The sequence below is a fragment of the Dreissena polymorpha genome, chromosome 9, assembly GCF_020536995.1.
Source record: "Dreissena polymorpha isolate Duluth1 chromosome 9, UMN_Dpol_1.0, whole genome shotgun sequence".
Classification (NCBI taxonomy): Eukaryota; Metazoa; Mollusca; class Bivalvia; order Myida; family Dreissenidae; genus Dreissena; species Dreissena polymorpha.
Window position 1 is genome coordinate 6,356,882 of NC_068363.1, and position 144,179 is coordinate 6,501,060.

The window sequence follows — 144,179 nt, forward strand, 5'->3', positions numbered from 1 at the left end:
GAATGGTAGAAGCTTAATCAGCAAACATTGTGAATAGTAGTAGCCTCAGCAAACATGTGAATGGTAGTAGCTTAATCAGCAAATATTGTGAATGGTAGTAGCTTAATCAGCAAACATTGTGAATGGTAGTAGCTTAATCAGCAAACATTGTGAATGGTAGTAGCTCAGCAAACATTGTGAATGGTAGAAGCTCAGCAAACATTGTGAATGGTAGTAGCTCAGCAAAATTGGAATGGTAGTAGCTTAATCAGCAAACATTGTGAATGGTAGTAGCTTAATCTGCAAACATTGTGAATAGTAGTAGCTCAGCAAACATTGTGAATGGTAGTAGCTCAGCAAACATTCTGAATGGTAGTAGCTCAGCAAACATTGGAATGGTAGTAGCTTAATCAGCAAACATTGTGAATGGTAGTAGCTCAGCAAACATTGTGAATGGTAGTAGCTCAGCAAACATTGTGAATGGCAGTAGCTTAATCAGCAAACATTGTGAATGGTAGTAGCTTAATCAGCAAACATTGTGAATGGTAGTAGCTCAGCAAACATTGTGAATGGTAGTAGCTCAGCAAACATTGTGAATGGTAGTAGCTTAATCAGCAAACATGTGAATGGTAGTAGCTTAATCAGCAAACATTGTGAATGGTAGTAGCTTAATCAGCAAACATTGTGAATAGTAGTAGCTCAGCAAACATTGTGAATGGTAGTAGCTTAATCAGCAAACATTGTGAATGGTAGTAGCTTAATCAGCAAACATTGTGAATGGTAGTAGCTCAGCAAACATTGTGAATGGTAGAAGCTCAGCAAAATTGTGAATGGTAGTAGCTCAGCAAACATTGTGAATGGCAGTAGCTTAATCAGCAAACATTGTGAATGGTAGTAGCTTATCAGCAAACATTGTGAATGGTAGTAGCTCAGCAAACATTGTGAATGGTAGTAGCTCAGCAAACATGTGAATGGTAGTAGCTTAATCAGCAAACATGTGAATGGTAGTAGCTTAATCAGCAAACATTGTGAATGGTAGTAGCTTAATCAGCAAACATTGTGAATAGTAGTAGCTCAGCAAACATTGTGAATGGTAGTAGCTTAATCAGCAAACATTGTGAATGGTAGTAGCTTAATCAGCAAACATTGTGAATGGTAGTAGCTCAGCAAACATTGTGAATGGTAGTAGCTCAGCAAACATTGTGAATGGTAGTAGCTTAATCAGCAAACATTGTGAATGGTAGTAGCTTATCAGCAAACATTGTGAATGTAGTAGCTTAATCAGCAAACATTGTGAATGATAGTAGCTTAATCAGCAAACATTGTGAATGATAGTAGCTTAATCAGCAAACATTGTAAATGGTAGTAGCTCAGCAAACATTGTGAATGGTAGTAGCTCAGCAAACATTGTGAATGATAGTAGCTTAATCAGCAAACATTGTGAATGGTAGTAGCTTAATCAGCAAACATTGTGAATAGTAGTATCAGCAAACATTGTGAATGGTAGTACCTTAATCAGCAAACATTGTGAATGGTAGTACCTAATCAGCAAACATTGTGAATGGTAGTACCTTAATCATCAAACATTGTTAATGGTAGTACCTTAATCAGCAAACATTGTAAACGGATTGGCAAACTACAAAATATTTGACTAATAATAATATCCAAACTTATATTGAACATAGCGCACTTTTATTTAGTACCAGTGGACTAATTTAGAATATTTAAAAGGCACCCCCCTCCCCCCCCCCACACACACACTGCGGCTTGTTAATTTTTCAGAATATGAGACTGTCCAGAATGCATTTTTTACGGACCCAGATGACCAGAGTGCTTGGTTCTACCATCGCTGGCTGTTAGGTAGAGGTAGGTACTTCGTTTCTTTGATTCTAAAATGTCAGTGACATATCAAGTGTTGTCATTATGTACTGTACATCATCTGAGCTGTGCTCCCTGAAAATGTGATGTCATGCATGTGCTTAAAGTATTGTCCTAGATTAGCCTGTACTATCTTCACTGGCTAATGACACATTTTTCACAAAAAAATGGATTTTTGCCCTGAAGAGACTTCCTTTCAACAAATATTACAATAAAAGCAAAACATGTCATCCCGGTTTAGCCTGTGTGGACTGCATAGGCTGATTTGGGATGACACTTTACCCACATGCATAAGTCCCATATTCCAAGAGTGATGCTTGTATGCTTCTGTACTATTATTAAAAATCTCAAGGAACTGTCTGGAAGTCAGTATGCTTGATTATTCATTCCTCTTGATAATTCAAAATGTTGTGTGTTTATATATCAGTGAGTGTCATACAAACAGTATTAGTATAGCTGTATTTGCTGAATGGTGGAACATAAATAATGAAAGTTTCATCAAGTTTCATGGGAGTCAATAATAAAACATTTACATGAAGCTTTCTTGAAAAATTGAATAATTTGAGTCTTGATGTGGGAAAATGGGGTTTAACCCTTGTCTACTTAGGTATGTATTTTATGCATTTGTAGTCCTTTAGAAAGTTAAATTTAATTACAGACCTTTCTTACTAGATTGAAGTTTTAAAGGGTTTATTTCCAACCTTAGATACTAATGAGCAGAAAACAGCATAAAACCTGAACAGACTGTGAGTTACTCGCAGGCTGTTCTGGTTTAATGCTGTCTGCACATAGATATTTTCACTTTGTTTCTGAGAGGGAAAGGTTAATACATATGTGTTAAGTATCTCTCAGATAAGCATGTGCATTTGCACTTTTTAATAAGGGACACTTTCTGCTGAGACAGGATTTTTGTTTAGAAATGTCTGTCTTCTTTCAAAATTACAATGCAATTTGAAAGTGTCGTTCTTTATTAGCCTGTGCCGAATGCATGACACTTTATGCTTGTTCCATAAGACTGCTGCTAGTTTAGAACAAAAGATAATAACATTAAGGTATTTGTTTTGTAACTCTTGATTAATGTTCCAAAACTTATAATGGACTTATGTTGCTTATAACTTATATAATGGACTTATAATTATATGTTATTGTTTCCTCAGCTAAAACCAAACCGAGTGTGAGTTGCATGTTTGTGTCCAGGGACCAGGGCACCTTATGATTGTCACTACACAGGCTGTCAAGGTGAGGAGTATAAATTAAATCTTCAAGCTTGAAATAGTCATATTTGGCCCAGAAAAGATATTCAGTCGAAACCCGATGCTGGAACTCCCCTGGGACCGACAACATAAGTTTAAGCCATCTGGAATTCGAGCCAACCGATTTATAATATGCTTATGTTTACTAACTTGAATCTGCAATAAATTAATATCTCCAGTTGAAGAGTATTTTATACTGCCTTAACCCCGTACTTCTTTCTGCTATTGAGTAATAAGAACTAAACATATAATATAATACTTTTATTAATTTTTTTTTGTTAGTTAAACAAACAATCAAACAAATCCTGTAATAAACACATATTATGTAATAACACTTTTACATTGTACATGCTATGATGAAGCCGTTTCAGTCGAAATACTACTCTATTTATTCAAAACTGCACCCGTACCCGAGAGTGCACCCGTTATGCGGTGCTCTTGTCTAAATTACCAGCAATAGACGTTCACTTCCAAGTGTAAATATGTCCAGAGCTCCACATAAGATTTTAACGAAAATAGTAACTGACCCCTCTTGATCATGCAACATTGCCATTGACCACCAAGTCAACTATATAAATAATCATTGACCTCCTAAGTTTAACAATGCAAATATTCATTGACCCCCAAGTAATCTATGCAAATGATGATATTATTCCCAAGTCGACAATGCAGATATTCATTTACCCCAAAGTCAACAATGCAAGTGTTCTTTGACCCCCAAGTCAACCATGCAAATGTTTGTTGACCCCCAGTCAACAATGCAAATGTTAATTTACCTTCAAATCAATCATGCAAGTGATTATTTACCCCCAAATCAACAATGCTTATGTTAATTAACCCTCAAGTCAACAATGCAAATATTCATTTATCCACAAGTCAACAATGCAAAATGTTTATTGACCCCAAGTCATCAATGCAAATATTTGTTTACCCTCAATATCAATAATGCCAATGATCATTAACCCCCAAGGCATTGATGCACCTGACATTTGACGTCCAAAGTCGACAATACAAAGTATCAATGTAATGTTTAAAGACTCTCATTCAAAGCAATGTTAAGCATTTGATATTTGATATATTCAAGGTAAAAAATTAAATATTGGTATGTAGTTGACGACAATCATCATCAATTACTTTGAATCTTTAAGAGCTTTGTAAATTTGAACAAGACTAATGGAACAATCTAACATCAACAATGTAAAATAGTTACAGTAATACTAATTTATTTGTTTTGTTGACAGTTGAAAACTATATAAATCCAGGATAAATGCCTACATCAACTGCAAGAGTACATATTTGACCCCTCAACTATTTCTCATTTATATATTTCCCAAATTTTAGTGCGTAATTAAGTGCAGCTCTGTGTGTTGTAAGACAATTTTTAGCGATAGTGCTCTCTAAACTTTCTTTATAAAGTAAGTTATTGACTTAATATGCCCCCTTCGAAGAAGAGGGGGTATATTGCTTTGCACATGTCGGTCGGTCTGTCGGTCGGTCTGTCGGTCGGTCCCGTCCACCAAGTGGTTTCCGGATGATAACTCAAGAACGCTTGGGCCTAGGATCATGAAACTTCATAGGTACATTGATCATGACTCACAGATTACCCCTATTGATTTTGAGGTCACTAGGTCAAAGGTCAAGGTCACAGTGACCCGAAATAGTAAAATGGTTTTCCGGATGATAACTCAAGAATGCTTAGGCCTAGGATCATGAAACTTGATAGGTAGATTGATCATGACTCGCAGATGACCCCTATGACTTTCAGGTCACTAGGTCAAAGGTCAAGGTCACAGTGACCCGAAATAGTAAAATGGTTTCCGGATGATAACTCAAGAACGCTTACGCCTAGGATCATGAAACTTGATAGGTAGATTGATCAAGACTCGCAGATGACCCCTATTGATTTTCAGGTCACTAGGTCAAAGGTCAAGGTCACAGTGACCCAAAATAGTAAAATGGTTTCCGGATGATAACTCAAGAATGCTTATGCCTAGGATCATGAAACTTCGTAGGTAGATTGATAATTGCTGGCAGATGACCCCTATTGATTTTCAGGTCACTAGGTCAAAATTTCAAGGTCAAGGTGACCCGAAATAGTAAAATGGTTTCCGGATGATAACTCAAGAACGCTTATGCCTAGGATCATGAAACTTTATAGGTACATTGATCATGACTCGCAGATGACCCCCTATTGATTTTCAGGTCACTAGGTCAAAGGTCAAGGTCACGGTGACCCGAAGAAGTAAAATGGTTTCCGGATGATAACTCAAGAACGCTTATGCCTAGGATCATGAAACTTGATAGGTAGATTGATCATGACTGGCAGTTGAACCCTATTGATTTTCAGGTAACTATATCAAAGGTCAAGGTCACGGTGACCTGAAATAGTAAAATGGTTTCCGGATGATAACTCAAGAACGCTATTGGCTACGATCATGAAACTTCATAGGTACATTGATCATGACTTGCAGATGACCCCTATTGATTTTGAGGTCACTAGGTCAAAGGTCATGGTCATGGTGACCCTAAATAGTAAAAATGGTCTCCGGATAATAATACAAGAACGCTTATGCTTAGGATCATGAAACTTCATAGGTACATTAATCGTGACTCACAGATGATCCCTATCGATTTTTAGGTCACTAGGTCAAAGGTCAAGTTCACGGTGACCTGAAATAGTAAAATGGTTTCCGGATGATAACTGAAGAACGCTTATTCCTAGGATCATGAAACTTGATAGGTTGATTGATCATGACTCTCAGATGACCCCTATTGATTTTCAGGTCACTAGGTCAAAGGTCAAGGTCACGGTGACCCTGAAATAGTAAATGGTTTCCGGATGATAACTCAAGAACGCTTATGGCTAGGATCATGAAGCTTCATAGATACATTGATCATGACTGGCAGATGACCCCTATTGATTTCAGGTCACTATATCAAAGGTCAAGGTCACAGTGACAAAAAACATATTCACACAATGGCTGTCGCTACAACGGAGAGCCCATATGGGGGGCATGCATGTTTTACAAACAGCCCTTGTTTAATTAGTATTGTAAGTGATTCGTCCAAAAAGTTTACAATTTGAAGGTAATACAAATTAAGATGATTGTGCAGTTGTCCAGAAAAAGCCTTTCTAAAATCTTGAAATCTCCAGCACTAGGTTCTCATTCTATGTTAGTCCTATTCAGTTTAGCTCAATTGAATCAAAAGCCTAGGCTTATGGAAATGCTGTGGAGTCCATTCACTGGGTAGAACCAGTACTTTTTGTCAATGGGAGAGATTTTAAGAACACTCCCTCAGTGGGGATGGAACTGGTGACCTCCATGTAGTTAGGTGGACACAATATCGACTTTTTTATGCCCCTGGATCGAGTGATCGGGGGTATATTGTTTTGGGCCTGTCTGTCTGTCATTTTCTCACTTTGTCATTCTGTCCCAAAACTTTAACCTTGGTTAAAGTTTTGCGATAACTTTTGCAATATTGAAGATAGCAACTTGATATTTGGCATGCATGTGTATCTCATGGAGCTGCACATTTTGAGTGGTGAAAGGTCAAGGTCATCCTTCAAGGTCAAAGGTCAAATATTTGGCTTCAAAGCAGCGCAATAGGGGGCATTGTGTTTCTGACAAACACATCTCCCCTGTTGTCCCCTACCGGTGAAATCGGAGGGGACTTATGGTTTGCGCTCTGTGTGTCCGTCAGTCAGTCAGTCTGGATCCTGCGATAACTTTTAAAAGTTCTTCATATTTTTTTCATGAAACTTGAAACATGAATAGATGGCAATATTGAGATTATGCACATCATTTCATTTTGTTCTTACCTCAAAATTCTGGTTGCTATGGCAACAACTTTTTTTATTATTCTGACAATGGTGGAGTTTCACCGGTTGGGGACCATGTTGCTTGACAATAGCGTTGTTATCTCATCCCTTTGACAGATATCCCCATCGAGCTGTGAAGTCAAGGTTGTGGTTAACGGAGAGGAGAAGGCAGGGAAGTGGCGTACACACCGGAACCAGGAGAATGTCTACTCCAAACTGTGGATATCCTTCCAGTACCTAGTGTTAGCACTTTCATTTGAGCCTAGCTGTAGAAAAAAACATGGCTTCATGCATTTGCCTAAATTTTCCTCCTATAGTAGCTTGTGCAGTCTGCAGAGGGTAATAAGGGACGACACTTTCCGCAACTGAATTTTGGCAAAGAAAAGACTACCTTTAAATAAAAAATACCAGAGAAGCGGAAATTATCGTCCCTTTAGCGTGTACAGACTTGACATTGTGGACATGCTGATCTGCGACGAGACTTTAACCCTTTCAGTGCGGGAACCGAATTTTGAAGGCCTTTGCAAACAGTTTGGATCCAGATGAGACGCCACAGAATGTGGCGTCTCATCAGGATCCGAACTGTTTGCTATTCTGATAATATTCTTTGAAAAAAATCGAAGAAAATGCTAATTTTAGAAATTCAGCAGACGACATTTTAGCAGACGACAAATTTCCCAGCATGCAAAGGGTTAACCACTTGCATAAATGCCAGTTTTCCCAGATCGTGGCTCATTTCATTGTCCCATGTGTTAAAGGAGCTAATGGTAGGGATGTTTACAATCATTATGTGTTGTGTCTGAAATCACAGAATTAAACATCATGTCCTTCTAAGTGATTTATTGGCTGAAATGCCATCTGAACTGAGACTTAAAGAGTGTGATTCGTATTAAGGCATAATGGCAGGATAGCAATTGAAGAAAACCATATCATGTGCAGCTCATGACAGCAAATAAAAATTTCAGGTAATTAGCCTATGCTTTAGGTGTTCAAATTTGGTGTATAAATTTGATAGTAAACCCATATCATATAAAAAGTATGTACATGTATATAATAATGGCAATTTCACATAATACTATTTGTATCCCTATATGTACATATACTTACGGTTTGTAGGTTATTTTCTAGAGGAAAATATGTAAAGAATACAAGTGAACACATTTTTGGAATTACACAGATTAATTTGCCTCCAACTAATTTTAATGGCTACATACCCCGGTATATGAACAGTTTTCTAAAGAAAACAAAGTATGCTGCTCATTTCTCATTGCAACTTATAATAGGACCAATTTGTTTTGAGTTTTATTAAATAATTTAAAACAAAAAATATTTGATAATGGACTATTTAATCCATGCGTAGTTCGGAGTTATTCTAGAAATTATTCACTAAAGTTAATTCTTTAACTGTGCTGCACATCTTCAAGTCTGCTGATGGGTCGTCATGGTTACCAGCCACACAGGAAGTGGATGTGCTGGTGTCTGCAGACAGCGATGACTGGGGGTCTTCTGACATTGTTCAGTTGTCAGCTGACCAGTCAGAGAGCTGGACACTGACCCAAGCTGACCAGGGGTCAAGGTTTAGGTGGGGGTCGCTGTCAGAAATGTTGGGTATTAAATGGTTATTGTGTAATGTTACTTTAAGCATGTTGGGTATTTTGTGGTTTATGTGCTGGAACAGATTTTAGAGCACACAAAATTGAGGACACTGCTCAAAAGTCGCAGAATGGGCTTGATCAGTTTGGCGGCCCATTGTAATTATTGGCTAAATCCAGAGAATTTCTTAATCTTATTATAATATAATTGCAGTTAAGGTTTTTGAAGCATAGTCTTTTTTATTGTAATTTAATATTTTTAAAACTATATTAAATTTTAAATGATTGCAATATCTTTTGTGTTAAACAGTCCACAAAGGCAGTATGGGGGAAGCACAAATGAGCAGGATGCAGCACCCTGTCTATTTCGTCAGTGGACTGAGTGACGAATTTAAGATTCTAACAAATAATTCTGTCCAATGTTTAAACAAAATTAAGACTGAATTACCATAGGCATAAGACATTAAAATCCAACGTAATCCTCACATACATACTTTGTCTGTTTCGTAATCAAGATAAATCAGGTTTTGACACTAAGGGGTTCACATTATACAGTGACATGTGGCACTGCTGTAAAATGCGGATGCAGTTAAGCTGTATAGAATGTGTTGACTTTTTATTTAGGTAGAATAGTAATGATAAGCACTAACTGTTAACAACTTTATTACCCATTGTGTGTATTTTGTTTTTCAAGGCAATTGGCTTTGTTGTTTCAAACACTTGTTAACAGTTATTTGGTCCTGCTAATCAGCTAATCATAACAATTAACTTGTCAACGGAATAAAAAAATAAGGGCCCATGACAAACAGGACTTCCAAGTGTCCTCCCTTTTCCCCACCACGATTTGTCGCAACCCGAATCTGCGTTTATTGCGGGCATGTATTTCAAACAAATTAAATATTGACTGATGCAATTTTTTTCCAATTTGAAATTTTGCGATTTTAAGTGCTGAAGAAATGGTCTTTTTTTGAAAACAAAATTTGGTGCTGATAAAAATAAATGGTTTCACAGTATTACACCACTCTGTTTCAGTGATGAGCTGAGTTCTCGCCACTTCTGACACTCTTCAGCGTGAACTGCAGTCCATTCAGGATCTCTACCAACTGGAGCCTGACAACAAATGTGAGCACCTGCTTGTCTGGCTTGCTTTCAGCAGTCTGTTTGAAACATTCTGCCAGCACTGAACAGTGATGGGCATACAATCAAAAAGATGTTAGTCATGTTAAAATAAGCCAACCAAATTTCTGCTTCAAGGCTGGTTTGATCCATTGATTATTCACAAAGTGGTTGAGATTTTTCTTCTTGTGCATGCATTGCTGTTTATGTTATGGTTGAGGATTACATTTCAGAAATTTATATAAACATTCACATGTCCTATGCGTCATTTATACAGAATCTATAAAGATATCTGACCAAGGCCCATAACTGACCAAGGACTATAACTGTCCAAGGCCTATAACTGACCAAGACTATAACTGACTAAGGTCTATAACTGACCAAGGACTATAACTGACCAAGGCCTATATCTGACCAAGGCCTATAACTGACCAAGGCCTATAACTGACCAAGGACTATAACTGACCAAGGACTATAACTAACCAAGGGACTATAACTGACCAAGGACTATAACTTACCAAGGCATATATCTGACCAAGGACTATAACTGACCAAGGACTATAACTGACCAAGGCCTATAACTGACCAAGGACTATAACTGACCAAGGACTATAACTGACCAAGGACTATAACTGACCAAGGACTATAACTTACCAAGGCCTATATCAGACCAAGGACTATAACTTACCAAGGCCTATATCTGACTAAGGACTATAACTGACCAAGGACTATAACTTACCAAGGCCTATATCAGACCAAGGACTATAACTGACGTAGGACTATAACTGACCAAGGCCTATATCAGACCAAGGACTATAACTGAACAAGGACTATAACTTACCAAGGCCTATATAAGTCCAAGGACTATAACTGACCAAGGACTATAACTTACCAAGGCCTATATCTGACCAAGGACTGTAACTGACTAAGCCTATATCAGTCCAAGGACTATAACTGACCAAGGACTATAACATATCAAGGCCTATATCAGACCAAGGACTATAACTGATCAAGGACTATAACTTACCAGTGCCTTTATCTGATGACAAAGGCTTATAACTTATCAAGGCCTATAACTGATCAAGGCTTATAACTGACCAAAGGCCTATAACTGACCAAGGCCTATAACTGATCAAGGGCCCATAACTGGCCAAGGCCTATATCTGACCAAGGCTTATAACTTATCAATGCTCATAACTTACCAAGGCCTATATCTGACCAAGGACTATAACTGACCAAGGCTTATAACTGACCAAGGCCTATAACTGACCAAGGCTTATAACTGACCAAGGCCTATAACTGACCAAGGACTATAACTGACAAAGGCTTATAACTGACCAAGGACTATAACTAACCAAGGAATATAACTTACCAAGGCCTATAACTGACAAAGGCCTATAACTGACCAAGGACTATAACTGACCAAGGCCTATAACTGACCAAGGCCTATAACTGACCAGGACTATATCTGACCATAGCATATAACTGTCCAAGGCTTATAACTGACCAAGGACTATAACTGACCAAGGCTTATAACTCACCAAGGACTATAACTGACCAAGGCTCATAACTCACCAAGGCCTATAACTGACCAAGGCCTATATCTGACCAAGGACTATAACTGACCAAGGACTATAACTTACCAAGGACTGTAACTGACCAAGGACTATAACTTACCAAGGACTATAACTTACCAAGGACTATAACTGACTAAGGCCTATATCAGACCAAGGACTATAACTGATCAAGGCCCATAACTGACCAAGGCCTATATCTGACCAAGGCTTATAACTGATCAAGGCCTATAAACTGATCAAGGCTTATAACTGACCAAAGGCCTATAACTGACCAAGGCCTATAACTGACCAAGGCGTATATATCTGACCAAGGCTTATAACTTATCAAGGCTCATAACTGACCAAGGCCTATGTCTGACCAAGGCTTATAACTGACCAAGGCTTATAACTGACCAAGGCCTATAACTGACCAAGGCCTATAACTGACCAAGGCCTATAACTGACCAAGGACTATAACTGACCAAGGCCTATATCTGACCAAGGACTATAACTGACCAAGGCCTATAACTGACCAAGGACTATAACTGACCAAGGACTATAACTGACCAAGGCCTATAACTGGCCAAGGCCTATAACTTACCAAGGCCTATAACTGACGAAGGCTTATAACTTACCAAGGACTATATCTGACCAAGGACTATATCTGACCAAGGACTATAACTGACCAAGGACTATAACTTACCAAGGACTATAACTTACCAAGGACTATAACTGACCAAGGACTATAACTTACCAAGGACTATAACTTACCAAGGACTATAACTGACTAAGGCCTATATCAGACCAAGGACTATAACTGATCAAGGCCCATAACAGACCAAGGCCTATATCTGACCAAGGCTTATAACTGATCAAGGCCTATAACTGATCAAGGCTTATAACTGACCAAAGGCCTATAACTGACCAAGGTCTATAACTGACCAAGGCGTATATATCTGACCAAGGCTTATAACTTATCAAGGCTCATAACTGACCAAGAACTATAACTGACCAAGGACTATAACTGACCAAGGCCTATAACTGACCAAGGCCTATAACTGACCAAGGACTATAACTGACAAAGGCTTATAACTGACCAAGGACTATATCTGACCAAGGACTATAACTGACTAAGGCCTATATCAGACCAAGGACTATAACTGATCAAGACCCATAACTGACCAAGGACTATATCTGACCAAGGCTTATAACTGATCAAGGCCCATAACTGATCAAGGCTTATAACTGACCAAGGCCTATAACTGACAAAGGCCTATAACTGACCAAGGCTCATAACTGACCAAGGTGTATATCTGACCAAGGCTTATAACTGGTCAAGGCTCATAACTGACCAAGGCCTATATCTTGGTCAAGGCCCATAACTGACCAAGGCCTATATCTGACCAAGGCTTATAACTGATCAAGGCCCATAACTGATCAAGGCCCATAACTGACCAAGGTCTTTAATTGACCAAGGCCCATAACTGACAAAGGCATATATCTGACCAAGGCCTATATCTGACCAAGGACTATATCTGATCAAGGACTATAACTGTCCAAGGCCAATAACTGACCAAGGCCCATAACTGACCAAGGCCTATAACTGACCAAGGCCTATATCTGACCAAGGACTATAACTGACCAAGGCCTATATCTGACCAAGGCCTGCAACTGATCAAGGCCCATAAGTGACCAAGGTCTTTAACTGACCAAGACTTATAACCGACCAAGGCCTATATCTGACCAAGGACTATAACTGACCAAGGACTATAACTGACCAAGGCCTATAACTGACCAAGGCCTATATCTGACCAAGGCCTATATCTGACCATAGCATATAACTGTCCAAGGCTTATAACTGACCAAGGACTATAACTGACCAAGGGTTATAACTTACCAAGGCATTTAACTGACCAAGGGTTATAACTGACCAAAGGCCTATAACTGACCAAGGCCTATATCTGACCAAGGCCTATATCTGACCATAGCATATAACTGACCAAGGCTTATAACTGACCAAGGCCTATAACTGACCAAGGGTTATAACTTACCAAGGCATTTAACTGACCAAGGCCTATAACTGACCAAGGACTATAACTGACCAAGGCCTTTAATTGACCAAGGCCTATATCTGACCAAGGCCTATATCTGACCAAGGATTATAACTGACCAAGGCTTATAACTGACCAAGGCCTACAACTTATCAATGCCTGTAACTCTGTCTGCCAAAGAGGTGATTATAGCTAAGCACGCTTTTCATAGACAGGAAACCATTCTGCATACATCAATATTAAGATCATTGTTCACTTGTTATGATTTAGAAGACATTTACTACAGTCATGGGTGAATTTGTGTGCATTTCTGTAAAGGAATTCTATTGTTACATTTTTGCAAGGGCCTTTTTTCTATTTTCAAAAATAAATATGTTTTTAAGACAAGTTTCTCCCATGAAATTCCAGCTAGCATTGACAATACTCCATGAAAAGTTTAAGCATGCGTACTTGTGTCAAAGTAAATCAAACATTGTTAACATGTTACAAATATTATCACCAGACAAACAGTCAAGACCTACATTTTTAGCTCGGCTGTTTTCGGAGAAAACCCGAGGTATTTTTATAGCCAGCTCGTCGTCCGGCGTCCACGGTCGGCCGTGCTAAAACATTAACATTGGCTCTGAAATCAAAGTGCTTCCACCTACAACTTCATATGTAGACACACCTTGATGAGTTCTACATGCCACACCCATTTTTGGGTCACTAGGTCAAAGGTCAAGGTCACTGTGAACTCTAAAAAAAATAATTCTGACAAGCTTTCATTGATTCAAAAATGCACCCGCAGCTGAGAGTTGGCACTCATTATGCGGTGCTCTTTTTTAAAGTTAAATCAGCGTAATTGAATCATGTATAATATTTATGTCTATTTCACTGTATTTTACATAAGATCTGTGCTCTGGGAAAATAGTGCGTAATGCATGCGAGTAAAGTGAAGTTCCAGATTAGCCTGTGTGGACTGCACAGGCTAATCAGGGAGGACACTTTCCTCTTAATCTGGATTTTTTTTTTAGAAGAGACTTCCTTAACATGGAAAATTCCTAAAATCGGAAATTGACTGCACAGGCTTATCTGAGACTACACTTTACTGTCATTCATTAAGCCAAGTTTTCCCAGCCATGTCTTATTTCATAAAGCAGCGCTTTTGTTTTATTGTCAGGGGTTCTACTCACTATTGTGTCATAAAGCAGCCCTATTGTTGTGTTACCAGGGTTTCTTATCACTATTGTGTCATAAAGCAACACTATTGTTGTGTTACCAGGGTTTCTTATCACTATTGTGTAATAAAGCAACACTATTGTGTTACCAGGGGTTCTACTCACTATTGTGTCGCTGATGAAGGCTCTAGACCCACGCCAGTACTGGGAGAAAATTGAGGGTTACCTGGCCAAACTGACCTCCATAGATCCCCTGAGAATCAACTACTACCAGGACTTGAGTATGAAATGTGCCACGTTTTAGGAAAACTGGGCTTAATGCTTGTGTGAAATGTGTTTTATTTGATTAGCATGTGCAGTCGCTTGTATTCAGTTTCTGTGGAGTCTTCAGTTTTATGGAAGTGTGTTCTTAATGAAAATCAAGTTTAGGTAGAAAGTGTCGCCCCTGATAACTTGAGTGACTGCCAGGCTAATCTGGGACAACACTTTAGGCACATGCATTATGCCCCGTTTTCCCAGATCAAGGCTCATATGTGGTTGTGCTGTTATTTTCTGTCAAACAAGAAATACCTTATTTCAGTATTTTCATAATTGGTTGTTTTATTCAATATTTGGTTATTTATTTCTTTCTTCTTGACTACCGTGATATATTGGAGTTTCAGTGTACCTCAGTTGGTAAAGCACTGGGTTACAAATCCAAGATTGAATAAGTTGCATGGGGATTGGTGATGGTGATGCTTTTTCCTCTGATCATTTAAAGTGGTATGTTGGAGGAAATTATATTACAGATTTTTAGTTCAAACGGTCAAATATCAAGGTCAATTCTGCTTATAACATTAAATTTGTTCCTTACAATTACGTCAGAATGATTTCACCTATGATTTCACCAGGCAAACGGTGTAGTGTTTACCTGGGTAAAAGTGAGACAAAATTAAGGTCATCATGTCAAAGTTCAAGGTTACAGTGGCTTTTATAACATCTACAATATCTTAAGGATACTTAGGATCAAACAAAGTGTATTCCATTAAGTCTTCATGAAGGATGACTCCTAATGATTTTCAGATCAAGTGATTCGAGTTCAAGGTCACAGGGCCGACTGCTGCAAGTAGGGGAGGGGGTGTTACATGTTTTACGGAGATCTCTTGTTAATCTTACAAATTTTACATGTATTCTATTGGTGGCTACCATAATTTTGGTTACAGAAGGCCATGATATCATTATTTAAGGTAAATGTTTTTTTTAAGTTGCATTTGTACTCATTTGAAAAATGCCTGTTTTGATGGAACTCTCGAGCGGGCGGCAGCAGTATATATTTCTATATATTCTTCCAGAGCGTAACTTTTTCCACCATGAAATAAAATGGATTTTCAAATTACAATTAAACTTGCAAAATGATTAACCAAATGTGCAACAAACTGGTCCCAAAGTACAATAAGGTAACAATTCAATGTTAAATATAGAAAAGAAGTCCTCAACACTTTGCCTGGAGCATAACTTTGTCCTGCGTGTATGTTTTTTTCAAATTAAATGACAGAAGTGATGAGCATGATGGGATGGAGTGCCATTTTAATGATTCGAGCCCATAAGTCAAAGGTTAAAATGGCATTTCAAGGTCAAACTTTTATGTTATTAATTCATCTTGAGTACTTAGTTTGGAATATAACCTGTACAGTATTTATGGTCAAGGTCACAGACAAAAGTAAAGTATGGGAAAACAGAGCTTACAGCATATGCATACTGTCTTCCCAGATAAGCCTAAGCAGTCCGCGGACACGACTCTTTCTGCATAGGAAGGATTTTTATTTAAAGAAGACTTTCTTTAAAAGAAAAATTATATAAAAGCAGAAAGGGTCGTGCCTTATTTTCCTGTGTGGACTAATCAGAGTTAACACTATCCGCCATTATTTGTTTAGATCAGACTTTCTTTAAATAAAAATTTCATTAAAACTAAAAGTGTCCTCCCTGATTAGCCTGACAGTTCATGCACTTGCATTAAGCCTAGTTTTCCCCAGAACGAGGCTCATATATAATTGCAGGAAGCCGCTATGTTGTGGAAAACTACTTCGAGGGATTTGACTTTAGTGGCAGAGTCATTTCTCTCCCCAATCATAGCCTGACGTGTGTCTACCACCCAGAGTTGTTCTCCATGGTTGTGAAGGTAGACTTGTCGCACAACAAACTCACCTCTCTAGCAGGCTTCAGCCATTTCCAGTGTGCAAGGGAGCTAACTCTAGATGACAATCAAATTGCAAACCTGGAGGAGTTGTCATTCTTGAAGGATTTGTCACTGCTGTCTGTGATGAACAATGGTATCTTGTATTTTTTTCACTTGGGGGGAAAAAAGACTTAATAATATTTGAAAAATTGCTTTAAATTAAACTTGCTTTTAAGTATATTAAGTTTTGATATTTTCGTCAATTCCTTTATACAACTTTTTCTTGACCAGAAAGATCTTTTTTTATTTTTGTCATTGTTTCAATCTGTAACTACATGTAAGCAGCTTTTAAACAACATTATTACTAAATTTAAATAAGGATAATTATTCTAGTTTAAGAATTATAGAAAGTTTCCCTTGCATTTGTAGCCATAGCAACCCAGACAGCCTTGACCCCACTGGCCCGTTGCCCTCGACTGATCAAGTTGCATGTAGAGGGAAACCCAGTCTGTGAGCTCGTGCAATATTCTGATATCAAGCACACAGTGCCTTCACTGCACAATGTGAATGGACATATATTTGGGTAGTTGATAAAAGTTATGTATGCACTCGTTTTATGTTTTAATGACTTTCGCAAGGCCTTGTGGTTATCAGTGAGCATTTTGTTAAGTTTTGGTAAGTGAAACACTGCATTTGTATTATATGAATAATTAATTAGGGACTTGTTAATGGTATTGCCGTATATCTGTGCTGGTCATAAGACTTGATATATACTCATTTTCTAATTGATCATCCAAAAGTTATCATAAAATAAGCTTGCATGAGACTGAATATGGGACTATTATTAGAGGCTTTGAACAAGACAACAGCATCTGAACAAACAATCAATACATAATTTAAATTGGTCAATTGTATTTATATTTTTGTTCGCTTGGTACATGATAAAGGCTAGCTTGAATTTGAAATATGGTTTATGTTCCTAAAGAAAATGTTGACGAACAATTCTTCTAGTGACTTATGATAACAACTTTTTTGTAAATGGCTGTGTTCTGCTGTAATATGTTGAGATTTTACAGTGTTATCAAACAAACTAAAGATATGTTCACTTCTGTTACTGACACTAAACCGATTGCTCACCCAACAAGTTAAGTTGGCTCAGGTACTACTTAACAGAAAACTTGGTACCCTAAAGTATACTACAATGTACCCTGGGTACAGAAAATTTGATTGAAAGCACCTGGCCAGTGGCCATACTCCGGGGTACTTTTTAGTATATGTTCTGTACCTTTGGTACTTGAAGTATACTTGAGAGTACCTATGCTACTTTCAAGTAGTACCTGAGGCGACTTTACTTCACTACCTGTTTTTGTAAGCACCACTATCATTTTCAGACAGGTACACACATACCGGTACTTCAGATTGTTTGTGTAGAACATTCCTTTACAAGTACTGTGAAACCATTTATTTTCGTCGGAACAAAATTTCGCCCTTTTCATAAAAATGACTATTTCGTCCGCTCTTAAATTCGTCCATTTCTGGTTTTGAAAATAAAAACGTCCGATTTGTTTGTAATACATGTAATACGCGGTTGCGAAATAATCGTGCTGGGGAAAGAGAGGTGACACTTGGTAGTCACCTGCAGGAGGTGGGCCTTGTTTGGCATATGCCAATTAACATTAGTCTGTTATTTTAGGTGATAGTAACTGTCCCTTATTATTTCATGTCATTGACACGTTCTTTGTTATGATTAGCGGATAAGTGGGACTGAATAATCGTTAACGAGTGTTTTAAACAACGAAGCCAATTGCCAAATCAAAATGTTCTTTATTAATTTGTAACAAAGCGCAGAATATATTTCAGTCAGGTGTTGATCACACATCGTCATATTTTAATTGCATTTAATAGTATTGTCTTTAATCCGGATTCGCCGCGTGTAGGCTGTATAATCTGCTGTATAACACCCCTGAAAAACACAATACACACAATGGGTAATAAAGTTGTTAACAATTAGCGCTAATCAACACTATTATACCTAAACGAAGACGACGCATTCGATGCAGCCTTATTGCATTCGCGTTGTACAGGAAATGTCAGTTGTCAGTACACTGTATAATGAACACCCCTTTGTGTCAAAACCGGATTTAACTTGAGTGTGGATAGTCGACTGTTTCATGTTCTTTGTATCAATACCATCTGTGTATCTGTATTATAAGTATACCAGTCATCAAACAAGGTGCGCGCTTCCGCATATGGGTATCCGGACGGTAAAAAAATTGACCTACGGTTTAGCGTTCATGCCGTCAAACGCATTAAGCAATAAAACTCGTTTTTTTTTCACTATTTCTTTATTTGCAAAAAATACTAGTGGCTTATAACTTACCTTGCAATCTTTTTTCTCTCGCATTTTGCGAGTGTGCAAGTGTTAATTTCGAGCCCTGTGTACATGCGTTGATTACGCTGGATTTAAATGCCTCATGCCTACGGTAATTCAGTCTTATTTGTTTCAAATATGGGACATGATTGTTCGTTAGGATCTTGAATTCGTCCATCGGTCGAAGGACGAAAAAGGTCAAAATTAATGTCGGACGAATAATAATGGTTTCACAGTATTGGCTATTGCTGCAAGATTGATGAAATATTTTATCAAGGGTTTTGAACATGGGCACCTTCAAATTGTTGTTCACATTTTGTATGACATACAAAGAATAATGTCCTTTTTATCAAGACTTTTGTAAGCTTGTTCCAGGCATTACACAAATAAAAATGATTGGATGAAACCTTACAGACAAACTAACAAGATTTGAACCTGCTTACCTTGGTACTTAGGTTTCTTGATTTTGACAAAAGTGAAATGTGGCGCACCCATGTCCTACATATACATATCAAGTTGTTACTTAATCACACAAACACTTACACTGCATCCCTTCTGTCCTGCTTTATAACATAACATTGTGTTATAGAAAAAAATTCATGTTAGATGCGCCTTTGTTCAATAATTGGTCAATAAGTAACATTCGTAAAAAGTCAAGTTGGAGGTCCGTAACTGGGCCTTTGGAATTCTGAATACCCAGATTGTGACTTAAAGACTTTATGGTAGAATTTGCTTTTCTTGTTTGACCATCAGTTATTTGAACTTGTATATAATTATGATATGTAATCTTTAACACAAATGAAATCTTAACAAAAATTGTATTTATTATATGGTATTAACTTTTGTAGCGATGTGATTTTGAGAATTCCTTGGTCATGGCATTAATGCGTTCAAGTGCATGAAGTCAATCAAATGACAATGTTCATTGAGGTGCTACAGAACATATTTACATGTATTACTAATTTTACTATACTCAAATGCCAATGGTTGTTGTTTTCTGGGCATTGTTGTTGCTATGGTATTGTACTGTTTGTCCTTCAACGTGTTTTTCTAAACTGATATAATGTGCAATAAAACCAAATTATATTGAATGATATTTGTTTTTTAAAGGCAACATAATGCACATATATTGATGAACCAGTCATGGTGAACTGTATATTGTGCCATCACAAAGTGGTGTGGCTATGTGTATAATGAAAGCAGTAAAAGTTACGGTAATACATTTGTATTGTCATGACCTATTTGAACAATTATAGAAGAAGACTTTATATTGTCATGACCTATTAGAACAATTCAAGTAAGAAGACTTTATATTGTCATGACCTATTAGAACAATTTAAGTAAGAGGACATTATATTGTCATGACCTTTTAGAACAATTGAAGTAAGAGGACTTTATATTGTCATGACCTATTAGAATAACTCAAGTTAGAAGACTTTATATTGTTATGACCTATTAGAACAATTCAAGTAGGAAGACTTTATATTGGTATGACCTATTAAAACTATTCAAGTAAGAGGCCTTTATATTGTTATGACCTATAATTAGAACAATTAAAGTAAGGATACTTTATATTGTCATGACCTATTCGAACAATTCAAGTAGGAAGACTTTATATTGTCATGACCTATTAGAGCAATTCAAGTAGGAAGACTTTATATTGTCATGACCTATTAGAACAATTCAATTAAGAGGACATTATATTGTTATGACCTATTAGAACAATTCAAGTAAGAAGACTTTATATTGTCATGACCTATTAGAACAATTCGAGTAAGAGGACTTTAGGTTGTCATGACCTATTAGAACAATTTAAGAAAGAAAAATATATTGTCATGGCCTATTAGAACAATTCAAGTAACTGGACTTCATATTGTTATGACCTATTAGATCAATTAAAGTAAGGAGACTTTATATTATCATGACCTATAAGAACAATTTAGTGGGAAGACCTAATTTTGTCATGACCTATTAGAACAATTAAAGTAAGAAGACTTATACTGTCATGACCTATTAGAACAATGCAAGCAGGAAGACTTTCTATGGTCATTACCTATTACTACAAGGCAAGAAGGAAGACTTTATATATGTCCTGTGACCATGGCCTAAAGAAAAGGGACCATAGCAGTGCAGGAGAGTTTCTGTGACATCTGGAGAAGACAGGGATCCGATTTTGTTATTTAGTTGCTGCCATATTTGGTCATTAACTTTAGGAACTTGAAAGTTTTCTGGTTGACAGTATTTCATAATCAATTCCTGCGCTTTCTGGTCTTTAGCCTTCCCCTAAAGTGCTGAATTGTTAAGGGACACCAATATTGTGCTGACCAATGTGCTAGTTTCCTCTTCAACCTCGAAACAAGAGGGCCATGATGGCCCTGTATCGCTCCACTGCTAAAAAAAGGCTGAAACAAATATTCTCTGCATGTTAAAATACTTAAATATAGGCCCTATTTAAGCACATGTACACTTTTGTGACCCCCTGGGCTTTGTCAAATTTAACCCCAGGGGCATAATTTGAGCAACCTGTGTAGAGGACTACTATATCTCACTAAATACAAAATGTGGTAGCCCTAGGTCCTAGAGTTAAGGACAAGAATATTTTAAAAGTTTTCCCAAAATAAGCAAGATATAAGCGTATATAATGTTCAATTCTGTGACCCGCGGGTCAGGGTCAAATTTGACCCAAAGGGCATAATTTGAACAAATTTGGTAGAGGACTATAAGATGTTACTGCATACCAAATTTGGCAGCCATAGTCTGAATGGTTTTCGACAAGAAGATTTTCAAAGATTTCACAAAATAGGCGCTTTATAAGCGTTTATTCAATTATGTGACCCCTCCAGGGCAGAGTCAAAGTTGACCCCAGAGGCATTATTTGAACAAATTTGGTAGAGGTTTATAAGATGTCACTACATACCAAATTTGGTAGCCCTAGGCCCAATGGTTATGGACAAGTATATTTTTTATGTTTTCACAAAATAGGCCTTATATATGCATATGTTCAATTTTGTGACCCCCGGGGCAGGGTCAAATTTGACCCCAGGGGCATAATTTGAAGAAATTTGGTAGAGGACTATCAGATGTCTCTACATACCAAATTTGATAGCCCAAGGCCCAATGGTTATGGACGAGAAGATTTTTAAAGTTTTCACAAAATAGGCCTTATATAAGCATATGTTCAATTTTGTGACCCCCAGGGCAGGGTCAAATTTGACCCCAGGGGCATAATTTGAAGAAATTTGGTAGAGGACTATTAGATGTCTCTACATACCAAATTTGATAGCCCTAGACCCAATGGTTATGGATGAGAAGATTTTGAAAGTTTTCACAAAATAGGCCTTATATAAGCAAATTTTACTTTTTGTGACACCCGGGGCAGGGTCAAATTTGACCCAAGGGGCATAATTTGAACAAATTTGAAAGAGGTTCACCCCAGGAACATTCCTGAGAAATTTCATCAGAATTGGACCAGTAGTTTAGGAGAAGATGTTTTAAGTAAAAGTTAACGCACGGACACACGCACGCACGCACGACGGACACAGGACCATGACATAAGCCCCGCTGGCCTCTGGCCAGTGGAGCTAAAAATCATGCAATAAGAATCTACCCAGAATCCGTGATTTCCCTGTCTGTAACCTCCGGTTCCTCAAAATATCCGGTAACCGATGCATTGTCTATCTCTGATTCATCATTTCTGGAGCATCAAATTGCCCTTAGCATGTCGTGGGCTGTGAATTTGTCTGGTCATATCAGATTCATCTGAGCAAACTGATCTCTTCAGTTGCCCAATTTCCGATTGAATGTATAAGTGCAATTGAGTGCACCAGTACATGCAATGTTGCCTGCAGGTTAATTGTGGTTTCTGTGACATCATAACTAAAATTGAGAATGACCATTCCATGCTTGACTGCTCATTGGTCAGCTTGTCCTCTATTGAAAACTGCAAACCAGGTTAAGTGTGACTTCATTTGAATGTTACAGCCTATGTCATAGATATATCCATTTCGCTGAAGGGATTTATATTGATTATCTCAAAATATGCCTTTTGATGGATTAGCATTCTCAGTTACAAACTATGTAATGCATTTTAGACTGGTGTTGAGAGCCTCAAAGACTGTATTTGAAGGGAGACGCCTTTTAGGAAGTTTGTTGTATGATAATAATGCCTTAAAGGCTTGGAGAATATGTTTTTAGGTAGTTTTGTTCTCTCATTAACATAGGATGCCTCTAAAGCTGGCAAAGCTAACCTCAAGTACTGAAATTAGATATCAATTTGGAGGAAGAAGCATTTCAAGCAGTGTGCTGTACTGTAATTATGCCCTTTTACCCTTTCCCACTTAGAAGCTAAGTAATGCAAACAGCATTAAACCAGACCAGCTTGTAACTCGCAGTCTTTTCAGGTTTTATGAATGAAGGAAATATTGCACACGACTACATTAGAACACAAGACTTATAACCAGATCAAAACGATTTTCAAACTTAAATTATAAGTGGTTAATTTTAATGTAATCTTTAGATGAGTTTTTTTTAATGAGAATACGACAAACGCTTTATGCAATCATTTCTAAACCACAATATTTCCAATATATTTGTAATAACTGTAATTTCCCTTGTTTATTTTTCGTAATATTAATGTTACATAGTTTAGGAACCGAGTATACTAAATGGGTAGACCGACGGTCAAGAACTGGACATTGTTAGATATGCATTTTCACATAATAATAGGACAATATTTACATGATGTACCGTATACAGACATGTAATCATTATCTAAGACTGAAAGATTCTGAAGGCTAGATGTGCCACTGTTCTTCTTGGGAAAACAGGGCTTAATGGATGTGCGAAAAGTGCCATCTGAGATATGCACACTACAAGGCTTAACAGCAAAGACATTTTCCTCCTAAACTGGATTTCACTTAGAAGATACTTCCTTTAACCCTTTACCACTTAGATACACATTTTGACACATTTGTAGTCCATTAAAATGTTAAATTTAATTAAAGACCTTTCTAACTAGATTCAAGTTTTAAAGGCTTTATTTACAACCCTTAGATACTGATGAGTAGCTAACAGCATAAACCTGAACAGACTGCGAGTTACTCGCAGGCTGTTTTGGTTTTATGCTGTTTGCACATAGCCATTTTCACTTTTCTTCTGAGGGGGCAGTAGTTAAACAAAAAGTACACAAACAGCGGAAAGTTGTGTCCTTAAGCCCCATTTTCCCAGAGCAAGGCTCATTATTTATGAGGTCTAACATTGTTTAGCCAATGCATGTTTATAATAGCAAAATGTCAAGAATTAAATAGTCTAGCGGTGTTGTTATTGCAACTTGACGTGATAGTTTTCCTACTTTCAGTCTAGAAATAAATCGCGACAACTTAATATATCTTGACATTTGCCATATTAACATAACATTCCGGTGGCTGGCGTTAAGAGCTCTGACATCCTTGTAAGTCATTAACAGAAGTTTTAGGGTTAACAATCAAGACATACTGTATCAACGTAAAAATGGTCAGGATACAAAAATGGTCAGGATACAGTGACCATATATTGAGATTGCTTGGATTGCATTGGCTGCCTGATAAGAGCCGTATATAATGAGCAACCAGCATTACTAAAGACCAGCCATTGCATAAGTGTAGTCTAGTCAGGAACTACACTGTCCGCTGTAAATTCACGCAAGGTTGTTGTCTCAATAGTGGACATCAAATGTGCAGGCTGGTCTCGCGATTCCTGGACATATGTGGCATAAGACCCATTTTGGCACAACACGACATATGTGGCATAAGACCCATTTTGGCACAACACGGCATATGTGGCATAAGACCCATTTTGGCACGACATGGCTTATACAGGTGAAGTATGTACAGGGTGTATAGTGCAATATCAGTACACCAGTGCAACTTGGTGTCATCATTTTCATTACTGTACATGTACTTAAAGCTGAACATATTTCATGTCACAAGAGCATAAAATTAAACACAATCTGGTAATCAAATATGTTTATAAAATATTGATCATAAAAGTGTTCATGCATTAGAACACATTTTACATATCTTCAGTCACAGGCTATCACCGTAACTTCACATTCAGTTTTGTTGATGCTTCCGCTGCGATCTTCTTCGTGATGGCATCTGCTTCCACTTTCTCCATGACGCGGTCTGGATGTCGGTAAGTGATCCGGTAGCAGTGACTCGTGCGTTTCAGCTTCGTGTACGTGTAGACATCAATCAGCTCCACCTTCTCGACGATGTTCCCGCCAAGGGAGCGCACAAGGTCATAGAAATCGTTCTCCTGGAACATCTCAGGGATCCAGAAGGAAAGGTCAATGTCGCAGGGTGGGTGGATGCTGAAAGGCTGCAAAGGAATGAGACTTATTCTGGGAAAACTTGTCATTCTGCACACGCTAATCAGGGATGACATTTTCTGCCTAGACTGGATTTTTGTTTAGAAGAGACTTCCTTTAAAGAAAAATTCCATTAAAACGGATAGTATTGTCCGTGCGCACAGCCTAATCTGGGACAATTCTTTAGGCACAGCCATTAAAGGGGCCTTTTCACAGATTTTGGCATTTTTTTAACTTATTCATTAAATGCTTTATATTGATAAATGTAAACATTGGATCGTAAAAGCTCCAGTAAAAAATCAAGAAAAAAATTAAAAAAAGGAAAAGAACATTGCCCGGAGCAGGTTTCGAACCAGTGACCCCTGGAGTCCTGCAAGAGTCCTGAAGTAAAAACGCTTTAGCCTACTGAGCTATTCCGCCGAGTACACAGTTGTACGTATTTTATACCTTATATAAGCAATCTTCGTAGTTTCACAAAATTTAACGACAAAAACAGAACTCTCCAAATTATTCAATCGTTTCGCGTTGCAACGCTTTATAATTTTTAGGTTTTCAAATCGTCAAAAGATGCATATAATAGCTATAATAGAGCATGGTTAATGTTCAGTATTACTGTTTCCTCACAAATATCATAACTAAAACGAAAACTTACGAATCTGAAACAACTTTTTTCAATTTTGTCAATTTACCAAAGCGTGAAAAGATCCCTTTAAGCCCAAGGTTGATGTCACATGGCAGGTTGATGCTTAATTGTTGCAAAGGAACGGCAAGAGTATTAAATACAAAACACATTATAACCGTTTTTTAAAGTTTAAAGTTTTATTACTTGAATAGCGGATATGTTATATGCGTTATAAGCACACCCAGCTAGCACATACCAGTTTCAGGGAAAAAATGTTTTATGCTCAATTTGTCCTCTGAAAAAGGTCAAATGACATAATTGATTGATACATATACAATTGAATTGCAAGTTAATTGGATTCCAAAAGTTACAACAATAACTCATGACTGTTGGATACACTCACAATTAGTCCATTGTGAGTCCATCACAGGTAACAAACAAGGATTTCTAGTATAAATGGGGATTTCAGTTAGGTAATTAGTTAATTACACAATAGGTAATATCTTAATTGATATAGAAGCTTGCAGCTCTCTGCATCTTATAGTACCCCTAAACTGGTCAAGACATAAATGTCAAAAAATCTTTTGAAAGTTGGTATACTTTTGCAAATAATTCTCAAAAACCTTTATTCATAAATAAGACTAAGATATTCATTTCATTATGCAAATTATTAGAAAAAAGCACCAGACTTATTTGCCTTTCCACCCTGGAAGCACCCAGTATGTTTTGTTAAATTTGCCTAACACATTTAAAAGGATTTCAAAAGATCTAACACAGGTTTTATGTGAAAAAGTTTTAAAATTATGTTTAAACAAAAACATGGAATGGATTAAAGCGCTCACCTTGAACTGGATGTTAGAGTGTGGATCATCCACGCGGAACTGGTCAAGGAAGCGCTGGTCCTTGCTCCAGAAGAGGCGGATATCAGGGATGTCGTAGAGCTTCATGGCGAGTCGCTCCAGGCCCATCCCGAACGCCCAGCCCACCTTGCTGCCTGCACCCGCTGCAACAAGGACAGAAAGCATGGAAACCATGGGTCAGATATATCGAGCAAGATGGTCTCAAAACAGGTTAGATACTTTAAGAAAGATTGTTTCAGAAACAGACTTGAACAGAGCCTTATTTTAGTATTGGAATATTTACTTATACCAGTAACTTTTTAAACAAGAAAATTATGCTCTTTATCATTATAAGTAATATCTGTAAGTGATTTTAGACACACACATCTATACCTGTGGTACTTGCAACTTGGGTAATGGCTTGCTGACCTTATTAGCATAAGAAACACATGGAGCGTTTACTTGTACAAGTAACGTTTTGTAATAGAAAATCATATTTGTGACTTATTTGCTGGTAAGCCAAACAAGGCTGTAAATCTGGCACTAGGAACTTAGATAAGAGCTTGCTGAACATAGCAAAAGTCATTGATAGTGTTAATAGTCCATGCATAAATTATTGTTAGCGTATCATATCTAACTTACATGATCAATCACAGCAGTTGAATTAAAATAATGGATTTAAAACTTGTTCATCACAATATACCATAAAAGATATGGTATGCTTAAAAAAAAACGTACAGAAATCAATGAACATTTTGTATCAATATGTGTTAACACCACCCAGGGAAATTTAAAGATTTATTGAAATAAAAGTCTTATTGGACAAAAAAGAATTTGACTGAAACCCAAAAAAGTCATACAAATGCACAAGGTGCATGACCGTGCATCTTAAAACTTTAACCATGAATTTCTTTCTGGGAAAACTGTGCCTCATGTATGTGCGTACAGTGTCACAACACAGTACGCACATGCAGTAAGCCCAATTTTCCAAGAATGAGGCTCACCATGATCAATGAGGCTATACTTCACCTACCTTAAAAGCTACAATACACCTTCATTACTAGAGGCTACACTATAACCTACCCTACTAGAGGTTAGACTAACCTACATTACTAGAGGCTACACCCCACCTATATTATTAGAATGTACACTAGACCCACAGTACTAGAGGCTACACTCCATCTACATTACTAAAGGATACATCCCATCTACACTACTAGAGGCTATAATACACTACTAAAGGCTATAGTGCACCTACATTTGTTGAGTATCTGCTGCTGTATGACTCCACAGCCCAGCACCTCCAGCCACTTGTCCTGATATTTGATCTCCAGCTCCCATGACGGGTGCGTGAACGGAAAGTAGGCATCCACCCACTGAGTCTCGATATCTGGGAGACACAACAAACATGACATACATTGCCATTATCCTGATATCTTGGAGACACAGAAACATGAAGTACATGTCCAATATCTTGATATCTGTGCATCACAAAAACATGACATACATTTCCAAAATCTTGATATCTGGGGGACACAAAAACATGACATACATTTCCAAAATCTTGATACCTGGGGGACACAAAAACATGACATACATTTCCAAAATCTTGATATCTGGGAGACACAAAAACATGACATACATTTCCATTATCTCGACATCTAAGAGAAACACAAACATGATATACATTTCCATTTTTTCTATATCTGTGAGACACAACAAACATGATATACATTTCCAATATCTCTATATTTGGGAACAAAATCAGGACATACATGTTTTAATATCTCCATATTTGCCAGCAGAAATATAACATGCATAGTTTATGTGTGCATTTTAACCCTTACAATGCGGGAACCGAATTTTTAAGGCCTTTGCAAACAGTTTGGATCCAGATGAGACGCCACAGAACGTGGCATCTCATCAGGATCCAAACTGTTTGCTATTCTGATAGTATTCTTTGAAAAAAATGGAAGAAAATGCGAATTTTAGAAATTCAGCAGACGACATTTTTACAGACGACAAATTTCCCAGCATGCAAAGGGTTAAAGGAGAACATGCAGCTATTGCGAACCAAATGGAAATTATATGGTAAAACAATTTAGTGATCAACCCCCCCCCCCCCCCAATTATTTGTTAACAAAGTTTTCGAAATCTGACTACAGACAATAACAAATTGTAACCAGGTTTATCACATCATATCCATACTACACAGAAAATAAACCTAAATCTTTGAAATACAGAACGATTTCATAGTATAATGGTAAATGGTTACACAATTTGTGTAAATGATACTTTTGTGCATAACAGCTTAATTCCAGTATGCTTTTTTTGTATGGATGCTTAACAATATAATATCAGATAACAATAGATATGCCCCTTACATGTTATCAAACACTTTACTTCTTGAAGCTCATAAATAAAAGTCTCCCTATAGCATCTGGGTCCTGTTTTACTAAAAATATTACTTTTTAAGGTAGGACTTAAGTTTTACCCTACAATATTTATCATCAATAGGCTCCATAAATAGAGGACAAATAAAAGAATATAGGAAATCATTTCACTTAGTAAACAAAAATTTGAAATTTACAAATCACTAAGGTTGATGCTTAGAGTAATACATACCAGTAATACTTCTGCAAACATTGTACTGCAAGTTAAATGTTTTATAAGATGTTTCATATGATGGGCTCTAGAAGCGGATGTACCTTTTCCAAACAGTATTGTAGCCATATCCTCCAGAGTGCTTTTCAGGTCATGCTGTACGGCCAATGTAGCCTCAATGGCGTGTCCAGCCTGGTTGAGAGCAGAGTGCTTGGTGTCGTCAAACAACTGTAAGGCGTCTGGCTGACTGACCCTCTCCTCAAACAGCTGCAATGGGAATCTTCAGTTGTATTATATATGACCGTTCTGGGAAAACTGGGCTTAAAGGGGCCTTTTCACAGATTTTGGCATTTTTTAACTTATTCATTAAATGCTTTATATTTATACATGTAAACATTGGATCGTAAAAGCTTCAGTAAAAAATCAAGAATAAAATTTAAAAAAGGAAAATAACATTGCCCGGAGCAGGGTTCGAACCAGTGACCCCTGGAGTCCTGCCAGAGTCCAGAAGTAAAAACGCTTTAGCCTACTGAGCTATTCCGCCGTGTTTGACGTATTTTATACCTTATATAAGCAATCTTCATAGTTTCACAAAATTTAACGACAAAAACAGAACTCTCCAAATTATTCAATCGTTTCGCGTTGCAACGCTTTATAATTTTTAGGTTTTAAAATCGTTAAAAGATGCATATAATGGCTACATTAGACCATGATAAATGTTCAGTATTACTGTTTCCTCACAAATATCATAACTAAAACGAAAATTTTCGAATCTGAAACAACTTTTTTTAATTTTGTCAATTTACCAAAGCGTGAAAAGATCCCTTTAATACCTGTGTGTTAAGTGTCGTCCTATATTAGCATATGTGCAGTCTGCACAGGCTAATCACGGACGACACTTTCCACATCTATGGGATTAATTAAAAAAACGTCTCTTCTAAACAAAATCCAGTGTATGCAGAAAGTGTCGTCCCTGATTAGCCTGTGAAAACTGTACAGGCTAATCTAGGACAAATTTTTACCTACATGAATTCAGCCCAGTTTTTCCTGAGGGAGGCTCATATTCTCAATAATCAAAATGCAACAAAGACTGTGCTGAAATATATCAGTGAGATAGACTGTGCTGAAATATATCAGTGAGATAGGCTGTGCTGAAATATATCAGTGAGATAGACTGTGCTGAAATATATCAGTGAGATAGACTATGCTGAAATATATCAGTGAGATAGACTATGCTGAAATATATCAGTGAGATAGACTGTGCTGAAATATATCAGTGAGATAGATTGTGCTGAAATATATCAGTGAGATAGACTGTGCTGAAATATATCAGTGAGATAGACTGTGCTGAAATATATCAGCGAGATAGACTGTGCTGAAATATATCAGTGAGATAGACTATGCAGAAATATATCAGTGAGATAGACTGTGCTGAAATATATCAGTGAGATAGACTATGCTGAAATATATCAGTGAGATAGACTATGCTGAAATATATCTGTGAGATAGACTGTGCTGAAATATATCAGTGAGATAGGCTGTACTGAAATATATCAGTGAGATAGACTGTGCTGAAATATATCGGTGAGATATACTATGCTGAAATATATCAGTGAGATAGACTGTGCTGAAATATATCAGTGAGATAGACTGTGCTGAAATTTATCAGTGAGATAGACTGTGCTGAAATATATCAGTGAGATAGACTGTGCTGAAATATATCAGTGAGATAGACTGTGCTGAAATATATCAGTGAGATAGACTGTGCTAAAATATAACAGTGAGATAGACTGTACTGAAATATAACAGTGAGATAGACTGTACTGAAATATAACAGTGAGATAGACTGTGTTGAAATATATCAGTGAGATAGACTGTGCTGAAATATAACAGTGAGATAGACTGTCCTGAAATATATCAATGAGAAAGACTGAGCTACAATATATCAGTGAGATAGACTGTACTGAAATATAACAGTGAGATAGACTGTGTTGAAATATATCAGTGAGATAGACTGTGCTGAAATATAACAGTGAGATTAGACTGTGCTGAAAATATCAGTGAGATAGACTATGCTGAAATGTATCAGTGAGATAGACTGTACTGAAATTTATCAGTGATATAGACTGTGCTGAAATATATCAGTGAGATAGACGGTGCTGAAATATATCAGTGAGATAGACTGTGCTGAAATATAACAGTGAGATAGACGGTGCTGAAATTATCAGTGAGATAGACGGTGCTGAAATATATCAGTGAAATAGACGGTGCTGAAATAGTTTTAAATGTAATAAATGCTCATTAAACCAATATAAAACATGCAAAACTTAAAAGTTTTAACTTACAGAATCATAACATTTTTAGCCTCTCAATACTTGACTAAGAAAGCATCTCTTACTTGAAATCTGTTCAAACCTGATACAATCGGTTCAAAACTGATACAATCAGGGAAAATATTATATGCAACATTATATGACAGTATTTCATTCCATAAAAAAGAAACAAGATTGACATGACTGAACTACTGCCTGGAATAGCATAACATAACAAGAGCTGTCAGAGGACAGCGCGCTTGACTATTTGAGTGCTTGACAGTATAACGTAAGCCATCATGGGGAAATTGTTTATATTCAATTATTTATTAGACAATCTTTCAAAAATAAAAAAAAGAAAGAAACATTTTTTTTTTGGGGGGGGGGTTGAGAGGAGGTATAATGTGGGGTGTGGTCATTTATTAGACGATGTTTCAAAAATAATAAAAAGGAAACTTTTTTTTTGGGGGGGGGGGGGTAGGGGGGTGAGTAGGGGGGGGGGGGGTGAGAGGGGGATATAATGTGGGGTGGGGTAATTTATTAGATGATATTAAAAGAAAAAAATGGGGGGGGGGAGGTTTGGGGGAGGAGGGGCGGGGGGTGAGAGGGGGGCATAATGTGGGGTGTGGTAATTTATTAGATGATGTTTAAAAAAAAATTGGGTGGGGGGTTGGGGGGGGGTAAGTGTTGTTTTGTCAAAGTAATAATAAAATGTGATCATAAATAAAGAAGTCATGGCAATTTAAGCAAAATGTTCAATTATCTAAGTGTAAAAGGGGCCATAAGTATGTCAAAATGCTTGATACAGTGGTATGCTGTTGTTTATAACTTGGGGTAATGTTGGTAAACAAGTATGCAAAATATAAAAGAAATATGTCAAAGGATATAGGAAATATAATTTGGGGTAGTATGCAAACTTTAACATAGATTTATCATTAATATGCATATTTTAAGTATTAAAGGGGCAATTATTCTGTCAAAATGCTTGATACAGTTGTCTGCTCTTGTTTACAGGTTGGGGTCATGATGGTTAACAAGTATGCAAAATATGAAAGCAATATGTCAAGGGACATTGAAACTAGTTGGGGTAGTACGCAAACGTTAACATTTGCTGCATATTGTTAGTGGAAAAGGGGCCATAATTATGACAAATGCTTGATAGAGTTGTCTGCTCTTGTTTAAAGGATGGGGTCATGATGGTGAACAAGTATGCAAAATATGAAATGAATATGTAAAGGGACATTGAAACTAGTTGGGGTAGTACGCAAACGTTAACATTTTCTGCATATTGTAAGTGGAAAAGGGGCCATAATTATGACAAAATGCTTGAAAGAGTTGTCTGCTCTTGCTTATTATTATATAGGTTGGGGTGATGTTGGTAACCAAGTATGCAAAATATGAAAGCAATATGTCAAGGCACAATGAAAATATTTGAGGTAGTACGAAAACTTTAACATTTGCAACGTAGCGGCCAACGCCGACGCCAGGGTGAGTAGGATAGCTCCACTATTTATATTTTATATATAATAGTCGAGCTAAAAAACACTTAAACTGTTGACAGTTAAGTTTCTCATCAACATACGTCATTAATAACTGAAATGAAACAAAATATATTTAAACAATTATTTATATATATGATTTTCATGAAGTTATATAATTTCATACATCATGTTTGTCGAACAGTCTGACACCATCCAGTTGATGGAACACAGGGTAATGGCTGCTGTCAACTGTGTCTCTCCTGTAGACGTCCCCCACAATGAGAAAACTGTTCAGTCCGGCCCTTATAAAGTCCTGTTGATGAGCAGTACAGTGGGCCCTCAACATGTACGCAGAATTTAGGTAATAGCTATCAGCCTGGTTGCGACTCGGATGATTTTCAGGCACTAATAAATTGTCAAAGTTTTGTTTTAAACTTACCACAGGGCTTTCATTGTCAAACACAGAGAATATTGGATTGCCGCGCTTTGTGAAACGTTTATAAAAGAAGTCCTGTATTCTCTGTCTGATTAAGCATATTGGATGGTATTTCTGCGAGTGCAAGTTCATGCCTATCTTCTCCAAGATAGCTGGGGATACATTGGTCCATGGATCCACCTCATAACTCTGACCAAGAACAGTCGTGGTCTTCTGATGGCCAACAGTTGATTTGCTCCTGTGCTGACACAGATAGCATCTCAGTCCATACTGGGTCAATAAGAATCTGTAAACAGGAAACAATACCTCCTTTACAGAAAAGGCATTACAATATGAACTATCACCAAACACATTGCAAAGACTATTGCATTGTGGTATAATGCCTATCTAGTAAATTACTGGGGGATGTGCTCTTTCTGCTCCAACATTTTTTTTTGCTCACGCTTTGCAGTGACAATTTAAATTATTGAACTTTTTGCAAACTAATTACATCTTACTTACGCTCGATTGGTCATTGTCGGCTCGGGTACTACTTACATGTACCCCGGGTACTCTTAAGTATACTTACATGTACCCCGGGTACGGTAAATATACTTAAACGTACCCGGGAATTTGAACGCTAAATTGGTCGTTGTCGGCTATTTTTGTTAAATTAATTTTGTTAACATTAGTGTCTATTTTCTGTTAAATGGCCTCTATATCATCGAAACTCATACTCAAAAAGCATGGTGATGTACATCATGTAGTGTTTTTTTTAATGAGAATTTTGTTTAAGATAAACAATATCGTTTAACGGTATCGGTAGCATATTACGACATCAGATTTTGGGCGGGAAAACAACTCAGGTACAGTCTAATATAGCCCGGGTATGTGTATATTTACCGTACCCGGGGTACAAGTAGTACCCGAGCCGACAATGACCAATCGAGCCTTACTTACAGTAAGCCTTCGTGTCAGATGATGATCTTTGATATCTTTATTGTAACATTTTAAAATAATCTCATAAAATGCACAAAACACTTTACTGCATGTAAAGGATCAGATAAAGGTTTAGCATTTTTGAAGCTTGTTATTTGTTAGTACATGTTTTTTTTTAAACCAGTTAAAAAAACTGCATGAAGAAAAAATCATTATCATGGGCAGCATTTCACTACCATTAATGACATTATAATTGCTATCAGGTTTTTTTTCCCACTTTTTGGGAACATAGCCCATGGCTTTGGAATTGGGAATTTTATCGGCATTTTCATGAAATTGGGAAAAATAAATTCATAAGCCTCTTTGCCACACGAAAAGTCCACTGATTAGGGAAATACTAAATTTTACATAACTCTTTATAATCATTCAAATTAAAAGAACAAAATCATATATTACTTTTTTAAAATTGAGATAAATACGCATTAGACACTTTAAAAAAAAACAAAAAAAAATTTGGGGGGGGGGGGGGGAATTGGGAATTTTTTGCCACATTTTGGGAAAAAAGTATACTTTTTGGGATTGGGAACATAGCCGAATTTCGGCTATAAAATCGGACCAAAAAAACCTGGCTATCGTTAAATATTTAGTCTTAGACAATAAAAAACAACAGTAAAATACATTAATTACTAACTAGATCAAGCTCCCACAAATTATCTCTTTGATGTACACTGTGACCCACTGTTCTGAGCCATCTAGTTGGTTGCAAAGATTTGTTACTATGCCTACCAGGTAAATGCTTGTTCTATTAATAGAATAGGAATAGAAATTAAATTCTTGTTATGACAAGCTACTAAATATAACATTGTGTTACAGTTTAACTTGAAATCATGCTAATTTTTCTTATTATTAAACATGCATTCGTTCATGTGGTTTGCAATATATATAATCATAAATGTTGTATTGCATGGGCCCCTTTACATTGGGTTACAGTGACCATTGATGGAAAATTAGAGATCGTGCAATGAATGATCATCATACTCATTTATGAGCAACCAAACATTTTAATACTGAACAACATACTGAACTGAAACTGTTGCGCATTAAAAACAAGAATTTCAATACAGGCCTTTTCCGCTCCATTTTGGGAAAAGCCACACTGGAATTTTGGGAATTTTGCATCGTGAAAAAACCCATTTTGGGACAAAAATTAACCGCAAAACTGGCTCAATTGGGAAAAATAATCGCATGTAAATAGTGTTTCTTATATTTCAAAGAAGCCGTTAACTGGTAAATAACGATTATTTTGATAACATAAAATTTTACAAAATATTATGAACATGTGTGATAAGTGCAGGTTTTTTATCTGATTTTTGGGAAAAGGCCTGGCCTTTTTTGAGGGGAAAAAAATCGCGCAAAACACCAGATTTTGGGGAAAATAAGGAAAGTCTTAAATAATTAATTTAACATATTTTACTTTTTTAAAACAAATTCAAGGCAACAGATAATTTAATTATGCAATATTTTCTATTTTTTACACTGGATCAGGTAAACTAATATTTAAAGGTTAAAAAAAACAAACATACCGTAATGCTCTAAGTTTTCGGACACTCTTAGTTTTCGGACACCCTTTTTTTAGCAAAAATAATTATTTTTCGTGACTCTAAATTTTCAGACATACGGGGTTTTGTCCATAATAAATGTCTCTTCATTTTCGGACAGTATATTTTACCGCGCTTTTCTACAGACTCCGGCCCTGTTTTCACTTATCTTGTGACACTTGGATCATGGATTGGTACAAACGGATTAAGATCATAAAATATTGCAGAGTAATGCCTGAGGGCAATAGACCATTACATTTGCTTTATTGGATAAATAACCATGTATACCGATAGAAAGTAATGAATTCACCAACAGCATTTGAAACGGTGTTATCCTATTAAGGCAGCAGAAGGTTTTCTGTTTTAACGTTTTTGTTCTATATCATATCAGGCAAGAGTGAGCAAAGCTGTGAAGTTTTATTTATTTTTTTTAAGCAGAAAAAGAAGTATTAATGACAAGATAATTATTGTTAATTGATTTATTGCATTTTTTCATTAAATTACAATGTTCGGACACATTTATTTTTGTCTCTAAATTTTCGGACACCTGTAATTTTTTAATAGTTTTCGTATCTAAATTTTCTGACACAAAATTTTTAAATTTTGTTTAGAGTCTGAAAACTTAGAGTAATTACGGTATTTGTTTTTTGTTGGAATTGGAATTTTTTTTCAATTCAATGGCAAAAACACAACCAGATTTGCATTGGGAATGGGGCCCCGATATTCGGACCCGTTGCATAGGGTGGAAAAGGCCTACAACAAAACGTTTAACTATTCGAACGTATACTGCCATAATACACTCGCTACATGCATCTTTAATCGCAATCATTCTTTAACTTATAGCGCTGTCAGTGCTTTGATTAATTCAACGTTATTACATAATACAAACCGTAGTGTTACAGTGGATTTCAGAATTTAAAGTAATTTGTTTTATGTAAACGTCAAAAATATAAGTAAAGCTAACCTTTTAATGAACATCTTTATCCTGCGTTCTTAATCTTAAATACACACATTAAAATCTGTGACGGTGGTTTGACTTTTGTAGATTACATGGGCGCTGCCATTTTTGTCGTACTTTCTGTGTGTTTACGACATCAGTTATTAATTAAAATGTGTGTTCCTTTTTTGAAAATGATAGGAAAAATAATCGATAAGTAATGATATTGAATATGAAGTAAATACAAATTATTGAAAGAAATAATAAATAAAGCTTTGTTGCAAAAACGGTGAATAGTAAAATATTGTCTCGTAGGAAAGTTGTTAATGTCAAGATGGCATCAGCCAAAAGAACCACAATGTCACTGTATAAATCTCTGCTGCGAGAGAGCAAGAAGCTGAATTCATATAATTTTAGGTATACCGTTATCATTTGTTATATTATATACTTGCGAGAGATGTTAAAATCACAATTGTTTATTTACGATATAAAATTAAATGTACATGTACGATATAAAATAAACATCAAAATCCAAGTTGTTTACATCAGATCTGAAGTTACAATTCATTGGCACTAGATACTTACAATCTACATCTACGGTATACTCCCGAACAATCATTGACAGTTGACTTTAGTTCGATATTATGGAGGGTGTAGGGGAATATGATGGGGTTTCTTTTTCTAGTTACACGTAACACCTCGCACTTATCAGGGTTAAATTCCATTGCCAAATCTTTTTCCCATTGTTCTAGTTGGTAGAGGTCATTTTGGAGTTGTACTGAATCGGACTGGGACTTGATTGTCAGGTAGACTACAGTGTCGTCAGCAAATAACCTGGCATTACTTTTTGTGCTGTCCGGGAGGTCATTTATATATGTCAGGAAGGGGCAGGGACCTATGACTGACCCTTGTGGGACACCAGACATTACTGGGAGTTCATCTGAGATATGACCCTCAATCGCAACTCTCTGTGTACGGTTACTGAGGAAGGATCTAATCCAGGATGTGACCTCTAAGTTCGACCCAAGCTTGGATAATTTGTGGATGAGCTTCAGTGCCTTCCCCAGGATTTTTTTCAGGCGCCCCGGGGCCGATCGGGGGTGGGTTCGGGAGGGGTGTCTTCTCCCGACGTTGATTTTTTTTTAATTTAACGTGTCAATTCACGTTCTGTGGTGCGTTATAACTCAAAGAAAAACAGCGTCAAAAGACGTCATTTGGTGCGCTATGACTCTTCAAAAAAATCCCCCAGTTATTTAAAAAAATATTTTTTTATATTGTTTAATTGTTTTAAAACTTTTCCACACTGATAGTAAAATCCCGACTCGAACGATTCCCCAATACATCCGTTTCAACCCGACTCTATTACTGTATACTTACTATTTTTCAAGTTTCTATTTATTATCCGATAATCCCGTATATTCCGTTTTTATCAATCTCTTTCTGGTAAATATTTACGATAAAAGCTTTCAGTTATTTCTTTAACACAAACCTTGCCATTTTTTAAGTGACTATTTATAGATTTGATGAAATATTGCCTCTGAATATGTGTCAATCCCCTGACCTGTTGTGTGCTTGTTAAAACGCTCAATACACGCCATGTGTATGCAAGAGACACGACGTTGTACTTGCTGCATAATTTTCGCACTCTTTTTAATTGAGAAAAAGATTCGACACAAAATCAATTTGCACTGCTAATTTGAAGCAAAAATATTTAACGTTGCGGTAACATTTACATTCGGAAGTGTGTTTCGGATTAAAAACGCGTTAACATCGACTTACGGGAATGGGTTTCGGATTACAAATTTAATTATTCCCATTTGAGATTTCAACAAATATTAACCGTTGCGTTATAAATTCAACGATAATTTGTTTAAACACTTTACGAGTCGAATAAATGTTTGACGGAATTATGCATGAAATTCACGTTGTCCACGAGGATCACGGCCGGTTGCCATCATCAGTCTTCTAACTATCGATTATCGGACGAAACATTTACAAGTGTGCGTAATTTATTCAACGAAAATTTGTTAAAGCGCATTACATGTCGAATAAATGTCAGAAAAACGAGGTTAATCAGTTCTATAAATGGACATGCTGAAATAGATATGTACTGGAATTAAATAAATTGTTATCACATAATTGTAACCGGGAGTCATTTGCACAACTTACTCGCTATAATAATTAATTGTTTACCACTTGCAATTAATTTCTCGTATTAACTATGAGTCATAGGTAACACTTGTTTACAGTAAAAAGGTGTGATGATGATGCCCGAAACCGTCTTTAATGTTCTGTACTGTACTAATTACCGGTTTATATTACTCAAATGGTAAAACTTCTTACTAATCAAGCTGCGATAAACTCTTACTTCATGCCCGACGTCAATCAAAAATAATGGTCGATAGTTAACCCCGCCCTCATAAGCATTCGCGTAACCGATTGGACGATGAACTTCACAGTTTGACGACTGGAAAGTTACCAGATACATCCTTGTCAGCATTTAAATGCCCGTGTAATGTGGCTAGAATAATCGATACGCGCGTCATGCTATTCTCTTATCAGTGGATTATCAATTACCCCATGTGGTGTTTATGGCGATTACTTGTGAAAGTAGGTACCGAGTGCTCTTTTAAAACAGGGAATATTGATACACTGATAGGGAAACCTTGTTTTTTTTGGACAATCTCCACTTTCTTTTCCTGAAGAATACACTGATCGGAAAATTTCAAGCGCCCCGGGGACTCTGATTTCGAAGTTCAAGCGCCCCGGCAAGGGGCGCTTAAATGGCCTGGGGAAGACCCTGAGCTTGTGGTGATCGACCTTATCGAACGCTTTGGAGAAATCCATTACGATTACGTCAGTTTGTTGACCATTTTCTAGAGAGTCTAATAGTTCTTGGGAAAAACTAACCAGCTGTGTCTCGCAGCTATGTTTTGACCTAAATCCATGTTGAAAAGTGGAAAGGAGCTGGTACTTATCAAAGTGGGACATTAAGTTTGAGACAATAATGTGTTCCATCAGTTTAGAGACAATACATGTAAGTGATATGGGTCTGTAATTACTTGGTTTTGACCTTGATCCGTTCTTGAACACAGGGGCTGCGGTTGCTTTCTTCCAGTCTGATGGAACAATACCTGAGCTAAGAGATAATTGGAATATCCTACAAACGATGGGTGAAATCTCTTTGTGAAGTTCTTTTAGGATCCGTGGTGAAATCTGGTCTGGGCCGGATGCTTTACTGGGGCAGAGACCACTCAAGAGTTTATCCACACCTTCTTCTGTTATAGTTATTGAGGGCATTTGAGACTTCACCTTGTTTATAAGGGTGCTACAGGCCTGCTTTAGGCTGAGGGGCTGGGGCAGAGAGAATACAGATTCAAACTGTCTATTTAGGATGTTGGCCTTTTCAGTAGGTTTTGTGTGGGTGATACTTTCTGACTTGAGTGGTAACACTTCGAAGTTTTCGGACTTGTTGTGTTTGACAAAGCTATACATTTTTTTGCTTCTACCTGGTTGTGAGTCACCCTCAAAGATAACCGTTTCTAGGTAAAGCCAATAGGACTTTCTTATTTGGCTTTGGATGGAGGCCTTTATGGTTTTGAACTGGGAAGTTAACTTTTGGTCTGCTGACTTTTTATTTTTGATTTGTTGGTATAATCTGTCTCTTCGTCTGATGAGTCTAATAATTGATGGGGTGAGCCATGGCAAGTCTTGTCTGGTCTTTGTCGTTTTTGTCGGGATATGGGTTTCACATAGATTGTTAAGTTTAACTTTGAAGTCCATCCAGGCAGTGTCGTGGTTTGTATAATTAGTAGTTAGAAACAACATACGAAATTTGTCAATGTCTTGTTTCAGCTGTGACCAATTAGCACATTTGTAAATTGGTATTTTTCTTTTAGGTTGGAGTTTAAGACCTTTGTTGATTTGTATTTCATGAAAGACTACCGGTATGTCGTGGTTGGAAAGGCAAGACTGGGTAGGGTTTTAACGGTACAGATAGGTGATGGAAGATTGATTAGAAAAAAGTCGAGGATGTTCGATTTTCTAGTGGGGATTTTGACTACGTTTTTAAGGTTATAGGTGACCATGTTTTCTAGAAAATCTTCATGCAATTCCTTGTGTTTGCAGGTAGGCTTAAGGGATTCGTCTGTCTAGTCAATGTCAGGTAAGTTAAAGCCTCCTAGGAGCCAGATGATGCTATTCTTGGGGATGAGTTTTAACGATGACCATAGCTCATCAAGGGATTCTTTGTCACCCTCATGGGGATGGTAGTATGATCCTATGTATATGGATCTTACTCCGGGAATGGTTACCTTTACCCAGCATAAGTTGCATTTGGTTTTAACATCTTGCTCTTCTTGGTTTACTAGGGATTTGGCAATGGCTATAAGGACCTCTCCACCCTTGGAGTGTGTACGTTAATCTCTGTATACATCGTAATTGAGGGAGTCAGGAAAGATCTCGGAAGTGTGAATCTCAGGTTTAAGCCATGTTTCGGTGCAACATATTACATCAGGTTTAGTTTGATATATTACCTGGTGTAGGTCAGGGATCTTATTTTTAATTGACCTACAGTTAATATTGAGAACTGATATTCTCTGACTTACGTTTCTAGGTTTGGAAGGCTTCCGATCTTTTGATGAGACCGGCGTAGAAGTGGCCTGGGGGGATTTGAACTGTTTGGGGGTAGAGGGAAAATCACTTACTTCGGGGCTGCTTACTTGTTGGGTAGGTGAGACAGTTTTAGAGGAAGATACTAGGTTGTTGTAAATATTTGTATCACTAAGGGAGTCTAGCATTCTACAGTTCAAGCATTCTACAGTTCATTAGTGGTTTTACTAGGTTCGTCATGCAATCATCTAAAATGTCTTAATTTAGATCATTCTCCGAGATTTAAGGATTTAAAGTTAATTATAGAAGTTGCTGTGATGCTTGTAGAAATGTGGTGGTGCTGGTATAATTGTTTGCGCTTGAAGCCTTGATTGCACTCTGATCACAATTTGTCAATAATTTAGCTTCAACAATATGCCACAGTCTAATCTAGGGTACATTATATGAATTGTTAGCTAGTTTTAAATGATTCCATGAATGATGATTGGGTCTCAATTGGTCAGGATTACGATTCTATGAAGCTGGGGTTACTCCTATAAAGACGGTTAGGTTCAAGAACATTAAAATGACAATACAAGTGATGTCTTGCACGATTATGATTTCTGGTGTTCTTGAGATCAACTTAATAAGTTTTTAACTTAAGAATAAATTCTGTATGCCAAAAATGAATGAGGGAGAATTTTTATGCGGAATACCCTGCAAGTGGTCTGAGGAATGTAACAATAGTTCTCATGCTCATAAAATAATAATAATAAATATTTAGTTACTTAATGATGAGCAGGCATTGATCTTATATTATTTTAATTTTTATTTTTTAAGGTCAACTAAAATGTGCATTTAATTTTTTATTTGTCTCCAAAAGAGGACGAAAAAATTTCCTGGATTATTCATATTGTTAAAGGCCGTCATTATCAAATTATAAGAAGGAATGTTTGGAATTTTGTTATGAATTCTCATGCTATTGATTATAACAATATTGCAGTAGCAAGCTGTTTAGCCATCCAGGACTTAAACGATTATGATATAACAATTTGAACCCAGTTGAATGGAGATTGCAGTTATGGCCATAAATCTGATACAATATGTCTGTTTCAGTTTTAAAGGGGCAGTTCAATAGATTTTGGCATGTATTGAAGCTTGTCATTAAATGCTTTATATTGATAAATTTAAACATTTGAACTAAAAATCTCCAGTAAAAAAAAACAAGAATACAATTTAAAAAAAAGGAAAAAAAGTAACCCTCAACAGGGCTCGAACCACTGACCCCTGGATTCCTGGAGTAAAAAGTACTCAGTAAAAAGCCTCCCGCCTAGACCACTCGACCATCCATGCTCATATTCAGAGCGGATGTGTTGTTTAGCTATATAAACAATCCTAGTAGTTTCCCAAAATATTGAATCGCATAGCTTTATCTGTTGGACGGCCCCTATAATAGTGGATAATCAGTTTTTGGGGATTTTGCAGGTCAGAAACCAATTGAATAAGGCATTGATGCAAGAGCAATTTTAGTAGAAATTGATTAAGTCTTACAAGGTTTTTTAAAATAAATGTTTGTATATTTCAGAATGTATGCCCTTGACAAAATACGTCATGATTTTCGAGCCAACAAGAATGTTACAGAACCAGCTCAGTTGGATGTGTTGTTGAAGAAAGCCAGAGAAAACTTAGATGTAATTAAACGGCAGGTTAGTGCAGGTGGCAGGTTAAACAGGTCACTTTTTATTACTTTTTAGTGTACTTACTCTTGGTTGCTTTCCATGACTGACATGTATTTTCTTTCAGTTAGTCTGGTCTCTGTGGGAATGGCACAGAAACTGTATCTATTATTAGTACTTGCATATCTTCAACTGCATATAGAGATGCTTTTGATGTATTAACAAGATTTGTATATTTTGAGTATTCCCCCGATTCATTAGCAGATTTGAGTCCTAGCTGGAATTTATATAAAATTGTGCAATAATAACCATTGTGTAGTAAGTCATTGACCTTTTGTATGAATACCAGCAAGATTTATTATTTGAGATACATTCCTAAAAAATGATTTCTATTTTGTGATTTGTAAAGAACAGAAGGTATACTGTGTATACTGTTGTTTTTCAGGCTGTTATAGGTCATATGTATGGCGAGGGACATCTGGTCATAGAGAATAGACCGTCTCAGAGCCAGTCAACCACGTGATCCGTTATTGAGGTTGTGAACTTGTGCTTATTAATTGACCATCGATTGAAGAACTGTGGACTTTCTTCATTTGTTTGCTTTCCTAGAACTGATGTGGCAAACAACATCTCACTGCTTGCTCAGATCAAAATATGTTTCTCAGCAACTAATTAAAAATTAATATAAATAAGTACCATAAACATTTCTTCTTTTTTTGAAGGAAAAAGAATTTAGGAACTGTTAAAGAGATGTTAAAAATCAGGTCACCTCACATATGGAATTTATATAAGTGATGGTGTCATGAAATGGTGTTTATTCTGTGTGTTAAATAGCAGAGAATGGTATCCATTACCATTTGAACATTTATAATAAAATATTGTATTCCAAGTGTTGATTTTTTTAAAGACTTTTTTGAAGCATTTCTAAAAATGTTCTTTTTGAGCTGGTCATTCAAAACCTTGAGGTGTTAAACATTATGAAAACAAATGAGCTACATGTACTTACAAGATTCTTTTGAAGAATGTTGTATGACTTCAGCGTCTGTATTTAATGGTATTGTGTCAAGTATTTAAAAGAAACAACCTGTAAATAAACAGAATGATGGCCCTTTTTTGCGCACTTTTGCACATGTGTATACAGACATATATATATGTTACTTTTTTACAATCAACAGAATAATGGCCAGGGCTTGACACTAACTTTTTTTACATACTGACCCAAAGGACCACCAGCTTTCAGAAATTACTGGTCCTCCAAGATTTCAAGTGGTCCGACAATTTCTATGTTATTTTACCTAAATTTCAACTTACTTCCCGGACTATCCACAATGTATTGTGCATTTATAAAAAGAAAACTATACTATCTACTAAACAATATCTTATCCTTTTCATATTTTTACTGTACCTCAAGCTTCTCTTCATTAGTTTTAGTTTTTTTAGGCGGAGGTTCTTTAAGGTTTTTTAGGCAGAGATTCAATTTCCTCCTGAAAGAAATTCCACATCGCGTAATCTTGAAAATACGTACTTTTACTCTCCTGCAATATCAAAACATTATTTGGCACCCTCCAGTGTAATTTGCACGGTAAGCAAAGTATATTATGATGGCACTAAGATCGAAAAAATGCTGATTATTGCTGCTTTTTCAGAATAATGAATACCATTTTGGTCATTTCTCAATCCGAACGCTTCAAATTTTATGTTTATTTGCCCGGAGACATTATCGGAAGACATTTTCAGACCGCAAATTAATTTTTTGATCCAACAACAGGTTTTTGTCATCCGGGCATCTAGAAAAATTGAAATTTCCAATATGTTGCTATTTTTATGCCGGTCTCGAGCTGGCCCATAAAATAATGATAAAATTACCGGTTTATTAGGAACTTAAAAAGTTGTTTTATTGATGAGAACGGCTTTCCACCAGTATTTCACAATAAGCTGGCCAGGATTTTTCACTGGTCCAATCGATCAACCAAATTTCTAGTTTCACTGGTCCTCCCAATTTTTTACTGATTGGTAAAATTAATGTCGAGCCTTGATGGCCCATTTTAAGCTCACTCAGGCATAAAATGTGTGCACAGGGTAAGCTCTTGGGATGGACTTTTGTTGGTCTTGTGTTGTACGTATTCTTCATCACATCCGGAAACTCCGGACAGATTTAAACTGACATTCACATGACTCCTTCAAAGTTGTAAGAGTTCCTGTGCACTGCTACATGGATATAGGTCACCGGGGCTAAAATTAGATTTTGAAAATGACAACTTAAAAAATGTTCTCATTCAAAACACTCAGTTAAATGTTGGGTATATGTAAGATCATACAGAGGATTTCTACAAAGATTTTTTCTAATGATGCCATTTGGGTCAAAACTTGCCATTGTCCCGGGTTCACATGGTTAAAAGACTACATGTATCAGCATTCCACAGGTGGGCGTTAAAGGGCCATCCTCTCCTGTGCAAGTAGTTTTACCAGTACCAAGTTCAAATACTTATCCAATAACGGATCGTACAAATAATTTCATGACATATCCCCAATATCTGGAAATGAACCAGCAGTCGTAGAATTTGTGGTCAAGCACTCTAATGAGAAAGCTGGCCCTAAAAAATGTACCACAATAATTCAGTCACAGGTTTGCCTGCAAGAGAAATTCAGGCTATGGATTGCATCAAAGTACAAAGTAACAACAGATCTTCAATGAACATTTCACACCTTATTATGCTCCCTTTTGGTACTTGGTAATGGGTTAAGGTAAACATGCAACGTCTGCATATCACTATTTCTAATAACAGTATTGAATTGATAATTTACAAATATTTATAGGGTAACAGACCAAGTTTCATAAATCTGAGTTGCAATTTAGCAGAATTTTTTCCTGTATTGTACTTTTTATAGTTTGGAAATAAAGACAAGCGTTTGCGAGCAACAACTCGCATCTTCAGCTGACTTGCATTTCTAGCATAGGGTTGAATTAGGGCCAGTTGGGTAAAGGTCAAGGACACTTGCTAGAAATAGATGGAAAGGTTATGCTGCATAACCTTTTAGGATTGAGATGGACAAGTTACTGAAAACATGAAGAGCTATGAAAAACAACAACACTTGTTATAGCTTTCTTGGTTTTGTCCAAGACAAATCTCTTCTAAGTTGGATATAGAGTTAACACAGCTAGTAACAACATTCAGTCAACAGAGAAAAACAAGTTCTACATGCTACAGTTCTAGCTAAGGACTTTCACTATCCTATCATGAACTTAAATAATGTGAATCAAGTAATTATAGATGGTTGTGTTGAGTACACAACCAACATAACAATACAAGGGATAATTTCCATGCACTGGTGGTGATTATTATTATTTCAATATTAATGATCAATTTAACATACCTGTATGAGCCACGTCCTGGACAAACTTGGTTAAATGCATGTGCCTATATCAGGGACAACACTTTCCACCAACACTGGTTTTTTGTTTAGAAGAGACATCCTTTAAACGAAAAATTCCAAAAAAGCAGAAAGTGTGGACTGCAGAGACTAATCTGGATGAAACTTTACACACCTGCATTAATCCCAGTTTTCTGGGAAAGAGCCTCATATTTAGCACTCACTGCAAAATAATGATCTGCTACAAGTGCTACACAATCACCCTGTATAGAACAGGCACCAGTGAAGAAATTTGATAAATAAGGGCAGTTATACAACCAGATGCTATCTGGCTTTGAACACAATCGCATAGGCACAGTTTTTGCAGGGCTGTTTACAGAGATGTTTCAGTATTCACTTTTGTAAACAAGGGGATATTAAGTTCTAAGAATTTCAAAATTTCCATGTAAACTCTCTGCTGTGAATTAAATAGCTCTGATAAAACATGAAAGCATTCTTTGCCTTTTAGTTGATAAATAAACAAGAGCTTTCAGAGGACAGCGCGCTCGACTATTTGTGTGCTTGACATTATAACGTAAGTCATCATGGGTAAATTGTTCATATTCAATAATTTATTAGTGATCTTTCAAAAATAAAAAAAGGAAATTTTTTTTTGGGGGGGGGGGGGTTTAGAGGAGGTATAATGTGGGGTAGGGTCATTTATTAGAAGATCTTTCAAAAATAAAAAAAGGAAAAAAAAATTGGGTTGGTTGGGGGGGGTTCTTTCGGGGGAGGGGGGGGGGGGGGGGGGGGGTTCTGGGTAGAGGCTTGGGGTATTGTTTTGGTGGAATCCATTGTGGTATTCAGGTAAGTGTTGTTTTGTCAAAGTAATAATAAAATGTGATCATAAATAAAGAAGTTATGGCAATTTAAGCAAAATGTTCAATTATCTAAGTGTAAAAGGGGCCATAATTATGTAACAATGCTTGATACAGTGGTATGCTGTTGTTTATAAGTTGGGGTAATGTTGGTAAACAAGTATGCAACATATAAAAGCAATATGTCAAAGGATATAGGAAATATAATTTGGGGTAGTACACAAACTTTAATATAGAATTATCAATAATATGCATATTCTAAGTATTAAAGGGGCAATAATTATGTCAAAATGCTTGATACAGTTGTCTGCTCTTGTTTATAGGTTGGGGTCATGATGGTTAACAAGTATGCAAATATGAAAGCAATATGTCAAGGGACATTGAAACTAGTTGGGGTAGTACACAAACGTTAACATTTGCTGCATATTCTAAGTGAAAAAGGGGCCATAATTATGACAAAATGCTTGATAGAGTTGTCTGCTCTTGTTTGAAGGTTGGGGTCATGTTGGTAAACAAGTATGCAAAATATGAAAGCAATATGTCAAGGGACATTGAAAATAGTTGGGGGAGTCTGCAAACTTTAACATATGCTGCATATTCCAAGTGGAAAAGGGGCCATAATAATGACAAAATGTTTGATAGAGTTGTCTGCTATAGTTTATAGGTTGGGGTCATGTTGGTAAACAAGTATGCAAAATATGAAAGCAATATGTCCAGGGACAAAGAAAATATTTGGGGTAGTACAAAAACTTTAACATTTGCACCCTAACGCAGACGTTCACACCGGGGTGAGTAGGATAGCTCCACTATATATATTTCATATATAATAGTCTAGCTAAAAAACAAAACTGACATATTCAATGATTACTTGAAACAGAAAGATTTTGAAATTATACAATGAAACTGTTGTATTTGCTTAAGATAATTATCATTATGACATCCAAATGCTTGACCCTTGATATTACCACTAACATAGGACCAAATCAAATTGCCCCGCAACAGAACTGGCCTTTTGTGGCTGGCACCAAAGGCAAATGCTTCTCAATGGAATGACTATTAATGTGATGTGTTACCATGATATTCTAGCTTGACTTAACACATTAAATTGTGATGCCATAATTAAAGATCTGAGCTGAATAAATACATGCATGCAAACATCACCATTATTATCAGATGTATCTGTCTATAATATATTTAGCAGCTTTCAAAATTATGGTCAACGTTAACAGTGTTGAAGTGTCAACAGGTATTTCAACAATGATCAGTTTGTATAAAAAACTCTCTGTCAACGTGTATCTACATCAGAAATGGTTGCATTTTAAAGAAAACAAGACATACAAAACCTCCTTGAACTAAAATTGCTAGTATAAATAATCTACTATATTTTACATAATAACAGGGTGTTTGTTAATCATGAACAATTGTCATCTTCACATGGATCATGCTATGCGAAAACTGGCCTAAATGCATGTGTGGAGAGTGTCGTCCCGGATAAGCCTGTACAGGCTAATCAGAGAAAACACTTTCTACTTGGACTGGATTTTTGTTTAGAAAAGCCTTTCTTAAAACAAAAATTTCATAAAAGCGGAAAGTGTTGTCCCTGATTTGCATTTGGCAACATTAGGCTGGTCTGGGGCAACACTTTGCACACATGCACTATCCCAGAACGAGGCTTATATACAATCGTATTCAGGACGCAAGTAGTTGAAGCTCCAATTAAACAGTGGTCCCAAAACAAATTAACAAAATACAGTAACAAATGCGTAACATTTTTTTAAAACTGACATCACAGGATTTGTAACACACAATGTATAAAATATGGCAATTTGAAAACCTAAATGATGGACATATCTCAATACTGTATGAACAAACCACACGGTGGTTGACATGGCATTGACACACAAGACATATGCATTGATATTGTGATCATGATATGCAACAAGAAGCCAAACAAAATGTAAATAATATTGAAATATGCAAAACTGGTGATTCTAAAACAATCAATATTCTCTTAACGTGATCATGATATTAAACAATTAGACAAACAAAATGTCCAAAGATAATGAAATATGCAAAACTGGTGATTCTAAAACAATGAATATTCTCTTAAAATGATCATTAAATGATACTCAAATTATGTTTGCACAACAGAATTGTCTACCAAATTCAAAGCTGCCAATGTCATCGTGCTGGAGACAGTCATGTGGGGACTGAAGAAAGTCCACATTTAAGTTTGTGTGCCTTTTTTTTTTACCTTAACATAGTAACTTAGTCGTTAAAAATTATATTTTTGTCTACAATAAAATTATATTATTGTATTAAATAATTGTATTATAATTTACTTTATATTCTACAGAGGCCTTTCAACAAACAAGTAGCACAATTGTAATAATGTCATTCACAACATCGACTTAAATGCTGGTATATACACATATCATATTATGGCAGTCTACTAGTAACAAATATGAAAACCTCACTTTGACATCACTACACAAGTATTCAATGTTCTTGGAAGCCACCGAATGAAACCTCTTTAAATAGTTCAGAGCCATTCCTCTGCCTCACCCACAAATGCTGCCTAAAGGAAAGCGTTCATCACATGGTAAGTAGCGGCACATCAAACAGGTCACAAGGTCCCTCTGTGTCATCCAGGTTGAAATAGTAGTCCCGGTCTGATGGTGGTGGACTGAGGCGTAACAGTGGAGCAAAAGCTGCAAAACAATTCAGTATCATTTCGTAAAGATATAATTTGCAATATCTCATTCTGATATGTGGTGTTTAAACCACCAATACTTACAACCTCAGCTCAATTCTTTCCCTCATAACTCCAAATTGTTGTCTATTTGCCAACAAATAACAATAAATGGAAAATTATTAAGATTCATCTTCAAGCATTACCTGATAGAGAAAAGATTAAGCTTCTGTGTAGGTGAGTTTTGCATTAATTACAATTATTTCAGCCAAGTCAGGGTATTACTTGTATTTGTTACAAACATTACAGATTATAAGCCTCTATGAACCAACAGTATCTAACATAAGCAACTACCTGAGATCACCAATGTGTAGAGGATATGGTGTCTGCATATTGACCGGGGGGTCAACAGTCCCCACTGTGGAAACGTTCTTTACATCTAGGAATCAGACTCTTTTGCGTTTCAATAAGTCTTTGACTCAATCCAATTGAGCTCAAATGAATAGGCTTAAACTAAGAAGTTACACCTACCTTCTGATGTCAAGCACCTACCTTCTGATGTCAAGCACCTACCTTCTGATGTCAAGCACCTACCTTCTGATGTCAAGCACCTACCTTCTGATGTCAAGCACCTACCTTCGGATGTCAAGCACCTACCTTCTGATGTCAAGCACCTACCTTCTGATGTCAAGCAACTACCTTCTGATGCCAAGCACCTACCTTCTGATGTCATGAGCTCCTCTATCAAGTCACTTTCATCAACTCCATCTAAAACAGCCATACAAGTGTCAACATAACATCACAGTGTCAGCAACAACACATAACCACTCCATCTAAAACAGCCATACAAGTGTCAACATAACATTTCAGTGTCAGCAACAACACATAACCACTCCGTCTAAAACAGCCATACAAGTGTCAATCTAACATCTCAGTGTCAGCAACAACACATAACCACTCCATCTAAAACAGCCATACAAGTGTAAACATAACATCTCAGTGTCAGCAACAACACATAACCACTCAATCTAAAACAGCCATACAAGTGTCAATCTAACATCTCAGTGTCAGCAACAACACATAACCACTCCATCTAAAACAGCCATACAAGTGTCAACATAACATCTCAGTGTCAGCAACAACACATAACCACTCCATCTAAAACAGCCATACAAGTGTCAACATAACATCTCAGTGTCAGCAACAACACATAACCACTCCGTCTAAAACAACCATACAAGTATCAACCTAACATCTCAGTGTCAGCAACAACACATAACCACTCCATCTAAAACAGCCATACAAGTGTCAATCTAACATATCAGTGTCAGCAACAACACATAACCACTCCATCTAAAACAGCCATACAAATGTCAACATAACATCTCAGTGTCAGCAACAACACATAACCACTCCATCTAGAACAGCCATACAAGTGTCAACATAACATCTCAGTGTCAGCAACAACACATAACCACTCCATCTAAAACAGCCATCGAATGTCAATCTAACATCTCAGTGTCAGCAACAACACATAACCACTCCATCTAAAACAGCCATACAAGTGTCAACATAACATCTCAGTGTCAGCAACCACACATAACCACTCCGTCTAAAACAGCCATACAAGTGTCAACATAACATCTCAGTGTCAGCAACAACACATAACCACTCCGTCTAAAACAACCATACAAGTATCAACCTAACATCTCCGTGTCAGCAACAACACATAACCACTCCATCTAAAACAGCCATACAAGTGTCAATCTAACATCTCAGTGTCAGCAACAACACATAACCACTCCATCTAAAACAGCCATACAAATGTCAACATAACATCTCAGTGTCAGCAACAACACATAACCACTCCATCTAGAACAGCCATACAAGTGTCAACATCACATCTCAGTGTCAGCAACAACACATAACCACTCCATCTAAAACAGCCATCGAATGTCAATCTAACATCTCAGTGTCAGCAACAACACATAACCACTCTGTCTAAAACAGCCATACAAGTGTCAACCTAACATTTCAGTGTCAGCAACAACACATAACCACTCCGTCTAAAATAGCCATACAAGTGTCAACATAACATCTCAGTGTCAGCAACAACACATAACCACTCCATCTAAAACAGCCATACAAGTGTCAATCTAACATCTCAGTGTCAGCAACAACACATAACCACTCCATCTAAAACAGCCATACAAGTGTCAATCTAACATCTCAGTGTCAGCAACAACACATAACCACTCCATCTAAACAGCCATACAAGCGTCAACCTAACATCTCAGTGTCAGCAACAACACATAACCACTCCATCTAAAACAGCCATACAAGTGTCAAAATAACATTTCAGTGTCAGCAACAACACATAACCACTCCGTCTAAAACAGCCATACAAGTGTCAATCTAACATCTCAGTGTAAGCAACAACACATAACCACTCCGTCTAAAACAGCCATACAAGTGTCAACCTAACATCTCAGTGTCAGCAACAACACATAACGACTCCATCTAAACAGCCATACAAGTGTCAATCTAACATCTCAGTGTCAGCAACAACACATAACCACTCCATCTAAAACAGCCATACAAGTGTCAACCTAACATCTCAGTGTCAGCAACAACACATAACCACTCCATCTAAAACAGCCATACAAGTGTCAACCTAACATCTCAGTGTCAGCAACAACACATAACCACTCCATCTAAAACAGCCATACAAGTGTCAACATAACATCTCAGTGTCAGCAACAACACATAACCACTCCATCTAAACAGCCATACAAGTGTCAATCTAACATCTCAGTGTCAGCAATAACACATAACCACTCCGTCTAAAACAGCCATACAAGTGTCAACCTAACATCTCAGTGTCAGCAATAACACATAACCACTCCGTCTAAAACAGCCATACAAGTGTCAACCTAACATCTCAGTGTCAGCAACAACACATAACCACTCCGTCTAAAACAGCCATACAAGTGTTAACCTAACATCTCAGTGTCAGCAACAACACATAACCACTCCATCTAAAACAACCATACAAGTGTCAACCTAACATCTCAGTGTCAGCAACAATACATAACCACTCCATCTAAAACAACCATACAAGTATCAACCTAACATCTCAGTGTCAGCAACAACACATAACCACTCCATCTAAACAGCCATACAAGTGTCAATCTAACATCTCAGTGTCAGCAATAACACATAACCACTCCGTCTAAAACAGCCATACAAGTGTCAACCTAACATCTCAGTGTCAGCAATAACACATAACCACTCCGTCTAAAACAGCCATACAAGTGTCAACCTAACATCTCAGTGTCAGCAACAACACATAACCACTCCGTCTAAAACAGCCATACAAGTGTTAACCTAACATCTCAGTGTCAGCAACAACACATAACCACTCCATCTAAAACAACCATACAAGTGTCAACCTAACATCTCAGTGTCAGCAACAATACATAACCACTCCATCTAAACAGCCATACAAGTGTCAACCTAACATCTCAGTGTCAGCAACAACACATTATGACATAACTAAGCAACCTTAGCCTGAACAAAATATCCAGTATCTACTCTACAGTAACATATGGAGTAGTGTCAAGCCAAAATGGGTCTTATGCCATATGTGACCAGCAAAGTTCCAGACCAGCCTGCCCATCTGCGCAGACTGATCAGGAGCTTGACTCCCCGCCATAAGAACACTCAGGGGTTAGAGTCTTCTTGGCTGACAGGGTAGCTCCTCCCTAGACTGTGTAAATACACAGGCTGGTCAGGAGCGAAGCTGGCAAGATATTGCATTAGACCCATTTTAATTTTTCCCATGACGTGGGTCAAATGTTTACATCATTCACTTGCTGTTTTCCTGTATTATCTGCCATGCATATTTCTTAAACATTCTTGCCTCCATTACCGGTGTGTTACATAAATAAATGGGCATAGCTAGCAAGTCACAATTATTCATATACCAGTAAACATTCCATTAAATTCCATTTTTTATATAGTCGGAGGATGTTTCTTTAAAGAAAAAGCGTAAAATGTTGATGAATTATGATTTTTTAACAAGACATGTGTCCATAAAGCATAGATCTCCCGCATTCCAACTTCCAAAACTCCCCTCATGTCAAAAGAAGCTATATGGCCAAATTTAACGTTTGACTTTTAAGTGCAATCTTGACTTTTGGGTCTTCTCATGATAGTCAATTGTGGAAAGTTATCTTGAAATTGCTGATAAATGATATAGTTACAGCCCAAATATGCTGTGTAAGGCCATATTTAAGCTTTGACCCTTAGTGTGACCTTGACCTTTGAGGCAGGAAGATAGATTTAACACATAAGATGCTGTCTGCTCATGGTGGTCATGAGATGTAAGTTAATTTAACAAGAGCACTGCGTAGCGGGTGCAAACGCTCGGCTGCGGGTGCAGTTTTGAATAAATGAAAGCTTGTCAGAATTTTTTAATATGTATTTGAGGTCACAGTGACCATCACCTTTGACCAAGTAACCCCAAAATGGGTGTGGCGTGTAGAACTCATCAAGGTGCAGCTACATATGAAGTTTCAAAGTTGTCAGTGGAAGAACTTTGATTTTAGAGCCAATGTTAAGGTTTTAGCTCGACACAATGAGCTGGCTATGACAATACCTCATTTTTTCCCCCAAAACCGCTGAGCTAAAAATAGCATGATCAATGACAAAGTAACAGTGCAGACAACCTGTTTCATGGACAATTTGAAGTCTGAACTCTGTGCTTCCTTTGATGTGGCGATATTAGTGTTGCATGTGACACGTCATCTTATGATGGATTGCATTTGTGCCAAGAAAATGTAAAAATCATCTATACATGCCAAAGTTATGAATGAGACAGGAATGTTCAAGCTGTTAAAGGTCAATATATGGCAAAGTTATGGAAGAGACACGAAATTTCACACTGAAAAATGCTTCCTTCTTCAAAGAGGGGCATACAAATTGCAAATACATGTTACTTTCACTTACGTGACTATAAGGAAAGTTTTGTTCAACATTGTCTACTCACTTGTAATAGAATACTCACTTCAATTATTTGAAATACAACAAGGGCTGTTTGTAAAACATGCATGCCCCCCCATATGAGCTGTCCGTTGTAGTGGCAGCCATTGTGTGAATACGTTTTTTGTCACTGTGACCTTGACCTTTGACCTAGTGACCTGAAAATCAATAGGGGTCATCTGCGAGTCACGATCAATGTACCTATGAAGTGTCATGATCCTAGGCAAAAGCGTTCTTGAGTTATCATCCGAAAATAATTTTATTATTTCAGGGTCACCGTGACCTTGACCTTTGACCTTGTGACCTCAAAATCAATAGGGGTCATCTGCGAGTCATGATCAATCTACCTATGAAGTTTCATGATCCTAGGCATTTGCATTCTTGAGTTATCATCCAAAAACCATTTTACTATTTCGAGTCACTGTGACCTTGACCTTTGACCTTGTGACCTAAAAATCAATAGGGGTCATCTGCCAGTCATGATCAATCTACCCATGAAGTTTCATGATCCTAGGCATATGCGTTCTTGAGTTATCATCCGGAAACCATTTTACTATTTCGGGTCACCGTGACCTTGACCTTTGACCTAGTGACCTCAAAATCAATAGGAGTCATCTGCGAGTCATGATCAATCTACCCATGAAGTTTCATGATCCTAGGTGTATGCGTTCTTGAGTTACCATCCGGAAATCATTTTACTATTTCGGCGGGTCACCGTGACCTTGACCTTTGACCTAGTGACCTCAAAATCAATAGGGGTCATCTGCAAGTCATGATCAATGTACCTATGAAGTTTCATGATCCTAGCCCCAAGCGTTCTTGAGGTATCATCCGGAAACCACCTGGTGGACGGACCGACTGACAGACATGTGCAAAGCAATATACCCCCTCTTCTTCGAAGGGGGGCATAATTAATATTAAAAGATCAACAGCATTCTACTTCAGGGAATTCTGGCTAAAAAAAATAATTAATAAGCCAAAGTTACTGCATTATGCCAGAAATCTATTCATTTTGGGCATTTAATGGGTTACATAAAGAAAACAGATTAAATATATTTTTTTTACCAAAATTGCTGATTTGAAAACATAGGCTTATTTGGCAAACTACAGAACTAAGCCTTGCACTCATTTGGCCAACTATAGATTAAGCCTTGCACTATATTGGCAAACCACGGAACTAAGCCCTGCACTTATTTGGCCAACTACAGACAAAGCCCTGCACTTATTTGGCCAAATACAGACTCAGCCTTGCACTTAATTAGCAAACTACATAACTAAGCCTTGCACTAATTTGGCCAACTACATAACTAAGCCCTGCACTTATTTGCCAACTACAGACTAAGCCCTGCACTTATTTGGCCAACTACAGAACTAAGTCCTGCACTTATTTGCCAACTACAGACTAAGCCCTGCACTTATTTGCCAACTACAGACTAAGTCCTGCACTTATTTGCCAACTACATACTAAGCCCTGCACTTATTTTCCAACTGCAGACTAAGCCTTGCACTTATTTGGCCAACTGCAGAAAAAGCCCTGCACTTATTTGCCAACTACAGACTAAGCCCTGCACTTATTTGCCAACTACAGACTAAGCCCTGCACCTATTTGGCCAACTGCAGTCTAAGCCTTGCACTTATTTGGCCAACTACAGAAAAAGCCCTGCACTTATTTGGCCAACTACAGAAAAAGCCCTGCACTTATTTGCCAACTGCAGACTAAGCCTTGCACTTAATTGGCAAACTACATAACTAAGCATTGCACTAATTTGGACAACTACAGAACTAAGCCTAGCAATCATTTCCCCGACTACTTTGGACAACTACAGAACTAAGCCTAGCAATCATTTCCCCGACTACAGACTAAGTCCTGCACTTATTTGCCAACTACAGACTAAGCCCTGCACTTATTTGCCAACTACAGACTAAGTCCTGCACTTATTTGCCAACTACATACTAAGCCCTGCACTTATTTTCCAACTGCAGACTAAGCCTTGCACTTATTTGGCCAACTGCAGAAAAAGCCCTGCACTTATTTGCCAACTACAGACTAAGTCCTGCACTTATTTGCCAACTACAGACTAAGCCCTGCACCTATTTGGCCAACTGCAGACTAAGCCTTGCACTTATTTGGCCAACTACAGAAAAAGCCCTGCACTTATTTGGCCAACTACAGAAAAAGCCCTGCACTTATTTGCCAACTGCAGACTAAGCCTTGCACTTAATTGGCAAACTACATAACTAAGCCTTGCACTAATTTGGACAACTACAGAACTAAGCCTAGCAATCATTTCCCCGACTAAAGACTAAGCCCTGCACTTATTTGGCCAACTACAGACTACACCCTGCACTTATTTTGCCAATTAAAGACTAAGCCTTGCACTTATTTGGCCAAATACAGGCAAAACCCTGCGCTTATTTGGCCAACTTAAGACAAAGCCTTGCACTTGTTTCGCTAACTACAGACTAAACCTTGCACTTATTTGGCCAACTACAGACAAAGCCTTGAACTTATTTGGTCAACTTAAGACAAAGCCTTGCACTTGTTTGGCCAACTGCCAACTAAGTATTGTCTGTATTTGGCAAACTACAGACTAGACATAGCACTTATGATCAGCCCAAATGACTGGAAAAATAACAGACCAGGAATATGAGCTGTTCTATTTTGGACTTGACCTATAACTAATTGGGAGCTCACCACAGTAGCTGAACCCACCGAGATCAGTTTTCTGGAAGAGCATGTCACTAGGCAGCCCTGTCTCCATGCCAGTGGGCAGACCCAGGGACGTGGAGGGTGGTGGGGCTGAGGGGGCCTGTTTCCGCGGTGATGAACGAGTAGACATTCGCTCACTGGGCACGGCTGTCGGTTGTGACGGCCGCAGTGGAGACTTCACTGGAGAACGAGTGTTCTGAAAATTAAATAATGCAACTTCCTGTGTGTTGTGTTAGCATAATGTACCAGCAACAATAATGCTCAATGCAATTACAAGATCCCAAATATTACAATTAATATTACTTGGTTATCTTTTTCAGATAAAATTTGACAATATTACAAACATGTCACAACATATGTCCTTTAAAAGGTCTGGGTAACATTGGTCTCTTATGGATGCATCAATTTCTTGTAGAAATGCTTATTCAGAAAATTATGGATACAGTAAGATACATGCTAAAGCCATGAAAACAGGTCTTCACTGTTAAACATAATTATCCTATTCAATTAAAATTATAAATATGAAATGTAAGTTATGTGTAAGTAAGCAACCTGCTCACACAATTTAGCATATCACCATCCAAAAAAATCTTTTGAGCAGAAACTGATTTTCTATTTTTTGCAACAGAGACCTTAACATATATTCAACAGGTCGAAAATACAATCTAAAGCTAGGTCTAAATGAATGCAAACTACACACAAAATGTCAGTGCAATATTGACCTTGACCTCAACATGACTAGTTCTTGATGCAATCCTATGATGTGTGTCAAGGTCAGCTATCAACACTAATAATTTCCATGTTTACACATCCCTCCAAAGTAAAGTTATCAACTGAAACTGTTCTCTTTATTTAGTTATCTGATTTAAATTTAATATGTAGTGTGCTGATTCTAAACAATTTTTTTTTTATATATAATTTTATAGGAAATTGTGTATTCTTGAATCAGAAAGTTAAGCTTAATTTAATTAACGTTCATTTTATTGACATACATTTTCCCGCATTTTAATGTTCGTTAAGTCAATGACGTAACATCCGCTTTCTGTTATTATTTGTATTATCCTGATGAAGGCGTAAGCCGAAACGTTTATAAAACAGGAAAGAAAAATATGTGTTTTTGTTGGATTTATCATACTGATTCTAAACACTAACTTTAAGCAATAGTGACCTTGATCTGTAGTAGAAGCAGTTATATGAATATTTTAAGCATTTACATAAACCAAATCCTGACAATGGCGATAAGTATAGCTTGTAATATTCTATGAACAGTATTGTATAAAATGTGCTTTTAGCATTTGAAAAACCCTTTCTACCTCAGAAGCACAATAAATAAGGATTTATGCAACCAGCATAAAACCAGAACAATCTGCTAAATACTTGGTCTGTTCAAGTTTTATGCTAGTTTCTTCTCATCAGTATTGTAGGGTTGGATATTAAAACTTTAAAACTTGAATCTTGTAAGAAAAATCATCGATTTAATTTGATTTTCTAAGGGACTACAAAAATGTCAAGGTGTGTATCTGAGCGGGCAACGTGTAGTGAAGCCAGTTTCATACATTGGTATGCTTGGCAAGGTGTAAGTGAAGCCAGTTTCACACATTGGTATGCTTGGCAAGGTGTAAGTGAAGCCAGTTTCATACATTGGTATGCTTAAGTGAAGCCATTTTCATAATTTGGTATGCTTGGCAAGGTGTAAGTGAAGCCAGTTTCATACATTGGTATGATTTGCAAGGTGTAAGTGAAGCCAGTTTCATACATTGGTATGCTTGGCAAGGTATAAGTGAAGCCAGTTTCATACATTGGTATGCTTGGAAAGGTGTAAGTGAAGCCAGTTTCATACATTGGTATGCTTGGCAAGGTGTAAGTGAAGCCAGTTTCATACATTGGTATGCTTGGCAAGGTGTAAGTGAAGCCAGTTTCATACATTGGTATGCTTGGCAAGGTGTAAGTGAAGCCAGTTTCATACATTGGTATGCTTGGCAAGGTGTAAGTGAAGCCAGTTTCATACATTGGTATGCTTGGCAAGGTGTAAGTGAAGCCAGTTTCATACATTGGTATGCTTGGCAAGGTGTAAGTGAAGCCAGTGTCATACATTGGTATGCTTAAGTGAAGCCAGTTTCATACATTGGTATGCTTGACAAGGTGTAAGTGAAGCCAGTTTCTTACATTGGTATGCTTGGCAAGGTGAAAGTGAAGCCAGTTTCATACTTTGGTATGCTTAAGCGAAGCCAGTTTCATACATTGGTATGCTTGGCAATGTGTAAGTGAAGCCAGTTTCATACATTGGTATGCTTGGCAAGGTGTAAGTTAAGCCAGTTTCATACATTAGTATACTTAAGTGAAGCCAGTTTCCAACATTGGTATGCTTAAGTGAAGCCAGTTTCATACATTGGTATGCTTGGCAAGGTGTAAGTGAAGCCAGTTTCATACATTGGTATGCTTGGAAAGGTGTAAGTGAAGCCAGTTTCATACATTGGTATGCTTGGCAAGGTGTTAGTGAAGCCAGTTTCATACATTGGTATGCTTGGCAAGGTGTAAGTGAAGCCAGTTTCATACATTGGTATGCTTGGCAAGGTGTAAGTGAAGCCAGTTTCATACATTGGTATGCTTAAGTGAAGCCAGTTTCATACATTGGTATGCTTTGCAAGGTGTAAGTGAAGCCAGTTTCATACATTGGCATGATTGGCAAGGTGTAAGTGAAGCCAGTTTCATACATTGGTATGCTTGGCAAGGTGTAAGTGAAGCCAGTTTCATACATTGGTATGCTTGGCAAGGTGTAAGTGAAGCCAGTTTCATACATTGGTATGCTTGGCAAGGTGTAAGTGAAGCCAGTTTCATACATTGGTATGCTTGGCAAGGTGTAAGTGAAGCCAGTTTCATACATTGGTATGCTTAAGTGAAGCCAGTTTCATACATTGGTATGCTTGGCAAGGTGTAAGTGAAGCCAGTTTCATACATTGGTATGCTTGGCAAGGTGTAAGTGAAGCCAGTTTTACACATTGGTATGCTTGGCAAGTTGTAAGTGAAGCCAGTTTCAATTGGTATGCTCAAGTGAAGCCAGTATCATACATTGGTATGCTTGGCAAGGTGTAAGTGAAGCCAGTTTCATACATTGGTATGCTTGGCAAGGTGTAAGTGAAACCAGTTTCATACATTGGTATGCTTAAGTGAAGCCAGTTTCATACATTGGTATGCTTAAGTGAAGCCAGTTTCATACATTGGTATGCTTGGCAGGGTGTAAGTGAAGCCAGTTTCATACATTGGTATGCTTAAGTGAAGCCAGTTTAATACATTGGTATGCTTGAAAAGGTGTAAGTGAAGCCAGTTTCATACATTGGTATGCTTGGCAAGGTGAAAGTGAAGCCAGTTTCATACATTGGTATGCTTAAGTGAAGCCAGTTTCATACATTGGTATGCTTGGCAAGGTGTAAGTGAAGCCAGTTTCATACATTGGTATGCTTGGCAAGGTGTAAGTGAAGCCAATTTCATACATTGGTATACTTAAGTGAAGCCAGTTTCATACATTGGTATGCTTAAGTGAAGCCAGTTTCATACATTGGTATGCTTGGCAAGGTGTAAGTGAAGCCAGTTTCATACATTGGTATGCTTGGCAAGGTGTAAGTGAAGCCAGTTTCATACATTGGTTTGCTTGGCAAGGTGTAAGTAAAGCCAGTTTCATACATTGGTATGCTTGGCAAGGTGTAAGTGAAGCCAGTTTCATACATTGGTATGCTTGGCAAAGTGTAAGTAAAGCCAGTTTCATACATTGGTAGGCTTAAGCAAAGCCAGTTTTATACATTGGTATGCTTGGCAAGGTGTAAGTGAAGCCAGTTTCATACATTGGTATGCTTGGCAAGGTGTAAGTGAAGCCAGTTTCATACATTGGTATGCTTGGCAAGGTGTAAGTGAAGCCAGTTTCATACATTGGTATGCTTGGGCTTGGCAAATGAGTCTCATTCTGGGGTAAACTGGGCAAAATGCTTGTGCGTAAAGTACTGTCCCAGATTAGCCTGTGTAGTCCGCACAGACTAATCAGGGACAACACTTTCTGCCTACACTTTATTTCCGTTTAGTAACAGACCTCCTTTAACAAACAATTCCATTAAAGCAAAGAGTGTTGTTTCTGATAAGCCTGTGCAGACTGCAGATATCACGAATCGGCTATGGCTCCAAAAAACCGAACGAGCATATTGCCTAAACAAGGGCTGTTTGTAAAACATGCATGCCCCCAATATGGGCTTTCAGTTGTAGTGGCAGCCATTGTGTAAATACGTTTTTTGTCACTGTGACCTTGACTTTTGACCTAGTGACCTGAAAATCAAAAGGGGTCATCTGCCAGTCATGACCAATGTACCTATTAAGTTTCATGATCCTAGGCCTAATTATTCATGAGTTATCATCAGGTAACCATTTTATTGTTTCGAGTCACTGTGACCTTGACCTTTGACCTAGTGACCTGAAAATCAATAGGGGTCATCTGCGAGTCATGATCAATGTACCTATTAAGTTTCATGATCCTAGGCGCAAGCATTCTTGAGTTATCCTCCTGAAACCATTTTACTGTTCCAAGTCACTTTGAACTTGACCTTTGACCTAGTGACCTGAAAATCAATAAGGGTCATCTGCCAGTCATGATCAATGTACCTATGAAGTTTCATGATTCTAGGCGTAATCATTCTTGAGTTATCATCCGGAATCCATGTTACTGTTTCGAGTGACTGTGACCTTGACCTTTGACCTAGTGACCTGAAAATCAATAGGGGTCATCTGCCAGTCATGATCAATGTACCTATGAAGTTTCTTGATCCTAGCCCAAAGCATTCTTGAGTTATCATCCAGAAACCATTTTAACATTTCGAGTCACTGTGACCTTGATCTTTGACCTAGTGACCTGAAAATCAATAGGGGTCATCTGCCAGTCATGATCAATGTACCTATGAAGTTTCATGATCCTAGGCCTAAGCATTCTTGACTTATCATCCGGAAACCATGTTACTGTTTCGAGTGACTGTGACCTTGACCTTTGACCTAGTGACCTGAAAATCAATAGGGGTCATCTGCCAGTCATGATCAATGTACCTATGAAGTTTCATGATCCTAGGCCTAAGCGTTCTTGACTTATCATCCGGAAACCATGTTACTGTTTTGAGTGACTGTGACCTTGACCTTTGACCTAGTGACCTGAAAATCAATAGGGGTCATCTGCCAGTCATGATCAATGTACCTATGAAGTTTCTTGATCCTAGCACAAAGCATTCTTGAGTTATCATCAAGAAACCATTTTAATATTTCGAGTCACTGTGACCTTGATCTTTGACCTAGTGACCTGAAAATCAATAGGGGTCATCTGCAAGTCATGATCAATGTACCTATGAAGTTTCATGATCCTAGGCCTAAGCGTTCTTGACTTATCATCCGGAAACCATCTGGTGGACGGACCGACCGACGGACGGACATGTGCAAAACAATATACCCCCTCTTCTTCGAAGGGGGGCATAATATCATGTTTTAAAATCTGAGAATTTGCTGAGATAAAATCCGTTTCAAAGTTGTTTTTTGCCCTTTTTTCATTCACCCTCATTTCTATTTAATCCGACATTCATTATCCAGTTTTAACCAGATTGTTTGCTCTCATTGTACACCACTATAGCACCTGTGTACTGTGATAAACAATACACAACTTGCCAGACATCACAGGTCATTTTGAGTGTTACCATTCTCTATTGAATTTGCTTTGAACTGCCGAAACGCACCAGTAAACAAATGAAGGAGTATACAACTATAACGGTAAATGTCACAAGTCAATACTGACCTATCTCAACAATCTTCGCGCGTTAAATACAGTGTAAATTTCTTGCTTTTAATTGAGAGGTGAATCATGTCCCTAAGTTTGTCAAACTGCACTCCTATTAAAGCCCATGCTTTCCATGAGGTGAATGACGTCATTTTGTACATGGGTCTAATTTGTGCATGCTTTCTTGAACAATAATACTTGGCAATGGTTTTCGGATTACACATTTAATTATACGCATTTGAAAAAACTTACATGAAATAATGTTTTGTGCTATACCAATGAATAACATATGGATATAACACGTAATTCAATATGATAAGTGAATAGTTTGTTTTGAGATTGCCAAACTATGCTAATGCATACATAAAATTATACATTCATGAATAACTTGACAATTTATATCACGTGCGGGATATATCACGGTCGCGATCTTTGGATCCCTTCAACCGCGATTTATTGGAGTTGCAGAGTAATTTGATTTTCCGAGGGACTACAGACGCATCAAAGAGCTTTTCTGAGTTGCAATTGATCGGTGAAACCAGTTTTCCCACCTTGGTATGTTTCGCAGGTGCAGTCTGGTGTGGGTTAAAGTTCTGGTCAGCCTGCGCAGCGGCGATGGCCTGCCTGGCAAGGTTTTCGTCCTGGGGGGGCACCTGGAACACGTCCGGGGACTGGTCCTCAGACTCCTTGTTTACCAGCAGCACGTTGATGGGACCAGAGTTGCTCTTCAACAGGATCTGATAACTCTTGCGGAAGCCTGGACCCTGAGACAAAGCAGACAAATGTAATATTTATATATGTTAGCATCAAATTTTATGTTTTTTCCAAAAATGACTTTTTTGTGGACACATACATTTGTGAATTTCTGATTTTGAAGTCCAAAGCCCATAACTTCGCCAAAAATCAATGGATCAAAACGAATCTCAAACTTGATCTGTAGCTCATGCAGGTAGACTCACATACAAAAACTCAGGTATATATCTCAAAGAGATATCAAACAGAACAAGACCTGTGTTTGTGAAACACAATGCACCCCACAGTGCTTTGAAGCCACAATGCAGCTTTTTAGATATTGTTAGGTCAAAAGCTCGAAACTTGGCCAAACAAGTTTGGTAAAGATCGGATAAAAACTACTTGAAATAGAGAGCGGACACCATGCTGAATGTTTAAAACGCACTAAGTGACCCCCTGAACTAGTTTTTGGCCCGGCATGGCACATGTTCAAACTTGGCCTAGACATTATCTAGATAAAACTTGTGACCAAGTTTGGTGAAGATCAGATAAAAACTAATTGAATTGGAGAGTGGACACCATGCTGAATGTTTAAAACACACTAAGTGACCCCGTGACCTAGTTTATTGCCTGGCTTGGCCCATGTTCGAACTTGGCCTAGAGATCACCTAGATAAAACTTGTGACCAAGTTTGGTAAAGATCGGATAAACTACTTGATTTAGAGAGCGGCCACCAAGCTGAATGTATAAAACGCACTAAGTGACCCCGTGACCGAGTTTTTGGCCCGGCATGGTCAATGTTCCAACTTGGCGTAGACATTATCAAGACACAACTTCTGACCAAGTTCGGGAAGATCGGATGAAAACTACTTGAATTAGAGAGCAGACATCATGCTGAATGTTTGAAACGCACTTAGTGACCCTGTGACCTAGTTTTTGGCACAGCATGACCCATGTTTGAACTTGGCCTAGACATTATCTAGATACAACTTCTGACCAAGTTTGGTGAAGATCAGATGAGAACTTTTTGAATTAGAGAGCGGACACGAAAAGTTTGACAAAGGATTGACAGACAGACTGACCGACAGACAGTGCAAAAACTTTATGCCACCTGTTGGGGGCATAAAAAAATGAGATACAAACCCAGCAAGTTTGAGTGTGGTTCTATGGAATTTTTTGGCAAAAGCTGCCAGACAGCTTTTGGTCTACCGATAGATGAACAGACAGAAAAAAGGAATACTTACTGACTCCTGTTAAAGGTTCCCCTAGGTACAGTATACACTTACTGACTCTGGTGCAGGCACCTCAAGGTATACAATTACTGACTCTGGTGCAGGCACCTCAAGGTATACACTTACTGACTCTGGTGCAGGCACCTCAGGGTATACACTTACTGACTCTGGTACAGGCACTTCAAGGTATACACTAACTGACTCTGGTACAGGCACCTCAAGGTATAAACTAACTGACTCTGGTACAGGCACCTCAAGGTATACACTTACTGACTCTGGTACAGGCACCTCAAGGTATACACTTACTGATTCTGGTACAGGCACCTCAAGGTATAAACTTACTGACTCCGGTACAGGTACCTCTAGGTATACACTTACTGACTCTGTTACAGGCATCTCAAGGTATACACTTACTGACTCTGGTATAGGCACCTCAAGGTATACACTTACTGACTCTGGTACAGGCACCTCAAGGTATACACTTACTGACTCTGGTACAGGCACCTCAAGGTATAAACTTACTGACTCTTGTACAGGCACCTCTAGGTATTCACTTACTGACTCTGGTACAGGCACTTCTAGGTGTGTCCCTGAGGGGGCCTGGATGGCCAGTAATGTGTCCCCTTTAAATTGCTGACATATATCTTCATGCGTCACATAGGCTAACCTGAATAAGGCAGTAACATGTTTTGTAAAAGTTTAGATGCTTAGCATGCAATATAAAACTAATCAATTAATACATTGTACAACAATAGTATATCAGGCTTTTCAAACAAAACAAGAGTGCCAAACTGTCACAAGATACGCCCGTTTGAAGGTTTTGGACACCTTGAACTTCACCTATATATCATCTAGACACAACTTCTGACCAAAGTTGGTGAAGATCAGATGAAAACTACTTCAATTAGAGAGCGGACACCAAGTGACCCCCTGACCTAGTTTTTGACCCAGCATGACCCATATTCGAACTTGACCTCGATATTGTCTAGATACAACTTCTGACCAAGTTTGGTGGAGATCGGATGAAAACTACTTCAATTAGAGAGCTGACACCATGCTAAATATTTGAAATGCACAAAGTGACCCCCTGACCTAGTTTTTGACCCGGCATGACCCATATTCGAACTTGACCTAGATATGGTCTAAACACAACTTCTGACCAAGTTTGGTGAAGATCGGATGAAAACTATTAGAACTAGAGCTTTGTCACAGACGTGACATATACCCCCACATGCCGCATTGATACAGACTATTTTACAAGCTGTCTTCACAAAACAAAAGAATCTAAATGGTGATTTTTAAGAATTATCATGCCATTATTATTTATGGCCATTTTGACCTTTGAACTCTTGAATTCTTTCGCATGACATGCTGTCCAATGACTGTGCACAAAATTAATGTACAGAGTCATTTTAAAATCTCACAATGAATGACATAGTTATGGCCCAGACAAGCTCATTTATGGCCATTTTTCACATTTGAACTCCAAGTGCGACCTTGACCTTCAAGATATCAATGTAATTCTTTCGCATGACACATTATCCAATGATTGTGAACAAAAGTACCATGTAATTTTAAAATCTCACAATGAATGACATAGTTATGGCCCATAAAAGATCATTTACGGCCATTTTTGACCTTTGAACTCACAGTGTGACCTTGACGATATCGACGTAATTCTTTCGCGCGACACACCATCCAATAATGGTGAACAAATGTGCCGAATGATTTTAAAATCTCACAATGAATGACATAGTTATGGCCCGGACAAGCTCATTTATGGCCATTTTTTACCTTTGAACTCAAAGTTTGACCTTAACCTTAGAGATATCAATGTAATTCTTTCGCGCAACACACCGGCAAATGATGATGAACAAATGTGCCCAATGATTTTAAAACCTTTCAATGAACAACATAGTTATGGCCCGGACAAGCTCATTTATGGTCATTTTTGACCTTTGAACTGTGACCTTGACATTGGAGATTGAACTCAAAGTTTGACCTTAACCATGGGTATATCAACGTAATTCTTTTGCGCGACACACCGGCAAACGACGCTGAACAAATGTGCCAAATGATTTTAAAATCTCCCAATGAACAACATAGTTATGACTCGGACAAGCTCATTTATGGCCATTTTTGACCTTTGAACTTAAAGTGTGACCTTGACATTAATGATAACAACGTAATTCTTTCGCGCGACACACTGTCCAATGATGGTGAGCAAATGTGCCAAATGATTTTAAAATCTCACAATAAATGACATAGTTATTGCCCGGACAAGCCCAGTTATGGCCATTTTTGATCTTTGAACTCAAAGTGTGACCTTGACCTTGGAGATATCGACGTAATTCTTTCGCGTGACATACCGTCTAATGATGGTGAACACATTTTCGAAATGATTTTAAAATCCCACAATAAATGATAAAGTTATGGCCGGGACATGCATTTGACCTTTCTTTGAACTCAAAGTGTTACCTTGACCTTGGAGATATCGATGAAAATCTTTCGCGCGACACACCTTCCAATGAGGGTGAACAAATTTTCTAAATATAAAAAGGGCACATAATTCTGTTAAAATGCCAGTCAGAGTTACATAACTTTGCCTGCACAGTCCACTAACGATAGTTAGTAAGTGTTGCAAGTATGAAAGCAATGGCTTTGATACTTTAGGAAAAAAGTGGACCTAAACACAAAACTTAACCCAATTTTCAATTTTCTAAGTATAAAAAGGGCTCATAATTCTGTCAAAATGCCAGTCAGAGTTACATTACTTTGCCTGCACAGTCCCCTCACGATAGTTAGTAAGTTTTGCAAGTATGAAAGCAATGGCTTTGATACTTTAGGAAAAAATTGGATCTAAACACAAAACTTAACCAAATTTTCAATTTTCTAAGTATAAAAAGGGCACATAATTCTGTCAAAATGCCAGTCAGAGTTACATTACTTTGCCTGCACAGTCCCCTTATGATAGTTAGTAAGTATTGCACGTATGAAAGCAATAGCTTTGATACTTAAGGAATAAAATGGACCTAAACACAAAACTTAACCAAAATTTTCAATTTTCTAAGTATAAAAAGGGCACATAATTCTGTCAAAATGCCAGCCAGAATTATCTAACTTTGCCTGCCAAGTCCCCTCATGATAGTAAGTTAGTGTACCAAGTTTGAATGAAATAGCATGGATACTTTATGAGAAAAGTGTACCTAAACGCAAAACTTAACCGGATGCCGACGCCAAGGTGATGACAATAGCTCATAATTTAAAAAAATAAAATAGATGAGCTTACAATAAATGACCTAGTTATGGTCCAGACAAACTTTCGGTTTAAAACACACTTAGTGACCCTGTGACCTAGTTTTTGACACAGCATGACCAATATTTAAACTTGACCTATACATCATGGGGATGGTAATGGGGATATAATTAGAGAGCGAAAAACTGCTGTGGACGCTGCTAGCCTGCCCACCGCCCGCCAAGGGTGAAACTATAATACTTCCTGTTTTTAAAAACGGGCGCATAACAAAGAAACATAATTTTCATCATTCGTTACTCTTTACTTATAGAAACAATCAATTGATGTTAGCTCAGCAGAGCTTTTTACTTTAACCACGTGTTTTTCAATGCTTTCTGACACATTCAAATGCTAAAGATTCCATATCATATGTTAAACAAGAGCACCGCCTTGCGGGTGCAGACCGCTCATCTATTTTCTTTTTAAAGGTGAAGGGACTCTCATTTTCAATCACAAAGGAGGGAGGAGTGGAGTGAAGAGGGGTGTATAGTGTGGGGTTGTGGACATTTATTACATTATCTTCCAAAAAAGCGAAAAAAAAAAAAAAAAAAAAAAAAAATCGGGGGGGGGGGGGGGGTGGTATAGTGTGAGGGTGTGGTGATAATTTGTGAGATGATCTTAAAAAAAAAAAAAAAAAAAAAAAAAAAATCAAAAAAAAAATTTGGGGGGGGGGGGGGGGGTTGGGGTGGGGGGGTGGGGTGGGGGTATAGTGTGAGGGTGTGGTGGTCATTTGTGAGATGATCTTATAAAAAAAAAAAAAAAAAAAAAAAAAAATAGGGGGGGGGGGGAGGGGGGGAGGGGGGGGGAGGGCACGGGGGATGGTTTGGGTGAAGTCTATTGTGGTATGTCAGGTAAGAGTAGTTTCATCAAAGTATCAATCAAATCTAATCATAAATAAAGAAGTTATGGCAATTTTAGCAAAATTTAATAATTTGACCTTGAGAGTCAAGGTCATTCAAAGGTCAAAGTAAAATTCAAGTTGCCAGGTACAGTAACCTCATGATAGCATGTAAGTATTTGAAGCTTGAAAGCAATAGCCTTGATACTTCGAGTGGATCGAAACACAAAATTTAACCATATATTAAAAGTTACTAAGTCAAAAAAGGGCCATAATTCCGTAACAATGACAACCAGAGTTATGCAACTTGTCCTTTTACTGTACCCTTATGATAGTTTGTGAGTGTTCCAAGTATGAAAGCAATATCTATGATACTTTAGGGGTAAAGTGACCAAAACATAAATCTTAACCAAATTTTCAATTTTCTAAGTATAAAGGGCCCATAATTCCGTCCAAATGCCAGTCAGAGTTACATAACTTTGCCTGCACCGTCCCCTTATGATAGTTCATAAATCTTGCAAGTATGAAAGCAATAGCTTTGATACTGTAGGAATAAAGTGGACCTAAACACAAAACTTAATCAAATTTTCAATTTTCTAAGTATAAAAAGGGCACATAATTCTGTCAAAATGCCAGTCAAAGTTACATTACTTTGCCTGCACAGTCCCCTTATGATAGTTAGTAAGTGTTGCAAGTATGAAAGCAATAGCTTTGATGCTTAAGGAATAAAATGGACCTAAACACAAAACTTAACCAAAATTGTCAATTTTCTAAGTATAAAAAGGGCACATAATTCTGTCAAAATGCATGCCAGAGTTATCTAACTTTGCCTGCCCAGTCCCCTCATGATAGTAAGTAAGTGTACCAAGTTTGAATGCAATAGCATTGATACTTACTGAGAAAAGTGGAACTAAACGCAAAACTTAACCAAAATTTTCAATTTTTTAAGTATAAAAAGGGCACATAATTCTGTCAAAATGCACGCCAGAGTTATCTAACTTTGCCTGCCTAGTCCCCTCATGATAGTAAGTAAGTGTACCAAGTTTGAATGCAATAGCATTGATACTTTCTGAGAAAAGTGGACCTAAACGCAAAACTTAACCGGACGCCAACGCCAACGCCGACGCCGACGCCGACGCCAAGGTGATGACAATAGCTCATAATTTTTTTTCAAAAAATAGATGAGCTAAAAAGAACAATCTTATCTAAAACTAAAAGATAGCATTGCAGATGACACTTCTTATCTGACAGGAGCTTTTTTAAACAGTTCTAACAAGAGAGTTTCTAAGAATGGACAATTTCTATTATTAGTGCTAATGTGTCAATGACAAATGCAATTTTTGTCACAACATTGTCGATAGGTTATCAGCTGCCAGGGCTTTTTTGTTGATTTGGGGAAAGAGTCTGGCCATTAGTTTGGGGGAAAAAAGTATCCAAAGGGGAAATTATTTCCTAAAGTAAGCCTGAAATTTGGGGGAAATTGCACCATTTTAAAGAAATTCTCTTTAGGGAAAGAGCTTTTCTTTTGGGGGAAGGAGCCTGTATAAGGCTCTTGCTAAAGAAGGAAAAAAAGCCCTGGCTGCATAAAAATCTAATACAGCAGATAAATATCCAACTCTCAAATGAAATAACGAGCCAAGCACATAACGTTTTGGAAGGAAAAAAGTTTAAACAAGTGCTTTTATGTTAAACACAACTCTTTCTGTTTTGTCAATTATCCATTTCTTATAACGATATGGCTTACAGTTTTTATATCCATCATGAACAAAACTGGCTTATTCAGTATTCCTAACTGTTATTTTTTTTTACGTCTTTAATTTTTAAAGTGTGTACCAAACAATAACCAATTTACCCATCAAAGACTTGATAATAATTATCAATAAACAAGAGCACGGCATAACAGGTGCCACACTCGGCTGCGAAAGCTTGTCAGAATTTTTAATATTTTTTAATTTTTTTTAAGAGGTCACAGTGACCTTGACCTTTGACCTAGTGACCCAAAATGGGTCTCCGAAAACAGCCTCGCTAAAAATCTAGGGTAAAAAGAATGACAGGGGCCGAAAATCTGACACCTCGCAGTCAATGTCAAAATACATTGTCGTTAAATGTTGTTTATGGCTTCGTAAACAACAACATTGAACCACAACACCAAATCAAGTAAGGTGTGAACATTACTGGTTGCTTGGCGGGTGTCAATTGAGAGCAATTTTGTTGTTTGGTACTGATTAAAGTGGTCCTAATAGCGGAATAACAGGTTGTTCAGATTAGTTAAATATAGAACCATTGAAACATAGATCAGTGCTCCAGCTAGCAATAAATAGAGGGGCGCAGCGCCCCTCTAAAATTTGCCCTCTTAAAAAGCGCCCCTCTATTTTTCTGTCAAATGAACTTTTTGTCTCTTAAGTTGCTGTTTTCAGGCTGTATAAATCGCCAGAAACATCGACATGAATACACAGATAACACCTTTCCGGTACATGACTGCCTAGGGCATATTAAGTCAACACATTGTGAACAAACAGGCCCCAAGGGCATGGTTTGTTATCAGATCACTAATTAGTCTTTTGTTGCAGACCATAGTAACATGCTGTGAGAGATTATCTCTGGGGTCACGCTTGGTTAGGCACAATCACACTCTAATGAAATCAAACTCAGCACTATTGATTTTTTTAACTTCTGAATTCTTTGGCTATGATTTTTTTCCCAAAATAGTGATTTTTAATTCAAAATACCTATTAAAATTTGAAAATTAATCATCTTTTTTTAATGCGAATATTCGGTTAATTTTTAGTCCGAAATTACGGCATGGAAAAACATATACATACGTGTTTGGATTTTATTTCTGAACTTTAAAACACTGTCTGTCCTCAATCATGATTAATTTTAACATGAATAGGGGCAGACAGTTGTTATTTCAACAAATAAAGAGCTTGTTTGGAAGGAGGATTTATCACTCTGAAAGTAAAATGTGATTTTGATATTATATATTTTCGCGACCTAACAAAACTGTCAACGTTGTTGACATAAGTTGAAATAATGCGTTGTAAAATAAATATATAATATTTTTAACAATAACAATGTTTCATTTTAATCTCCAGACTGGATGCTACTTTATGGTGACATTGATCATTGTTCAGACTTTAAATTTGTCAATATAGATTTTTGTTTTAATTAATATTATTATTGTGGACAAACATTGGCTCAAAGTTATTTAAAGCAATGAATTTAAGAGTTGACAGTCACAACGTTTTTTTGACCCAGTGAAACCCCTGAATTTATTTCATGTTTGCTTCGTTTCTCTAATATGTGTAGTCGGATGCTAGCCCAAGGCCAATTAAGTTGCTTATGAAATTGGCTACTAAGCCCCATGTAAATAGTAATATATTTATTATAATTTCATTACACAAAATGAGGAACAGCATACAATTGGTGAAATCATCCAATGCACTAATGTTTACAATTCATGAGTATAAAGTATAACCAAAAAATATACTTAAGTATATTTATAACCAAATGCCCTATTTTCCAAAATTACGCGTGAAATGTGCCCTTTTTGGGAAGCTCCCCTCTATTTTGAAAAGCTGGCTGGAGCACTGTAGATGGGAAAATTCAGGACTGAAAAATGGTGGTCGTCTTAGCAAGATGGTCGTAATTGCAAGGTGTTCGTTAAAAGTTTACTGTATATACTTGGATAATGATGCATGCCACAGGAGTGCATACTAATGTACAATCATATATGTGAACCAATTGTTAAGTCTGTAGTCGTTTGGCAACAACTCTACACACTCTACTTGCAATAGTGTTTATGAATAACCGCTGCATAACATGTCTAATCTTATTGAGTTTATTGGAAAAGTTTGGCATTTTTGGGGGAAATTGTGGTCTGATGTTTGGAAAAAATGTTACCTTTTGCAATTGGGAAAAAGCATGTAACAGGCAGTAATTCTGTGCAAACAATAATAATCACTGAACCCATTTACTACAGTTCACATCAATAGAAAAAAGTACAGGTATAAAACATGATAAAAGTTAATGACACAGTTACAAACAAAAATGAAAAATTTAATAAAAAGAAAATGCAGTCTTCGACAAAAACTATTTTACCATGGAGAAAGTTGATGGAATTTGTTTTTCGTGAGTAAAAATTACAAGCCTTAATGGTTGAGTACATTTTATCTTTGTTTCTAAACAGAATTATGTGTTCCACATAGACACTGGGTGTCATTGGGTGGTGCGTTGGTCGAGTGGTAACACTCTGGTCTACCATTCCAGAGGTCCCCGGTTCAAATCCCGGCCGGGGCACTGGAAATTTCAGAAATGCTTCAAGTGTTTCCCACCCAACTAGAGATGTACTGGTATGAAACCCAGGTAATTCTCGCATGTATCGGTGCTATACACTGAGCACTTAAAAAAAACAAGGTATCTTTTCGCAAAGAGCTAGGGTATCCCACCCTGATTCCTTGTATCCCAATACTGTCTCTTCTGCTTGCTGTCTCTTCAGCAAAACCAAAGGACCCCATTGGAAATAAGTGCTTGCACTTTCATGGGTTATCCTTGACCGCAAGGTCAAAATAAATACAATACATAGACACAGATTGTTAGGCACTCATTCAACACTGTGAAGATCTATCTCAATTGAGCACTAATTGAACAGATGCTTCATGAACAATTGTTTGAAATATAAATGCAAAAAGGGAGGACAAAACTTGGCTCATGCATTTTACTTTTATTCAGGCTTATCTACTGCAAGTGTTTGGAGTTGATGTTTATCATTTAAACATTGAAAAGCCACTTGTCCTCAAAGACAAGGATTAAAATATGGGCTGTCCATTGTAGTGGCAGCCATTGTGTGAGCACGATTTTTGTCACTGTGACCTTGACCTTTAACCTAGTGACCTGAAAATCAATAGGGGTCATCTGCGAGTCACGATCAATGTACCTATGAAGTGTCATGATCCTAGGCAAAAGCGTTCTTGAGTTATCATCCGAAAATCATTTTACTATTTCGGGTCACCGTGACCTTGACCTTTGACCTTGTGACCTCAAAATCAATAGGGGTCATCTGCGAGTCATGATCAATCTACCTATGAAGTTTCATGATCCTAGGCAAAAGCGTTCTTGAGTTATCATCCGAAAACCATTTTACTATTTCAGGTCACCGTGACCTTGACCTTTGACCTAGTGACCTCAAAAACAATAGGGGTCATCTGCAAGTTATGATCAATCTACCTATGAAGTTTCATGATCCTAGGCGTATGCGTTCTTGAGTTATCATCCGGAAACCATTTTACTATTTCGGGTCACCGTGACCTTGACCTTTGACCTAGTGACCTCAAAATTGATAGGGGTCATCTGCGAGTCATGGTCAATCTACCCATGAAGTTTCATGATCCTAGGCGTATGCGTTCTTGAGTTATCATCCGGAAACCATTTCACTATTTCGGGTCACCGTGACCTTGACCTTTGACCTAGTGACCTCAAAATTAATAGGGGTCATCTGCGAGTCATGATCAATCTACCCATGAAGTTTCATGATCCTAGGCGTATGCGTTCTTGAGTTATCATCCGGAAACCATTTTACTATTTCGGGTCACCGTGACCTTTGACCTAGTGACCTCAAAATCAATAGGGGTCATCTGCGAGTCATGATAAATCTACCCATGAAGTTTCATGATCCTAGGCGTATGCGTTCTTGAGTTATCATACGACAACCACCTGGTGGACGGACCGACCGACTGACCTACCGACCGACCGACCGACATGAGCAAAGCAATATACCCCCTCTTCTTCGAAGGGGGGCATAACTATGCACACAATGATTGACAAGCTGTTCTGGCTTACCGTGTATTCTCAGCCTCGTCTGTAATGTTCTTGATGCTCTGTTGGACCCAGTTCTTGTGCTGGTCCAGCTCAGCCTCCCGTCTTGCGAGGTCATCCAGCTCGTCCTGTATGGAGTACAGCTTGTCTGACAGCTCGGCCGTGTTGCAACCTGGACCTGCACCTCTGTTACAAAGACACACAGGGACTGACACTGTTCCAGAGACACATAGGGTTTAACATTGTTCCTAAGACACACAGGGTTTGACAGTGTTACAAAGACACTAAGGCTTTGACAGTGTTCCAGAGACACATAGGGTTTAACTCTGTACCAAACAGTGACATAGGGTGGCAGTGTATTTAGAGTGAGCTGCATTCTAAGAAAACCTGGTTAAAATCATGTACGTAAAATGTCCCATATTAGCATTACATTTCGCACATGCTAATTAGTGATGATTCTTTCCATTTTTATGAATTTTTCATTCTCAATGTGCAAGAGTGGCACTGGAACATATCAGTTTGATCCACAACTTTGAAACATTTTCTTGATTTTAATTCGTAATTGTACAGGGATTTCAATAGACGCAGAATCCTGCGTTTTGACGCGAGCAAAATAAAAATGACTCGTTTTTGACGCAACCCTTTTTTCTGCCGCGCGTCATTTTGACACATCGAAAATTTGACCCGTGCGTCAGTCAGTTAACATCTCAAGTTCCATGGTAATAAATCCCGCTGTGCTCCTAATTGAAATTAATGTTTCAGTATTTGAAACTCGGTCTATAATCGAGGAATACCCCCGGCGTCGTTTATCTTATCTCATCTCTTCCAATACACATTTCACCGTCTAAATAGTTCGTGTGCACTAACTGGGTAATTAGCAGCAGTGATTATGTGATAATTGATTGACCATCCGATAATTGCAGGTTTTTTTGCAGACTTTGCAGACGGCACGGTTAAAGAAAGTCGGCAAAAGTAATTAAAGAAAAAACAAAATTGATCAAGGTCTATTAATTAGTAGATCCACTAGTAAGTCCAGCGAGTTTTGTCAGTTTGTTAATCCACCGATAATTACGAGTAACACCCATCTTATATAAACTGGAATCACAGTTCATTTTTTATACTAATAAGACAAAGTACATAATACTACACATAAACATTGAGAAAACACATTTCCTCGATAATATATAAATTATCCGAGTAGAATTAAATTGCTACGTCATGACCTTCAACATTGTAAATGGCGGACATAACATTCAACCCGCGTTCAATTAAAAGCTGGCGATTCAAATTGCAAGTAATGGTGATTCAGTAATGGAGAAAGCATTAACTGGATTTAACAAACATTTGATAAGGTTTGTTAAACCAGATAACAACAAGAAAAATTTGGATTATTAAAGTAAAACTACTACATGGCATTCTTAAGTGTACATATTTCGCACATGGATTCGGATAAACAGTAAAAGATATTATACTAAATGTTCCATGCATTTAGATTGTGTTTTGTTAAAAAAGCTATCATAGAGATGATGATAATATAATGACGATAAATATGTGATGAAAAGGTGCTACCAGTACATATCTTAAATTACTTCAATGTGTTAAAAGACTTAAATGTGTTATAAGGAAGTAGATTTTTATGTACCAATTCATTAAAATATGTTGTGTTATGTATCATGGTATTGTGATTTAATAGAGCAGTATTACTTTTTATTGTGTTACGCTTAGAGCATATAATTTTTATCTAAAAAATTGAATAATACAGACAAAAACGCAATTAATGCGCTTCAAAAGTGACCCCAGCATTTTTCAATTTGACTCCTCAAAATTTCAGTCCAAGGAATAATCTACATGTGCGCCCCGCGTCTATGACGCACAAATATCGAAATAGACGCATCGTTTTGAAATATGTGCGTCCACTCGGACGCATTGCTGAACAGTATCTGTGAACGCATACGCGAATCATGATACGTACGAACCATCTTGTGTACAAGTCAAGAGTGTAGCAATGAACACCAAGTTCAATCGAATGAGGCTTGAAGACTCCAACAAGTCTTTTGATTGGCTCTTTGTAAAATACGAACCAATTAGAATCGACCTTTTAAATATTATGATATTTTCTAGAGTCCCCGGATGAAAACCTGCTTTAACTTTGTGTAACTTAGTCATAAATAATACAGAAAAAATGCCTCCGAAATAAGGTGTTGAAGCTAAATCCAAAACAAACAAATCTAAACTTTAATAATGGTAGGTCAACGGCTCGCAATTCGGTCGTAAACAATAATATTATCAAGCTCGCAATTCGGATGTAAACAATAATATTATCATCGATTTGAATCAAGTTGAAATGTTGTAACAGGTTACATTCATGTAACAGATAATGTTAAAGCCTATGTGAAGGCAAACAAGATAGTGACTGAATTTGTTTTTTTTGGTTTCAACAAGTTTTTGAGATTGTTAAAAGTTTAATGCAAGTATAGTTATTGAGCTAGTGTGATTTAGACATATATTTTCTTCACTACTTGTTATCTCGAAAAAAAGGTGGACTCATTAATTTTGGCCTGGGACTCATTAGTCTAAAAATCTGCGTGTTCAGGGACTCATAGGTAGTAAATTCTAGATTTTTCCCTGGGGGTCATTGACTCCTGGTTTTTAAAATCTATTGAAATCCCTGATTGTATTTTACTTAGTATTGCTGTATTTCAGCAACTATAAGTTTAAACTTACTTCCATTGTATGCTGTTTTTGGATTTCTTTTCTATCAGACCGATTCCTTCCAGCACATTTGTAATATCATATATTCGCCGCTTTTGTCGAACAGCTAGTTGATCTGCTGCCTGAAAATGGTTCAGAATACATTAACATGTAAAATGTCAAAAAATGAGCAATATCAACCATTTCAAGCAAAAAATCTTACAAGATTAATGCAATTATCCGAAAGCTTTATGCATTAAAAGTTGCGGATAATATTGTTATTTGTTACAAACACACTGAATGTGGTTACAAGTGTTGAATTATTAAGTATTTAATCTTAAAAGAACCTTAAAGCCTTTTCACTTTTTGGTAAATTGACAAAATTAAAAAAATTGTTTCAGATTTGCAATTTTTTGTTTTAGTGAGGCCTAAACAAAAAATGTTGTGGTTTGGGTAACATTGACTAAATTTCTAGGTAGGGTAGGTTTATTTGTTTTATTTTTATGCCCCCCTTGGAAGAAGAGGGGGTTTATTGTTTTGCTCATGTCGGTCCGTATGTCCGTCCGTCCACCAGATTGTTTCCGGATGATAACTCAAGAACGCTTAGGCCTAGGATCATGAAACTTCATAGGTACATTGATCATGACTCGCAGATGACCCCTATTGATTTTGAGGTCACTAGGTCAAAGGTCACGGTGACCCAAAGCAGTAAAATGGTTTCCGGATGATAACTCAAGAACGCTTATGCCTAGGATCATGAAACTTCATAGGTACATTGATCATGACTCGCAGATGACCCATATTGATTTTCAGGTCACTAGGCCAAAGGTCATGGTGACCTGAAATAGAAAAATGGTTTCCGGATGAAAACTCAAGAACACTTATGCCTAGGATCATGAAACTTCATAGGTATATTGATCATGACTCGCAGATGACCCCTATTGATTTTCAGGTCACTAGGTCAAAGGTCACAGTGACTCAAAATAGTAAAATGGTTTCCGGATGATAACTCAGGAACGCTTAGGCCTAGGATCATGAAACTTCATAGGTACATTGATCATGACTGGCAGATGACCCCTATTGATTTTCAGGTCACTGGATCAAAGGTCAAGGTGACAGGTCACAGTGACTCGAAATAGTAAAATGGTTTCTGGATGATAACTCAAGAATGCTTAGGCCTAGGATCATGAAACTTCATAGGTACATTGATCATGACTGGCAGATGACCCCTATTGATTTTCAGGTCACTAGGTCAAAGGTCAAGGTCACAGTGACTCGAAATAGTAAAATGGTTTCCGGATGATAACTCAAGAATGCTTACGCCTAGGATCATGAAACTTCATAGGTACATTGATCATGACTGTCAGATGACCCCTATTAATTTTCAGGTCACTAGGTCAAAGGTCACAGTGACTCGAAACAGTAAAATGGTTTCCGGATGATAACTCAAGAATGGTTACGCCTAGGATCATGAAACTTCATAGGTACATTGATCATGACTGGCAGATGACCCCTTTTGATTTCAGGTCACTAGGTCAAAGTCACAGTGACAAAAAACGTATTCACACAATTGCTGCCATTACAACTGACAGCCCAGATGGGGGGCATGCATGTTTTATTTATATTTTTCTCCAGACAAGGTGCCTGTTCTAAAAGCAATTCTATGCTGATGGTTTTCACATAAAACCATAGAAAAGTGTTCCCATTATTGTGTAGTGTATTTCCCGCATAGATACGCATAATTCCGCCTTGATCTTTACCCTAATTCATCCGTTGCAACCATACTTTCTATCTATTAGTGCATATATTTACTACTTTTCCCGTCGCTACTCATTACCCGATAATCCCGCATATTCCAGTTTTAAAGCAAATTCTAGTAAATACGATAAAAGTGCTAAAGAATTTCAAGAAACACAAACATTTGCCATTTTTCCTAAGTATCAAATAAAGTTTGGCATTTGTAACTATTTAAAGATGTGATGGAATAACATCCAATCAAGGCATTTTTTCCAACTGAACATGCGTAAATCGCCTGCCGTGATATTCATGTTTTTATACAACACAAAATATACCCACACTTTCCATGCCAGAATTTGTTAATGTCATGTCGCGTTAGCATTAAAATTTGGAAGCGTGTTTCGGATAACAAATTGAATAAGTGCGTAATTAATTTAACGATAATCTGTTAAAGCGCATTAAGTGTTGTAAGTGGCCGAGATTTCATTGTGGAGGTTTACACCCTAGGGACCAATGGGTGTGTTAAATAACAAAGCCAACAAACTGCCATAAAGTCACACACGAAAATTACGTCACTCGTCTTCTGCATGATTTTACTTCAGGTACAGGTATCACTGCTTACGAGTGTTGTCGCTCATTCAAAGCGTGCGCTCTCATTGGCCAATATCGATTTTCCATTACAACGACAATCCGCCTTAAGGCGGGCTTTAGGTGGGTGAAGAGATACATGGCGTTATTGACAGAGGATCATAAATTGGCTCTCAAAATTTTCGGCTCAGTCGATATCGCTTTGACATTTTTCCTACTGGAAAATGGTTTAAAAAGTTTAGGATCGGCACGGCAAATACAAACATTAGGGTTGGCGCATTTTCCTACATGTACATGTAGGTAGCAGGGACTACCATAGGCCTAAAAAATAGGGCGAAGTGACTTCTCCTTTTTTCTGAAATATATGTTTTCATCTTTGGCTTGACGACACACACAGAACAATGCCAAAGTCCTTTGTCATCACACACATACCAGTCAAAACTGGCCTGATTCAATTTTTTTACATTTTTTTTTAAAGAGTTAACTCAGTTTCTGAGTGTACATCTGAATCTACTGAATCAATATTTCGTTTTTCACCACTATTAACACTTCCTGATTTGAGAAAAACAAAATCCATATATCGTCTTTTGTGACATTTTCACAATTGAACATAACATTAATCCATCAATCAAAATTTACAGAACGATAAAAAAAATTGAACTTTGATTCCAGTTTATATAAGATGGGTGTTACTTGTAATTATCGCTGGATTAACAAACTGACAAAACTTGCTGGACTTAAAAGTGGATCTGCGTAATTAATACAATGTAGATGATTAGATCGTTTATCAATTTTGTTTTTCTTTAATTATTTTTGCCGACTTTCTTTAATCGTGCTATCTGCCAAAAACCTGCAATTATCAGTTGGTCAATCAATTATCACGTAATCATTAGACAACTTTCAGCACGCGTGAAGAGGCACAAGTGTGTTGTCATAGCAACCAATATTCAGCTTCTGCTTTGTCACAGTCAATTAGCCATCTGTGCTGGGGGTTAATTGTTTAACCGTAAGATAAACAACAAACAATAAACTTGCTAATCACCTGCGGGCGGTAGCACGCCTTAACAAAAATAATCAGGCGGCTTGATTTTATGCTTTTCCGGTCTTGCTTACTCAAAAAATCGTGCGACTTGATCTTCGCTTTTCTGGGCTCGTAGGGCCAAAATCACTAGAGTTAGAGTGAAATTATCACTCTAGTCACCCGTGGGGTAGTCCCTGGGTAGGGTCGGGTGACCCGAACCACACATTTTATTTTAGACCTTATGATATATATGAGGAAACAGTAATACTGAACATTTACCATTTTCTAAAATAGCCATTCTATGCATCTTTGAAGATTAACCCATTCAGCCCTAGTGTAGTATATGGCTCTAGGAGAAGTGCCCTCCCCGGAGAACTGCCCCCAAAGATTTTTCACTGGGCGGAGAACTGCCCCCTCACTGTTTTTTTATAGGGCGGAGAACTGCCCCCCTGCTGATTAATAAGGGGCGGAGAACTGCCCCCCTGTCAGAATTGATGACCCGGAGAAGTGCCCCCTAATTAAAGAAATTTCGCAGCGAGTATTATAATGACAATAACGCTAGTAACTTTCTAACTATTATGTAGGGAAATTGAGTGAAATTTCAAAAGTAATATAAAGTTGTACAAGTAATAAAAGTTATAAAACGGCAAAAAAATACCTGCCTCGGCATGGACGTCTCCATCTTGATAATCACGTGATTTTCGTCTATGTGAACAAAGAAAAACAAATCACTTTTTGCTTATATAAAGTTTTCGCGGCTGAATTATTTGATATTTTCCATTTGATATTTAAATTAAAACAAACAATTAGCATGCAATTTAATCCATCCTTATGCAAGCTGAAAACAATAATTTATTTGTTTGTTTTCGCCAATTACGGATTTGGACGGTTCAATATAATAAACCCGTATGCGGCTTTATTCAAAGCTAACAAGTTCTTAACAATAAAGGTCGGTCCGGTCTACCAATTAAAAGATTAAAAGATCGTGGTGCTTATCGTTAACGGTAACAAGTTCTCTGCCTGCCTAATTAGCTGCTAATTAAAGCAACTGTTACCGATTTTGTTTGTTTGGCATGTCGACATGATCTGCTCAAAATGCAAACTGTTGCTGTAATATGTGTTATGTGTGTATTTATGTATGTTATTTTGTATGACACATGAATTAACTAAACAACATAAATAAATTGATTATAAATTCGACTTCACTCTACTTTTTTCTTCAAGTCAGCTAAATTAATGCCTTTGCTTTGCCTATTAATTTCCCTTTTTATACGTAAATTTACGTTTTTTTCCATGGGTCAATACTATCTTTATAATGTAAATTAATTCCGATGTAACTTTTCCTCCATAAGTACTGAGTTGCACGTCTATATTTAGTTGCGACACTTGGCCAGTATTAACACGCACGCGTTTCCTGTGTGGATCTCGACTATGTTTCGCGCTTTTACATGGCATTCATGTATAGTGAGTGGTGCAGATGCGTACCAAGGGCCTTAAACAGTATTATCACATGCCTCTAGACAATTTGTGTTATTCAGTTCGATAAATGGTAATATACTTGTACTGAAATTCAATTGTTACCGGATAAAATGTGTACGGCGATAACGTAAAATTACCCGTAAGTATTGTTTTCACTACGTAACTAATAACTAATATGACACCGGGGGGCAGTTCTCCGCCCCTACAGATTTGATGGGGGGGGGGGGGGGGCAGATATCCGCCTACTAAATTCTGACAGGGGGGCAGTTCTCCGCCCCTACCGATTTGATGGGGGGGCACCTCTCCGCCACCTTTAAAATAAGGGGGCATTTCTCCGGGGGGGGGGGGGGGGGGGGAGGGGGGGGGGGGCTAGGAATTCACACTGTAATCTACAGTGTGAATTCCTAGCGTCGTAAATATACAACAACTTAGATCTAGCTCTGAATGCCTAATGACTTAAAAATATGTCTGTTCAAATTGGCATTTAAAGAAACAGCTATTTATTTGCAGTAAGTTTTCCAACCTAAGAAAATTCTTGTAACAAATACTTTCTTAATTTGGAAATCGATTTTGTTTTACCATTTCTGGTAAAAACCTGTGAACATAAGATAAAAATAAATAAATTAAGTAATGGTAACTCATGGTTTGTTAGGATAGTTATTTGTATTCTATTTTTGTATTTTATTTTTTTCTAAATTTTTATTAAGTTCTAATATACCGGTAAGCATATTAAGATGTTCTCAGATTTTATTTGTTTTAATAAAATTACTTGCAATTGGAACATAACTGTGCTTACTATCTATTGATGTTTGTTTTTTATTATTAGCAATATCTTATTATTGTTCATATTTCATTTAATTATTAATTTTGTTTAATTTTGAAACAATCTTAAAAGATTGTTTTCATTCATTAAAACAGTTTCTATTTGTAAAAAGTGTATACATAAATAATAATGGTATTGGATAAATTATTTGGAAATAATTCAATGTTATTTTATTTGATAAATTATGCAAGATTTCGAAATTTTCATATAAAACTATATTCTTTTTTAAATTAGAAATATAATAATAAAACATCTGTCACATAAACCGTCAACAAAGTAACAATACCTAAAAACACCATATACCATTTCACACCACTAAAAGTTACAATAAACAGATATTATGTCAGGCATTCAGAGCTGATGAGGGTCCTGATTATCTAGGGGTAGATAAGGCTATTACTGATAGGTGATGCCTAGAGATAAGGCTGTAGTATGGAATGAGTTAAAAAAAAAACAGAAAATTATAAAGCGTTGCAACGCAAAACGATTGAATAATTTGGAGAGTTCTGTTGTTGTCATTATATTTGGTAGGTATATTATATGGAAGACTATGTTACATGTACACTTCTCCTTCTCTTAATGTTTCGATGACCTGACGCATCTGCATGGCCTTGAAACCCTTACACAAACTCAGACCAATTAACTTACATGTATTCACAGTTTGTGTGTTTTGGCACCATTACAATGTAAAATCCTAAGCTCCAACAGAGGATTGAACCAGGGTCTTCAAAGCGAAAATCAGACATTAGGGTGATAAGGAAATGATAACTGCATCGATAATGAGCTATTCGACAGAAAGGCTTTTGGAACAGTAGTGCTCCATTGCTCATTGTTGGCTCGGGTACAACTTACAAGTGCCCCCGGTACTTGACAGTATACGTAAAGTAATATGTACCCCGGGTACGGGAATATACTAAAACATACCCAGGAATTTTAATGGTTAATTGGTTGTTGTAAGCTTTTTTTCAAATTAATTATATTCACATTTATGTCAATTTTCTGTTAAATGGCCAATGTATTATTGAAACTCATACTCAAAAAGCATATTGATGCAGTTGTTTTTAAAGAGAAGTTTAAGATAAACAATATCGTTTTACGGTAATCGGTAGCACGTTTTACAACATTGGATTTTGGACGGGAATACAACTCCGGTACAGTCTAAACTCTAATATTGACCGGACACGTTTAAGTAAATTTTCCATACCCAGGGTACATGTAAGTATACTTAAGAGTACCCGGGGTACATATATACTCAAACCCGGTTAACTCGCAGGTCGGGTTGAGTCGCGGTTTTTCATTAGCGCCCTCTGGATTGTGTTTATAAACAAACCTTTGTGACCTACTTGTCAATCTGACAAAAAACATCTCTCACTACAGATTGAAATCGATTTTTGGTAATTAAAAGTCGTAAAACTCAGACTTTAACAATATTTGAATTTGTATAGTTCAGTTAATTGTCGTTACGAAAAATACGACATTGCCTGAAAATAACTGTGCTATTTCTTTTACTTGATGTCTTAATTTCCATATATTTAAATTGTTATATACTTTATTGATTGTTACTTTGACGGGTATGTCATGCTTAATTTAATATTGGTGCTGTTTAACAAATTTACCGCGAATCTACCGGGAGAAAAAATAAACAACAATGGCAGACAGTGGTGTTGGATTTGTTTCTACGGCAGTTAATATTGAAGGATTTTCGCCATAAAAAGGAAGTTGTCCAATAAAGTTAAGTTAAATATGATTGTTCTTTAAAATATTTATCTGATATATGAAGATCGTTTCAAGACACAAGTGAATATTCCTCAAGTACCGCGAGTCAACTGTGTTGCAGTTAGCTAAAGAAACTTCAGCGTACAGTTTACATAGTATTGACAGACCTGTACGCTGAAGCTAACCCCGTATCGAAAGTCAACCAGAGTCATAACATATTTATGTCACGCTATAAATCAAAGAAAGCTCATTTTCTTGGATACATTTCTACATATATTGGTGAATGAATATAAAAAACTGCATCGGGGATTATTTTAAGGTTCAAATGTTTCAAATGCATCTTACAATATACGAAAATAACTCTCATCAGTCTGAAATTCACAATTTTGACGCCATTGTCGCTTTGTCACGTGACGAGTTTTCATTTCGATACTTTCAGATCGACCTTGACATTATTTGCTGAAATTGTAAACATTACTTTCGTTTTCTGAAATGTATTATTTGTGATAAACAACTTATGTCTGGTGGATTCAGGTTTTTTTTTGGCCCGATTTTATAGCCGAAATTCGGCTATGTTCCCAATCCCAAAAAGTATACTTTTTTCCCAAAATGTGGAAAAATTTTCCCAATTTCCAAATAAAAAAAAAAAATAATTTTTTTTTTTTTTTTATAAAAAGTCATGTGTATTTTATCTCAATTTTAATTCAATTACATCTAATAAAGTTTTATATGATTTTTTCTTTTAATTTGAATGATTATAAAGAGTTAAATCAAATTTAGTATTTCCCTAATCAGTGGACTTTTCGTGTGGAAAAAAAGGCTAATGAATTTATTTTCCCAATTTCATGAAAATACCGATAAAATTCCCAATTCCAAAGCCATGGGCTATCTTCCCAAAAAGTGGAGAAAAAACCCTGGGATTATAAGACTGATTTCAGCGTGAATCCGGTAGTTTTAAATAATATTTACTTTGAGTTTGTATTTACACTACAATTTGTTTACAAAACAAGCAAGAATAATCTAAAATACCGGGAAATGTCATTCTGAATTTGAAAACACTTGAGCACATGGTATGTTACACTACGCGACCCGTGATTTTTGCCGCGATTCTCGCATCACCGCAATCGATGCAACGTGACAAATCGCGGTGTTTCCGAGCGACAAGAAAATTTGGGTGATGTCTCGGCGACCGTCGCGTGATGTATCTCGCTGTTGCGCAATCAGTGCGAATCAGCGCAAATCACCGCGTACCGCCGTGATTCCCCTTTTTAAGCGATTTACGTTGAGGGTTACACTACATTACATGTAACAAATATGTATACACTTACATTATACATTGCAATAATAAAGCTTTTGTTGTTGTTGTATACAATTAGCTTAAATACTCCTGTTCCGACATGAACTTGATGAAGAAATGTCGGAAGCTTTAACGGCTCCAAATTAATAAAACAGCGCAGAATGATCATGCAATAATTATTGAACTTAACATGTAAACATTATTTAACTAATTGCATTAGCAGAATGTTTATTAACACTTACAATCAATTATATTCCAGGCCGGAAAACACTACCACTGTTCAAATTCCATATTGTTGCCATATACATGTAGCGTAGCGCTGTGTAAATTGAAAGTTGCATAGTGTTTCGTCAATGGTCGGTTATAAATACCTTGTTTCTCTATACATGGTATTTGATTTAGACGAAACTAATTTGGTAATTTACGTGAAATATGACATAACTTTGATCTTACCATGTGTGTTAATTGACGTTATTTATTATGTTAATACTTATTTTAGCATTTCATTAAGAATTATAACGTGTAGCCCTTTTGTTAACAGTGTTTAGCAAAATATTCGCGCCTTAAGGCACGGAACATTGTTTAAGTAACACTTTCATTTAAAGTTTAAATGTAATCGGTAGATTATGTCTAATTATTTGGACTAGATTATGCTATACTTATTTATTTTCTGTTAAATGCTCCAATGCGGATAACTCGTGTTACTCGCGTTACTTTCCGAGCGTTGTACATACATTCACAATGCTTGATAAGCCGGAAATCGGAAATACATTACTGTTCTATTTTTAAGTACATGTTATTATGATATTGTGTTATATACCTATATATTAAAGCCATTAAACATTGTGTTTGTTTTGCTGGAAAAAAAAACGAGTATATCAACGTAGCACTAAGCATTCGCAAAGTTAAATACATATGATGATGTATAATGTACATGCATATCTCTCGGTTTTCACGTCCAAAACAAAAAACCCACAACATTTGATTATTTATTGTGTTCTGTCCAGCGGGTGATAGTGTTTATTCTAGTGTCTAATTGGCACTCTTTGTACGTGTTCAAACTGTGAAAAGATGTGACAATCACAGAAACAACAAGATGGCGCTGCCAATTAAGTGCGATAATGGATCAAAGGGCATTGACAAAAAATAACAGTTTGTATATATTTTTCGGCGTTTACTCAGATGGTCTCTCACAACAAAAAAACTATACACGTCAAGGTATTATGTTTTACTTCTATCAGTAACGATACGGACACAGCGTGTTTGATTTGATATGACTTTAAAAGAAATATCAAATTTTTGTCGATATAACTGATTTAAAAATACCAAAGAAACATTTAACCGAAATCAACAGAATTCAATGTTCTCTGCGCTACGCAGTTTGTATAAAAAATCAATACTTGCACACTCTTTACCTTGACCTTGTACATTGACGCATAATTTTCGCGCTCTCTTGTCGGGAAATATACATGATGGCTATATTGGAAGCATTTGTGAACGTCGTGTTAACATTAAAAAATCGGAAGTGTGTTTCGGATTATAAATTATTATTCTTATTTGGGAATTTAACGGAACATTAATTTTTATGGTATAATTGTTTTGAATTGTATCTTAATTTGTTATAACGCTTTACCTGTCGAAAAAATGTTTTGATAATATTATGCATTAATAGCACAATTTCCAGGAGGAAAACGTTTTTTTACATGAAGGCGTATGACGCAATAAAACGTTTTTTTTTATGTAAGATCGTATTGCATTCGATCTAAATTTAAATACGCTCGTCCAATGAAAGCTGTGTTCCACATTATGCACTATACACTTCTTAAAAATGGCGTAGTCATATAGTTGTTAATGAAATTCTCAAACATATTTACCGACATATATGGTTAAGATTATTTTTCGGAAGTGATGTTGCAATTATGTTGGACTATTTGATAATTGTGAACATTAAAAAAGCCTTATGTATACATTTATCGATACGATTCGGTTTATATGCATGAATTGGCGAATCATCGATGTCAACGATATCCACTGCTATCACGGCGAATTGCGGCGAATCGCAGCGTATCACCACAAGATTGAGGGGATTTAGCGCGAAGATTATCTTGCTCTCGCGCGACGTCGGAGTGATGAGTCACGTGAAATCGCGGTGATTTTCCACCCAAAAAGCAAAATGCCCGCCTTGACTTCGCAAATAAGGCAAAAATCACGGGTCGCGTAGTGTACTAAAAATAGAAATAACGTCATATGACCGTGAAATCTCGGGAGATTTGCATTTCAAGTAAGTCTGACACATCGCTGTTTTTCTCGATATGTAAAAGCAGAATAGATAAATTTTAAATGTTTAAGATAGTATTTTGTGAAAGATTATATCAGTTAAATGTAAAAAATGTCAATCTTTCCGATCAAGTGGTTGATTTGGGACAATAACTGCATTTAAAAGCTGTTTTGGACCGGTATTTATTAACTGTCAACTTTTCGGGAATTTCTGGTTGACTTTCCTAATGGGGTTGGTCCATAACTATAAAGTCGCGCCAGTCAAAAATCATAAAAGCGACATTTAAAGTTATGCTAGCCAGAACTATGTTGCAGTATAAGTAGTACGACCCGACAATGACCAATCAAGCGACAGTGGTTGTTGCTTATTTTTAACATTTCAACAAAGTATTACAGCAAAATAATTCATGCATAAGTATATATAGGCTAATAATATACAGTGCTTACAACTTTCAAGTCGAGCACGCCGTCTTCTGCCTCTTGCAAGAGTGACACAAACTTAGTTGTCAGTAACCCTAAGCTTTTCTCGTGACGATTCGATGACTCGGGTGCATTGTCTAGCTGCATTGCGTGGAAACCGGACATCTTTGAGGCTGGTGCTTACACCATTCGATCTATTATTTGAAAATATATCTGAAATGACACGTATGCTATCATGCAATTGTTTTAAATTTCTAAATATTCATGTAAACTTGACGTTTCAATAACTGCATTCCGCTCATGTACCATTTTGAAAGTTGAATTATGGGTAGTGCGTTTCCTGTGGGTCAGACACTACACTCTCAAGTTAAATCATCGAGCACTCTCTCTTACACTGCGGTTCATTACATGTATGTTGAGGCACGAGCGACAATTCTGTTAGGAGAATGCATCGAGCATTCAAGCGTTTGCTCTCGAAGGGCACATGCAAAAGCATTTTTATGTCTTTTTTCCCCTTGATTTTGTTATTATTATAGATATTGCCTGGGGAAGAAAGGCAAATACACTGTCCTGCTTTATTAATAATCTTAAATTATGACTCAGGCGAGGGTTTGCATAGAAACCTGAGGTTTCAGTATTCGATGCATACTAATTGAAGCTTTGTGTAATTTCAGGGACCTCATTTTTGAATAGGTCCCTGGCATTTTCGGCTGCTTTAAAGGGTCTTAAATGTTATCACAACGTTAAAACTGATGATAAATTGTATCCATGCATCTATCTTAGGTGATGCACCTTGATTGATTCTTATCGCTTATGCCCTCAGAGAACCCATTCATGGCGGGGACTTCATGAACGATACAAAATGTGGACTGAAAAAAAGAGTATATACACATGTTCTCCTTAAATGTAAATTCTGAAAAATAATTCATTGCTACTACAGGGTTCGCCAAAACTTGAAAAATCTGTCAGTCATTCGGACTGACAGACTTGAAATTTTTGTCAGTCCGAAACAGTTTCTGTCAGTCCCACTGTCCGACTAAACTATAACAGTAAATCACAACAAAAGAAGTACCATTTAGATGTTTATTGGTTTTTATCACATTAAAATACAATAAAAACATGTCCAATGTCGATATAATTAAACAATTATTATATTAATTATAAACCACATATAAACCAAAGGCATACTTTTTAGACTTCTTTTTGTCAAACTGTTTTTAAGCCTCCACAGCTCTACAAATCCTTGTTCTTGAAAAGTTAGGGTGACATCCAATCAAGTTTAACTTAAATGCACACACCCATTCACACTACTTTGGATGACTTCAATTTTGTTTATTAGCCAATTCACAAGGTCTAAAACAACACATATTGGTAATTTTTTTTCTCTTAGCTGAGGTGGTTGATTTCCAGATTCAATTAAATGAATGTATTTCACACCTATTTCTTGATAGAAAGGCTCATGATAATTACCACCATTCATTCTTGTTGTCTGAAATAACACAAAACATATTGCTACAAACTATCAACAACAAATCAACACATAAATATCCCTATGTCCGAATTTTAAAATATCCGAAATATAGTACATCGGGTGAAAAATCTCATTTTGATTTCAGAAATTGTTGGAATGTAAATTAGAATATATCTTTCCCAGAACAATATAATAATGAAACTATTTAACAGAAATGCTCACAAATGCCTGTTGAAACAAGTTTTCATGCTGTTTTTGTTGTGGAGAAATTAAATGGAACAAACAAAATGGCGGACGCACTCGGTTGCTTTTTTTAACAAAGACCATTGATTTGGAACTCGGATGTGATAGTCAATTCTAATCCAACTTTAAACATCAAAATGAAGGTAAGAAAAAACGATGTTGACAGAAGTTGAACAAAAAGCATTTACCTTCTATTAATCCAATAGCACATTATACAATTTGAGTGATCTTTTTGAAACCATTTTTCATCAGATTGTGTCGGTCAGTCGGACCGATTATCTTAAATCACTTGTCGGTCCAGAGAAAAATTTGCCGGTCAGGACCGGCGGACCGACGGTTTTGGCGAATCCTGCTACTATGACTATTTCTACAAATGCCACTATTATATAACGCATACACCTAATACTGCGTTGTATACTAGCATTGGTGGTACAAGTGAAAACATTTATTTTCTTATGCTACAATTAAACTTAAATACGATCTAAATACACATGTAATGGAATATATGTTTCCAACCACATGGCCCCTATCGTTGACGATCTGCTGTATTTTCGTAAAAAAAACACAACACGGATGGTTTAATTTCGATAAATAACGCTCGATTGGTCATTTTCGGCTCGGGTACTACTTAAATGAACGCGGGTACTCTTAAGTATACGTGAATGTACCCCGGGTACGGTAATAAATACACTAAAACGTACCCGTCATTTTTAACGCTAAATTGGTCGTTGTCGGCTTTTTCTCTCTAAAAGTATTACTGCCTAATGGCCTTCTTGGTCTATAGCTATTGTTTCCTCTGCCATGTCCCCTGTATGGTCGTCGCTCTTGAAATCTTCCTTTTGCACTACGGAAATGTTTAGGTCATCTGTTTCCTGTTAAGCGAAACCCTTGGTTCATCCCTTTAGCATAAGTACCTGAATTACCTGCATATTCATTTCCCTGTTGGTGTACCCTATAGTCATTTCCTTGTTGTGGCTGTACTGTATTTATCTGGTACTGTTCTCTTTCTTTCTCCAATACTTCAATTCTGCTATTCATTTTTTCAAGTAAAGTCTTAATTTCACCTAATTCTGACTTTTCTGGTTTGACATGTGCGGTAGCCGCCTGACATTGTTTGGATTTGGGCTTTTTACTCTGCAATTCAGACTCTAATTTCCTTATTTCTCCTTTAAATTTGTTGTTGTCAGAGGTTGTTTCAAATTTGAAAGCAGATGCGATTTTCATTTCAACATTCAGACCCTCATAGAATACACTTTAAAGTAAAATCTGCTGAGTTCTATGAAGGGCTCCCAGTTCTACAGCTCTGGAAAATAGTTTCTCTACTCTATTAGCATAATTGACCACAGGCTCATTCTCACCTTGTTCACAGGCATGAAATTTCTTAAGAATTGACTCGGGAGTCTCTATATTGCCAAAACTACTTTGAAACAAATCAAGAATATCTTGTATTTTTGCCTCTTCCACTAATCTCATGACCATATCAGCAGCTTCCCCTCGAAGTGAGCGTCTGATGCCCAGTAACATGCTTGCATTGGAATATGCTTTATCTCTCAAAAGACTTTCCGCTTTTATGACATTTTTCATTAAAATGAAGTCTCTTCTTAGCAAAAATCCAATTAAGGCGGAAAGTGTCGTTCCTGATTAGCCTGTGCGGACATCACAGGCTAATCTGCGACGACACTTTACGCACATGCATTTGGCCCAGTTTTCTCAGAACGCTCATAAATGTTTAAATTGGTGTTCTGTTAAACCAGTAGTGGATACAAAATATTTCTCTCCAGATAGAGTTGCTGGAGTTTCAATGTTTGCTATTTTCAATACAACAACAGTTTGATTTCTGCTGTGTGAGTGCTGTTGAACGTATCCCTAAATATCGGAGGCTGAAATCAGTAGAACTATTTGTTTGTTATGTGGATGAAATACATCTATTATCTTTCTTGCAATAAGTTTTTATGACCATATTTTAAAGATACAGCGCACTTGATGATTAAATGTTTTTTTTTATAGATGGTTCATATTGTGTTTATGTTAATAATTCAAACACCTATTCCCTAATAGCTTTAATAGATTTCCGATACTTACGACACTATTTTTCTAAAACTTTGTGGTCGTATTCGATAAGAGTAAATGATAAGTCACGATTTGGCAGTAATGTTAAAATTTTCTGTCTGTATGGGTACTTTTGAACAAAATAATCGTTTTAAACGCGCGGTTGTTTGATGATTAACTATGGGTTAATGTGAGGTTCGGCAATTCCTCTAACCGGTTTAAACTTCCAATGCTTTGTAATTACGTTACAAAGCGATGCTGTTAGTTTTAATCCTTTATTTTCGTAGTTCTATTATACAATGAGTGGATATAAAACGTATGCATCTGCGGATATAGTTTCTGGAGTTTCTATTTGATATGTCATACTCAAAAAGCGTCATACTCTTTATGCATTATTCACAATCTAGTCGGAAAACAAGACCTTCTGTCTTCTCATCTATCCTTTGCCAAAACTAAATTGTCACAATTTAATCTGTGATCAGGTGTCCATACTAATTCATGATTTATTGCATAAACTTACGGAGGATTCCGGAGAACGTCGATGTATCAAGATTGATTCAGTACTTGTTTATATTTTGGAACAGTATAAACTTTTAGTGCATCTTCATCAGTTATCATTGTTGAACGCTTTGCGTAGGTTCTAAAAATGAGTGTACACACTAAACAGGTATCCCACATAATCGAAGATTTCATTTTTTGTGGGATGTAAGCTTTCCAATGCGACCCAAACAAAACTTGATACTTGTATTCCTCTCTCAACTAACATAGATGCCCGTATGGGGAAAATGCAAGTTTTTTAAGTTTTATCCGTATATATGTCGGCCTGTTTGTCCGTCCGAAAAATCTGAATTATGAGATAATCAAGAGGTGCTTAAGCTAAGTTAATGAAACTTAGTATTTGGATAAAGAACTATGTGGGAATTTATGCGCATTGATTCAGTTTTTGTCCGACAACAATTTTTGTTTGGGTAGTCAAATAAGTGATAACTAAAAGCTGAATCCTGCGGCAACTAAAAATGTCTTAAGATTAAGTTGATAAAAATCGGCATGTGGATAGATGGTCATAAGATGAATATGCACGTTAGTATGCCCCTCTTCGAAAAAGAAGAGAAACTATTGTTTTGCTGGTCTACCAGTCTGAATGTCGGTAGACCAGTTCGTTTCCGATCAAAAACTCGTCAACCAATTAACCGATTGGCTTGATACTTCATATGTAGATTTGCATTATACAGTAGATAACCCCAATCGAAATTGGGGTCACTAGGTCGAAGGTCAAAGTCACTATCACACTAAGTGTGAACATCGTTACCGATGAATAACTCGTCGACGCATTGACCGATTGACTTGATACGTCACATGTGCATTGGCCTTGGGCAGTAGATGACCCCTATCGAAATAGGGGTCACTAGGTCAAAGGTCAAGGCCACTTTCACAATAGGTGTTAAAGTTTTTTACGATCAATAACTCATCAACGATTTGGCCAATTGGCTTGATTCTTCACATTAGCATTGGCCTTGGACAGTGGATTGCCCCTATTGAAATTGGGGTCACTTACCCTGTTGGGGGGCATATGTCTCCGACCGCAGAGCACTTGTTTCATTTGAATTCTTCTGACTAAAATTGTGGTTGATTTAGTTACATAAATAATCGAATATTTAAATATGCACCCCGTCATAACTCAAAGGCACTTGAGCAAGGTCAGTGAAACGTATGGAGAGCCTTTTTAACCCCGACATAATTATTCTGTGAGGAGACTGTGGGCTTGTCTGTGACAAGCCGCTTGTTCAATTTATTTTTTAATACTGTGTAGCAATGTAATTGATCTTTTGTCTTTTATCTGGAACATACATTTTTTATTGCAGTCAATGACCTTTGCCTTTTAAATTGATATCCGCTTATAGAAATTAATCTTAAAACGTATTTTTTACGGGATTGTGTCCTTAATCCAATCAACACGCACTCTCCAAATGTTGATTTCCTATCATGTTTCAGAATATTATAATCGCCCGAGTGTTCGAACATGGACATCTTTAACTAAGGGAATAATGAAACTCTAGAAAATAAATTATTGTTTCTGTTTTTTTTAGGAAGCCGATTTCCTTTACAATGTCGGGCAATACGCAAAACACAACACTAAACATACGAATAATGACAATTGGAGTCACCGTCTTGGTAAAGATTTATTTAAACGAGTTATTTGCGAAACGAATAGCACACTTGGCACACTCATGCTCTTAAGCATGTCTCATTTTTACGATGAAGATATTAAAACTTCTTATAGTATATAAATAAAAACTGTAAACCAAAATGGTTAAATATTAATCAGGAGAGCTACCAGCGTTAATAGAACAAAACATACATTTTATTTTTATTGAAACAATACGTGTTTGTTGTGTTATAATAATTCAAGTACATTCATATTGTGAGTTTATAGCCAAAATGTTTGACAGTTTTCACGTTTAGATTTATTTAAAATGAAGTATGAATAAAGATATATGTCTATAGAGAAGCAACGTGTAAATATAAAATTGTAGTGTCACGCCATTATCTTGTTAACATGTGCATAAGGTGTTTTAACAGTAATACAATAAACAAAATAGATATTACAACACTAAATGATAATCAAACGAGGCATGCTGTTAACTGTATTAAACAAGTTTTTTCAAGTTTTTATTGGAACATCGGCAAAATGCCTTTGACCATTTACATATTCAAGTTAACAAATTATGGTCGAAGTGCATCTAAACTATGCTAAATTTGTTTTGTGCAAGTCACGACCATTTAAACCTTTCAAGTGTTTAACACAGTAACACTTATCCGGTTTATCTTCGATTGAACGCACTAAGCGCGCTATAAGAAGCAAACTTGTTGCTTTTGTTTTTGAATTCCAACAACGACAGTTTATTTTATTTAGTATTTATTTTAAAAGGCATCTAACGCGTATGTTCAAAGTGGCATTCATATGTCACAGTGAACAAAACATGAGACACCCAAGCGGAATTTCAATATGTGTTCAAATAAACACACTACCTTTAGAACAATGTTTCAAACGTGCTATAGACGTTAGTAATTATACCGAAGTAATAGATAGATAATCATATTTCATAACTGGAGAACTAATCAGTCGTTAGCGAGACAGTATCGCAATATAACATCTTAAGTTATAATTGCTTGAAAGATTTAAACAATTAGTGTTTATCTGATTTTCAATAATAATTACACAATAGCGGTAGGACTGGTCTTTTCAACTGCAAAAGAGAATTGGGCTGGACTAAACCAAATTGCGTGTATTTGTACGCATTACATGTAGATTTGAACGAACTGCTGGCGAATGAATGCACCGACGTTCGGTTTGAAGAATACGGCGATGATCATCTGAAAATTTGACGGATTTTAAATTGCTTTGAATCTAATGTAATTGGAGGATGCAGTCGAGTGAAATTGATTAATCGAAGACAAAGTAAGGATCCGAATAAAAATAAAACAATAAATGATTGGATTATGTTTAAGTTAGTGGTTAAGCTTTATTTTATTTTTAAAGATATTATACCAGGTTAAAAGTTAAATTACAACAAAATGGACTCGAGACATAATTCGCATGTCATTTACGTAAATAGCATTAACTGAAAAGAACAAACCCATGTCGGATATAAATTACTGAATTAATAATATTTGTACATTGAACCGTAGTTTTAATTCAAACGACTGTTCTTTGTTTTTTCAAACGCCTTTTCTTTAATAATCAAGGATATTGACATTAAAACATACAATTAAGTTTTAATATGTACGAATATCTTTCATAATTATAGTGTTTCTTGTTGTCTGCAGATATCGTTATCGTCCGACAGATTCCGTTATCGTGCGGCCGATTTCGTTGCCGTCCGACATATTTCGTTCGTTATCGTCCGCCATGGGTCAGCAGGTCAGCGTAGAAACACTTTCATCGTCCAAAGACGACAGTGGCCACAAGTACTGGGCTAGTTTTGATCCATATCCGTTCAAAGTCGGTAGCAAGAAGCTGTCCTATATGGGAATTTTAAACGGGGACGGCCCACTCAGAGGTCAAAAATGTGTCGTGAAAACCATCAGAAATGGCGCCATCACAAGGCAGGACTTTTTGCTGGAGTCAAAAAGAACAAAAATCGCCAGAGCCCTTTCCAATTTTTACAACAAAATAGTGCCATCCGGTGAAAAGCACATAGCTTTTAATACACATATAACGGCGGAGATCGATGCCCTATCTGATTGTTTATGCATCAATGACATACTTGGAAAACCTAAAAAGAAGTTCCAAGAAGCGGAATTTGTTTCCATCGAATTGTACATTAAAGGCAAATTTGAAGAATTTGAATATGGATGGGTCAGCGATTCCCAGTTAGAAGTCCCAGAAGCATTTGCACACTTTTCGTGGTGTAGAAGTGAAGGGAATATGTTAGTATCGAACCTACAGGGCGTGATGACAGCATATGGGTACCACCTGACTGGACCTACAATTCATTCAGAAGATAAATCATTCGGAAGATCAGACCTGGGACTGGATGGTATTAAGGGATTTTTCAAGCTACACAGATGCAACAGACTATGTAGAAACTGGCCTCGGTTCGGAGATGGTGTTGACCTGAGGGGTTGGGGTGAGTACATCGGAATGAACGACCGCAGGCCGAGTGCTCCGCCATACTACATGTTCTTTCCGTCAGAGGAACCGCCTCCATATTGCGCTGATGTCGTGCCATATCTCCAAGAGGATCATATGGGACTCCAAGAATCGTGGACAAATCACAGCGCCTCAGTTACAACTTCGACACATTGCGAAATGTCACCCTCGCAACTGCGGGGTCAGAGTGGTATTGTTCTAGATTGGAGGGAAGAATTTTTCAATCAACAGATGACGTTTGCGTCGGGATATGCTAGCGACAACCCGATGTTCCAGGGAGGTCCCTCTGGATCCCAGTTGATGTGGATTGTGCAACAGATGCGCTATGCGGTCTATACCGTTCCTCCACCTTACCTTCCCTATCCGAATCAACACACTGGTGCAATTGAAATGAAGAAGCCAACAACGGACAATGCAGGAGACGACTATTTCTTCCTCGAAAGTGATCGCAAGTGTCTGCTCCCTCCTCCATACAGCGAGGAAAGTGTTGACCCCGAGCATGAAACGGTAACATACCTTTGAACACAAATGCGAAACAACAACGATGACACGGCATCATCATAATTCTATATTATTCGCGAGACAGTAATTCTCGTTGATTTCGTGGTTTAACCAATTCGCTAATTTACACAAACACATCGGAAAATGACCGAAACAAATTCCTCATTTTATCCGAAATATGAATTCCACGAATTGAAGTTACCAAGAAAAAGTCATGAAAAGCAAATAAATTAAATGTTAATTAATAAATTAATGGGGACGCATATACATGCGTTTCCAGTATTTGTTATTCTGTCTCGTTTTCGCTGATTAATACAATTAACTGTGGAGTGCTAGTATATGGCCGGTTGCAAGTATTAAAACCCACATCTGACACATTGAATACATCTAAAGAATGGACAGAGGTCGCGTATACTTTTATTCTAGTTTTAAGTTATGTATATATAGACATGTTTTGTGATGTGTCTTAAGTGTTACTATTGAATATAATGACCATACATTCATTGTCATAGCTCATTAACAAGTTTGCTATGCAAACATGTGAATTTCACGGATTTGATTTCTATAAAGATAAATACGTTTAAATGCTGAACATTGTACATTCTTATTGTGTATATTTGATTATTTGTTTTGTGCTTCAATAATTCCATCAAATATTTTAATATGTTTGTAGTTTGCTTTTTCATATTTAACAAATACCAAGTGGTCCAAAATCGATTTTAATTCTAATATTCGTTGTTCATCGAAAGAGTATTCTGAAAGCGCCGACTGCGTTAATATAATGCCGTCGATAGAAACAGTTAAATCTTTCAGTTATTGTTCTTGTACTGCGCACTTCTTATTTAAGTCTTAAATCATTGCAATACTTTTTAGTAATGATCTGCTCTACAAAATTACAGAACGTCAATTTGGTTCTGCATTATAAATAAGACAATGAAATAAATCCTAAAACAATGAAGAGAAAGTTATATTTGTTTAACTCTGCACTCGACCAAACATGTTTTGAGTAGATCTATAATTTTGTATCAATTCTAAGTAATAGCATTATAGTTGACACAAGAACATTAGCGAATAAAATTACTCTGTAAATATTAAAGTAAGAATTATAGTTCTTTTACCGTTCACTTCCTCTTACAGCAATTTATTAATATATGAAGTTTTATTTAAATCAATTACACTTGTATTGAGTTATGCTTTGCCCGAGAAACTAATGTATACACTAGTTTATGCACTCACAAATAATACAAAGCAAAAACATAAAGAAAACATAGACAAATGTATGGTTCTTGTGCTCTGCACTTCTTCTCAATGTCCTCAATAAAGTAGAATACCTTCAATACTTATAAATATAAGCTTGGTATATAAAAAACTAAATGAAGTTAAATAACCCTGCATATACTGAAGGAAGAGGTATGGTCCTTGTACTTTGCATTGTACCTTCAGGCCTTTAAGGCAATCTATAATTATATGAAGGGTAATTTGAAAACCTTTATTACTTGCAGAGTTATGCTCAACATAAGAAACGGGCTATGAAATAAGTCTGCGCTGGGCAAATAGTTATGTATTTCTTGTTCTCTGAACTTTTTCGATATGACTTCTATCAGTGAACACAAATATTTCAATCTAAGACAGTTATGCCTTGTTCAATATAAATGACTAAATGGAAGGTTTTTACTTCTCGAAGATATGTTTCTTGCACTGTGCACATTTCGTTAAAACCCTTAAAACTATATAGAGTTTCGTTTCAATCACTTCTATATTTCACGATAGAACAAGAAGGAGGACGGACTGACAGACGGACGATGCGATTTTTACGTGCTTGTTTGAATACAAATCTTCTGTAGGTTGACCTTTGACCACTTTTGCCTTTGATTTTGAAGGAAGCAACTTGTTTCGTGTAAGTGGTACACAGACTTATTACAATACGAAATTATGGCGGTACTTAGTCATAGTTAAGTTAAAGGGGCCTTTTCACAGATTTTGGCATTTTTTTAACTTATTCATTAAATGCTTTATATTGATAAATGTAAACATTGGATCGTAAAAGCTCCAGTAAAAAATCAAGAATAAAATTTAAAAAAGGAAAAGAACATTGCCCGGAGCAGGTTTCGAACCAGTGACCCCTGGAGTCCTGCCAGAGTCCTGAAGTAAAAACGCTTCAGCCTACTGAGCTATTCCGCCGAGTACACATACTTGACGTATTTTATACCTTATATAAGCAATCTTCGTAGTTTCACAAAATTTAACGACTAAAACAGAACTCTCCAAATTATTCAATCGTTTCGCGTTGCAACGGTTTATAATTTTTAGGTTTTAAAATCGTCAAAAGATGCATATAATGGCTATATTAGACCATGGTAAATGTTCAGTATTACTGTTTCCTCACAAATATCATAACTAAAACGAAAATTTGCGAATCTGAAACAACTTTTTTCAATTTTGTCAATTTACCAAACCGTGAAAAGATCCCTTTAAAGAATAGATAAGCCGTTTGTTGATGATAATGCCGCAACATATCTTAAATGCTAAATATTGTCGTTGACCTTGAAAATATAATAACTGGAGTTTTTTAGTTACATTTTGGAATGAAATATTTTAGTATCATCAATGCCAATATTTGTATGGTAGTCAAAATAATTGATTTATGAACATACCTATCTTTGAAACAAATGTTTTATTTCAACAATGCGAGTATTTAACTTGTAATTCCTGCAAACTTGAAAGTATAGTATGGAAATGATGGCAAGCAAAGCTGAGAAATTGTTAAATGAAAATACACGGGCAGAATAAAGGGCTGAAAGAACTAACAAGAAATAAAATGTGGAGTTTTTTAAATTAAAAATTAGATATATTTATATAAGAGTCTGATTTTAGGTCCTTAACAAATATTTTTAATACAAGTCACATGCCTTTAGTAACCCCGTCATACAGTTTCTAATAGCAGTTTCTCTAATATTTGAACACATGCTTAACATAACATAATTGTGTATGTAGTTATGAACCTTTTAAAGTTTCGATACAAAACTTGTTGTATCGGTCGATTCGGTCGATCTAGATCAATGTAGGGATAATACACGTTTTCGAGGGCATGATCATCTGCGGGCGCTCGAAAAATCCGTTCCTGCCTGAGTGCGCAGCACGAGGGCAGGCACGGATTTTTCGAGCGCCCGCAGATGATCATGTCCGAGAAAATGTGTATTTTCGCTATTATTGCATAAACAAATCACACATACCAAGCATAAATTAAAATATCATTGAAAACAATGTTTTGTTCATTCGACATCGACAAAACAAATCCGATTATTTCAATACAGTTCAAAATTGTGTTTTACATATGCCTCACTCGGTCATCATCCGAAAGGACGAGGCTTTACGTTCGGATAGGCAGTTTACGATCTAAAATGTGGTTAAGCAGTGGATTAATGTAAAGTTGAAATGCAGCCGCGCAAATTAAGGAATGAGGAATTATTTTGGAATTTACAGCAGGATCGTTTAAGGTACATAATCACTTAAATTTACAGCATAGTCTTTTGAAAGTGTTGAGTAAATAACCTTAACTTCATTGACGTTGCCAATACAATAAAGCTGTTGTTAAGAAAGTGCAGATGGTATAAGTTGAAAAGTGGATTGAAATAGTCATTGCCATTATCCCTGCATGTATGAGGAAACTGGTGCTTATTCAGCTCCCGATTTATGCTTGGAAAGTCGTCGAACGCCGTCGTCGAAGGCTGGAGAAGGGAAGTAACTGCGTGTGGACCAGATTATGGATATGAAAAACACATAACAGGGCTTGAACGGCACGTGAATCGCCTTGTTAATGCACGATTTCTTCCGTTCAAGCCCTCCTTTTGTCAAGTTTCTGCAGCCCACCAGAGGGCATTATAGATAGAGTTTATGCAATAATACATATTGTTTCATGTTAAAGATTCAATCATGATCATAAGCAATACATATTGTTTCATGTTAAAGATTCAATCACGCCACAGTTTGAACATAGAAATATTCTATCAAATTAATTACGTTTGTAACGTGACGTAGACTTGGTTGAGGCCACATCGTCATTAGATTATCGAGGATAATTTACTTTAAAAAGAAAACACGCAAGTAATCAATTGAAATAAAGATCATTCACTGTTATGACAAATAAAAGAGAGCGTTGTATTATGCACATCCCAAAATCATCATTTACAGCGCAACCGACAACGATGCCGACCCCAATACATTTGTTTCAAGTTGATAAGTGATATTTCTATGCGGGTATTTGCCAAATTTAGAGCTCGTGCAACTTTTCTAACCAGTACATTATACCACTTTAGTTACACATACATGCAAATAAATTAAGAATTTAGATATACTTGACACTACTTATTGCACTGGTAGAATGTACGCCAACCTGAGCCGATCCAATACATGTACCACAGTCATAAATTGCCACAATAATATAAACACTTTGCAATGGCACAAGGTATGAATCATTCTAGTTTAAGCTGCAGTTTAAGATGGTGTCCTTGCAAGAGATTCGACGCAATTTTTATACCAACTATGTGTACATCATGCTGGTTATTTTTGCCGGATTAAGGTTGTTCACAACGGTCGCCTGCTTGATTTTCAGCTCGGTTGAAAAAAAAACAACAACAACAAATAATACGAATGCTAATTCATAAGATATAATAAGTACAAGATATGAAGAGCATATATGAATGAATCAGATTTACATATTTTAGATTTATCTACAACATTTCCATAAAGCCAATGTCCCATGTAGTCAGAATTTAGTACATGCAATGTAATAACAACATTATTACACATATATTCATAATTATGGTGAGTATTTAAATAATGAGGAAGCTTGGTTGCTAACGGTATACATAATACATAAAGAAATAAAATCAATTAATCATTGACAACAGTTGATAAACATTTAATGTATTTATTTTTTTAAAGAAGAGTAGTGATTTTTATCAACACTTTTTACATTCATTAAAACATGTATTTAATCGTCGCACACAACAATAAAGAGACAATAACAAGAACTAACACAAAAATACCGAAAATACAAGAGACGCTGAGTATATAGTGTATTGTATTACTTAAGTTAAAAAGAAGAGGAACTACAATACATGAGATTTAGAATGAACTTGTAAGATTAAAATAACATTAAAATTCGCGCATCTTTTCCTTTAAACAAATAACCTAAGCGAAACGAAATAGAAGGTGTTGTAAGAGTAGATATAACACGCTTGTTCGTCTAACGTTTTTACTTGTTAAGACTTTATCTCAGATACTCTGCAAGACTTCAACATGCAACTTAAATGGTGTATAGATTTTAATGAGAAGTGTCATGCGTAAGAACTATAACCATTCGAATTATTGCCCTTTGTTGTTTTTCTATGATGGAACTTTTCATGGCTATGTTTCAAATACGATACACCATATCAACGGGAAACTTCATTGGTGTGTAGAAATCAATGGAAAGAAGTTCCATGCACAAGAACCTTAACCTAACAACCTGTTAACCTATAATTATTGCCCTTTGTTGTTTTTGTATGATGTAACTTTTTAAGGCTATATCTCCCCTTTGTTGTTTTTATATGATGTAACTTTTTAAGGCTATATCTCAGATATGCTGCACGATTTCAACATGACACTTTATGGGTGTATAGATATCCATGAGGAGAATTGCCATTCATAAAATCAATTACCCTACACTGAATTTTTTTATTACTATACCCTATATTAAGAAATTTGCACAATTATCCATAAACAAAATTTATTTGACGGGGCGTATCAATTCAACGAAATTGCTTGTTATAATATATATTCCCCGCTGATATCAACCAGTACTGCATGACAATCGTTATATCAGTATATTCGGATACAAAGCAGTATATGTTAGTAGGGAAGTACAGTTCGCAACAAAAATATATGGTAGATGATATGCATTCGATAAATCACATAATTAAATTAAAATTTAAAAGATACACATTAACTATATTTTTTGTTTAACTGAAACACTATACACTTAACATTTTGATCAAATATTAAATATACGCACATATCATTTACATACAAAAACAAAAACAGCAGCAATATACAATCTTGAGTGAACGTAGTCGACAGCATATATAAATACACGACAAAAATGGAATACGTTGAATGGGTAAATCTACATCAAGGGTTGATACATGTTAGTTAATCTAACGAAAAATGCGTCATGGACAAAGGTACTAAGTTTTTGCAAAACAAATTCACTTTCGGGAGACATTAATTTGATAATATTTTGCATATTTGGTCTGTTTCTGTAATATTAAGTTATATTTTTACATTTTAAATCTGTATATAATTTGTATTAAAAAACTCATGGTTTTCGTCTTCTAGACGGTTACAGGCAATACATATCGTTTGCTCAATAGGTGTAGGATTTCGTTTAAACCATCTGCCACTTTACATTCTCAATCTATGAGAAGATGAGCGTAACCCATATAAGCTAAATAAGTACTTGTTAATATAATATATTACTAAGTATGGTTTAAATTAAAAGCTTGCTATACTTCTAAAAAAAAGAGCTACACTCGAGTTTAAATTATCTGTAAGTCTTTGTTTAATAGCGCCAAGAAATACAGTATCGTGACCGACATCCTAAAAATACCAGGCATCGTTAAATGCAAGTGTGCATAGCAATCACGTAGTAGGGAATACCATCCTTTTTGTTAGGATATCATTCGCAATCATTTAACAATATAAGGTACATTTCTTTATTGAATGTGCTACTACATGTACCAGTGTGTGATATTTTAACCCAATATTTTATAATAGTATAATATCTATTTGTTGGACAGTTTAGGCACCCAAGTTCGCCGTATATGAAATCATTTTGAGGGCTCTGTGTTTAATAGTACTGTCGGTAAACTTGTTCAGTTATTTGTTCATATTGAATATAACCTTTAAACCTTTGCCAGATATTTTGCTTTGTGCACCAGAGAAATAGCCACCAGGCGTAAATACAACACCAAGGTAATTAAACGTCGTTACTATTTCGATTTCAATATCACTGTAGTGGAATGAAATATTGTTTGTCAACCGTCCCTCTTTTCTGAAAATTATTACATTAATATTATCGGTGTAAACTACTAACTTCCTGCGTATGCGATGTTCATAAAATACATTTTTGTTATGTTGCAATGCCTCGGCGTTATTTGCAAAAATAATTATATCACCTGCGTACATTTCAATAAAGTAAAATTGTGACATCATCCATATCTATACCAGTAATACCACCTTCAGAAAAGACTGTTTCTAAATGATTTAGAAACATAGTAAACAGGAACAGCGATATGCAATTCGCTTGCCTGACACCTAGCAAACATTCGAAATCCACACATAATTTAGTAAAATATTTTACTCTAAATTTAACAGATGAGTATACTGATCTTTCTTTATTACAGTGTATGCCTAGTAGTGCTTGTTTATGAGTTTGCACCTAAGGTTTTCTCAAACAACATACTTTAAGACTCTACTTGAGTCCACAAATACACAAAAAGCAGTTTTCTCTGATTAAATAAGTGTATCTGAAGACAATGCAGTACAAAATATTATAAATAGTGCTCGTATTTTGTCTAAAACCGCATTTGCTTCTACGTATACATAATAATGTTACGCCCAATAGGAGAGTCTTACATTTCAAAAGCGACACTTTCCCTAACGCACTCAATAATGCTATGCCTCTATATTTATTTTCTTCATTTTTACTGCCCTTTTTGTGCAAAGGCCCAGCGAAGCCTTCAAACCAAGTAGTTGGAAAATAACCACTATCAAATATTGTGTTGAAAAGTGTCATAAAATATGCAAAAGCGTGTCTCTATAATGGACAAAAACTTATTAATATGCGAATATCAGGGTCTCCACTTTCAAGACTTTAATTCCTGTGTTTATAGCTTTATTAATTTGTTCTATGGAAATTGGCTTAATTAGTTAATCATACATAAAACTAAATTCGTTTATCTCAAACCGTTCCAAGAAATAGATAACATCCTTATCAAGCGTAAACTATTCAAGCAAAGTGTTAATCTAGATTCGAAGGTGCTTCAGTCATTCGAATTATGGAGATTATAAGAAGTAGCAGCGCCACCATGTTGAGGTACAGTGTACTTCCTGAAAACCTAACTATCTTAACACTGGAATCCTTATAAAATATCTCCATAACCGTTTAATGTTTGAAATCCCCCTTTATACCAAACTCTCTGAATTTCGAAAACAGAACATCTGAGGTGGTACAATTCTTTGCTGCAGTGCATGATTTACAGTCGGGAAAGTATGTTATGTATTAGTTTATAATTTCTGATGCTCGCGACGCGGGGCACGTGAACACCTAATCCGATGATAAGGGTCAACAGTTTGACGCAATTTTACGATTTAAGTAAGATTGCATTGTCTTAAGTTGATGTTTATTTCAGATGAAGCAAAGTCTGTGTTTAACAATGAGTAATGTAAATGTATTTTAATGTTTTATTTCTAACATCGACAAGCTTTGGTTGATGTCATATGGGTTGAAAACACACGAGTTAATGCGATATGTAAGCAGCATTTTCAATACAAGTGTTTACTACATGTACCATTATGGAAACTTAATTGTCTAGTGGTATTGTTGCTGAATTGTTTGCTGTGTATTTTGTTTGAGTGGATAAAAAGAACATTTCATTAACAGAAAAAATCCTCAGTATAAAATGTTTACCGGTATACTTTGGGACTAGAACCTTCAAAATCTGGATAAGTGTGACGAACATTATACGACTAGACTTGGGGTCGAATGTCGGTGAATGCAAAATATTGTTAGTAAACTTGTTTTCTTGATCGTATGATGGTTTGATATTATTCCAAAGTATTTACGTTTTGTTAATGCATGCCTTTTTTTCAAAAATGAGAAAACTAGATTTAAAATACAAACGTATACAGTAAAAACACATTAATCTGTGTATTAAGGTTTCGCATGGATGCTTTCAAAATTTTAACAATTATTGTCAAAGACAAACCGCTGTATGTCCATGCAACATGATAAACATTCATACGCAACTAAAGACCAGTGTCAAAACACTAGTAATAACTGTGGTCAATAATTTGGGGTTGTTAAATGTTTTAAATGCGTGGAAAAAAAATGGTATATTTATCAACGAGATAAATCATTGATAAACTCGTTCAAACGTACCATGATACACACATTTTTTCCCCTCGGAACATTGACGAAAAGGTATACACAAACTACAATTATCAAAGAAATTAAAGCCTAAAATAAGTCACTCACGTATATTAACGTTTAAGTTCAGCTGCATCAGAAAAATATATGTAATATAAAAGCCCAAATGAAAGAGCACATTGGCAGAATACAAAAGCATTAGACACAACACACAAATTTTGCAACATACGCACAAAAATAGAAACATATAGTAACTTCCTTGAGACGGCCCCTGTAAAGTGTTATAGTTTAAACCGTCTTTAAGGTGCTCAATACCCAGTGCTCCAGCTAGGCCTAAATTGAAGGGCGCCCCGCCCTGTCCTCCCGAACCTCCGCCTTTTTTTTACATATGATGATTTATAAATCTCTTATTACAATACATTGTAATTAATTTATTCCTCATTGTAGACATTATATTTGAATTGTTTAATAAATATGGGAATAATAATATATATTATATTCTAACACTTATTTATAACATATAAATTAACATGCAAGAGGAAGCATTCCAGAAACGCCCGCGCGCTCGAAAGTGCCCTTTTGACAAAATACTGCGCGTCTAAAGTGCCCTTTTGAAAAAAAAGCCCCCCCCCCTGCCCTTTTAAAATCGTAGCTGGAGCACTGAATTATTACCGCATATTTGACTGAGAGTTATTCACAACAGCATTAATGCCATATGCATATTAACATCAAATAATTTTTGTCACGTAATGTAATAATACACTCGTATACGGTTTCCGCATCTGAAGCAGACAATAATTCGCTTTCGATTTTCATCAATGGCGAGCGATGATACATCTTTACAATTATTAATCAGAAGTTTGTTTTCCTTAAAAGAGCACGCAGAAACCTGATGGATACCGCCCCACTTTCGTTCCAAATCACACACATAAACATTTCCTTGAGAGTCCGTCTTCACGTCCATAACGGTCCCTAAAGTTGCTGCCCCCTGGTATTTGTAGAACCAAACACACAGTGCTACTCCGTGCGATGTTTTGTCGACACAATTGCCATCTTCGATATTAAAAACAAACACCGTGCTCGAACACGAAAGTATGATTTTCATTGTTGATTGACATGCATGGATTCTTATGTCTTCCTCTGGCAATTTGATTCGTTTTCCATCAGTAATTTTTAAGAATTCATCAAAAGCATAGCAAACATGACCTGTCGACGGATCAATCAACTGTATCGTATAGTTGAGATATCTGGAGTAGCTTTCAGAGGATCTTGTTATTGCTACGATGTGTTTTCTATACATTGCAATGCCAAGTATGTATTCGACATTTTCTACGTCCACTGTGTTTGTTTCACGAAACGCACCATCGTATGCGAAAATATTCAAAGCACTCGAGGTCTCAAAACAAATCGCGATCATAAAATTTCCATTTTGACTTTCTTCCAGGATGCACATATCTAATGGCATGTCATCGACGGTCATATACGATAATAACTGAAGGTCAACAGAAAAAATCTTAACTTCATTATTTGTTTGGTCCAGTACAATAATTCTTCCATCACCCAATACATCCGACGCAACAACGTTACATTCGCATTCATCCCCATAGTCCGTCTGTAACTTTATTTTGTCAATTTTCGGTAATATTTTCATCTCCATCAAGGGTACATCGTGTGATCTACTCTGTGACTCAAACATACTTTCATCCACTTGTACATCTTTATCAAATTTGGAGATTTTAAATGGTATTTCGTGTGATTTACTCTGCAACTCAAACATACTTTCGTCCACTTGTACATCTTTATCAAATTTAGAAATGTGTAATGGTATATCGTGTGATTTACTCTGCGCCTCAAACATATCTTCATTTACTTGTACCTCTTTTTCAAATTTGGAGATTTGGCAATCACCAACGAATCCTGGATTTACAGAAGTGCTTTCCTCGTAACTTGTAACATCATCACTACCTGTTTCCATTGCGATTTCAGCCATACTAGCCAAAACAACTGTGCACTTCTCTAATGCTTTTAGAAGTGCACAAGCATTGCTCGGCGTATTTAGTTTTATATGTTTAGATACAACTGATTTAAGGTCATCTGGTACATCGGAATGTATCTTCAAATTACAAATCTTCCAAACAAGAACCCGCATATCGTTGCTTTTTCCGCATTCACCAATAATTTTCGATAAATGTTCGTATTCACGCAATCGGATTTCGGTGCTCGTCAGATTTTGTTCATATTGGTTCCATTCATCGAACAAGAGAGAAACAAGCGACGCATGCTGTTCGTTCAAACATTTTTCAACGCCATCTGCAACGTCTCGTATCTGTTGCACATATGAACATATACCCTGTTTAATAGACGTATTAATTGTGTGAAATCTAGCGCTCTCCTTATCTTTTTCTGTACGAAGCAACTCAGTTTTTTGCCTGATTTCCTCAAGTGTCTGAGTTATGCCAACATGTTCGTTCTGGAATACCGCAAGATCAACTATATCTCCACACATTTTGTGTTTGTCTTTAATGCAATATTGACAGATAATTGAGCTATGCTCTTTGCAATAGCTTTCAATTTCGACCTGTGGATGAATTGGGCATCGAGACAATGTCTGCAGTTTTTCATAGATTGTGTCATCAGTTGGCAATGTGTCGAGTATCATATGGTCTCGTGACTGTCTGAATTTTCTGTGATCCTTTGCACAGGTACTGCAAAAGTATTCTAAACAGTTTACACAAAAATGCTGTGGTGCTTCACTCTTACCATCGAACGAACACGGATCGCAAACATGGTTTGAACAATCTTGTATTTCAGCCATGTTTGAAACAATAAGACATTGTACCTTTATCAAATTTGACCACTGCTTTTCAGTGTGCGAACATTTGAATGATTCTTCCACAATCTATTTAGGCAAGACAGGATGAGAGCGGACTTGTCAATCTTTTGTACGTCTCTGAACTGGAATAAAGTGCATTATATATTTAAAATTAGGTAACTGTGTTAATTATTGATAAAGAATATGATTCGTTTACAATATCCACAATTCTTTTTTTTCATTACAGCGATGAAATCGTTCATAGTTAAATTTAATGTATACGAATAATAAAATTCTTGAAATATTATCAGGGTCCGATATAATTCGTATTCGACCCATGACCAATACAAAACAAGACAAAACATACAACACGACAGAAAACATAAACATAGAGAAAGCTAGGTCACCGCCACTGAACGGAAAATTTAAAGCGTTTGGGGTATACAATTGCTGAATGGCGCACCAAGCCTCACAATTAGCCCATAACTAATCACACGCACGCACGCACGCACGCACGCACGCACGCACATACGCACGCACGCACGCACGCACGACCGATAATTAAAATTAGCTTTAATAACAATTAAATATTTAATGGCTTCATATGCACTGACCAACATAATAACAATTTTCTGAGGTACGATGGCATAAAAAAATGGTATCACGTAATACCTTCTTGTTTACAGATTAATGCATCGACGAAAGCCATGTCCTTGAAGATTCATTTTTCCAACATTATGCGAAATCAATCCGATTGTTTGCATAGGTCTGTAGTCGTGTTGATAACTCAATCACAACCTTAAATGAAATTATAATAGTTGTTGCAATAATGACACGGAATATGACCTCAAAACTAGATCATGTCAAATAATACAGTTACGCCAGACACTGCTTGAAATTATTCCTTGTGGTTATGGAATGCATATACTCCGAACACATTAGAAAACAGGTAAATTAACAAAACATACAATGGCAATTAATACAAATTATACATTGATACCATATTTTAGTACAGAACATGATTAAACAATCGAAAGTATCGATCTACCGTGATTACGATTCAAAGTATGTAACGCTCCCCACGTTTATTTGGCTTGAAATCAATGACTGATAGCGTTAATTCATCATAATAAAAGATAAGTGTCTGTATTGAAAAAACATTTTTAAGTAAACTACTTCTCTAGTGATCAAACTCCGCTAAAGACGGTTTAAAACTTGTTTACGAAAGGAGAAAGGTTGGTGTTATTGCTAGCAACCCCACCCCGTGAAAAGCTTATCATTACAGAGACAGCGGAAATAGAGAAAGAAAGCCAGCGCTCGATTCAAGAAGATGGCTCTACAGAAAGACCTATGACACAGGTTGGTAAAAGCCTCACGGACAAATATTCTGGCGACGAAAACACCAACACAATCGGAATGTACTATGTATGAAACAGGGAAAGTATCTCAAATAGCAAGTACGATGAAGCGCTACAATATCTAAGTGTCGGAATATGTAAAAGTAGATGAAATGAGTCCAGACTGACGTAAATTTCGACTGCAGAGAAGATGCTATTCTCGGGACACGCAGAAGACAACCACGACCAAACAGAGGGAGCTGCTTTCATGATGTCCCATGCAGCTGCTAACGCCCTCATGGAGTAGCAGCCAGTTTCCTCCAGAATCATGGCAGCAAAATTCAACTCTAACGGGGAAAAACATAAAAATGTAAACAAGCACATTTAATGGTAACAAAAATGGCAAGCTAGTAACAGACATTTGCGCGTTAAATGACGTGGTCATTGGCGACAGCACGTTCCAACACAAAAACATCTACAATTAAACATGGAATTCATCAGATGGCGAGACAATAAAACAAATAGACTACATGAACATCTCAAGAAAGTGGAGATGCAGTCTGCATGACATACTCTCCAAAATGGGAGCCGACGTAGCTTTAGATCATCAATTAGCGATTAGAGTCATCAATATTAAGAAACGAGCCTTATGATACGCATCAGATAGACCTCAGTACAAATTCAACACCTAACGATTAAAAGAGAATGTCTTGATGAAACCTTCTCAGTTTCTATAAAGAACAGATTTGAGGCTTTAGAAATGGCGACAGAATAAATTCCACTGGAAAAAGATTGGAACTTCCTCAAGGACGCATGAAAAGACACGTGGGAAAAACAGACATGGCAATAAAAAATAGCTCTACCGATCGGCCGGAATTCTATCAGAAGCATTAAAGACAGACAAAGAAGGATACGTAGTGGAACTACTAAAAAAAGGAGACCTCGGACTCTGCAAACATTGGCGTACCATCATGCTACTTCAACTGCTAACAATGCACTAAACCGCATTATCCTATAACGACTTTAAGTTGCGGTCGACGAACCACTCCGACCAGAATAAGCTGGTGTCAGGAATGACTGGTCGTGAATGGGCAAGATCACCACGCTCAGAGTATTTATTGAACAGTTTTTAGAGTGGCAGTCGATGCCGTACCTGAAGTTATTGACTTCCGCCAAGCGGTCGACATTGCTGACAGGGAGATCATTTGGAGACTCATCCATCACTATGTAAACCCGTCAATATTTGTCAATCTGATCCAGCAAATATGCACGGGCTTCATGCAAGGTGATCCACAACTGCCTGCAAGATGACAGAGGATTTCGAGTTAATTACAGTTGTCCGCCAAGATGTTTACCCTCACTGATGATTTTCCTACTCGTGGTTGACTACGTCATGCGGGAGACGACCAAAAGACAAGAATCCAGTAGATTCTGACACAGACCCTGGATAATATCGAATTTGCGACTGTATTGTGCCTGATGTCCCAATATTAGCAATATATGCAACAGAAAACAGACAACCTCGCCAGAGAAGCATCACAGACCTGACTTCAGCTTAACATGGAGAAGACAGAAAAGATTGTCCTAAAAAGGAAGCAACAGAAGCTAATTACCCTGGGAGATAAAGAGCTCAAAAAGAAAAGGTGAACTCATTCCCCAACCTGGGCAATGTCGTGTCAGCAACAGGCGTTTTGGAAAGCAAGATATGCTTTCAACACTATAAGAACAGCGTTGAAATCAACATCCCTCTCGTTCCACAGTATTTAACAGCAACGTGAAGTCCGTCCTCTTCTACGGTTCTGAACCTGGGAGTCATCAATACCCTGACCAACAAGCTCTAAATCTTCATAAAATTTATATTTATAAAATGGTAAAGATGGTTCAGTATTTTTAAAATAGAATTTTAGTTGTGAAGAAATATGAAAATGTTCAACTGACATAATAAAAAACTTAATTAAATGTATGCTTTATGTCATATTTTATCAGTTAGACTTGATTAGTAACCTAGTTGACTCTTGGAAACACCATTTTTAAACAGATATATATTGAATGATTTTATTGACATTCTTCCTGTATTTGCGCGATGATGATCTGAAATATTAACTTTATGATGCTATTTTCTTAAATCTTTTTCTAAAAAGAAGGGATGTAATTGACACTTGTTTGTAGTTTCATTTCATCGTTCCTCGAAAAGTTGTAACTCTGTTGTTCTGGTCTCTTTCCTACCATTTAGAAATTAAATGGTAATTAAGTTGAATGCGTTTTAATTCCCTTTTATTATTGTTTAATTTGAGTTGCAATGCTATGAGGTTAAAATTTATTTACACTTATATGTATCATTAAAATTGCTGGGCCAAGTGTGAGGTTGAGCGCTCTAAAACCGGTTTAAACCCCCAATGCTTTGCATTGAAAGTTCCAAGGCGGTGACCCCAGCTTTATTCTTATATGTGTTTATGTTGTTTTGTATTGTGCTGTTTTGTACTGTTGTGGCAATTAGTCACCAACTAATGGTATATAATGAGAATGCAATACTGCTCCAGCAGCTGGAGTTTCAGTTCTTTATATTATATCGCCCCATTGGTGCAAAAAGATACCGTGTGAAATTGAAATTAGAAGGCACGTGGTACATTTTTGCAACAATGGGGCGATACATATCTTAGAAAATTGGAAACATAAGTATTATGCGTGTTTAAGGTTAATAACATAAGATATCACATTTTACATATAAACTGCGTTATTCATAACAAGTTGTCACTTGAAAGCCCTATATTCGGCATTGGTTGAGAAGAACATATATTTCCTGATTGTTAGTAAGGATTCGTCATAGAAAAACAGGTTTCGGTCAAAATAAATAAATGTTTGTGTATTATACAATGTCACAATGCTCTTATGATACTGATTTGAAATGTATATATAGCCTTCCAAGTAATATAGCATAAATTAAACAAATTACGCATTACTTTGCTTATAGTGTTGCTGCATTTAAGAGACTTTTTTTTTCTTGCCATGCACTTTAGTTGAGAAGAAATACTAAACTTTTTGTTTATTTTGCAAATGAATCGGATTTTATTACCTATCTCAAATTAATGTTTCCATAGGCTCAAAGCTATATTCCATCTTGGTTGCGACCAAACTATTAATGCACTCGTACATATATTTTGAATCTTAATTTAGAGATACCTTATATTTCTCATTTTCTATATGAGCACGTTTTTTTCTGTCCGGCAACTTTTTTACATCCCGAATCTCTTGGTGTCCAACTTTTATTGAAAAATAAACATGCAATGATTTGATAAATTTATACTGAAGTGTCAAGCTCCCGTCAATTACTTACTTTTTCAGAAAGAAGTAGAAAAACTTGACAGTAGTTTGGAAAAAATATGCGATTTATATTAACATAAATTAGCGATGTAAGGAAGACACACTAAAAACAGGGTTGTTTACACAAGAATTTTCCTTTTCAACTTTCAATACTTACGTTTGGTAAAAACCTTCTTTAATTGTATTAAAAACATAGACAACAAACATTTATTATCACAAAATTAAGGGGTATACTGTACTTTAAACTTTGGTGATGTAACTGGACAATAAACTTTAAAAAAAACACCCAGTTTTTCCAACGTTTGATTAAATGATTTATTAATTATTAATTATTGTGTTATTCTGATGGTGATAATAACATAGTGATGGAGTAGATGGTTTAAGCACAACACAAATAAATACATCACTTAGTAATACTCAACTAAAGCTTGGCAGCGTTAAGGATGCTTATTTTTCATTGGCCATTGGCACTTTAGTTGATCTTCATCCTGTTGTTGTTAAGAGTAAAGCAGCAGAGTGTTAAAATATTATAAATATCAGATATTGTTTTAATACCTGTTTATATTGTCAATTTATGAAGTTTTCTATTTTCCATAGTCTTTCAACTTTATAGGATCTAGCCACTCCTCTAATGTTTGGTGAGTCCATGTCCTCAAATAACTTATTTAAGCTATGGTATGGCAGCTTCTTTTGGTACTCTCACCGAAAACCCCTTGCCTTCTCAGCCTCCAGCTTCTACGTATGGTAGTGCTTGGTTAGTTGGTAGAGTGCGGTGGGTTAGCTTCCATTAAGGCTTAAATTGACGAAGTGGGTACCAGGTCAGAGGCAGGAGCAGTAAACAAATGGCACAGTTGATGCTGGCGAAATGGACACTAGCACTTCTGACTTGCACACTTCTAGTGAAAGAATTGTTCTTAGCACTTTCATGTGGTCGCCTTTAATGCTGCTCTGGATCGAGATCTATGTGGGTCAGGGGTTCGTAGGTCAACTGGCCTTTTCAGTGACTCTGGCGCTGGCACTGTAGCCAACTGAAGGGTGAGTTCCTGTTCAGGCAAAGTCCTCTACCAGCGCTTTCCAAAGCTTGTCAATAAATACCAAGCAGTCAAGTTGTGTCGAGTTATATCCGGCAGCTGAATGCGCATATTGTTCATCCCACGCTCTTTGTTGAACACTATCTACCTTAGCAAGTTGTTCTTCCCCTGGGCTGTCCACCACACCACCTGGGGGACGCCATATTTTTTGGTGAAATCAGGGAAGGCAGTGCACAACTTCACAAGCAGGGCTTCCTGAAACCTGTTAAGTCGACTGGACAAAGCTGTGGGATCAGTGCACATCTGTAATTGCTCAAGATTACGTTTATCTAACATGAATAGCAGAAACGTATTAATAAAATCAAAAAACATATTATATGTGTTTATTGTAGCTTATTTTCTTTTATATCATGATGGAGTTGTTATCCCGAACATTCATAAATGAACAAAAAAAAACTAATTTCATGTGATGTTCCGTTGTTTTCTTGCTTTGTTATACTCTTGACCGAAGGAATCATCTGTATACATGATCGTGTATCATTTGGCGCCATGAAGCGTCCCTTGTTAAGCTGGGTCCGGAGTCAGTCCTTGTACTTGGATGGCGACTTATCGTTACTTAGCAGACATCTTAGACCACTGCTGAAAGATGTATTTAAATTTGGTGTTGGGCTTATATTGCTTGTGTATCAAGTGAAACTAGTACTCTGAAAGGTCCATCCCATGATAATAACCTGGAACCCTGATGGTATAACAGAGTCCTGAAAGAATGAATCATCTGTTTATATATTTGTTTATAGAAAATAAGCAGAGTATGCACACATTAAAATATCATTATGAGTTTACAAAAACAATAACAAGTGTAACCTGTACAACAACACTTTGGGTCTAATTTACATCATATCAATTATATGACATGAATAAAACTTGTGTCATAAATGTTTATCTCGTTCTGCAAGAATTGCATAAACATGATTTCAAATCTCAATCAAAAGTGATTCCACTTCAGATTTTTTACCGTTAACAATTCTTAATTCACATATCTATAAGAGTTTACAAAGTAAATGTTGTGACAGTGGGTGGGGTACTCGATGTCGTATTTAAATAAAGAGTTCTCGGCTACGTGACATCTAGTTCTGCATGAGGAAACTGTTTGTAGATACAGTAATAATTCCGTCAGTTTGTTATGTTGTTTATGCTGCTATTTAATCCATAATCGGCAATTTTTCTTAATTCACGACGTAACTTGTTATAACACTTACCCCAGCTCGCTCCGACCTTCTGCCATCTTTTAATAAAATGGCTGCTGTTCTAGCGAAAAATATATCTCGGCCGCTAACATCAAAAATAAAATAAAATAAGCGCACACGTCCTTCCCTTGACCAGGTTGAGTTTGTTAACATTCAATTACGACGTAACAGGGTTGGACTAGAAAAGTTACATCACCAATAAAGTTTTTAAAATTGATTTTATTTCAAATAATATGTAAAAAAGGACGAATTTGAAGTCTCAGCTTTAAAGAGTAAGCCTTTGCAAAAACAATTCAAGATTGACGCATTTCTTAAGGTTTCAAATTTAATTTTCATGAACACGAATTTTAACCATCTTCCTCAAAAGCCATCCAAAATGTCCAAAATCTCAGCTTCAATCTTTTTTTCTTCTTGCTTTAGTTTAGGTATGCAATAAACACAAGTTTTGTTGTTTTAAATTATAATCAGGGCATATAATATTCTTTCTTTGCCAAACACATTGTGTACTACATAGTTCACACTAGAAAAGATATTCTAACATTCAGATAATTATTAGGGATGTATTCAAAAGTGAGGATAGAAAAAACCTGCTCATACATTACATGTATATGATAAACACGGAAATCGAAAGTGCAGTAAAAATGATTAAAAAACGTACAATTGCAAAATTACTTCAGAAATGAAGACATGTGAAAACACTTACATGGTGATGCTTTAAACTATCCTCAACGTTTATATATCATAGGACATTGTATTTTATTTCTAGTTCATTACTATTTATCCTCAAACATGATCGACCTGACCATGAGTAATGAGACATGTCGAGACATGTAGGGGAGGGGATGTAACTTCATATTTTTGTGATGGGTTAGATATCAGTAATTATCAACTTCAGTTTATAAGCATGGTTTTCTTTTTTGAAATATGAGGCGGCGCGAATTACATCTTCGTAAATACTTCTAAAGGTCAGTTTATTTGTATCAAAGCCCTACATATCGATTGTATTATTTTGATTTTAAGGGGGATATTTTGACGGTAAATACAAAAAAGCTCCGTGTAATTATCCTACGCGATATTAAAAAATAAACGAGATAAATTTTGGTATACATAAACACCAAACAACTGTGATGATTTTCGTTTTGTTAAAAGACTTAACAATATAGTTTTCGCACGGACACACATCACATTTCTTAATCACTCTATGTGAAAATGTCCAGCGCATATTGTAATTAGCTGTTTACAGAGTTATCACGTGATATAGTCAAGATGTTGACGTTCACGCGGAGATAGGTATTTTCATAGTTTTATACTCTTTATTATTTTTGATTTAAATTTTTAAATGACGCTCACTTTCCAGCCATATCAGTAAGAAAGTGATTTGCGTTTAGTTCGTATTAAAATTGGCTTTATATCTCGATTTTCCTCGCTGCAAATTGTCAGAGCGGAGCTGTAAGTAGGTCATCCTAAAGGTCATTCTAACTAATAAGTCGAGATATTTAGCGAATATTAAAAAGAAATAAACGCTTGTAACTGTCTTGCTGATATTGACGAAAAGTGAGCGGCATTACAAAAACACAGTCATATAGGGTATTAAACGGCGAAAAATACTTGTCTTGGCATTGAAGTCGCCATTATGACTATCAAGTGATTACCCCCTCTGGCTTACCAGGTAATGTTTGAATGCATATGTATTTAGATGAAATTACTATTGAATAATGTTTTAATCTAATTTTAAAAGTATTACGCAGACGTATGTCGTAAATGATGAAGTGTATGTTTACCTATTTGCCTGAATTGAATGACATACAATTCAGTGACAACAAATACACTTGGAGACTTTTCTCACGCATCACTTTTCAAACTTGAATATCTCAGTCATGAGTTAAGATTTTTATTTAAAATTTCATATGTGATCATTTGACTATAATCTGTGCAAGATTACGATAAATCATCCATCCGTTACAATCATACGCTTTTGCACGTGGGGTAGGTGTGGTTGCATCTTTTTGCACGTGAAAATGGCGAAACACGTTATGATTCTAATTTTATTTCAATATCTTCATTTTAGGTGGGTTGATACACCAGGAAAACATAAAATTAATCTTAAAATCAATATGTCTCGTATACAATTTCAGGAGCGCAATCTGCATGTTAAGGCTACCTTCCCCACTTGCTAAAGCATCCGATCGTTACGGATGAATGGTTTCATCGTTTGCTTGTACATATTGTAGTCAAATGATCACATGTACAATTTTAAATCAAAATATTTACTCATAACTGAGATATTTAAGTTTGAAAAAATTCTGCGTTCGAAAAGTCATCAAGTGTAGTTCAGCGCGCTATATAATTCCAATTTAATTTAAATTTAATCATTCTACTAAGGTCGGTTTTACACCAGGAACGCATAACATTAATTAGAACAACAATATGGCTTGCATGAGCGCAGTGTTACAAGCCGGTCGGTCATTAAAACGTATAAGTTAATGCGTTTTACAGTTAACATTATTATTTTACGATTTACGATTTAAGAATTTTACTTTTTCAATGATTGTTTTAATTTGTTATATATGATATTTTATTGTTTATCGATTACAATTAAATTTACTTGGATTATTAGATATGTGTTGAATTAGTCTGAGTCCAAATTTCAACAAAACCCGTTAAAAAATAAAGGAGCTATATTGATTTTAATACGTGCTGCGTTAGAAAAGTCCCCAAGTGTATAAAGAAGTCTGCATGGCTGAAATTTAGCAGTAACAGATTAAAGGCCCTATTCAACATAACAACGTGTTTATTTTTTATCAAAAGTTTTCAATTATTTCAATTGTCTTGAATAACATTAAAGGCCTTTTACTGTAAACCAAAAATACTCATTTAACAATAACTTCTTCAGGAACTGCACTCTTACAGTTTAGATTTAACAAGAAATATCTTTAAAAAAGATATACGGCGTTGACTGTGGTCGATGTTTATGAACGATCAAAAGTTATCTCTAAGAGATAAAAAGTAGCGGATGCCTTTTTCTGCGCAGTTCTTAGCTACATCACAAGCAAATCAATTACGGGATGTTGCGCCAGATTTTGTGGCTTATTTTGCTTTATGTGATATTATTACTCAGATATCTATATTTACAGAATAGAAAAACACAAGAAACATGAAAATAAACGAGTGCATAAAGGTCAGCCGACAATACTCGAATCTTATTTAATTGCATAATTATAGTATAGTGAATTATTGTGCTCATGCTTAATAAACTGGTCTAAATGGATAAATATTTCTAATTAATTTTAACAAAATTGGTCCTTATCATGCAAATGTTGAAAACATATTAAAAATCGATGATTGACATACCACAATAATATCGCCGAATATCTTTATTTAGTATCTTTCTGATCAAAACAGACTTCAAGTGCACAAAGTTTACGAGACGGCGTTTATATAAGATTTCTGCAACTGACCGCAAACTGACCTTGATGCCTTGCGGATTGGAATGCAGTGCATTAAAGTTAGGTAACAATTCTGCTGCTGAAACGACGGCTTGTTTACGCCAACTGTACACGACCAAGGCAACAGCTGTGCCTAAAATATTGATATATCGACAAAGCGACTATTTACTCCATCAGGCAAAAATAGCATAGATTCCAATTTTTTCCTTCAATGAAAAGATCGCAACCCCTTCTGCGAACTCCGGTGATGAACTGTATATAAACTCTGACTTTCACACACTGGCCGCGAATTGACCCGAAACCTCGCGGGTTGAAATGCAATGCAAGTAAGTACTAAATATGAGAATATAGCCTTTAGTATAAACGCTTTTGCGCTGATAATTCTCTGAAAATAAAAGGTGAACGCACAAACTGTATTTATGTCGAAAATTGATTGTAAAACTGTTCTATCTACTGAGCCTTTTCATTAGAGATAAAATTGTTTCATGCAGTAAAACAGTGTTACAAAGACGCGGATATGTTTCCAATGTTCTGGTGTTATACTCAAATCAGCCAATGGAATAAATGAAGTGTATTCATTCGTACCTAGCCGCGGGAAATTTTATTTGAATATTATTGGACACTTACAAACGTCAAGTCAGGGTGAAAAGCTGGCTTAATACAGCTTACGCCGAAATGAAACACTAAACATGTTTTTTAGTTTTTCCTATCTCTTTTATCGCAAACATTTTCATTATTATAGAAGATATTTGTTCATTTCGGGTAATTTTACGATTGGTTTAAGTAGAACATATTTTACGAGTTGTGTAGCTACAAGTCAAAATTTACTGCTTTTTATAACCAAATGTTAAATAAATATCCGACCATTCACTGAAAGCAACACATTTCATAAGTATTGTACGCAATACCAGAAAAGTTACTGACACTGATATACCTATGCATTTTATTGCGATTTTACGTTCATTATAAAGAATAGTGAAAACAAAATTATAAGTGGAGGAAAGCTCCATTTTAGTGGATATATATGAGATTTGTTTATGTTTTATGAATGAATATTCGCAGTCTTCCCAATATTGTAAAGTTTTTTTTTGAAAACATAATCGTATTTTATATGCACACTTTAAAATGAAACTTACTCCATTTAAGCAATCATCATCTGAATCTTGAAATTTGTTAAAGCGAAAATAGTATATATTTGGTTTGAATGATATTTGTATTGCAAGGAAATATGCGCTTGCGCTGACGTTTGCGTCCTTCTTTTTTGCTTTGATTTTATGTCTGACTCATTACACAGTTACACATTATTGTTTTTGATTAGGGTTGAAAAAACATCTTCAACTTAGTACGGTTTGAAACCAGTGCGGTATGCGTTTGTGGATAACGTCGCAACGATTTAATTAAGATGTATCAGTTATGTAAAATATGTAAAAAAAATATTTATTTTGGCTTTGAATTTCTAAATTATTAATCATGTGTTTACAACTTTGTGACCTTGAGTTTAACAACCATCATTGTGTTTCATCCAGAAATTGCATTATGGTGATCTTAATATTTAAGTTAATATAACTTTGTTTTTAAATATGTGTTACAAAGGACGAGATTGAGCTATCACTTGTATGTGTGTAATTTAATCCTGCCTCAAAAATTATCTAATTTTCGACATAACTAATAAACAATAATATATTAGTTGTCAATTTGCCCCTTTAAAAGCTGTAGTCATATCCATCTTTGATCTCTATTTCTTAAAGCCGAAATTATAGGCCAATATCCGACACAATAAGGATAGACACTTATATAATAATACACGCCCATACCGAGTTTAAATACAGCCAAACATAATGTCAAACGACCTAACACATAATAAACGAATATTGATTTAATATTTTTGACACTTTTTAGGAGAAAATTAAAACCATATATTTTCTTCTTCTTTTTTTTACAATTATCAATTGAATTGGGCTACTGTTTTTTTTACTGTTTTCAATAGAGCAATCAAACTGTCACTGATTTCATTTTCGATCAAACAACGTGTTCATGAACGTATTATCAAGCTTTATTGAGTTAATAAAGTTGATGTCTGTTTTAATAATGAAAGCGTGTTTGTCAGAGTATATAAGATTTAGTTTTTTTTTTCATTTCCTACGAATAAATTATGTTTGATTTAACATTAAACATGATCATTACTGAAGACAATTACATAATAGAAATATATGAAACTATTATATACTGTATGTTAAACCATCTATATAACATTCGGGTTTTTTTATTGATTATTTGCTGATATAAAATTGCTTAAACCAATAAAACAAATCTAAATCATATACAATTGTATCGGATTCTGATAAACTGTTGCAAGCCGTAGACGTAATATTCTTAATCATTTTGACCTTGCGTGTACGGCATGATTATGAAGGTAAAAAACCAAGAGCGTAAATATGACCAGGTGACCGAGTTTAACCACACTTTACCCATACTCAAACATCGTTTTCAATCGATTGGGTTGTAACTTTGGCTTCTAGGAGTGGAAATATGGTTATCCCAAGATCTGATCTGGTGACCTTTTTAAACGCATATAGCCCAAATTCAAACTTTGTCTAGATGTTGTCAATATATTCATTTTGACTCATGAATGAGAAAACATTTGGCTTCTATAGCAGTAAAAATGTTTGAATCGTATTTGAAAGAATGACCGCGTTTTTTACCTTCTTAGCAAAGATTTGCTTTTACAAAGATGTTTTCCTCTTTGTCGAATATTTCTTGTGGTGTTCCTCAGGGCTCAATCCTAGGACCCATTCTGTTCTTAATCTATGTAAATGACATGTCAGCAGTTGTAAAAAAACAAGCTTTTATTGTATGCTGATGATTCTGGCATGATGGTTACTGATAAAAATAAATCTGATGTTGAAAATGCCCTGAACGAGGAAATGGAGGTTGTTAGTAAATGGCTCATTGACACTTAAGTGTCATTTAACTTAGGTAAAACTAAGTACATTCTTTTGGGCTCTAAGCCCAAACTGCGGTTCAATCCTTATCTAAATGTATCATGTAATGGCCAGGTTATTGAGCCAACCGCTTCTGTTAATTATCTTGGTGCAACATTGGATCAAAATTTATTTTGTGATTCAATGGCTTCTTTAGTCATTAAAAAGGCAAACTCTAAGCTAAAATTTTTACATAGGAAACGTAAATATCTCACTCAACATACTAAGAAACATTTGGTTATGTCACTTATTCAATGTCATTTTGACTATGCCTGCTCCTTTTGGTACTATGGTTTGAATAAATCATGGATGAACAAGTTACAGGTAACTCAAAATAAGTTGGTAAGGTTTGTTTTGAATCTAGACCCACGGTCACACATTGGTCCTGAGCAATTTAAACTATTAAATTGGCTCCCAGTATCGAAACGAGTCGATCAAAATATTCTGACTCAAGTATTTAAAATTGTTGCTGGTACAGCCCCGGATTATATGGGTGAGCATTTCATTTAAAGGTTTAAGGAAACACATGGTCACAATAAAAGGTTCCGTTAAAAAAGTTCTTTCACAATTTCGAAGGTTAAAGGTTTCGGTATCAAATCCATTGCGTTTGTGGGTTGTAAACTATGGCCATAATGGAATTTATTATATAACTGTTTAAGGCATTTAACAAAATACAGGTTGTATCAATCGTTGAAATAAAAAATCCCGTATTGCGCTACTCGCTGTTTCCAATTCCGTATTACCATACTAGCCGGACTACTTTGACACGTTAAATGACGTCACATTCCGCGCACCGAAAATATAAATATTTTATATTACGAAATATATTACGTAGTACATCGTGTGACGTCATTTCTGTGACGAAACACAATAGTTTTATCTAAACTCTCTGCAATAGTTGTTATTCGGAACTCTCCGGTCTGGGTTTTTCCGATATTTGAGCACGCGCGGCCGGTACAAACAAAGGCTGGCGCGATCATTTAAACTGATAGTACAGCTGAAAAGTTCGCTATATTTTCGATTAAAACGTCGTAATGCCAACAAAAAGATGCAGTTGGGGAACGTGCAATAGTGACAGCCGTTATTGCCACAAACCGCATATGACTGGTGTGACGTTTTTACCCTTTCCAAAGCCAAATGTGGACATGGAAAGATGTCTACACTGGATAAAACAATGTGCGCGTCCTCACGAGACCTTATCAGCGGAAAAGATTGGGAAACACCATTTTATTTGTTCGAAAGTTTGTAATCTTTTATAACATCTATGTGCATTCATTTTCATTTATATAAAATGCATACTGATCGTATTTTACTACTTTAAAAACAATGTAACACGATAAGACTGCATGTACATGTATATGTAAACAACTTCAGTGACGTAACTATGTCGTTGCGTATTTTAGGCCTGGGTATAAATATTTAAAGGGGGGTTTCTCCAAAAAAAGACTCATCAAACGAATACAAAATAACACATATCCAACAAGAAATTCCTTATAATAAGAAATAAATTTGCTTTAACACAGTCCATATCCTAGCCAATGTATTGTTGTTACATCAATGAAGACGTTTACCCTACATTTGCTTTCAATGTTATCAAACGTGCATGAACAAAACATATTAAATAGTGTTATATAGTAGAAGAATTAAATGACAGTTTCACGAGTCACTGCGTTTGAATTACGCCCACAAATCCTATTGAATTTGAGCGATGTAAGAGTTAAAATTTACATTGTTTTCGGTTTTGTTAAGAAAAGTAAGACATATATTGAGTTTCTTCCATATGGGGTATACATGTATTTATCAAATGTTATCTTTCCGTTTGCATTGAAATATATTGCAAGATATATAGGGAGTAGACAAATAACAGTAACATTTAACAAATAACAGAGTATACATACATAGACAAGAGTAACTGCATAGCTCGATACCCTTATCCGACTTTGTAGGTGTTTTTTTTTTCATAAAATAAATTATGTTATACATGGTATTAATTTAGCAAGATAACATAACTAATGTTTTCAAATTAAATTATATATTATTTTATATATTATTTTTTCATATGTTATTTTCTATATACATTAAATTAAATAATATATTATTTTATATATTATTTATTTGATGTAATTTTCTATCTACAAAAAGCATAATCAACTTATATTATGCATAATGTTGGAGTAAAAAGGAAAAAAAACCCACAACAAAACTAGACAGACAGACAGACAGACAGACAGACAGACAGACAGAAAGGTTATTTGAGTCTCACTTTTATACATTCATGGTATATAAAACATGTAGCAAATTAAACAAGTTCATGTATAAAACCACTCTAAAAGAGTTACGAGAGACTATAGAATGTATGAACCTATGTCATATAAGATGATATTACTAAACAATAAAACGATAGGTAAAATAATAAATAAAATATTTATCTACGTTTGTATGTACAACATATACACAAATATATCTATGAATATATAATATTTACAACATCATAATAACAAAATTCAATATTAATTATTTATACATGTAATTACGTCTTAATCTTAGTATTTCATGACAGGTTTTGGCACTATATTTTACCATATTTTCATCGGATAGTAGGAACGAAATCTTATCAGGCACTGAAAATGAACTGAAATCATTATTGATGGATGTCGCTTTTAAAACAATTTCATTTCTCAAGGTATTGTACAATGGACATTGTAGTAAAACATGGGTTTCGTCTTCCACCATAGTTTTACAGTAAAAACAAGTTCGTTGTTCTAAAACAATTCCCTGGTAACGGCCAGTTTCAATTTTCAAGGGTGCTTCACTGCACCTGAACTTGGCTAAAGCACTTCTTTCATTTCTTGTTATAATTCTATTCTTAACATAAGGTTTCGCTTTAAATGTACTTTTAAAAGTCTTATAAAGGCGTAATTTATTTCCACCTTTACTGTGACCGTTACCAATAACTGAATTAATTTGATTTAGCCATGTCATTTGACATATTTGATTGGAACAGATCAATTATTCGTGTTAATTGCGATTTACTGACCTAGGTATTTATGTTTAAATTATGTTCAGTAACCGATTTAACGGTCTTTTTAACAAAATATGGCCAGCATTTATTGTGAGAAGAAATAGCTCTAAACATAAAATCGTTGAGTCTATTTGTGTCCATATTTGAGAGTCTAATCCAATGAGTGATAACGGCTTTCCACTGTTTTACTATTGGTGGCGTCCATCCAATGTCCCCGTTCACAGCGGCATTTGGCGTGTACTTCCCGACTCCCAGGAAGAAGCGGGCAGCTCTATGTTGGACTGCATTAATGCACGAGAACTCTCTGGTCCCCCATATTGCGGTTCCGTAGCTAATGGTAGGCCAGACACATGCCTCGTAGAGTTTTGAGAATACTTCGTACGGCATCCCGCCCAATGCTTTAAACTTTGCGATGATGAGACCAAGGGCTCGTGTAGCTGACTGTGCTACATGTTTTGCCGTCACGTTATAGTCCAAAGTGTCAGTTAGCATTAAGCCAAGATAACGTTAGCTTTCCACGCATTCCATAACGTCATCATTGCACTTGAAATTAAAGTTCGTTTTTTGTTTGGAAGGGGGTCGAAAATGCATAATCTTCGATTTATCAGTATTAATTTTCATATAATTTATATCGCACCACTTTGATAATAAAGTTAATAGGTGTTGGAGATCTTCCTCGTTCTCTGCGATTAAAACTAAATCGTCGGCGTAAAACAGGTGACTTATGATTTTACCGTTAATTTTCACGCCCATTTTTGATTGCTCGAATAGCTCGCTTATGTCGTTGAGAGAGCGGTTAAACAAAGTCGTTGAGACCAAACAGCCTTGTTTTAATCCCGATTTTACGTCAAACCATTCCGAAGTGTAATCATTTACCCGTACAGCACATTTAACGGATGCGTAAAGGGATTTCAGAGCATTTAAGAATTTACCGGTTAAACCGTAATTATTTTCTAGCTTGGACCATAATTTATGTCGATTGATTCGGTCATAGGCTTTAGAAAAGTCCACGTATGCCACAAAAGTATCTTTCTTGCTTTTCTTTCGTGCATCAACAATATTTGTAAGAGTGGATAGCTGATCGATGGTACTTCTTTGTGGGCGAAATCCGTTTTGAGTGTCGGATAGAATATTGTTAGTTTCTATCCATTTTGTAAGTCTATTGTTAAGCACAGAACAATACGCTTTGTATATGGCTGATGTTACCGTAATTCCTCTGTAATTACTTGGATCTCTTTTGTCGAAATTACTACATTTAAGAATTGGGGTAATAAGTCCGTATTGCCATGTTGAAGGTACACTGCCGGCGTCGAAACAAACATTGAACAGGCTGTGTAAAAAGTATATCGTGAGCTTATTATTTAAAGTCTCTAGATTCGTCTCACCGGATCAGCAGCGGCAGGTTGGATCAATGCAGTGATCACACTCAGGCGAGGAAACATGTGTTAATTACGCTTGGCACGGAATTCACGAATCACTGTGTCAATATTGTCATTCAGGTCAAATTTAATGCGCTCTTGTCGTTTGGTTAGCGCGAACACAGAGCCATTGAAGAACCACGTTGACTCTATGTCCTGGTGGAGCTGAAGTCGGCTCATCAGTCCTGTATTTAGGGCGGTGACGTCATCCACCAGGCGGTGGCCACCGTTCCTCATCTCTTTTCGCTTCCTCATCACTGCGCTTTTATCGTCGTTATTCCTGATCTTTATGAGAACAGATCTTGTCTGCCCCTTTTTAGTAGGGATTCGATGCATAGCAACAATATGTTCTGGCTTGATTTCAATATTTGTTGTAGAAATAAAGCTGTTATTTTTGCCGAGAGGGCTTTTATGTTTTCGTTTTGGTCCTCTTTAACATCCATAATTTTAATATTGTTTGAACCTTTGTTTAGACTCTAGGAGCCACATTTATAGTGCAATTTTCATAAAACTTGGTCAGAAAAAGTATTCTAATGATATCACGCCTGAGTTTTAAAAATGTTACGGTTGGCTGCAAAACATGTCCGCCAGGGGGGGGCGGCAGTTTTGATTTTTTGGCTATATAAAAACCAAGAACTCTAGTTGAACTTGTCATGAGGATGTTATGGCACAATGATGATGATGATGATGAAGAAGAAGAAGAAGATTATGATGATGATGATGATGATGATGATGATGATGATGATGATGATGATGATGATGATGATGATGATGATGATGATGATGATGATGATACTGGTAATGGATTAAGAAACATTAACAACAACCCAAATATCTAATTATAATTATTGCTATTACTTCAGATTTTTATGTTATTTTTTGCAGAAATTTAACAAAGTGGTAAAACCAGTAAAACAACAAGAATTGTTACAAATGAATCGTATTTGACCTTTCATTGGTTTATCCCACTCTCTATAAAACTCATTTATACATGTGCTTTCATTATTTCAGTACAATAGCATTAATTTTTGCCTTCTTAAATAGCCATGTGATGTTTGTGTAACAAGCTTAAAGCTCCCAGAAAATTCCCCTTATTAACTGAGCACTCACATAAATGACCTGTGTCATGATGTCAGATGGACACCCTTGATAAGTTAGTCGGTAGTTTGTGTGTGATTATTTAAGTTTTGTGATTTTAATAGGTTTTATCGTTGTTTCGATTCAAAATATCATTGCAGGTGAATCTGAAATATCTTCCAGTAGTTTAATAACAATTTGTCCAAAATGTGAACAATTGGGTAATACAAAACAATTAATGGCATTTTTAAGAAGGACAAAAAATGTTTGGTTTAAAAGCTAATTTGTTGTTTTGGCAGATGTTTTTGCATAAACTATGTATTTTTGATATATTTTTATGGATTTAAATTACAAATAGTTTAACAGTTGTTTTGATATGATATATTTTTTAATTTCTTACGTGTGTTTACTTCTATATTTGCACATATGTGCATACATTTGTAACTATGAGAACGATCAAGTGTAAGATGTTTGGTACTTTAAAAGAAGATCAATTTTGAGTTTCTAGTAGATATTCTTATACTCATTTAATTCCCTATAATCGACATATATATATTATTACAGTTCAACAAAATGGATTTAACTAGGAAAAAACTATGTCATAAAAACTCATTATAGTGAAAAACAACAGTAGCTTTCGGTAGCTAAAGCTATTCTCTCAATAACAATTGTAACTAGTCATCCCGTATAACATCCAAAGATGCTGAGATGCTAATCTTATGATCTCAAAGCTGGGAAACAATTTGTGGAAAAATATATTTTCATTTTCTTTTGTTGATTATTTTCATTATTAAATTAATTTCATCATATCATTCTTATCCAAAATAAAGCTTTTGAATCAAATACTGGAGTAATTTTTTTTCTCAATCAAATTATCACAAGAAACGATTAAAATGCCACAGAAAATCTGTCTAACATAAAAAAACACACACAGTCTGCACGTGGTCAAGAAGTGTCTGAGCGTCGTAGATGAATGATTATAATACAACTTTGTAAAACCTGTTCTCAAAAAACAATTTCTAATTTTCAAGTTGATATATTGAGCGGCGTTTTGAGAAAATATGAAAGTGGTGCGAAAAAGTGTCATTGCATATAATTTAAATATATTTTATTGAATAAAATCATTAACTTATGCTACAGTGACACATGATATATACATAAGTACATGTATTCATACGGATTGGGCCTGAGTTATTCTTACATCTACATAGGCAAGTATTTCACAGATCATATAAATTTTTGCAAGATGTCAGACATTATTTTTTCACAACAAAATGTATTTGTTTATAAACATATATGAACCCGCATCGCTCATCGCGATACTGGGACAGTAAGTCCCTTCTGAATGACGTCTTGAAGACGCGAAGGGACTAACAGCATTGAAACACACATACACAGTGGAAACTACAACCACAACCACAAGTGAGTAAAGTGACTTTAAGATGCGTTTTAAGATCACAACTTTTGTTTCTGATTCTGGCATATAAATATCAGCTGCTTATTCTTCCTCCGTGTAGGTTATATATGCAGGCACCAATAGTGTCTTATATGTTAAAATCAAGTTGGTTAAGGTTCATGTAGAGGCTTCATTTTGAAAAATGTGGGACCCCTAGCATTCAACTCAAATTTGACTAAAGGAAGAGTGCCACATTGATAATGTATACATATATGCTTTAATGGATGTTTTTCCTTCAAACTGCTACCAATTTTGTACATCAACGTATCATAACATCCACAAAATCAATCAAAATACAAAGAGATTTTAACACTAAAATATACATTATTTTCAAAAATCTGAATCATGTTTATCCCACGTATTTCGGCGGAAAATTATATAACTAGTGAATGATATCGACATTGACGAGGGCAAGTTACGCTTAAATAGTAAAAAAAGTTTGCATATCTAGAAATATCAAAACTCGAACACATGTCATTTCATCACCATGGGGGCAGCCATTTTTAAATTAATAAAATAGAAAGAAACATGCTAAAAACTCACTCATCGCCTAATTGACATTCCATACGGTTGACGATGACAAATGCATTGGGTTGTAATCTTTCCGTTGATGTTTGCAAACTGCACGATCAGACCTCATAAACACTCAAAAGAATAACTATGTAAGAAGCATTTCACCAATGTTTACAATCGTTGTCGAATCACATATACTTTATTATTGCGCATAAAATAGTACGCTTACAGACTGACAGAAAGATCTAGATTACTCCGTTCAATTCATCATGGTATACTATTCTATTGATAATATATAATAATACATCGCTTTAACAATCTGAAAGTAGTAATAATTCTTTTAAACGGAGTTTTTAATAACGAAAGTGAAAACAACGGAAGTTGGTTGGATATTCTGTGAGATGCACTTCGGCTCCAGAAAAACAATACAAATTAACTAAAAAGACGTGTGGGGGACAATTTTCAGCTGGAAACTATTTCAAATAGGGTAAGTGATGATATCTCTACGCGGTCATTTCTGTTATTTAGTGCGATCTCTTGCTGATTAATGTTAATAGTTGTTTTACAAGTTGCCACCAAACTGTCAAAATAAGCATGTGTTATCTCAGGTATGTGTATACACATACCCGGTTTTCTCACCACTGCACGTGGTTTCGACCGATTTGTTTTGCACGTTTTTCTACGGATCACAGCGATGGCCACGCTTTCAAATGGGTATAAGGAATCGAAATATAAAATCAATCGTTTTGCCAATTTCTTTATATTCCTTTACAATTTTATATGTCGTCTGCAATCTATTTCAATTTGAGATGGTTTATAATTTGCAATTTGGTTGAGAGGTAAATAACAAAATTGTTAAGCCTTTGAAATAGAATTGTGACTCTTATTAGCCACCATACCTGGATTGTTAAAAAGTAGTTACGTTTTAGTTATTTTTAGAACTATGTTTAGGATATTTATCCAAAAAAGGCAGTTGAATAAAAACTCATTTGTTGTCTTATGACAATAACTTTCTGTGAAATGTTGCTAACTTGACCTTGTATATGTATATAGCTTTGTATTTATTCAACTTAAGGTAGTGCATATCATTCCTAACTTTAGATTGAGATTTTGTAAATTAGTGTAAAAAAGTATTGGTTTTAAACCAAAATACGAATAAAGCACACAAATATTGAATTTCAAAAATGTGTTTATGTTATTCTATCCGTCTTTAGCTTTAAAATGATATATAGTTTGACCATATTGTACCACATTCAATGAAGAAAAACCAAAGCGAAGTTTTAATGAATTTTATCCCCCCCCCCCCCCATGAACCTTAAATAAACGGATAGCTGAAGGTTTAACAGAGTGCATTTGATTGTATATGTTGTATACGACAGGAACCTATAGGTCCCTGTATGCGGGTACCAGATAGTGTTCAAATGAACGTTTTCAGAGCTAATATCAATAGGAAGTTTGTTTGATATTTGGTGAAATAAAACGAAAGATCATCGTCGGAAAAGGAGATAATTCACATTACAAAGATTTTACGAATATCATATCGAAATCAAAAGGTTATTCTAGTTTATGCCTATTTACATGTTGTATATTTTATTAATTGGACGTGGAAAAGTTTGAAAAACGTAATATTTTATATGTCCGATCGTTTTTAGTTGTTCGCTTGCGAACAACTAAGGTTAGTACTATGCGTTGCAAGTCGGTCTGCTGTTAACTACGCTTAGAACGATAACCACCACATTTGCCGCATCTGAAGCTATTAACAGATGCGGCAAAATCTGCTGATAAACAAGTATAGTGGGATATTTCGTAACCTCGTTCATAGTGCATGCTACATGTAGAGCGGCGATCTTTTGTATTTACGGGTTCTAACAACGCTATAGTAGAAGGTAAAGCTTGTTTATATTCACAGTTCTCAATTTATAAAACGGTGAACATGAGTTCACCAATTACTACAGGTATACTTTAGACAACCTCCAAAATGCTTCATAATCGCTAAAACTTTTAAAATTTTAAACTGGTTCAAATCATACTTGTCGGATAGAAACCAGCTTGTTGATGTTTCCGGTACCTTTTCTTCTAAGGCCAGTATAACCTGTGGTGTACCCCAAGGCTCAATCCTTGGACCCCTTCTTTTTCTAATTTACGTGAATGATATGTCAGCTGTGGTTAAAAATAAAATGTTATTATATGCTGATGATTCTTGAATCCTTGTTTCTGGTAAAAGTGTACTTGATGTTGAAAAGGCACTAACAGCTGATATGAACTTGGTTAGCCAACGGTTGATCGACAATAAGTTGTAATTGCACTTAGGTAAAACTGAGTCAATTGTGTTTGGGTCCAAGCAAAAATTAGGTCACAATCTAGCATTGATACATCTTGTAATGGTACACCCATTGCTTCTACATCATCCGTTAAGTATCTTGGAATTACCCTTGACCAAAACCTTTCTTTCTGCTCAATGGCTGAGTCTCTTTTGAAAAAGGCCAATTCTAGGTTAAAATTCCTTTATCGTAAGAAAGATTTCCTTACTTGTTTGCATACGAAGAAACTTCTTGTAATGTCACTGATTCAGTGTCATTATGATTATGCTTGTTCTGTTTGGTATAATAGTATAACTCAGTCTTTCAGAAATAAGTTACAAACCTGTCAAAATAAGTTAATTAGGTTTGTTCTTGACCTTGATTCTAGAGTTCATATTGACCAATCTCACTTTAAGTCCCTCAACTGGTTACCAGTTCACATGAGAGTAAATCAAATAATGTTATGTCATGTCTTCAAAATAAGAAATGGCCTTTTTCCAGATTACTTGAGTGAACACTTTGTTTCCCAAGATTCTATGCATAATTACAGCACTAGGCTTAGTAAAAAGGGTGGGTATTGTTTACCCAAGGTCAAATGTCATGGTTCCAAATCCTTTCTTTTAACAGCATTAAACTCTGGAACTCTTTACCTGAGTCACTCACAGAGGTCAACAGGTTAGAAGGCTTTAAGGTTGCAATTAAAAGTCATTTAATGAATAATATTTAATTTTTTTATATATGTGTATCTTTTCACTTTTAATAAGCAGATATGAACTTCGGCTTAGATTTTTATTTTTAATAATTATTAGTTCATACTTCATAACATACATTTTAGCAATATATTTTATTTAGATAATTCATGATACCTCATATCATCAAATTACAACTGTCAAAATATCTATGTGTTTCAATAACTGATAACATTATCAATTGATCTTAGTTTCCAGCTCCTGTCATATTTTCTGAGCACTACTGTGATAATTACTTTGATCTCTTTTGAACGGTGATATATATTTTTTATTTCATTAAATAATTATTTTACTATGAACATAGTTGTGTTTAAGGTCAACATAGTTATGTTTTAGGTCTGCCTCTTTTTGTCATGCCACCAATAATAAGGACCACAATGGAAATAAGGGCTTGCTCTTTTTTGTGTTATCCTTGGTTTGGTGAGCATGTCATAGTTTATTGTACATGATATAGATTTTAATAATTGCTTATTATTTTATTCTATGTTATGTTGTGAACTGTGTATATGCTTCCTATGCCGAAATAAATCTATCTATCTATCTAAAACTGAAAACAACTAAATATAAAAGAAATATCTTTTAAAAAGGTAGTCGGCGTAAATGCTGACTTTGAAATAATGTTTGCAATTAACGTTTGTAAATAATTAAATTGAAAACAAAAGATTAACTATTGTGTGTTTGTTTCACTTGTAAATCGCATATTCACCGCATGAAATGTGTGTTATCATTGTCACACCACACATTACTGTAAGTAGACAAAAATTATACTACGGGAGTGCACATCATACGTGTCCTCACATGCCTTATTATGACTATATGTCTTCATCATCGAAATATATCGTATGTTAATATTCGATTTACCCGCAGTTTTCTTTCGACACATTTGAATTACACTGTCATAGCCGCGTGATGCGAAAATGGGTCTTATGCGTTTCGGCCAGCGTATCTTAAGCCCAACATGTGCATTTGCGCAGTCTAGTCAGGGGCAATGCTGTTCGCTATAAGATCACTCAATGTGTTATAGTCTCATTATGTATCTCCTGACCAGACTGAGAGCTGCGCAGACTGAGTGGGCTATATATATGATAGGCGCATACGGAATAAGACCAATTTTCGCATCGAATTGTAAATGGCACATTTATGCACAATGCCATTCGATACAAAATGAATTCAATATAGCAAACTTGTAAATAAATGCAGCCTATCCAGGCGTTCAGGAACGATTTGCAGACGTGCTGACCGAGAACGGCAAACATTTGTGGTTGGATAATTAAACGATTTTCCTCTTATCGTCACACTACACTATTTTGGAAATGTTTGTTTTCTCATCTTAAAAGCAAAACTGTGTTTATCGATGGTCAATCATCTTTTCCCCGGACGATTTTGTGAACGAGTACTGACCCTGAAATTCAATTATCTTATTGTGTATTTTGAATTTGTATATGGTGTCAAAAATTTAAAGTTTTGTACAGGGAATTTCCATCATGAAATTGTATTCTTAGTGAGATAGGTATTCTATATTCCAACAATATTCATTGAATATTATGGTGTCTTCATATTCAGTTCTCATTACCATTTTCAGAATATTTTCTATGCTTTCAGAACGTCAAAAAAGGGCCATGTTGTTGTTATTTTGTCTAAGTTATCTCTATAAAATAAATAGGATGATAAAAAGGATGCAAACACAGCTCGATCCGTGCGTTAAGACACACTCTTAATAAATTTGAGTGACGTTTGTTCATTTCAAACTTGCGATTAATTTTGAAAATCGCTTGCGTTTCAAATTATGCAAAAGCGAACAACTTCAGTGCTTTCAGCGCTTTGATTATATACTTTAAAAATCACAGTTGCTTTGTTGCCAACTTCATAGTTACTGTTAGATGAATGTCTCTGTGACAGTGTATTATCTTATCAAAGTGTAGTGGTTTTTGTAATATCTATAAATAGTTTGTATTCTTCAGTGGCTGTAGGATAATTCTTAACAAAAGTCGAACACAATTAAATTATATGCTAAATTAATAAATTTAACAATTTCTTATGTTTGTTTTTATGTCTTTTGTGTAATTAGTACCGTATATTTCATTTCATGTTAAGTGATTGTAATAAAGATTGCGTGCGTACCAAATGTAGTGACCACGCTAAAAAATAGTTCCTCTGTCCCATTTATGTCATTGTAGCAAGTACGATATTCTTAGTGAATTCCGTTTCAAATATTGACGCTACGTGTTGCTATTAATAACTGATAAAGGACCGTCGAATGCTATTACATATTTGGATAGTGGATGAGTATTGAGAACCATAGCCTCTTCAGCAATGGTGAGTGTTTTGTTCGTAAGTTTCTATTAAAAGAATTCAATATGTCTTAATGCCGGTAAGTTTTTTCAATGTTTTTTGGGTTTCTAGAATTGTTGGTTCCTCAATACCGAGTGCTTTGTTGTTAAATTCGTTATCAAGAAATTTCGGAACAAAAAATATAAGAAAAGTAATTAGTGTCGTCTTTATCAGGATGCAGGATCACGTGTGGGTTCCAAATTAAACGTTAATTGATGTTAACACACCGGTTAGTGGTGCTTTTTTCAAACAAATTTTGTAAACAATTTTTCTTAAGAACTTTCAACTATTGTAATGGAACTCTTTTATTACTGTAGGTCACATAACCCCAAATCGGAACTCCTGTTTTTAGGGTTACATGCAGTCAGTTTGATACTTAGCACGCATTGTTGAGTGCATGCTGCCTAGGATTTGTAAAAAACATTGCAAATGGTTGGTTTTGGTATCAACTTGAAGGTATATTTGTAAGCAATAAGAAAATAAGCCATTTTTGTGCTCTACTTTTTGTGTTGATGGTTCCCGGCTTTGAAAGTAGTTCATACTATTTGAGCCCAAAATGGTTGTCTGCACAGCTGTCAATACCGGTTTGCCTATTCTAAGGTAAATATTTTGAGTTAGCGCGTATATTAATTGGAAATTAATTGCGCATGCGTAACCTTTAAGCACATCCGAACAAGTTAGTCGTCTGCCAGAATTTTGACAATTGACCATAAAAAACTCTCTGTATTGCAAAACATAACTGCCAGATGTCACTTGACCCAAATTAGGGCTGTTTGCAACTTGGGTCATAAGGGGGGTAAATGCTGGAAAATCACACCGAAACCTGTTCCGGAGACATATTCTAAGACTACTTAAAAACTCTATTCTAAGACTACTTAAACACTCTGTATTGTTTTTCTGTGACATTTTGACATTAATTTGCATCAATCTCAATAATGAACTTAATGCATGTCTTTACTTCATCTGTATTTATTATTATTGTTTAATTTTTGAGCCTTTTACTGTTAAAAATGCCTGCCAAGTTTGGACCGACACTGCTATCTGCCTTCTCCTTCAACCCCGTCAGGCAGATCTACTCAGAATAACACTACTTTGCCTTATTTTTCCTGTTTGGATATCTTGCAGAGTTTAAGTAAAATCAAGTATTCAGCTGAAAACACAAAAATGATAATAATATTATGCTTTCTTTCCTGGAAGAATGTTGTTGTGATAGACCCTGTGTGAAAAACACCAGGGAATCTGTATTTAAGTGACCTCAATATTATGCGTAAACCTAAGTGTGCATTTGTAGGCGGTGTCGAAATGAGTCTTTAGCCCTGCCTGAACTGTCGTCCAATTGGCTTACAAGTCCGGCTGAAGTGACAGGCCATCAAAAACTGTAAAGCATGACTGATTCGGAGACGGCCCTCAACACTCGCCCAGTCGTGTCGAGAGGATCGGTGTCTTTGCAGGTTAGTACGCCGTTATTTTCAATTAAATCTAGTGTAAAATGATTTTTTTTGTTGATATCCTGGCACACTTTTGTCACCAAAATTAGGAAAATTGGGTGTTTTACATTTACTTCAGCTCTTAAACCACATTTTGTGGCGATAACTTTGCCAGTGTGCCAGACAATGTGATGCCGGCGTGGTGAATTATTCATTTGCAGCAAATAAAGCAACAAATACTATTGAAAGCTTACTCTAATTGTATCTAACTTACATTAGTTAGCACCGTAATGAGTAAATGTGCACAAAAAACCTTTTTGTTTTCTCAGATTACACGGAATTGAGCACCCGGGCCAGACCGACACTTTCCGGAGCCTGTCCGAGATGGAACTCGAGCCGAGGAATCATAGGTCCAGGTGTGACAAAAGACTTAAAGCTCATGTCTGACGATGATTTTTTTTAGTCAGGCAGTCAAGTGTGTTGTTTTTTCATGCAAGCAAGCCCTTTTGTTGGGTCAAATGACATTAGAAATGCTGCTTCTACATGGATTTTACCTAAAATGTGCAAAAAAAAAGTTTGTTCGAATCCGGTTCAAAACCTGCTTTGATGCACAAATATTGCCATTGATGATTTTTTTCACTTATAAAGTCATATGTTACATCAGCTTTGCCTATTAGAATCGAAAGTGATGCATTGTATGGAGTCTAAGTGCTGCATGTATGATATAACCAAGTTTGGCTTTTCTACCTTAATTCTTGACGCGAAACGCTGTTACGCATGGTGCTTTCAACGGCAACTTTTATGAATAAATCTGTGTGTCATTGTACCGGAACTTTGTGATCTTTCTCAAAACAGATTACACCTGTGGGAAAAGTGCCTTTAATTCAAATTTAAAGGGGTTCCGGTTTGCCTATTCTAAGGTAAATATTTTGAGTTAGCGCGTATAGAATTTAATGACATGCATTTATTTCAAAAGATTATGCATTAATATTTCCAATGATGTATGATGATATAGTGGGTATGCGCTTGATCATGGTAAAAATTGATATCGAACTACAACTATTTTATATGTAATAAAGAAGGAAATTAATTGCGCATGCGTAACCTGTAACCAGGAAGGGGAAGTAATCCATTGAACTTTCTTTCACTTGTTGTTTTAGTTTCTCTCCCCTGGAATTATTTCTGTTGTACTTACTTGTTAGCTAAAATCACGCACTCGATATCAATAAGGTCAATCAATAAAGTCCTTCCTCTTCATTTCGTCACGATGTAAGTTAGTTGCAATAATTCAACTCTCAGCTTTATAACGCAAAGCAAAAATCATCAAAGGCTCTGGGAGTACGTTTATATGGAGTAGATGTAAGTAATCTACAGTTTTATATCATTGATTTAGTATACGTTCTTCAATTTGCTTTTTGAGAAAGTTCATAATAAGTTATTCCGCGTCATTTTGTTTGTTTGCAAGGATTCGTACTCATTATGCTTCATCCGTGTATTAAATAAGTGTTTTGTACCTTTTGCATCACTGTACCATGCATAATTTATGTTTGTATTTGCATTTGATCTATTTTCTGCACCCTGGTATAGGTTTCTGATTTAAAAGTGTTACATGTGTTACGTACACTATAGGTAAACGTGTTTGGGATCCCAATTGTTACTAATTTTAAACCTTATGGATATGAGTCATTCTTGTTTTGGCAAACGCTAACAAACAATAAAGATACCGAAGCGTCAGATCACACCATTTGCTTTAATAAATTTGCGCCTGTCTGTATTTGGTTATTACAATAAAAATAGTAGGATACAAATAATGGATATAAAAAATGCGGATTTTACGACATGTTGCCATAGCAAACTTCATGTGGCTTTATAGTGTACAGCTTTTATCAGACCATATTCAGTTAAAAGTATGATAGTTGAATATAAAATATGAGTTTTCATAACCGCGAATCTTCCCTTTTCGATTCGTTATTGATTTTTTTCTTCAGTTTTGATTAAAAATATTTAAACTATCTTTTGTCTCGCAATGAGCAAAATCGCACGCTTAATTGTCTTGAAAACAGAAAAGCAAATAATAGATCTACCACATCTTAGTATTTTAAGAAGGAATTTATTTAAGTATCTTTGATGATGTCATGTTCACTTCATTAAAATTCAAATATGTTCATTTACATAATTTTACTGTGGATTTTATTTCAGATTTGGATATCGGTCAGAGATTGTCTCTAACATGGTACGTATAAAACATATGAGGTTTTATTTGTTGATATAAAAGACAGCGCTTCATTTATTTGGAAATCCACACGTATTCGAAAGATAGACGGCGTGTTATAACACTGTAAACAATGAACAGAATGTAAACACACAGTTAAGATCTTTATTTTTTCAAATATCTCAAGTTATTCAAATACATTTGCAAACATTTTAAGTGCATAAAAGAAGTTTTTCTTGCAGTGTGTTGCGATATCTTAAGGTATAAAAATAAATCCTTGAATACTTCTGAAATTGGTGACAAAATTTTACGTTGCGTGAATCATAACCGTATGCATAATTGCAGTAAAAATATAATTTTTCAACAAGAACACATGCTTATTAAATAAAGTAATTCTGATGTATTTCACATTGCCACTAGCAGCATAAAAATATATTTTTGCACTAGTTGAAATTCTTATGAAAATTTGTTTTAAAAAGTTATTTGAAAAAAAAGCACAACTTACCGGTGTGTTAACATCCATTAACGATTAATTGGGAACCACACACAGTCACGTGATCCTGCACCCTGTTAATTGTTAGCCTAAATACAATTACTTAAATGGTCGATTAGTCAATACATCTGCTTTTTTAATCTTTCAGGTTCGATCTTCGCATGTTTCCTTAATTACATTGTTTTCAACTTGTGTTCTTGTGAATGTTATAGCTAACACTAAGATATTTGAAATAAGAATACTATTATGTCATGTCATTATTAAATTTCAAACTCTGAGTTAGTCCAATGAAATGCGTTTAATAACAAATGGTATGCAAAGCAGTAACTTACTTTTCATGTCTCGATAATTATCACAGGTGGTTAGCGTGTGGCTATGATATTAATCAGTGAAATTATCATTTTGAATGATAAATAATCACATTATAACGAAAAATGAACTTTTCTGAAAAAAAAATTCACTATCATATATATTTATCCTGTCTGATCGATGTTAAGTAGGTCACGCGAGTTGTGTATCGTGTTATTTCTTAAAAGTTGACCCAGCATTTGTAAAAATATTGCAAGACATGTACATTTCCAGAAAGGAAATTCATTTTGCGTTGAATAAGACCGAGATCGTGAAAATCGCTGCACAATTGATGAAGTTATGGCTGTTTAAAGCGATGCACCCCGTTTTCGGGTGAGTTTGAGTTGGATACCTTGTTATATATATATTTGATAGTGAAATATTTTTTTCAGAAAAGTAGATTTTTTGTTATAATATGATTATTTATCATTCAAAATGATAATTTCACTGATTAATATTATAGCCACACGCTAACCACCTCTGATAATTATCATAACAGCTGGTATGGAACGATTTTTTGTATTCGAAGAAAGAGTAATCTTCAATATTACCTCAGCCCTAGGCGCCATGTACGCACCTGAACTTGCTTAACGGTTATCATCGACATCACCTTAACGGCCGATGAAGCAATTTTTATGAAACTCATTCCATCATCCATTGTTTATCTTCTGTCAAAGTTAATCACATCGTTCTAGTCTACTACACATGTAGGTAACCAAAGCTAGAATAGATTCAAACAGTGCTAAAATATTTTTTCTGAAACTACAATGCCCAGATGTCAAATATTTCGAGTCGTATTTTAGATCTCTTCAAAATAACGCAACATAATATCAATACATTTATCAAATCTTAATCATGATGAGAATTGTGACACATAATTGACAAATCCAACGACGTAAAATATTCCCCGCATGTTCCCATCCCGCTTTTTAAAATGTTATCATTTGGGGCCAAACTTCACTTTCATGAAAGGCCTTAGTTTTAATATTATTGTTTCCAGGGCTCGAAGTCAAGTAAAAGTTCAGGTTCAGAGCAACGAAAAAAGGGCGGCGAATGGGATTACAAAATATACTTCGATACGGAAGCTTCTGACGCAACTAGTCTTAAATACGACAACATCAGAGATTATGAACTTATTACCAAACTTACAGACCTTGTCGGTGTTAATGAGGATATCATACGTGTGACTGCATATGAATTACCATTGTTCAAATGGCAACAAACCAAATTGCAAATAACTAAACTGCTGCTTTTTCACATGTTCATCGTGTTTGAAACAAAAAAATGGTGGTGGTCAATAGAAAAAGATGGAAATGGTATCACTATTCAGCGAAGTAAAAAACCAAAAAGTGTTAAATTTAATATCAGACAGGAGCCCCGTCTAAAAGGCATAACTATGATGCTCGACGACGAAGGACGTATGAACGTGAAAAACCTTATATGTTGGTTGTATCTAGAGAAAGAGTTGGAAAAGAAATATCATTATATCAAAAGCAACTGCAAAGACTTCGGTAAAGCTGTATTCAATCATGTTGCTAAAAATAAATCGATTGTCCCTAATTTGAAATTTTTTCAATTTTTGCAAAGATTTATCCTATTTGTAATGGCTTTGTATATTTCATTTTGTATTGTTAAATAATGCCAGTGAATACAATAAGAAAAAACATGTATATCGTTATGTTACAGTGACGTCATTTAAGTGTTTGTTAAAATCTCATAAAGGCTCAATGCCATTCTATACATAGATGGTGACGTCACTACGTTATTGTCTGCTGACATTATCTATAGCGCCCGAAGAATCAACTGAAGGTCTTGTGGTTTATTTCGTTTTTGACGATGCTGGAACAGCAGCGTCCAAGGTTTGATAACCAGTAGAAAAATTCTTAACAATGGCGACCTATGTAAAAGACCGAGCCAGTCCGATTGAGATAACTCGATTTTTCAGTTACTTCCCTTGGCATTCGCCACTGCGTAGGAGATTGCTCGTTGATTTTCATTGATAACATTCTCCTAGCAGAGTTGTCGTTCGTAAAGGTAAATATTAATAGAACAGCATATCCTGGGGTAACAGATTCAATAAGTGTATCAGAACGTTAATTTCAAATTAGTAATTTTACATCCATTTTATTTTTATGGACCAATGCAACAACTATATATTTTCTCTATTTTGTTTGATATTTGTTCTCGATTTAGTAAATAAATTGCGAATAAAAACATGTAAAATTAACTTTTTACGTGATCACAAAACTAAAGAATGCGAACAATTTCGAACCTGCAAAATGTAAACGCTGCACTGCTATGATATATATAGATAAAACAACATTCCGTTGCGTAATTGTCCATCCCGCTAGAGCAGTGGTAAGGACGTTCGCTTTTTCACCTTTACGACACCGGTTCGATTCCCGCTCCCGGCGCAATGTTATATTTTGTTTGTTTTGTGGTCACTATTCCGGACAGGTGTTTTTTTCCGGATAATCTCATCCCCCGCAGCATTTGACCATATAAAAAATTAAAAAGTATTTCAGTACAAAACAAATAGCTGGAAATTGCAGCTATCATTCAAAATTCGTCCCGACTGTCGTCAATCTAATCTTATTAGGTAGGAGTGCTGGACACACTCCGGGTCCCAACATTATGCAGCCTCAGCGCGGAGGTAACTCATTACCTTGGAAAAACACAAATACACACACTGGGTGCAGCCTAGGCGCGTATAGACTCAAACAAGGCAACAAACTCAAGTGCGGGCACAATCTTTTAAAATTTACATATTGAATACGATATTCTAACAGAAATTACACAACCACCTAAGTGTACATACCATGTTTGATATTTCGT

At 36.1% G+C, this 144,179-nt stretch overlaps 6 protein-coding genes and 2 long non-coding RNA genes across 19 annotated transcripts in view; 5 read left to right on the forward strand and 3 right to left on the reverse strand.

Moving 5' to 3' along the window:
- Nucleotides 1-20,019, forward strand: part of LOC127845488 (geranylgeranyl transferase type-2 subunit alpha-like) — a 48,450-nt gene extending 28,431 nt beyond the window's left edge. For 2 of the 3 annotated variants that reach the window (XM_052376428.1, XM_052376425.1), the window contains exons 11-13: nucleotides 14,555-14,683; nucleotides 16,439-16,711; nucleotides 16,987-20,019. In XM_052376428.1, the coding sequence (XP_052232388.1) occupies nucleotides 14,555-14,683; nucleotides 16,439-16,711; nucleotides 16,987-17,144 (560 nt within the window). In that variant the 3' untranslated portion in view covers nucleotides 17,145-20,019. The remainder of the gene's footprint in view (nucleotides 1-14,554; nucleotides 14,684-16,438; nucleotides 16,712-16,986) is intronic. The other variant, XM_052376426.1, reaches the window with a different exon arrangement.
- A 4,896-nt stretch (nucleotides 20,020-24,915) lies between these two features.
- LOC127845492 (phenylalanine--tRNA ligase, mitochondrial-like) lies at nucleotides 24,916-37,194 on the reverse strand. The gene is made up of 6 exons (XM_052376441.1): nucleotides 37,049-37,194; nucleotides 33,317-33,854; nucleotides 29,444-29,606; nucleotides 27,994-28,125; nucleotides 26,739-26,899; nucleotides 24,916-25,285 (listed from the first exon to the last, which is right to left on the reverse strand). Exons 1-6 carry the CDS (start codon nucleotides 37,060-37,062, stop codon nucleotides 25,001-25,003), a joined length of 1,293 nt encoding a protein of 430 aa, XP_052232401.1. The 5' UTR covers nucleotides 37,063-37,194; the 3' UTR covers nucleotides 24,916-25,000.
- Nucleotides 37,195-37,270: 76 nt separating this feature from the next.
- Nucleotides 37,271-44,176, forward strand: LOC127845505 (protein bcn92-like). The gene is made up of 3 exons (XM_052376491.1): nucleotides 37,271-37,438; nucleotides 43,197-43,317; nucleotides 43,733-44,176. Exons 1-3 carry the CDS (start codon nucleotides 37,356-37,358, stop codon nucleotides 43,808-43,810), a joined length of 282 nt encoding a protein of 93 aa, XP_052232451.1. The 5' UTR covers nucleotides 37,271-37,355; the 3' UTR covers nucleotides 43,811-44,176.
- Nucleotides 44,177-46,380: 2,204 nt separating this feature from the next.
- On the reverse strand, nucleotides 46,381-90,051 carry LOC127845494 (transcription factor E2F5-like). Of its 7 annotated transcripts, none has more exons than XM_052376448.1 (8): nucleotides 89,743-90,049; nucleotides 78,391-78,500; nucleotides 75,691-75,852; nucleotides 66,278-66,386; nucleotides 64,307-64,519; nucleotides 57,947-58,157; nucleotides 50,929-50,976; nucleotides 46,381-50,227 (listed from the first exon to the last, which is right to left on the reverse strand). In XM_052376448.1, the coding sequence occupies exons 1-8, from the start codon at nucleotides 89,878-89,880 to the stop codon at nucleotides 50,112-50,114; spliced, it is 1,107 nt and encodes a 368-aa protein (XP_052232408.1). In that variant the 5' UTR covers nucleotides 89,881-90,049; the 3' UTR covers nucleotides 46,381-50,111. The 7 variants fall into 7 exon arrangements, with proteins under 7 accessions (XP_052232408.1, XP_052232409.1, XP_052232403.1 ...); XM_052376449.1 differs by having other exon boundaries at nucleotides 57,965-58,157; nucleotides 89,743-90,048; XM_052376445.1 differs by lacking the exon at nucleotides 46,381-50,227 and adding an exon at nucleotides 50,303-50,819 and having other exon boundaries at nucleotides 50,862-50,976; nucleotides 57,965-58,157; nucleotides 89,743-90,051.
- Nucleotides 90,052-96,459: 6,408 nt separating this feature from the next.
- Nucleotides 96,460-99,575, forward strand: LOC127845493 (alpha-protein kinase 1-like). Its single transcript, XM_052376442.1, has 2 exons — nucleotides 96,460-96,938; nucleotides 97,307-99,575. The coding sequence occupies exon 2, from the start codon at nucleotides 97,389-97,391 to the stop codon at nucleotides 98,652-98,654; it is 1,266 nt and encodes a 421-aa protein (XP_052232402.1). The 5' UTR covers nucleotides 96,460-96,938; nucleotides 97,307-97,388; the 3' UTR covers nucleotides 98,655-99,575.
- Nucleotides 99,576-103,278: 3,703 nt separating this feature from the next.
- Nucleotides 103,279-118,411, reverse strand: LOC127845487 (uncharacterized). 3 transcript variants are annotated; one of them, XM_052376422.1, is made up of 3 exons: nucleotides 118,275-118,406; nucleotides 111,308-111,433; nucleotides 103,279-110,778 (listed from the first exon to the last, which is right to left on the reverse strand). In XM_052376422.1, the coding sequence occupies exon 3, from the start codon at nucleotides 110,636-110,638 to the stop codon at nucleotides 108,566-108,568; it is 2,073 nt and encodes a 690-aa protein (XP_052232382.1). In that variant the 5' UTR covers nucleotides 110,639-110,778; nucleotides 111,308-111,433; nucleotides 118,275-118,406; the 3' UTR covers nucleotides 103,279-108,565. The 3 variants fall into 3 exon arrangements, with proteins under 3 accessions (XP_052232382.1, XP_052232383.1, XP_052232384.1); XM_052376423.1 differs by lacking the exon at nucleotides 111,308-111,433 and having other exon boundaries at nucleotides 118,275-118,411; XM_052376424.1 differs by lacking the exon at nucleotides 111,308-111,433 and having other exon boundaries at nucleotides 103,279-110,528; nucleotides 118,275-118,376.
- Nucleotides 118,412-136,701: 18,290 nt separating this feature from the next.
- The window catches only part of LOC127845509 (uncharacterized), a 19,434-nt gene continuing 11,956 nt past the window's right edge, over nucleotides 136,702-144,179 (forward strand). The window contains exon 1 of the long non-coding RNA XR_008033243.1: nucleotides 136,702-136,849. This is a non-coding gene — a long non-coding RNA (uncharacterized LOC127845509). The remainder of the gene's footprint in view (nucleotides 136,850-144,179) is intronic.
- On the forward strand, nucleotides 139,261-142,966 carry LOC127845508 (uncharacterized). Of its 2 annotated transcripts, none has more exons than XR_008033241.1 (3): nucleotides 139,261-139,650; nucleotides 140,491-140,524; nucleotides 142,345-142,965. It is a non-coding gene; the product is annotated as an uncharacterized LOC127845508 (long non-coding RNA). The 2 variants fall into 2 exon arrangements; XR_008033242.1 differs by lacking the exon at nucleotides 139,261-139,650 and adding an exon at nucleotides 139,669-140,198 and having other exon boundaries at nucleotides 142,345-142,966.

What these genes read in the sequence shown, in the direction of transcription:
- LOC127845492 (XM_052376441.1), bottom strand. An exon ending in GACTGTTCGACAAACATGAT is followed by an intron (nt 29,607 to 33,316) that starts GTATGAAATTAT and finishes TTCCCATTGCAG; the next exon opens with CTGTTTGAGGAGAGGGTCAG. An exon ending in GCAGCAGATACTCAACAAAT is followed by an intron (nt 26,900 to 27,993) that starts GTAGGTGCACTA and finishes TCCTTGTTGCAG; the next exon opens with CGGGTGCAGGCAGCAAGGTG.
- LOC127845487 (XM_052376423.1), bottom strand. Translation starts at nt 110,638, where the DNA reads ATGGCTGAAATACAAGATTGTTCAAACCATGTTTGCGATCCGTGTTCG.
- LOC127845505 (XM_052376491.1), top strand. Translation starts at nt 37,356, where the DNA reads ATGGCATCAGCCAAAAGAACCACAATGTCACTGTATAAATCTCTGCTG. An exon ending in CTGAATTCATATAATTTTAG is followed by an intron (nt 37,439 to 43,196) that starts GTATACCGTTAT and finishes TGTATATTTCAG; the next exon opens with AATGTATGCCCTTGACAAAA. An exon ending in TAGATGTAATTAAACGGCAG is followed by an intron (nt 43,318 to 43,732) that starts GTTAGTGCAGGT and finishes GTTGTTTTTCAG; the next exon opens with GCTGTTATAGGTCATATGTA.
- LOC127845493 (XM_052376442.1), top strand. Translation starts at nt 97,389, where the DNA reads ATGGGTCAGCAGGTCAGCGTAGAAACACTTTCATCGTCCAAAGACGAC.
- LOC127845494 (XM_052376443.1), bottom strand. Translation starts at nt 89,880, where the DNA reads ATGTCCGGTTTCCACGCAATGCAGCTAGACAATGCACCCGAGTCATCG. An exon ending in GCGTGCTCGACTTGAAAGTT is followed by an intron (nt 78,501 to 89,742) that starts GTAAGCACTGTA and finishes AACCATTTTCAG; the next exon opens with GCAGCAGATCAACTAGCTGT. An exon ending in AAAAACAGCATACAATGGAA is followed by an intron (nt 75,853 to 78,390) that starts GTAAGTTTAAAC and finishes TCTTTGTAACAG; the next exon opens with AGGTGCAGGTCCAGGTTGCA.